General features: G+C 45.3%; 1 protein-coding gene across 2 annotated transcripts; it reads right to left on the minus strand.

The window, feature by feature from the left end:
- Positions 1 to 5,429: 5,429 nt before the first annotated feature.
- LOC120811825 (cadherin-18) lies at positions 5,430 to 108,222 on the minus strand. 2 transcript variants are annotated; one of them, XM_040167478.2, is made up of 12 exons: positions 107,894 to 108,222; positions 47,806 to 48,328; positions 37,719 to 38,013; positions 33,742 to 33,861; positions 26,672 to 26,839; positions 25,376 to 25,563; positions 24,368 to 24,621; positions 21,463 to 21,599; positions 18,341 to 18,462; positions 16,676 to 16,793; positions 10,043 to 10,294; positions 5,430 to 6,262 (listed from the first exon to the last, which is right to left on the minus strand). In XM_040167478.2, exons 2-12 carry the CDS (start codon positions 48,034 to 48,036, stop codon positions 5,754 to 5,756), a joined length of 2,394 nt encoding a protein of 797 aa, XP_040023412.2. In that variant the 5' UTR covers positions 48,037 to 48,328; positions 107,894 to 108,222; the 3' UTR covers positions 5,430 to 5,753. The 2 variants fall into 2 exon arrangements, with proteins under 2 accessions (XP_040023412.2, XP_077953072.1); XM_078096946.1 differs by lacking the exon at positions 107,894 to 108,222 and adding an exon at positions 60,236 to 60,559.
- Between the last annotated feature and the right edge of the window lie 33,044 nt (positions 108,223 to 141,266).

The following is a 141,266-nucleotide window of genomic DNA, read 5'->3' on the forward strand; positions in this document are numbered from 1 at the left end:
TGTGTGTGTGTGGTGTGTAGTCGTGGTTATCTGGGGGGGGGGAACCTCCCATCGCAGATGTTTAATTGAATGGAGGCGCGACGCGTCGGAGCGGCGCCACACAAGAGGCCAAATGATCGTTGCCACGTTAAGAACACATCTCACGTGAAATCACTGCGTTCAAACACGGCTCTACCCGCCAAGCACTGGGAATACTGATCCCAATGCGTTGGTGACGGCGTCTCATTTCACACTCGATCATTTAAACGGTTGCGACTTCCGACTGTCAGAACAGCGGGAAGCAGCGCGGCAGCTAAATGAATTGTGAATGTGCGTAATGCAACGACAGTAATTATTTGTTTAGTTCTCGGGGTTGTTGACGGTAGGAAAGATATCCCCGCACTCTTATGAGTGAGGAGCTTTGAAAATTGCTCGCAGCTGCCATCACTCGTGTATCGGCAACGTTCGTGTCTAACGCGCCGCTTTGAAGGATGATGAACTCGTGGAGCAACTCCGGGACGACACTCGAACTCCATTTTCGGAGATTCTGGTTGCCAAATTCAAATTTAAATTGGAGAAGGTATGATACTTAAATATATCAAGTAGGATCCCGGATAAAGATCAGTCTATGAAAGAACCGAGAGCTTCGTACTCCAGGTGATGAGGAGGAGGAGAAGAAGAAGAAATACTGGCAAATCTTCAACAGAAGAGTCTCGAAACTGCTCCTCAGACGAGAAAACCCTTCTTCACTGCTGAGAAGCGATAGAAAGTCCTTTTTTTTTTGCAGATGAATCAAAGTTTGAAGGTTTCACTTTGAGTTGGAGAGCTTATGTGAGGGGAAAGTCCACACTCGGGACCAATTACTGCATTGAATCCAACTCTAAAGACTCGGGTAATCGAATCGGGTGGCTCCAAAAGAGAGGTGTCCCTTCCCGCCGCGGTGACCCATGATCCCCCAGAGGCATGAAGCCACGTGAAGGAACCTTCTCCTGTAGGACGGCGACTGTAAACTTTGCCACATGCATGCAGAGGATCGGGAGCTGTGACGTGCAAAGCTTTGTTTGTTGGATGTTAAGCCGAGCCGTAACAACCGTGCTCGGGATGATGAAACGCAGTCCAACGCCACGCCGGTTCGGCCCCCTCAGCCGCGCGGCGTTGGCCTGTGTTCTCCATCAGAAGAGACCGGCAGTGTTTCGTGGCTGTGAAGCCACTTGATGCAACCCCAGCCAATCCCCCAGGGCGCCTGCAGGTGGGCGGATGGTAACTACAGTGGGTGAGACGCGCATCTTTTGAAGATGCGTGATGCCTTCATGGCGAAACGTCCTCCACCTCGGATTGGAAGGCTCGCTCCGTGTGAGGAGACGCGCCCGGTGGTCTGCAGCCGTGCAACAAGAAGAAGGAAGAGCGCATGCGTGACTCTTAAGGTTCATTGTTCAGCAACAGTGTTCTCCTGCATGCGTCAAGGTCCAGAAACAGATAAATATAGTTCACTTAAAGCAAATGACTTTGCAGTTCTGTTGTGTGGCGACCTCATTCTTAGGAGACGAGGCTGCACGGGCGGAGCGTGGCATCTTCTATGCTGCATAATCATGGTGGGAAAGTATCCAGGCCAAATATCAATGCGCACACCCAAGTATTCATTTAACAATTCTTTTAGACAAATGCATTTTCTCGCTAACTTGAATGACCGCGAGTTAATTCTATACGCGTTAAACAGCACGTGGATCTGTTTGATATTCACGGAGAGGTTTCAGTTTCATGATGTAGCTTTACATTAGTCACACGCTGGCGAAGGAAGTAGTCTGCTGCAGCCTGTCCCCACTCCTCCCCTGCATAACGTTCCGAGGCTATATAGGTCAGCCATCTCACTCAATGCTGCCGCTTTCAACCTCCTCATTGTTTATTCTCTGGTGTCTTTTAACATTTACGTATCACCACGTGGAGGGGACGAACGCTAATCACCACATTCACAGCCTTATTTGCCCTTTCCTCTGGGAGCAAAAACTCCAGCAATCACACTTATGTAATCGTGCTTTTCCAAATGGACTCGTTTTCAAAGCCTGCATTCGCAGGCTTACGGATGCCCCATTACGGCCTCTCCGCTGTCACAAACATCAGGGTAAGAAGAAGTGGCACTGATGAAGTCATTTTGCATCTTGCATCAAGTTAAAATCCCAAGAAAGTTTCCCAACAGAAAACAAACCTCTGCAGCCCCCTCCAAACTTTGGGCTAAAACAAGTTTAATGATCGCGGCTTGAGTTTGAAAGGATTTGTAGTCTCTTTTGATCTTTTATTTCCAATTCACCTTCACACACTCCAGAGTCATGAACATTTATAATATGCAAAGCTCTCCTCCATTAAATCATACTCCATGAGAAGGCTTCAAACATCTTCTGACCTCAAACGCTACGAAAAGAAGCAGCGGCTGGCCCTGAGGTCTTAGCTTACACAAGCCGCTGAAAACACACACACAGAGACCCACCCTTACCTTTCAGGCACTGACACACACACACACACACAAACACACCTCCATCCTTGACCTGATATGCAAAGTGCAATCACAGCTGTTTTTAGTGTGCGAGCATCCTCTGTAAACAACGCGTAGGATGCAGCGCTGCTGGGCCGCTGTTTGAGGGCGAAGGAGGCCGTCGCCTCCGTCGCACCGGGGTCGGTGTTTTCTCGGATAATCCATCCTGCTTCTTTCGACAAAAGATAAAACCTCTGCAGCTATTTCCCCAACACGGTTCCTCACGCGCCTGTGAGATATTACCCCGTGCCTTATCTGGGAAACGTATGGGCAGAGCGTTGATAGATTGCGGCTTTAAAAGGAAGAAATCTTTATTCAAGGAGTGACGGTTTAATCCATGTAAACCGCTCTCGGTGTCTTAACACTTATCTCCCCATTTACTTTCTGCGCAATTTAGCCCGGTGGAAACTTTACACCTCTTTTAAATAATTAATGTTTTTGTTTATTTCTCATCTGAAATTTCTTCCGTGAGTTCCGCTTTAATACCGAACACGTTATTAATTAGGTAAAGATTAGTTCTTCCAGTCTTGGACTAAAAAAAATCTCTCTCCTTCCCCCCTTTAGTCTCCACAAGCGTTCATCTTGTACACTGATTGCATACAGACGTGATAAGACGGAGCTCTCTGCAATAGAGCACCACCACCACCACCACCACCACCTCGGATCTGGGATGTCAATCACTGGTGTCATTAGTCTGCCACAGGTAGTGTGCAGACCATCGGGGGTCAAATTCAGTGCCTACTTAAAGGACGCTTACTTACAAATGGTCAAATTGAATAAACGTGCAATGAAATCATTTGGAGGTAGTTAATGATTTCCTGCTCCAGGGCTGATTAATGAATACAAGGTATAAAAGTTTATAACTTTGAAAGACAATATTCAAAATGCTGTTGGAGACTTTGGAGGATTATTATAAGAAATGTTATGCAGGAAATAGGAAATTGAAGCCTTATAATAGTAACTGAATGATAATCACCTGCTCTCGTCTAAGCTAACAAATACATGAATTCATGAATAAGGCTCGGGGTGATTTGATACGGCCTATTCCATAATTGTATGTAAATAATACAAGATAACTGTATTACAAAGACATTAAACATGTATTGAACATATTTGCAGATTGTAGTCGTATATATTATGAGAACGTAATCAATGGACAAATACACCGTGAATTAAAAAATCCAAATATTATCCGTTGAACCTTGAATCTTTTGGGGTTCTCTGGTTAAAACACTCCCTCGTGTGTGGATGCAGCTATCCATCTTCCACAGAAAGGTTCCCTTTGTCCCAAACTGCCTCGCCACGCTTGCTTACAAACACGGCCCCCCGGCAGGCGCTCGTATATCTGTTGCCTGAGGAAAACACCGACGCTCCAGGAGCCTCGGAGTCATTAAAAAGTTGATGTTTCCCGTGGCAACCACACTCGAAGTGACTTATTCTGTGCAGAACGGGGACACAACAGCGGCTGAAAGAGAGGCTGCTGATGGATTCAGCGAGTTTGACTGATGGCCGCCGCGTTCATCTGAGGCTTCATTAATTGATGCACTTTAAAAATGCAAACGCACAGAGCCTCAAATAGAAACACGGGTAAAGAAATAACTCTTAAATGTCCGCACGAGAGCTCCCGTGCTTGCCTGTTGCTACTTTATATGATCTTTGCCCTGGGCCGGTCCTCCAGCTCCTCTCTGCACATTTCTACGTGGTTTTCAATCCAGTTGTGAGAAAAAGGGTGGAAAAAAAAAAAAGTTATTTTGCGAGTAGAAGAAATTAATGAGCGTGAAAACCAGGAGGCAGAAAAAGATGGAGGATTGTTATGTTGGGAGGTACAGGGGGAGGTTCTAAAATATTCATCGTCTTCACTTTGTCCTCCTTAAGACCATTGTCAGCGGTTCTGACGCAACGAAAGGATGAACAAGAGCATGACGGGACGCACGAGTTAGTACAGACGCACCACACGCGTGATCCCATCCCTGTACATCAGTGCTGATGGTGGCTCCACACTCGCATCTCTTTCCCCGTCGCTGTTACACAGAGAAGGAAGGAGTCTATTTGTAAAGTGACATTCACCACTCGTGGCAGCCGCAGAACTTTCCTGACGTGGCCTCTTTTTTTACAAAATGCTCAATAGCACAAAATGAGGTATTATTTGGTGCAGAACCAGCTACTTGAGAAAATGACGGCACTTTGAACTTTTACTTTTCTTGTTGCCAAAGATGCATCACTGAATGCAGGATGATTCTTTGTTCCCTAATGGATGCACGGGAAGGTGATGTTCAACCCATTGTATGGCATGCGGAGTAACATCAAAGATGTCACCGACCGACGGTTCTTTGAATGGAAAACTACACGTCTAATGGATTTAAACCGACTAGAAATCATGTTGATTAAAATGTGATCGCGAATTCCGTAAAAAAGGTCGGTCGCAGTCATGAAACCACAGAATGTAACGTGATTTTAAAGCCCCCCCCCAGCAGGAAGAAACAAAATATCAGTGTGGTGTTCACGGCTTTCTGCAGCTGCTTCCAAGAGGCCGAACAACAGGCCATAATTACCCAGGTGTCCCTCAAGGGCACACGGGGGTACTTTAAGGGCTCAAAAGAGCGATGCAGAGAAAGTGGCTCCTCTAAAGGGGCCCACACACACCTAATGAATTGGAAGGGTGACCATGAGAGATCCTGGAGAACAGCCGGGGTACCCGGGCTGCATTTCTTGGTTTTGATGCTGTTAAAAGTTACTTTGGAAAAAGACAAACAACTGTGGCGGATGTCGATGTGCGTTTTTAGATGACGGGCGACGTGGAGGAAATGAAACGAAACGAGTGTCCTTGTTATTGTGCATCCGGATGGTTCATGGAGTCATGAACACCTTTCATGCAGCATCGCACCAAGAACGGACTTCTTGGATGAAGAAGACAAATGTACAATTTATTTTTCTCACATATCCAACCATATGGATTTCGGGACTTTATTGAGCAATAAAAAATATACACCAAGGAAAATATCATCTTCCTTTTTCCTCATATTGTCATTCTTCCGTCTCATCATCTGATTTAACACTTCCAGACAAACGACCCACGATCCAAAGTGACAAAATGAAAAGAAAAAACCCCAAAAATCGCAGATCATCATTTCAGTTCAACACAGGAACGAGTTTGAGAGCATCGCTGCTCATATTGTTCACGGACGATTTAAAAAAAAAAAAAAACGGACTTGAAACCGATTCGTTTTGAAAGCGGTGACATCACAGATCAGGTCGTCGCATCCAACTCCACCTCTGCGTAGAGTTCTGCCAGTTTCTGGAACTCGGGCCCCCAGTTGTCCAGGTAGTTGTAATCCTGCTCTGATTGCGTGGCGGGAGTGTCCAGCGGGCTCACGGACCCCGTGGGGGAGCCCTGGCCCTCGTAGGCGTAGGTCTGGAGGGAGTCGTAGGGGGGCCCGCTGGTGTCCACGTCGGCCTCCACCAGTCTCTGCTTGATGAACTCGTACACGTCCTCCTCGTCCAGCTCCAGCGAGGCGCTGCGGCGGCCGCGCGCCTCGGGGCAGCGGTCCTCCCTCGCCTCCGGCCGGACGTCCCGTCGGAACTTGAGCTCCTCGGCGGCGGCCGGGTTGCGGAGGGCGATGATGTCGAAGGCCTCGGTGTCCTCCTCCCCTCCGCCCTCGTCGTCGTAGGTGACCACGTTCTCCCGGATGTCCTCCTCGGAGATGATGAGGGGCTCCTTCTTGCTCCGCCTCAGCGTGATGAAGAGAACCACGATGGCTGCAAAAACAGAGGAGGGATTTTGTGTAAATGCCACGAAACAAAACCCGGAAAATCAGCATGAAATGACTTATTTAATATTTGCAGACAAAAGGCTATTCTCAACAAATCCGCTGATAAACCTCGAGGCAGAAGAACATCACGAAACACAGATCGGCTCCATGTGGTTACAGTGATCAGCCGCATAAACAGACAAGCAAATGAACACAGCGTGTTTCACATCAGGACAATAAAACTAACCAACCGCCCAGTGTTCAATAATGCGCATTAGCCAACATTAGCATTGCCTGATTGTTGCATCGCTGTTCCTTTTGAACGCAAGCTGTTGGAAACGATGACAGCGTTGACGTTATCATCATGCACCGAGCCAATGAGAAGCCACGGGGTGAAGCGTGAAGCCAACGTTCGTTTGTGACAAACGCGAAGGCAGCGATGGAAAGAACGTGCCGGTTTTGTCACATTAAAGAAAATATAGCGAGCTGTTGCTCGATGTCTCTGCAGAGAAACAGAGTTAAACATCTCGGTTATCGAAGTCATGAGTGCCCTGCCGAGTAATATTTGATGATTTGATGCCGCCGCTTGGAACTTAAAAGTAATGAGACTTATCCGTCTCCAGGTTAATGATGACCTCAACGCCAGATGTTAACACTAACATCTATTTGATAAAATGGAAGTGCATTTGTACGCTGTGCAATAACTTAAAGGAGTTCATTATGCTGCATTAAAAGAGACGGGCTGGATCAGTGCATCATCAAATTGCATTGAAAATGAGCCGAATAAAACGAATAAAAAGGCTTTTTAGGGTGATTTGAATGTTTTCGGGCATCTTGCTGTTCTACATGAAACCGTTAAATACGCTATTTCTATCTATCCAGCAACACCCTGCTGTGTAGCATGATTCTCCGTATAACACGTAACAAGTGAGAGCTCCACAGAGACGTGAAGGTGGCGGATCAAGAGGAACCGCAAGTTTCAGCTTTTTATAATGTTGAAAACGCAAGAAGCTTTTGGGTAAGTTTGCACCCGAGCATTACATTTCATTCAAGTGTGTGAGTGTGTGACCATAAACTAGAAAGAAGACTATAAAGCTACAAAGAGAAGATTTAAACCTCCGGTTCGGGCTCCAGGTGGACAAATATAATAACAGCTTTGTGCAGTATTGGTGCATATTCTCCCCGAGACATATGTCATTAATCAGGTTACCTTTCATTAAATAGAGAAATGTTAATACATTCTGAGTCCACGGGACATGTGCCCTCATTGTTCATCCGATAATATATTAGCATAAGGTATGGGCAGAAAGATAACCAGCAGTTATGCTAATAATAAAATGAATTTTACGTAGTCTGGATTGTTAATCTTAATGCTTTAACTGCAGGGCAGATCTCCGCAGCTCCGGACCCACTTGTGAGGCCATGAGGCGTTTCCTCAGACCGGGTGGAAAATGGATAACGGGCAACAAAGTAGACTTTTTCCATTATGGGCCACGTTGTCTTTGTACCTCGCGACTTCGTATGACTAAAGTCATTAAACTAAACCAGTTCCCTTTACTCCATCCGGGGCAGCGAGTGGGGTTAGACGAGAGGAGAACGCGCGGCGTTTATCGCTCGGCTCGTTTAAAGCCCCGATTGCACGATGCAGGAGGTGCGAGGGGAGCAGCAAACCGGGAAACACAGAATTGGCAGTTTTCAGACTACTTCCATCTCCCAGTCCGTACGGTTTACTACCTCGCTGATCTGTAGAGGTAAAACAGCTGGATACAACGACTCTGTCCATGCACCTTTTATTATTTACCAGCCTCTCAGGGTCCACAACTCATATTCTACCTTTATTTGAATATTCCTATTTACAGCACACACTTTATTGGATCGCACTCTCCACATTTATGCTCCCTCGTGGTCCATTCAGGTGATTTCATTTGATTCTCCAAGGCCAGTTGAGGTTTTGCACCACTTATAGCATCTGGGGCATCAGATGGCTGTTTGCATCGTTGTGGTGCAGTTCTCCCTCCAATATTAAGCTGAGCAATCGTCACCCACCCCTTTGGAGTGTGAACAATATCGTTTACAGCCGCTTAATTAATGACCAATGTTCATCAAAAGGCAATTTCGACCCAAACAGTTTAATGCTGGAAGTTTGCATTTGTTAAAAAAAAAATGTCAAGACGTGAATCAGCAGAGCTTTGATATTCAATAAAACAAAATCTACCCTCCCTGCAGGGAGGAAGAGCAAGCCGCACAAAATGGGGGCTTGCGTTGCGAAGAATTCACAGGAAATTGAATGTTTTTATCCAGGGTCTTATAGCCGCTGCTTCGAGCGCGCTCGGTTGCATCTCATTACAAAAGACAAGACAAGTGTGACCGCAAAATTAGATCACTATCTACCGGGATAACCGAACGCAGCTATTCCTCCCCGTACCTCCTGACACAGGTCAAAGAGCCGCTGCTAAATGGCGTGGAATCTGATGCTGACAATGTCTTATCTCTTGAGGTACGGGTCACCGTGGCCCAGCTGTGTGTCAGACACTTCCCTCGTAACAAGAAACTCGAAATACAACACGGGTCGGAAAAAAGAAAAAGCTGTGATGTGTCTCTCCCCGTTTTGTTTTCTCTCTCCGTCTCTAGTGACTGACTTGCGCGGATGATTGGAGATTCGGTTCATGTCGTTGGCTCCTTTCGTCCGCCAGTGGCTTTGGCGTTGAGGAGGAAGACAGTCGGCGTGAATATGCATAACCTTCACGCACTAATGTCCACATTAACTGAAGAGGCGAGGGGAGAGCGGCGCCGCTGAAGCCGTGCCATCAGGCAGTTTGGTGTAATCGTGTCCCGTTGCAGAGGGAGGAATTAGGGCGTGACATCCCCCCCCCCCCCCCCCGCTCATTTGACGGGAAGCTGTTGACTTGAGTTTATTTGGTCATCAGATCTGGCGCCGGCGTCCAGGCGCTTTCCACCTGCGTGAGCCGGCCGTCCTCATTCCAGCTGTCCAAGTGTCAGGATCACATTTGCAAGTTTATATATAATCAAATGCCGTTTGCCGCACAGACCGGTTGCTATAGCAACAGGGCACGCACATTCCTCGACTCAGGACGTGCGCTCCGGCTGCCGCGGCGTGCTGGCAGCGCGGATGTGCCGCCCTGTTTATTATTCAAAGTATTTCTGATGGAATCATATATTCATATCCGTCACAGATGAGTTCAACACAGAGCGGCGGCGCGGCGGCGGCGGCGGCGGCGTTGGCTGTCAGCACTTTCCTCCACGCCGGTCCTCCGCTCCTCTGGTCACAGCGCACAGCGTCAAACACGAGCCAGGAAGGGAAAATGATGTTGCATTGCAAAACGGAAAATTTGAATTGTATTTCTACTCGACAACAGATGGGATTTTGAGGTTGGAGCTTCGTGTCCGCACGCGCGAATCGGAGCTGCTTGAGGATTCTACTTCCACCGAAATCTTCTCCGAATCACACCGAACCGGCAATCTCCATTCTTCTTCGTCGTCTTTGTCCTTGCCGTGTCTTCTTTCTAGTCACCTCTCCTGCCGCCTCCTCGCTCGGGGTGTCCTTCAAATCCCTTTTTCTTCCTTGCACCTCCGCCCTCTCCAACGCTTTCTACCCTCATTCCCAATTCCACCTTCGTCCCCGCGTGTCTTTTCATCCCCCTCTCCTCCTCTGCCCTTGTCAGACCCCTTCCGACCCTTTCCTGCTTCTTTTTAGTTCATAGCTCCTCTTGTTCACGCCCCGACCCCCCCGAGGATTTCTACCCCCCCCCCACATCCCCCAACTTACCCAGCAGGATGACGATGCACAGCAGGATGGCGATGAGAGCCCCCGTGCTGAGGCCCGCCGAGGAGAGGAAGGCCTCGCCCTGGCACATCCGGACCCTGCCGCGGCTCTGGCAGGGGCACACGCGCAGGGTCAAGGTGCTGGTGCCGCTCAGCGACGGCTCCCCGCCGTCCCGCACCACGATGGGCAGTTCGTACAGGTCCTGGGTCAGGTGGTTGAAACGCCGCCGCCTGGCAATGATGCTGGCTGTGTTGTCTGAAATGAGGGAATAAATACATACGTGCATGTTTAGTCAAATTAGACCCCTCGGCTGAAAAAGACTGATGGTTTTCTTTGTCTTAGCGCTCGTCACTCGTTCAGCGAAGCCAATTACCTATTTATAGGGACAGACATTTGGGGTTTCAACCCAAAACATATTCCATAGGGAAGTGGATATTTTCATATCTCATGCCTGTAAACTACTTCCTGTGTTGCTGCCTCGTGTGCCAAGCAAGATTCCTTTTCAAAGGTGTTCGTTTACCATTTAAACGTGCTGCAAAAGAGCAGTTCACCTCGGCCTCCCAGAAACACTTCTTGTTAAGCAAACAGAAACAAAAGCAGAAGATAAGGAAAGCAGGAGAGACCTTGAGGAGAAGCTACCATGAAAAGAGCACGAAGCAAATAAGAACGCACATGCAATACATGCATCTATCTGATCGTATGCGTGTATAGTCAGAGGACCGGCGGTTCCATCCCCGCTGACCCGTGTGTCCACGTGTCCTCGGGCCAGACGCCGACATGGCTCCTGCAGCTGTGACCTCAGTGTGTGAGTGTTACCGACCGGCAGGTGGCTCCGGGCACGGTGGCTCCTGTCATCGCTGTGTGGATGAGGTGAGTGATGGCGTGAAGTGTTAAAGCGAGTCTGAGTGGTCGGAGGACGTGTAGAGTCCGTGTGGAGTCCGTGTAGAGCATGTTCAGGGTCAACAAGAGAGCCGCTGTTAGCCACCCGCTGCTGTTTAAACAGAACCGCGTCGCTGCACCGCCGACTTCCACCGCGGAGCGTTTTGTTATGGTTGCTATGGTTGCAACCATAACGATGAGTGCCGGAAGAGCAACTCTGCTCAAGGACGAAGCAAAGACCCGACCAATGGCAACGGGGTACCGGAGGACAGCTGACCCGTGCACCTGGAACTCAAATCCTGTGTTTGTACACAAACGAATCAAAGATGTTCTTTCATTCATTTGTTTTCTTTCTTCACTATGAGGATTGACAGACAGAAGGAACGTCCATTATTCCACCTGCAGCTTACAACAACACGCCGGGCCGGACTGAGGGTTTACCATCAAGAAGGTGGTGCTTGCATCTGCAGGGCGTCCCAATAGCTGAAGCTTGATGGACGACGCCGAGCACAAACACGGCACAGGGTGAACTTGCCGTTCATGCCTGTGGATTTGAAAGGTATTGGGCGGGAAATCGAGGAAGCTGGATGACTAATCTGTGCGTCACATGACTGACCAGCTAGAAACCGGCATGTGATGCGCATTGATTGATATATAAGTTCCGGACAAATGCTGGGCGAGCTTTTTCCTTTTCCACCCATTGCAAACACGCTGCATTCAGAGGCCGCGCCTCCCACTCTGAATAATTACAATGATCGACAACACGTACTTCAAGCTTTACTAAGTCAGACGACTCGCGGTATCACCGTATCCGCAGGCAGATGTGTGTGTGTGTGGAATGTGAGTGGAATGTGAGAGATGCAAATAACAAGGCAGAGAATTGGGGCGTTGGGAGATGAGAGATGGGGGGGGGGTGTGGGGGTATTTGGGGGGGGGGGGTTGTGTATACGCTGCCACCACACGGGCCCCGAGGCAGCACGGGTCCTTGTACCGACCACAGCGAGCAAACGCACATCAATTATCTGATGCTAATTTTACATTATGCGGATTATCGGCCCCCCGAGTGGGGGGGGGGGGGGGCGGGCTGCAGGAGCCGGCGCGGTCACGGGCGCTCAACGGCGGAGCGAGGCAGGTGACCACCCAGCAAACGACGGAGTGGACTCTTTAGGGAGCCTTTCACACTTCACTGGAAAGTAAGCCAAACTTTTTTGATCCGTGCTATTTTGCACATCAGTAGCGAGCTTTTCGGTTTCTAACGCATGAAAAAAATAAAATGAATATGCATGACACGTCCGCGCTTCCACCCGACCCTGTGGGATTCTGCCAGGACTGGGTTCGTTAACCAGAGTGCCACTAAGTGCAAAATGACCTGTTTTTCTTTTTAACTTTGCTTCTCGTCCCGTCATCTCAAGATATGAAGCTTATTGAGACTGAAGAAGTTGGCGGAAATACAAAAGTTTGACCATTTTCAAGGAATTCTCGCCCTGCCAGACTCAACAACAGCATTGGAACGAATCTGTCCACTAAACAACAAAACTACAAAAGACATTTTACGTCACGGAGAGAAAAGGACGGAAGGAACGTGTAAGTAAAACCATAAAGTCTCAGGCTCGCGGGATGAATAGAGCAATAGAAGAAGTTACATTGGGTTTCAAGGTACTAACCACAGTAAAATGCAAATAACGTTGTCAAGGCGCTGACTTACTGTAAAACAGAATACCAAAAATAGATCAACAAAGGACTCGCGACGCATCCGAGTCTCTGCAGACTTCACACTTGCCTAGACGTGCACTTGGCTGGATTCCTCGTGAGCTTTGGTGGGTGTGTGTAGGTGCCGCGTATGCGGTTCAGCACGAATCTTCTCCCCCAGTTAATGTAGAGAAGTACATGAATCTGACATTTGCTCCCTTTCCCCCTCTATGCTGAAGTGGCCACATGGAGGTGATGACGGTCAACACATGCTGATGAACTGACAACATGCACGAGTCCGTCTTTCTATAATTAAATACGGATAATCGTGATACGGATGTGTTCTGGTTGATACTACACAGAACAGGGATACGTCCAGGTATTCCTATAGGGGGCCTTTGGATATTGATTAATGGCACGGTGTTGTCTGAAGATCAATATTGTTGTGGGCGGAGAGAGAAATGCCGCTCACGCAGAATTAAAAACAGCGGCTCTTCTTTTTAAAAGAAGCCCCCGCATTCGGCTTCGGGTCAATGAAACAGCGAGTACAGATGGCGGCTGGCAGTCGCGTTGCACATCCGCACCATCGCCGTTTAATACGTTTCTCCCATAAGGTGGAGTTTTGATTCAGGGTCGGTTTCTGCAGTAACAATCTAAAGAGGTCTCCAGATTACTGTTATTACGTTGTCCTGCTAAATACACTCCTTTAGGTTTATTTAACTTAAAAGTAATTTGAGATTATATATATATATATATATATATATATATATATATATATATATATGTGTGTGTGTGTTTGCTGACATTTGACATTGCCGGCTCGTGGCTGCTGCTCTGCCCTCTCGGCACAAATGGAGCTGTTCCAGCAGATAATGGGTGTATGTAAAGTGTGAATGACATTAAAGCTAATTAAACGTCCCACGTATCAATGTCTTGGCAGAGCTCCTTTCCGCGCATGCTGATTAACTGTGTTATTATGAGGTCCTCTGTGTGCCCACTAAAGGAAGACGCCTTCCCAGATCAATTGATGCACGTGAGTACGTGGCTTGTTTGGAGCTCGTAGCCTCTGTTTAATTGCCCTTTTAGAAGCAAATGTCATCCCAATGTGACAGATCACGAGATCAGAGCAGCATTCGCGTTGGAATGTTTGCATAGTCAAGTCCAGTATATCTAAAGGGCTTTTAACACGACAGCTTTGTCACAAAGTGCTTTTTTCCAGAGCAGCGTCCTCCTGGTTTCGGATTTAATGGCGCCTAATATGCTGTATGAATTTGACCTGCATTTAAATGTAGCACATCCAGCACTTCACATCAACATACCTGCCAGCCTACAAGGGAGCCTCGGCTTCATCTCCGAACACTAGGAGCACATTTCCATAAATATATATATATATATGTTTTTCCTCTCTGTATCGTCCCAAGCGCTATATTGATCTGACTTAACAGCTGCAGCTATTACAAAACCAGCAATTATGAAAATATAATGGCTTTTAACAAATCTGATATGGTAAGAGGAGCAGAAAATAGCTTCCTGTGAATGATGCTTCAATGGGCTCTTTTAACAGGTGCTATTGTTAAATTACCTGAAATTAATGAGGAATCAATTCCTCATTTGTGCTTTTAACTCATTTTTTTTTCCCTACAGGAACAAAATCCCCGCCCCGAAATCCAAAGAATCCAACTTTCAGGAGGATCCGCTGTGAGCGATCTGTAAGTGAGGAGGGAAGGAGGTCGCGAGGGAGTTGGTCGTGTCAGAGTGAGGCATTATGGGCCGGCGCCGAGCGGCTACCAGCTGCTTTTCTGCTGCTACGGCAACGAAAGAAGCGGCTTACTTTAATTAGCAGAATGGTGCATTGTGTCTCTCTCTCTATATGTATTGTGAAGACTGCGGATGACTTCTAATACCGAGGCGGAACATCGCAGCCCGACGCCTCCTCTGAGTGGAGGATCCGAGGGACCGGAGGAGACTCAGAAGTGAGCTTTACACACGGAGGGAGTTCTGTGTTTTGAAGGCGCGGACGAGCCGAGAGGAGTTTAAAAGGGAAAAGAAACAGTGATACGAACCATTCTTGGTGGACGAGGAGTGAGTTCGATTGAAAGTGAAGAATAGCAAAAAAGGGGCAAGAAGCCCCGTGTGGGGACAACTATGCTTTGTGGGTAAACTTTGACCTTTATAATGACGTGTGGATGTTTAGAGGTCTACGAGGAAACAAACCTCCCTCTATTTTGACCTCCAATAAACTGTGTAAACATGAGTTCACAGCCCAAATCGACTGTTCAGCGTCTCCCACAACGCAGCATGTTGTGCATTTAGCAAGTCATGAATAGACCGTGAAGCAGGGTGTGCTTTGGGGAGGGGGGGTACCTGTTCGTGAAAAGGTTTTATAAAACAAAAAACACTGTGTCTTCACTCTCGTCTCCCCAAAAAAAAGACAGTTGGAATTTGCCTCGTCGCCCTTCATCTCTGCAGTGAGGCTTTCTGACAGTATTTAATGGAGCAATAAAATGAAATGATGAAGGGTGGATACAAGGATCTCAAGGAATTGTGATGTATTTTCCTTTATTGATAAGCTGCTCAAAGCTGCTGAACATCAGAGGGGATCTGTGTGTGTGTGTGTGTGTGTGGACCTACTACCTCGTCTCAAAGGTTAAAGAGTGCTCTCGTCGTTTGACTGCTCCAGTGCGAGCGTGAGGCTTCGCTGGTCAACTCTTCAACAACTTTCCTGGATCTGTAGGGTCGATGGGATGGGATAATTTATCCCAAAGAGAATAATCTCTATCAGCGTGCTCTTTATAAACTTGTCTGTTTCTCACGGCAAATTATTAGAATATGAATCATTTCTTATTTCCATGTCATAAGACGTAAACGGCCCGTCCCACGCGGGATTATATCACAGATGAGGAGAGGAAGATCCTGTGGGGCGGTTTGCAGCATGAGCTAAATCCAAAATGAAAGGCACCATTACTCAAACAGCATGAACCAAAAAAAGGCCATCAATCGTTGAAGAAAGAAGGGCTTCCTTACAGAATGTTTTGGGAATATTTTGCTGCAGATGGTTCTGTACAAAATATCTTGCAAAGAATCGTAAACTAAAGAAAGCTACGTGAGGAACATTTTGGGTTGGAAAGCCAGTTTATTAGCTCTATGCACATTTAAAAGTACAACCAGTCTGTAAGGAAAGGCTGCAGGGAGGATGTGCCCCGAGTTTGTGACCCGAGCAGACCTTTGCAAGACACCATGGACTGTTTGGACCGTGACACAAATTTGTCCTGGAAGCAACTCCCAACAAAAACCGAAATACGTCAAAAGTCATTTAAAAGATGAAAACAGCAGCAGGACAGAATGGCTGTGAACAACTACCACCCCATTCACGTTCCATGAAGTCCACGTTGTGATTCCATTAACGCGGCACACAGCGAATCCCCGAGAAAACGTTGGGCGGGCCGAAGCGGAGGTGTCCATGCTCGTGTTTCTCAGGAATCTTCTAGAAAAACTGAGTGACAAATCTCAGAAAAATGTGTTTTTTTTTCACAACATTTACAAAATAATCACACGTAAAAAAGAAGGTGTTAAAGTAACGGTGCTGCCCCGTCACGTAGGAGGTAAGTTCCACTTACGGTGGACGGAGGGCTAAACCGATTATTCTCCTATTAGCACATTGACTCTTTCTTTCTTTTTTTTAGATTAATATTTTGTGCGTCTCTCTCGCTCAGAGACCCACGTGGAGTTCTGTGAACTTCCCTCTCAGCGGGAGACCTTCTGGCTGAGAGCTTTTAAAAGCCGACCAGCGCAGCGCTAGGAATTCACCTGAGACTGAGACGGTTGCCGTGGCAACACCTCATCCTGATGGCCACAAGATAATGCACGTAGAGGAGAAGCGGGGCCACGACTGCGGGTTATCTTTTCCACAACGCGACGCGCAAACATTTTTATTTTATTGTGCCTCCGAGGTGTTTGGAAATTTAGCGCGCTTTATTGGACTTTGGAAATGTGAGCGCGGTCCTGCCCCGAAGGCGGAGTGCAGCCCTCATAAGAAATGCAAACAAACACATTGATCACTTTAATTACCTTCATTGTCCTTCAGGGTGAAGTTGGGATTAACCGGCAGCAGGCTCGGCAAAGCGAAAGAAAACCGCTGTCCGTTGGCAAAGTCGTCCTTGTCCACCGCTGTGACGGTCTGGATCACCTGGTGTTCAGGAGACAAAAACACACACATGCACAGTCAGTGGCAGCATCACGTCTCCCTCTCATCACAGAGAGGACCAGCAGCTGATTCCTCGTGCGTTTATCCGATAAGGACGTCCACGCTGGGTAGAGACGGAGATGAGTTGGGAGTTTATTTTCCATCAGTGGTAAAATGATTTTTAAAGAGGGGGACAGTGGGATGTCTGGAAAACGAGAGGTTTTATTATTAAAGAATACAACTGTGAGTTGGCTTGCAAATGGCCGCCTGAGGAAACATTTCCTGAGTGGGTGCAAAGTGCTTTTTCATAATGCTAATTGTGCTTTTGAGCGTAATGACTTCTGGAGAAGCATGTGAGGTGGTGTATAAGTACCGTGGCATACGTTGAATATTTGCATCCAGTATTTGCAAACTGTTGAGCAGTGCTGTAGTTGTTGACCTGAGAGGATTCCTGCTTTCACTGGATTTATGACGTGACAATAAAATAGATAGAACTTAAAATATTCAAAACCACAGTAAGCTTGAAACCAATTTCAGTGTGAAAAAAGCATAATTAGATAAACCGTTATTTATCAAAGGCCTGGCTGAATAGAGTTTTAAGTTTAACTTTTGCCAAAGATCGGATCCTAAATCAGTGATTTTCATAATTTAGTGATATGGATATCTATTCTAATCTATCGCACACGGTGACGGTGGTCAAAGACAAAGAGGAGCCGTTTGCCGGTTTGTGGTCAATTCAATAAATGAATGGGTCAATTTCCCTGCAGTCCTGTTGCCATGGCTGCCCAAAGTTTAATATACCTTGAGCCCTGATTTACAGCTGAGATTTTACTCTTAATTGGAACCAGGCACTTTGATGGATCCCCACCAACTAATAAAGGATGTGTGTATAAATGGTATGAAAATGTAAATGCATAAAGAATTTAAAACACGAACGAGCAGCTCTTTTCTCACACGTTGATTGTGATTTGAATGGGAATGTGTGCCACTGTCTCATTCAACGCGTTACAATTCTTCCCACTTAATCCCCTGCGCCGAGGAACCCAGAGGCTGTAATGCAACCTTAATTCAATTTTAATGCAAACCGTAATTCAAATTTAACGCAAACCTTAATTCAAACATTTCCCTCATTAGCTGAAAAACATTAAAAATAAATTTAGTGGCGTCTTTACTCCAGCATCCTCCAGCGAACGGCCCTTTCAGCCATTTCCATGCAGCGCATCGCTCAGCATCTCATAAAGCCTTCATAATGTGAATGAATCAGAGACGACTGAGAGCCAGTTGGAATCAGACTGGATTCCCAGCGTCATGCTTTGCTGCTGAGACGCTCCGTTTGAATGAGGGATCGTTGAGCTCCCCGATGCCTTTTACACTTTCCTACCGCTCAGCTGAGGGAAACCACAACGGCGCAGAACGCGGGTGGTCCGGTCCGCGCATGTGGGCTTAACGCACAGCTCTCGGGCGGAGCAGAGAGATGTGGCCGTGCGGGCGACAGAGGCCGAGGAGGAGGCCGGAGGTCATTTCTGCAGGGTGAATCCCGAGATGCTCACCTGTCCCGGCCTGGAGCTCTCGCACACGATGACCTCCTCGTCCGTGGCTATTTCCGGCGGGTTGTCGTTGACGTCCAGCACCTGGACCGTAACAGGGACGTGGCTGAGGAGGCTGGGGCTGTCTGCAGCAGGGGAGACAAAGAAACGACAAAATTTAAGCCTTGATAAAAAAAAAAAAGTGGAGCATCAACGCTGTGATTTCAAACTGGGACACGCTGTGCTCTTCTTGTTAGGCAGCTGGTGGGTTTTGTCTTAGTTCTGTGCCACTGTAAAAGCACTGAGGGATGCAATGTTGCAGAAGGTAATTTGCAGCACATCTGATCATCTTCTGCAGCATTGTTGCGTCCTGGGTTGTGATGCATTACGTGCCCCCTTGCACTGCACGGGCGACTCATGAAGCGCGTCAATCAAATGACCCACCTGCCTTCATCTTAACGTAAAGTAGGAGCCTTAATGGCGACAAAATAACCTGGTAATTCACTGAGCACGTGATTGTTGTTTGAATTAGCCGATCTGACATTCAGATTTGCTCCACTGAAGCATTACAGTGGCGTGACTGCCTGTCGAGCTAATTGCTCCTCGAAGTGGGGACAAATGTTTAGGTTATTTTGCGCTTGAATACAATAAAGTATTGCAGTGATAATCTAGGCAGCAGAAACTATAAAGAGTTATTACATTTTTTTTTCCTCTATCTTCAAAATTGACTAGGAAGGGAACTTTCGAACTAACGTACGCTAATCATTTAAGTGCAAATACCACCGGAGCGTATTTCATTACTCCATTTGAGTCATGCACGGCTTCTTTTTGTCTTATTTGCACAATTTAGAGGTTGCAAAAGCTTCATAATCCTTCTGTAAAAACCCTCTGTGTGGCAAAGGTTTTCCACGATTTTACTGCATCTCCGGATGTACTGCTAAAGTGTCCTAGAGCAAGGCATTGCACCCACAAACAGCAGTAGGCTGTAGATCACAGGAATGAGTATGTGTTACAGTGCATCGCTGAATCATAGCGTGCTTGCTCAGCAAAACCTTTGCATGAATAGGACCAAGTCCAGCACGTTTCCAAATTTCTGTTTGCTTTATCTTTTGCATTAAAATGTATTTTCAGGGCCTACAGAAGGTCTTATGTTGCACCAATAAACATTGCACTAAGAACTATGTGATCCGACAAACTAAGAGTAAAAATCCTTGACTACAGTCTATATTTATGTCAAAAGGGAAACCGCCTGCAGGAGGGTTTGCGGCAAACTGTACATGCTTAGTGTCTCCAACACTGCGTGTCCTTGATCATTCAGAGTCAAATAAATGTATTGTACCGCTTTGGACCATGTTTTGGTCCGTAACTGTAACCTTGAACACTGAGGCGAGGCGATTAAAGATAAAGAAACATTAGCATGCAGAACCTCCGTCAGTTAGCAAGAGATTTGCCTAATTGTGATTACAAATGACCAAAGTTACCTGATAACAATTTGCCGATTTAGCCGGGCCTGCACCGGTTTAATTAATTCTCCACGTAGGCAAGGACATTTAAACAATTGGGACTAATTTGATTTTGTAGTTAATTATAAGAAAAATACACTCTAATGTAATTTGTATACATTCTAATAAATATGCAAATGAACTCCTTTATTCTTGTTTTCTCCAGACTTTAATTGTTACTTTAGCTAATAACTCATCTGTTATCGGGCTCTGTTTAAATTCCATGTGTGATATTACTGGTCGAAATGCTATTAAAACATTTTGCAGAATTTGCTGACACTTCAACACAAACTCTCGGTTGAAAGCTTTATTTTACCAGTTGAAGAGGGATATTTTCCCCGCGTTGCGTGAGGGGGCTTCACTGTAGTTCACAAGCAGTGAGCAGAGAACCTGGAGGCGAGCCTGGTTTTGGCGGGTTGGAGCGCGTGTGGCCCTCGTTTGTGTGCTTTCCTCCCAGATGTGTAACTGTTGGGAGTGACGGAGGGGCGAATGACTAAATGATCGAGAGGCTTTTTTAAGCCCCAAACCTGCACAAATGGGTCTGCAATTCCCAACGGGGTGAAATGCGTCCTTTAGCTCCGCAGTATTAAATTCTTTTGCAAATGAGCCTCATTGCAAAAACAATCCAATCGCAAAGACCCACAATAGTTTTGTTTTAACTGTGAGCATTCTCAAAGGGCTTAACGGTGACTGAAGCACATTAACCAAACCTGAAAGACGGTCTGTCACGTTTACGTTCCCAGACTGAGCCTTTTTTCTTCTCCTCCCTGCCGCTGTTCGAGCCTTAAAGGCCATGCGGGAAACCGCCTGCGAGACGGAGGCCATGGTCGCGCCGCTGTGTCACAAGTGCAAAAAAAAAACGGCCGCAGTCCGGTGTTTGTGAAGACTGGTCGGTGGTTCTGTGTCCGACAACACGCGACGCGTAGAATCTTTTATTCCGCTGCTAACGGGACGGCGTGCAGTGCAGATCCATGAAGGCGTTCTGCTTTATATATCGCTGCTTTTGCTGATATTGATTTTGACTGCAGTTTTACACACTATGATTTTGAACCCGGACTGTGCCTCTACGATCCCCTCGGGGTGCCTCGTTATCTGCTGGTGAAAAGTGGGAGAAAAAAAGAAAAAAGGCCTCCGGGCAGAACTTTAGCACCTGTCATTACCTTTTGAATATCTACTCTTTCAATCATTCTGTCACACAAAGCTCACCCGTGATTTCAATGCAATTCTGATAACGATTTACAAAGTCTCCCGTTAGCTCGAGGCTAAACTAGATGAGAGCGGGAAGCAAGAGCAATCTATTTGAACTGCCTCTATCAACTGGATAATGGTGTTTCATGTGTTTACTACTGGGCCCAAAGGTGTTGAACAAAATGTGCACCCTGTTCGCTTGAATATGTCCGGAACACGTTTTACCATTCACGGAGAAAGCGTGTCCGAACTTTCTATTTTGTTCAATTAGGTTTTCTATTTATTTTGGAATTCCAAGACGATGATCCTCCTCAAAACGAGATGCAATCGTTTGCCTCCAGAAACAATCTGGAAACAATCTGTCCGTAAGAGAAGCACTCACGTGAGAGCAAGCCGACGTCCCCCTTCGCCCCCTTCTAAACATTCGGTTCACGGGAAAGCCACCGGGGTACCTACCAACCTCCGAGGCCATCACGGTGATGTTGTGCCAGGAGGCGTCTTCTCTGTCCAGAGGCCGCGTGGTCCGTATGAGTCCGCTGCCTTCGTCGATCCTGAAGTACCTCATTCCTTCCTCTTTGCTGTCCAAGTAGTACCTATTAGGAGAGGGAAAAAAAAAACGATCTAATGGATCCACTCCAGATGCCTTCTTCAGAAACCCCGTTGATGGAACAGATGAGCGTGGTCATCTAGATGGAGTATCCACACGCACGTCTTTGAGGACCAGTGAAGATGTTTCCCTGGACGACTGGCTTTAAGATCGAATGCGCAAGCGCTGAATTTGTAGTTTCATACCATATTTTCCATGATTCCTGCATTAATTAGCTGTACCTTCTGAACTGCATCACGTCCACTTTGAACAATAACTCATTCGGGTTTTTTGACCCACCGTGGAGCCACAAAGGGAAATAAACGTCTGTGCAGCACACGCAGAGAACAGCTCCTGCCGCATTTGAAATGGACTTTAGGTCTGGAAATAATGTTCTGAAAATACATATTTCCCAGTCAAGAGAAATTATCTTCAATTTTTAATTATGCAGCGGGGCGATGTTCCGCCGGCAGTGTTTGCACTGTTGTAATGGCTTTCTAGCAGCGCTGTTATCCAGCTAGAAGCCGAGCGGCCGGCGGCATACAGAGTGGAAACGGGCTCAGCTGCTTCCCCTCATGAGTTCAAGCACGAAATGAGCATTGACTGTGTATTCCCTAATTTATCTCTTAATGACCTATTTACACCTTTAATCCGGCATTCATTCACTCGCCAGAGTAATACAGCCCGCTCGACACTTTTCAATTGGCATGAGAGATGGAAATGGTGAAGAAAGGATTTAAATGGTTCGAAACAATGATCTGTTTTCTTTTTAGCTTGGATTGCTTACAAGTTGTACTGAGCAGCCTCAGTAGAAATGCTGTTAGGATTTATTAAAAGCTCAATCTCATAAGAGCATCGAGGGGTTCCAGTAGAAACAGAGTTTGGGTGTTGAACATTTGCTTTATTAAGATGAAAAAAGTGTTATTTGTGGCTTGCTTATTGTAATGAATCTCGGAATGGTTTGTAAGATTAATTGGCAATTCATTTTCCTATTCCTGTCAAACAAAAAAATAATGCTTATTTTCCAGAGATATGTCTTTTCTTACGGGATCCGCATCAAACGAGCAAACCTGTCAATCAAAGCCCTGCACATCCAGTACTCCGCACAGCTGTTTACCAACTAAAAGGCACAACGAGAGCAGCTGTGGCTGCACAACAATTTGGATCAGACAGAGTAACAGACGCTGCTCAGGTTCAAAAGGATCCCGCCGGTTGGCCGCAACTCTATTCAAACCTGTCATTGAAAAAGTGCTCCAACTGCTGCAAAGAGCAGTGACGATGGAGTATTTCCCATTTACAAAAAACGCACAGCCCTCCTCAGTTTGTATGAATATGATAACGTCAACCAGAGGCAATGAGGGTCGATGGTTTCTTCACGGTCAACATTTGAACTGTCATTTCAACAACACGCTTGTTCTTATTGCCGGCGTGGGCGGATCCCTCCTGCGCTCTGATTCCATCTTTCTGCTGCGGTGTCCCAAACAGGGAGGGCGGTAGTATGAGTCACCCTTTTCCTGTGATCCTACAACATGCGATAGCAAGAGATAATTGTGTCCTAATCAGTGGGGTGGTCCACGCGATGCATGTTCACAGCTACTCCATCGTTTAGTTCGGCGGGAACTGACATGAATACAAGCGGTGCCGAGCTGCTGGAGTTTAATGTCACGCAGCGAAGGTACCTGTGCAGAGCTAAAAACCCAGGATTAGCTCACTGCCTGGGGGCAATATCAATCTTTTTCAACAGTTCACAAGCATGTGTTTAGAGCGCATACTAATGTGCCAAGCAGTTGTAGTGCTTCGGGGTACTTGAGACTAGCAGACGAAATGAATATCTGATGAAGCCCAAACATTAGAAGGATAAACAATGCATTCAGGTGCAGAAACAAACAAGGAGCTCCTAAAGAAAATGCAGTTTATCTATTTCGCGTTACGCTCCACAGAGGTCGTTAAAGCCACATGAAAAATTCTCAATCAGGCAGAATAACGACTAAAAACAGGCCTCTGCACGTGTTGAACATTGTGAGTCCATTTTGACATTTGCATAATATTCCCGAAAAAGTACAAATGCACGGGGAAGAGATATGACATGCAAATTGGAGATTTGGTTAGACAAACATTTCTTGGGGGCAGAAATAATTTTCCTAGTAAGACTTAAACCTCGTGGGGCGAATTTAAAGCACCTCGCTTTTTTGCAGCAAAACGCACCTCATTGAAACACGACTGAATCTGAATATCAGAAAACAACCGCCGATCAGGAGATGAACACATGAACACATGAACACACAGGCAGGTGATTACCTGTGGAGCTGTGAGCCATATGGAAAAAATGCAAAGCAAATGTAACCCTACCAATTATTTCAAATTATGTGGTAACATTTCTCTTTGGGTGTTTCTATAAATCCATCTGGCGAAGGCGGGTATGATTAAAAAAAAGAAAAAAACGACATATGTTAACCGGCCCCTCTGGACATTTCTAGTAATCCATCTGTCAAAGACCGGTACGTGTCTGGTAAGTTTTTGGCCATGAATTAGTTGACGAAATGAGAGAGTTAAGTGGCCACCAGTCACATCTGCACCAGCACTAAGCCTCGTAATATAAGCAACCTCCACTCTTTCCACTCTCACGCTTTCGCTCGTCTACTTCCTAACAAGGTAAACTGAAGATCTTCAATTCTGTCCAATGGTGCACAACTAATAAGACGCGGAGCTGCTTCTGCTTTGCCTCTAAATATGTGGAAATGTTCCTGCGGACACGCAGGAGTTAAAGTGGCTCACCTGACGGGACTGTTCCTGCTGTCGGGGTCTCGAGCCGTCACGACGCCCACCTCCGTGCCGCCCGGCGAGTTCTCGTACACGTCCATGATGTAATGGTCAATGGAAAAGACCGGCGCTTCGTCCACGTCCCCGACGGTGATTTTGAGGGTGGCGGTGTCTTTGAAGGAGCCGAGGTAGGAGAAGCGAGGGTCCACGTGCGTATTCGTGCCCTCGATGTGGAGCGTGTAGCTCTTCTTCCTCTCGTAGTTCAGAGGCTGTCGGTCGGGGGGAGAAATGTTTGTTGATAAGAAATATCATTTAATTGCACCATTTGTTTAACTGCGTGTAGAAAGTTAGAAACATTGAATATTCAATTTAAACTACAACATATTAAACCTCTTAAAACAATACTTATAATAGCTTTTCCTCCTAAAAAACCCTATTGCAGCTTTTTTGTTTAGAATTATTAAGAACTTATGTAACGGCGTTCATCAGCTGGAATTCTTCCTCTGCAAACACTCTTATCGGAGCGTATAGCTTCATTTCCAAGTGCATTACTTCCACCAACTGTCGGCGCTCTCTGCGTATGGCAGCATTGTGTATGCATGGCTGTCCTCGTATCCTGGTGAATTATTTTGACATTTACAACATGATTGGTGGTTAAAACTCTCCCCAGTAAAGCTTTTAGAAAGGGGGCATATCATGGAACACGCGCTCTTTCTCGTGAACACACAGTTGGGTGTCTGCAGTGTCAGACGACCACTAAACAACCTTTATAAAAAGGTGCACTGCATTTTTTTGCAAGCCATTCGGAGCGGAAAGCATTTAAGACGGAGAGCGAATGCAGGTATGTTAAGACAAACGGCATGAGGAAAACAATGTGCTTTTAAAACCCTACATGCAAGTGTGGACCTGAAAACAACTTTTTTTTATGTCCCCTTTAAGTCAGCGTCGACGCAAGCTGGTTACACAGGACCATTTCCTGTTTCTCCACGGAGGGGGTCACATTCATCCTGTTCCTGTTCTTACCTTCTTCAGGCTGACGACGCCCTCTCTCGTGTCTCTCTCGGAGGAGATGGAGAACGTGTTTGCCCCCTCGGAGTTAATGATGCTGTACTTGATGTCTGCATTGACGCCAAGGTCCTCGTCGTTGGCTTTGATCTTCCCCACCGGTTTCCCCACTTGAGCCGATTCAGGGACGTACAGCTGGTAATTCTCTGCGGGGGGGAAACGACGAAGAAAAGCCACTTAAGAGACGCGAGAGGAAACACTTGAAAACGGAATCCGACCACGTCCGAACGTGCTTCTGACAGGGCGCGGCCACGTGGTTTGATTCCGTCACCAATGGAGGAGAAGCGATTGAAGATGGTTTGCAGAGCCTCCGGTGACATTAAGGGCTGAAGGTTGATGCCGTAAAGCGCCGCGGCACCACAGATCTCACTCCGAGGCACATGATGAATCAGACAACGTATTTACTGCAGCAGAAAAGGGGAAAACGTTCAAGCCCTGGGAGACCTGTGCTTGATGGGGTTCTCTCAAAGACAACATAACAACTTGATGATTGCTCATATTCATCATTAAAATGGAGGAATTAAAATTCAGGCTACAAAACAAAGAGTTTTTAATGAATGCTGGTCTAATTTAGCGAATTATGGACACATTTAATTGCAATATTAGACTGTTGAGTCACACAACGATGAAGGTTAACATTGAAGAGTGCTAAAAGAGTCTTTGGGGGAAGCTTCCATAATCCATGATCTGCTCTCTAAACCCTGCAGGATTGTTATATGGTTAATCATTGCATGCATGAATACGTTATAATTAAAGAATTTCATCCTTGCAAATAGCGAACTGTTGATGTTTCTTCTTTCCATTCAAGCAGCAAAAACAACAAAAGTCTGCTTGTCTTCCTTGTTCAGATGCATTGCTTGAATGATTTTAAAAATAGCAAGTAGTTAAGTCCTCTTTCACAAGGGAAATACAAAACAGAACTCTTTTTTCGGAAAATGCCGTTCAGGTTCCGCCTCAGGTCCCTGTAACGGAGGCCCTTCTGCTTAAATTTATTTTTTTCCAAATCTCCAGCCACGGCTACACGCCACTTAATGGAACGTAAGCTGTGTATATGCAGGTAAGTGACAACGTATTAATATTGGTTGTTGGCCAGTTGGCGATAAGAGTTCTCAAATGGAAGCTGCGGCCCGTCCTAATCATTTTCCACTCAACCCTTTCTTTCTACTGATCATCCACAGAATACTGCGGCCCGCCGGGCCTGCGCTTTGTCTCTGCTGTTGTTGTTGTTGTTGTCGGGTAGCGGCGTATACGCACTTTGGGGAAACATGGGCGGGTTGTCGTTGACGTCTGTCAGGGTGATGTTGATGGTGGTGGAGCCGGAGAGGCCCCCCACCTGCCCCGCCATGTCTTTGGCCTGGATGACGACGGTGTAGTGTTCCCTGGCTTCCCGGTCCATGTCCGACAGCGCCGTCCGGATGATCCCTGCACACGTGGAGGGAAGCACATTGCAGCTGAAAAGTGACGCGAGCTTTGCGACTCGCCGTGTCCCACCTGAGGATTCAGCGCGACTGAAAACAGCAAAAAAAAGAAGAAGAAGAAGACGACGCTGAAAAACGGAAAATACTACTGAAGACGTCAGTATCATTGTGCTGGTATTTACACCAGATGGACTACCCGTGCAGCACTTTTAAACACAAACACCATGAAACTTCTTTTATCTTTCATCCTCCTGGTCTTTCGTTGTCAAGGTTGCTCTTTCCTCACTTTTCATTACTCCGCAACCTTGGATCTGGGCGGAATGCAACTTTCCGAGGCGCCACCCCGCGATCCCATTTATTACGCCGATAGCGGAGCGAAGCGCTAACTCAGTGATATGTGACCGGCCCCCGCTGCAGATCCTGCACACGGGTGAACTGCAACCAACAGAAATAGGCCCAGACGTGTTTTCATTGTGTGGGGGATTTGTGGATTAGAACGGCTGCGTGTGTGGACACGGTATTCGTACAAGGGGCCTTAACATGTGTGTCCGTGTTGTTTTTTTTGTTCACGTCTGTATCTGAGCTGCAGGCTTAATAGCACATCACCACATGGGGCCTGATTCAATACGTTCTCCCGGTAACGCCACCGCTCCCGCCGTACATCTCGCTCCCACCCCAGAGACAACACCCCGCGGCAACTACTCAAGCAATGTTCCCGGCGAACCTGTGAACCCTTCGATAATACACAGCGGCTCCCCGGGAGCAGTGAGAGCTGGTGGGAAATGATGATGTTGATCACGGCGGTAAAAAAGGAGCCGCTGCAGCTCCGTGTCAGGAGTAGAAATCCAGGAGGCGGCGGCGAGGCCAGACGTGTTGAGCGTTCTATTCACTAACACGGCTGCATGTGTCATTTACGTGGATCCCCCCCCCCCAACCATCACTACATGCCCTGCAAACCTGTTCCTCAGATGTGTGACGCAATCAAGTATAAAGTGTGGAACAGCTTGAATTTCACATAATAAAGATGTGTAGGGGGGGGGAATTAATACTTCCACTATTTTCCAAATTTCACTAGTCAGCTGTACACAATGCAGCCAATTTCCTCTTTCTTTCTCTGAGACTTGGACGTAATCCACTCGCCTGAGGCAGAATAATCATTAAAAGTGGGTCAAGGAGTAAAGCAGTATTAAGATGGGGGGGGGGGGGGGGGGGGGGGTCTTAGGTTACACATCATCCGTCACGCGGAGCTGCTGCTGAGGTTCCAGAGACTCGTGGAGCTAAAGTGATTAGCAGCAAGTCAACAAAACGGGGGATTGTGTTACGGCTCCGTAGACCAGAGAGAAATACCAAAGTCCGACTATCACAGACGATATAAATAGAGCAGAATAGAGTCATACGAGCATAAAGTTAGCGTAGGAGTTAGAATTGAGTTGAAATTGAGATCTGAATAACGTGCGGTTACTTTGTAATCGTCACAATGTAACTGAGCACGGTAATGGAGTTGTCATGAATGAGCAGTGAATAGACCCCCCCCCCATTCACTCCTCTTGTTCACGTTCCTCTAGTGGCTGATGAGCACAAAGACTTTTATTTATTTAAATATATATAACATCAGTTCACCGCGTGTCCTGCGATTCCTCCTCCGTGTGTTTGATGCTCTGGTAGTTCTGCTCTTACTACTCGACTACACGTGATTGAAGGTGTCAGTGCTGCGTGCAGGAGAACCAGCGATAAGTGGATCTTATTCCAGGAGATATCGAAGCAGATTCATTTACTTTGACTCCTCTCTGTCAACACTTGAAAAACGGTTTAGCGCATTTTTTCATTTGTTCAATAATACGACGAGTTCCTCTATGAAAAGTAATGATATTGGTTGTATGTTGTAACTGTAGTTCTATTTGAATTATTGACTTAATTAAATGAGCTACATGAGCACTTGTGCATCAGTTGCAAAGTCTTTTCACTTCACCTTTTTTTAATTCTCTGTTTATACTTCAGCTCAATGCGATTGCAATGCAGAGCTATTCAGAGCTGTTAAACTGATTTATTATAATCTCTATCATGAATTAATCTGATCGGGATAGAGGGAAAATAATACTTGATAGGGTAATATTGAAATTGTTTTATTTGCCTCTTCACAAATAAAGTAACATGCAACATAAATGAGAAAAGACATGCAACACATTCTATCATAGAACAACTCCCCATGTGATAACAGCTCTATGGAATCGGAGCGCAAGCTATTTTTTTTTTTTCTTTGTTTCAAATGTCAGGTCTCAGCATGGATCCACTTCTCTTTGTGGTTTTAAAACTAATCAAAGTGCTCGCAGCCACTTTTCCGTAATGACGCGAGCTCTGCTAACTCTATTTGCAGCCCTGTGTTATTAACTGGAGTCTAAGCATTACTTAACCTGGGGTCCTTGAGACACACCAGACCTCGGCGAGCGGCCACACTTCCCATTAAACAACAGTAAGACCGATGATCTGACCTTCCGGGTCCCTTATTGTGCCTTTACCCATGAAGGCGCATCGCTCCTCGGCAATATTTCACCGCGGCGGGTTCTCGGGAACGTTGAGCGCACACTCTAAAGGTACGAGGTCTTCTCTGCTGGGCTTTGTGAAATTCCTCTGTGGGGGGTTTCCGTCGAATCATTTGTCCTCAGGTGAACAAATGAGAAGCCGTGCTGTTTCATTAAAGACGAGAGAAGCAAACAGCGAAGAACACGTTTTAAAAGCTGATGCCATGCAGTTAAATCGCTCCAGAAAGAAATCCCTTAACATTTACAGGAAATGCCACAGGGGTGTTCTTGTCAGCGCTCTGACATGAGGATGAAACCCCCGAACTGCCTTTTCTCGACCGCAATACCTCACAGAGCCTCCGTCAAGTCTCTACGGAGCTCGTGAGTTCATTTAGAAAATAATTGAGAAAGAGCCGGCGTCCCTGAACCCGGGCCCACCTGACACAGCGAGGTGGCTAGCCTCCCCCCCCCCCCCGCAGTCTATTAAGAGTTGATACCATCGCGCTATCCGCCTCTTTGTCTGGCTGCAAACTTCTAAAGGAGGACAATCTCCCGGGTGAACAAAAAGGATTAGAGGAGATTACCGAAGCACTCTTCAATCTCCAGCTTCAGGAATCTTTTTGGCTCATCCACTACGATGTTATCCCCCCCCCCCCCCCGCGTGCCGGCACTCTAACAGCATTTCTGGAGGAATGGTAGATAACACCAACAGCAGCTGCACAACTCCCATAAATCATAGGATGAAACCTCAGGTTTTTACCTGCATATCTGATGGGGAATAATTGGTGGGTCTGCTCAATGGTTTACAGTGATTTTAAAGAGTGGCACAGTGTTCCTTCACTCACGCCAGAGGTAAGAATTAATCCGCGAGCCACAAAACACACGTCTTGATCTGTGTCAGCTCCTGAATAAACTCCAACGCTCCCAAATCCCAGATCAGCAGAGAAATTAGCCTATTTAGAATGCAGAAGGGACTTGGAGGTTCTGCGCGGCGTCGTTTGTCTTTGTGTGTGAGGCGGGGGGGGGGGGGGGGCGGCGTTCCACTGCGGGACTCGAGAGGGAAAACCCTGATGTCTCTGAGGGTAAGCGACAGATGCTCGGCAGTGACGGCGAAGACGGGAGTTTACGACCCCGGACAATAAACAGGATAAATGCAGCCGCCTTTCAAGTCGCACTGTTGCTGAGGGAGCGAAAGTGCTGAAAAAAAAACGCCTGATCATCCATTGCAGGGAGAGCTCACGGCACAGCTAGCGTCACACTTGGCTACGCCGGCCTGGGGGGCGTGCAGGCCAATGCAACAGTGACTGAAACACCTTCATCCGGAGGGAGGTTGCGTCGGTCCGTTTGTCCAACACCCCGTTGTCCCCGTGTCTCCGCTCTCGGTATTGGCCGACATCGCCCACACCAGTCGCAGCACGAGCAGCAGGTGGGTGTTCAGGCTCGCTCTTAAAGTTGCAGCGTGTCAGGACACTTTGCCGACCACGCGGGACGCTCAAATTCCCACAGTGGCTCCAGGTTTTTTGAAAACTAGCTCCCTGAGTTTGTGTCCCCCTCCACCTTTTTAACTTTTGGACGGAGCTGAGCCAGCTGCCTCCACCTGTTCTGCTACTCTAAGCTAATTCATCAAGCTCCAGAATGAATACACATATTTACTCCATTTCTAGGAAAAGGGGAAATGAATTCCTGTGTATTGTTGAACTGGACTTGCTTCTAAATGTCTGTCTCCGTCTGCAATAGCTGGTAAAAAGGGGGTTATTGAAGGGGTCACTTAGCTGATAGGTTGAAACACCCAATCTCAACACAATCCTCATTGAACTGCATAGTTTATTTGGGCCTCATTCTGCCCACATTTCCCTTTTCCACCATAATCAGTGCACATTTCTGTATTTACACCGTCTGTGTCATGCTCATTTATTTCTTCAGCCAAGTGAATCTAATCCCAAATCCCCATCCCTCCCTGTCTGCATGACACCACCTCAGATGCATCAATTACAATTTCTCATCCATGATTGAATCTCGTTTCCAGCAGAGACAAGAAGCCGCCTCGACGCTGTTCTCGAGTTAATAAGTCAGTTAGTAAGTATGAACTCGGTTATTTTAGCAATTAGCATGTCTGCCTTAATTACCTGCCTTTGAAATAAATCAGTGTCCAATAGAGTTTGCCTTTAGTTTGGTACATATTGGTTCGGTGTTAGGCAAAGACACCCCGGCTATAATTGAATCAAACACAGCGGGCGGAATCCACTCTGGATTAGTCATGAAATGACGTGTTTGAGTTAATGGAGCGACATTGCAGGTCTTGCGATGTGACCACTGTGCACGAAGAAATGTCGTAGTATCGTAGTAGTAGAAGTAACTTCTAGAAATTTCATTTCTTCACAACCTAATTATCTTACACCAATTTACATGGATCTTGATAATGCATTCATTAAGTCTGATTTTGGTTTGGAAATATAGCTTTTATTTGCTTATTCCATTTCTTTTATGTATATGTAATATTTAACAAACACATTTTGACCCTAATCTAGATGAAGAATAGTGATAAAGGCCAAAATGAGTCATATTGATTCAGAACATTTATGTACATTATTTTAGTAAGTATTCAAATATTTTACACCAGGAGCTGAAACACTAGTTCATCACGACTTTGTTTAGGCATTGAATAATATAATTTGGCTTCTTGAAAGTATAAAAAATGAAATCTGGTCAATCTAATACAATTGCTAAACAATTTCAGAATGCCTGGTTATTTCAGCCGCTGCTGGGTACGAGATGATGTGATCAAAGCCCACCAAGCCGGCGGGAAGAAAGGTACAATTGTTCACTTTGTTGATTTCTGAGGATTTGGGTCAAGTCTGTGACGGTCCTTTGAGGATTCCTTCAGCTATTATTACCCTCTGTTCTTCTGCTCGCTCCTTCTACCTCGCGGGTCAAATCCGTCACAGGCCACCAGAGCGAGGGCAAATGGAAACAGGTGGATTTTCTCCATCTGTGTGTGTGTGTGTGGTTGCACGCGTACATGTTGCGCGTGTTTAATCCTGCTATTAATACATGAATTCCCGCAGTTACCCGAGGTGGGGGCCAGGTGCACGGTGGATGTGAGGAGGTGGGAGCGATGCACGCGTCTCAGCGGGCGAGACATGCGCAGGAGCCGCTTCGGCGCCCTGAAACGCTGCTCAAAGTGGCAGCACGCCAAACACAATTGCCTCTAAGACCCGGGCTTAGCGTACTTCAGATCACATGCGGGCACGTTTGCCACTGACCGCTGGAGTTCCTCGGCTTCATCGGAGGGAGGAGGCTGGATGGCACGAGGCGGAGAAAACAACGGAGGACTTGTGCAGATGAATGCGCGGTGAGTGCAGCTGGGTCCTGCTCCTCTGCACGCCGCGCGCTGCATTACTATGCAGACAGGATGCCGAGTCAGCTCAGGCAGAACAAGCCATCTGATGTGTCCAGCGGCACAAATGCATACGGGAAATGGAGAGAAAGTGGCTGCGGGATGATCATTTTTACTGACGGAACGTGATATCAAATAGATGTCGGCTGAAACATTTGTGGCCGCAATGTATGTGCTGCTGCGACAAGCCATGTTTTTATTCAGAAGTTGGCATTGCTGCCGCCTCACCACACCACGGTGAAATTGCTCCATCAATCCCCCACAGCTGTTCTCCCACGAGGTGAAGACAAAATATTCAGCAATTCATTTCTGTTGCTCATTCAGCAAAGAAATCATGTTTTACATGGGCGGGATGGTCTCTAAGGGGCCAATAGTTGTTGCAGACAGCAATGAATCAATTCATGCAAGTGGATCGTTGTTCAGTTTAACCAGCAGCAGCAGCAGCAGCAGCAGCAGCCAACATGCACGGCTTCAGACACCAACGTGCACGCACGCACTCGTTTGCGAGATCCGAAATAGGCCGACGCGCACGCAGGCACGCAAACACATTTCTCACATCACATGAAAGTTCCACGTCTCTCCCTTTAGAAGGTTTATAAACATTTAATAGATTCCTGCAGAAGCCTTTCAGACAAAGGATGGCGTTTTTTAAAACACGGAGCACCGCAGCCGTTCATGAGGTTGCAAAACAATGGCTTTCTGAATGCATCTCTGCAAAATGTCTTCTCTGACCCCCGAGGACCCGCGAAGAGCGGCTCGCGTGCCCAACAATATACCGCTCGTACGAGCCATAACTCTACTGCGGGCGCTTTGGCTTTCACCGAGTCAGGACGTGCAGCAATAACCCGCGACGGAGAAAGAAAAGAGCGCCGTCCACGTACCTCGCCGCACGACGCGCGCCTCTCTTTGGGAGATCCACACAATTACAGACAGACTTATGACGTCCAATCGTTGTTACAGCTGCCGTGTGCACTGCATGCAGTACCTCACCTGTTTTGGGGTCGACGGAGAAATAGGGCTGTCCTTGTAGAATACTGTAGACGATTCTGGCGCTGTTTCCGTAGGTGGGATCGTCCGCATCCGACGCTGTGACTTGCAACACAGAAGTGCCTGAAAAAGAGAACACGGCAAGATTAGTTGTCGATATTTTGCAGTCAAGCGTATTGATATGATTTTGGCTCTTTGCTGAAAATCCCCTCACAACCAAGTCTGGCCCCTTTTAAAAGTGACAAGAAGGAAAGAATCTGCATTATTACTTAAGTATGGTGCATGCACAGTCCAGCAAAAATCCTTCATTATGTAAACCCGGAATAAGTTTGAAAGGAATACGATGAATTAACTGTATTCGTAATGCAATGATGTAGAAATACGTACACAAGCACGACGCGAAATGCAGCGTGTGTGAGTCACATGAAAGTCAAATAGTGTGATTGCATTTTTCAGCCGGTGAACCGTGGGGAATGGTGCCCACGAGAACAAGCTCTCGAGCTACTTTTCAAGCATTTTGCAGAATTCCCCCCCCCAAAAAAAGACACAATATTTCAAAACTCAGAGGGATGAGCCGCTATTAAAACCGTTATTCATAGAGAGCCCTGTGTTAAAGCCATTGTGCTTCAATTTAACAGTTGAAGTGTTGCTCAAACAGCATTACGGGCTTCATTAACCCATCATAATTGCGTGATGAGTGCATTGCAATTGCACTACAAGATTTTATGATGCATAAAAAGACGTATGAATCCTAGTAGGACATGATACTCTGAAAGGCCTGTAAATCTTGTGGACACTTGCATTGTTATTTTCCTCTGGGAATGAAACCAAATGAAACAATTGGAAATGCTCCGTGTCCCGGCAGACGCAGGTTTTTTTTTTTTCTTTTCTTTTCTTGGAAACCTGAAGGAGCAGAGTGGAATGCCAGCTATAATGAACCATGTTCTCCACAGTACGCTTGGGCACTCTAAATGTCTTTCAGCCTTGCAGTAAAAATTGCACTGGTAATATTTGGACTCATTCCATTGTGGGATTGCTTCGGGAAGCCGCGTCTCTTCCAATTCATGTGTCAAAGTTATTACGTCGGCACATAATCAAATCGAGGAACCTTAAAGTGTGATGTGTTAATGGCTTAGGTAAATAAAATGTGTGGTTAATGAACAGCTAAAAGAGTCTCACAGCAACATGTTGTGTGTCACAACTGTGTACCCATTATGCACTCGATACGGTGCTTTCTATTGCTCAATATACACTCCAGCTTGTATTTGGAACTAATACGTTGACGAGTGTAACATTAAAAAGAGCCTTTATTGTTTGCTGAAGGTTAACGTTAAAGAATCTGTTTCACAAATGGAGAGAAAACCTTTTTTCGTTCTGCCATCGCGAATCTCTCCAATCGGTCAACGGGTGTGAGCGGAAACAAAAGACACGTGTAAGGAGGATGCGGATGGACGGGCGGGTTAGTTACATGGAAGCAGGTTGTCGATGATGACAGCCACAGATGCACCATGTAAGAGCAATGTGAAAAGATTGTACTCTCGCGTCCATTATGAAGCCGGTCACATTCCGTTTTCTCCTTTTCACGCCTACGTGCATCACCTCCTTTTGGGTTTCAGCGGGTGACCCTGGCGGACTCCTCGTTGGACCGCGAGACTTAATGTACTTCTAAAAGATCAAGCTCGGTGTCTGAGGGTGGATTACAACCATCAGGTTGCCTTCATCTTCCCTAAATTAGAGTTAAGCGTCTTGTACCGTTTGCTTCATCCCTACTTTTATGAAATAACCAAAAAAAAAACCCATTTCGCTGATGATAATCCTAAAAACAAAGCAGCCTTCAGACAAGATCTTGTTTTTGATATAATGGGAAGCAGAAATCTGTCATCTTAATAGCAGGGACGCCTTTTTTTCCAGAGAAGAAACTGATTTGAAAACAAGAATAGATCTGTTTTTTTTTTCTGATGAATAGCAGCATTTATCGGGCTCAACACCTGGTAGCGAAAAAGAGTTGAAAATAAATCACAAGTAGGTGTTCGGTCCTTTGCATGCAATCGTGAACGCACTTTGAAATTCCCCCCAAGTGTGCCATTCGGCTCAATTTCCGCACATCGGTTCCAATAACACTCGTTTATCCGCAACTCGTCATCTAACCGAGCAACCGCGTCCGTTTCAAACCGCTGCGAGCCAGTGAAGGGAAATGTCTGGCAGGAAAGCAGAGGTAGCCGCTCCTGCACGGCCTTCTGGAGACATCGCAACGGGGAGACGTGCAGCACAGAGAAATTGATACTCCTTTCAACTAGCACTCTAGCAAAAAATATCATTGCACCATTGAGTGGGAGGGGGGGAGGGGGGGGGGGGGGTACGAAACAGCAGCGTTGGACTACCTGACACCTGCCCGGCTGATCAATTTGAACAGGAAAAAAAAAGGGCATCGCAGCCAATTAGTTGCCCCACGCCCAGACAGGCACCTTGCTGCACTTGGGAGACGCAGTATTGACGAACGCTGAGGGGATTAGTGCTCCGTGAGTGTGAGGACAGATGATTGTTACAGCCGATTGGATGCTGCAAATGCTGAAACCAACCAGGAATTACCATAATGGGCAAAAAAAAAAAAAAAAAGGGCTAATTATTTCGCCCCTTCGCAGTCCTTGATTTCCTCCCTTGGGTCGTCAATGGTGATTGATTCTTTTCGTGTAACCGATGATGAAGTTTGCAGCGAAACTTTAGAATGAGTAGCCTCGTAAGAAGCGAGCGGAAGGACGCCGATACGCAGCATTCGCTCGCTACCCTGTTGTGCGCTGGTTCAGATAAACCAGATTATCTAATGAGCGGTTCATTGGATTCCTTTTTGTCTGGTCTTGGAATAGCAACAGCATCTTCATCAAACAGACAAGATGTTCAGCACGTGCCAATAAGCGTTACTCGACATAGCGAGCATCACAACCTACTCTGCAGAGATTGAGACGTGCACTTGACACATCCGGTTTAGGTACCAACAATCCCGCCGGCCAAGTCGCGCGTGTGACTTTCTGTTCCTGAATATTCATGAACGCGACCAGGGAGATATTGACTGTTTATAAAGAGGCCGTCTACAGGTCTATCTGGGTCAGGATGTTTAATCGGCTTTACTTCTGCACATTTCCATCTACTCGCAGAAAGAAGCAGATTATTCATTTTTTCTTTGATATATTTTTTTCCAACACTAGTGCCCGTTAAAAAAAAGTGCCAGTTCGGAGCGAGAGGTATCGCTGCTTGCGGCTTTCTCGAGAGTCTCTCATCCAAACAATTTCTCACTCAAACCCTGAGGTTCCTTCGCTGCTGAGAGACGCACCTGCGATGAGAGAGTGGCATCGTGCGCCACGCGCCTACGCTCATGTGCGCCCGCGGTAGAAGTGCGCGTACGGCGGATTAACAGGAACCGCGTCTTTCTGCGGGATTGTTTTAGACGTCTAAAGTGCGTCTGCTGACGCGCGGCATCACTGCCTTACTGTACTCAAAAAGCCCTCTGACGGCAAGTTCGGCCCCCGTTTACGTTTGCGCACAACCTACATGCGTCCTGGAAGAGTGCTGTGAAATTTCTGAGCACGACGCCTTTGAGCCGTTGTGCTGAGAGGAAGGATCCACTGGACTGGGAAACAAAGTGGGCGGAGGGACCGAAGAAAGAATGAAAAAAATGAAAAATAAATGTTTGCAACGTGATTCTGGGCAGGAGGAGGTGGATGGTGGGGATTGCGGTGGAGGCGCCCCTTGAGTGCTTTTTAAAGACCCGCCCACCCGGGAAACCCTCACAGCGACCAGGAAACAAAGAGGACCGGCCGGCTTACGGGAGATCAAACATTCTGCACGGCATTACCACAGAGAGGACCGACAACGGGCGAGACGTAAAAATGTAGACGTATGTAAAATGCAACCAAAGAAACCCTTTCACTGCGTACCGCCGCACACGATGGTACGACAGTCCGGTTCATTGTGTCACTACTCACCCAGTTCAGACATCTCGGGCACCGTAGCTACAAAGGGTCCATCCGGAAATTTGGGTGGATTGTCATTGATGTCTTGGACTTTGATGATGAATTCCGACTTTGGTTCCAGCGCGTCCTCCGTGTTGCGGTCCAAGGCTTGTGCGTGCAGGACATAATGTGCCTTCCTCTCGCGATCCAGGCTCTTAGTGGCGTGAATGTCCCCCGTCACTTCGTCGATGATGAATATGGTCCCGGCTCCGTCGCCGCTCAGAATGTACCGGACGGATCCGTCGCCTTTATCGGAGTTTGAGTGGAGCTGCGAGGCAAAGCAGACGTGGGGTGTGTGAATACAGAGAATATGGCATCGACAACGGCGCTTCTCAGTCTCAGGTTCAAAATAGGATTAAGGTTTGCGATGCTAAAGGATACCTCCAAAACAAATGAGTGAGATGTAAGCAATAATATCTCCACATTAGAGCTGCAATGATCGGATGATTATGATCGACTGGCCAATCGACATATGAATATCAATATCGTTAATTCGCAGCTCTGTAGCTCAATAAGAATAAGCTATGCTTCACATTCGTGCACTTGGATGTGTTCTTCCTATAGCCGTAACCTCTGCAGCTCCACGGTGGTCCGCGGCCCGCGAATCAGATGCAGACAACTCCCAACACGGTTTGATATTCCTGCTCAGCCTCCACCGTTTCCGAGCGCTGCTCAAGGAATTCAACTTCAGAGATTCATTTTGGGTGAAATCCCTACAACCGTTAAAGACGGAGAGAGCGCGCCGCCTTGTTCCTACGAGTAGAAGGGGGAATAAGGGAGACTTTTCAGACCTAATTGATACCGAAAGGATGAGGCTCGCATGCCGGTAGCTCAGCTGGGTTCGTAGTTTTAGGCTTTCTACGTGCTACGTTACAATACCACTGATTTCCCCAACCAGGGCGCCATGGAAATATCATCATTTAAAGAACTTGATTTCACTCATGCATAAAACATGTGGAGATTTCTTTGTAGCCTTTTTCCTCCTGAGGGAAGCGTCACAGCTGAACACAACAGAACAATCCATTTTCATTACGCGTTGCACTGCGTTTTACATACTGCTGGTGTTTTTGTAGATCATATTTGTTGACGCACATCAATGAACTTTAAACACAACCTTCAAATTCCAAGTCAGTGTTGCCACAAACAAGATGACTTTTGAGAACATATGACAGATACACACAGAAAATGAACAATTCCTGCGGTTTGAATGACGGTAACGTGTTACTCTCGCTGACAATGTTACACACACACAGATAACAATGGATACAACAAAAAAAAAATAACCAATTCATATAAAATGGCATGAAAAGGGACTTTAAAGTGACACATCCACATTCACAATGAGGGTCATTGTCTGTTCGATGCCAATTAGCAACGTGTGTCAGAAATAGCAGCGCTCAGAACGTTTGCGTGAGCTTTCACAATGACATCAAAACATTAACAAAAGGGCCAAACCACCTTTGGCCCAAATGTCGGGGCATCTGTCAAACCAAATAATAAACCCATTTAAAAAACTAATTTCAAGTTGAGTGGTTTAAAAAGAAGAAAAAAAAAGAAAGAAATTACAAGCACTAATAGGAACAGCAGTCACAAGCAATCAACAAGGACATGCTCCGACTCCACTGGTGAACATTGAAACGCGTGCTTATCACGTAGTAATACGCAAGCACACGAGGCCAAATGGGAGGTTAACAGGCTCCAGACGCCTTATTGACGAGGGCGGCGTTTTACAACCAGCGCAATTTCTAAATATCAACTCTCACAAGGCCACACATAACTACGCATGTGCTGTGCCAGAGATAACAGCAATAATTGATTGCGTTTTCATGTTAATGCACATGTTTGTGTGGTGTAGAGAGACACGAGGAAACACGTCGTGTATGGAAACAATACATTTATCGGTGGCCTCTAAAAGTGCAAAATATCGCTCATAAACGTTGATAAAAAAGCTTTTTTTTTGTTTTCAATTAAAAGAAAATTAGGGCCTACAACTACATTCAGTTTGCTGGCACTGTGGGTGTTAAACATTGTTATTCAGATGGAAAACCAGCGGGTCGGGGGCCGCTGGAAAAACGTAGAGGCCATTTATAAGAGAAGCAGAACTCTGACATTTACCAGAAAACTCCGGCTTGTTCATGAGCCCTGCGCCCATATGGGGAAACAGCATGGAATGCCTTAAAGAAGACGTGTTGCCATTTATTGGAAGAACAAACCGTGAGTTTTTGTTTCCGACTTGAGGGGGCGTTCTCCTCAATTTTCTCGGTCGGAAGTAATTTTTCAGATTACTCCGACGCCTCATAAAAAGAAAAAGCCCTCAGGCATCGCTGAGGAAGCTGTGAGCGATGGTGACGGTTTGTTGTACGTGGGTTTTTGGCAGGCAGCTGCTTTTACTGCATTCTGCGCCGTGCCAGCAACAGTCCCACAATCCTTCAGGAGCTGTGGAATAACGGGGCACTCTGGTGACGTTTGGCAACTAACCGCTCAATGACACTCGGGCCGGCGCCGTTTGCGCATTGACTCAGACAGAAACGCGTGGAGTCAAAGGTCCGTCACATAGAACCAGCTGTGAACGTCGCAGGTGAGCCGGCAGATACGACGTTCAAAGACTTGTTAAAGCTTATTTCCGGCTTATTGGCTTCAACAAATTCAGATGCAGCAAAAAAACAACTGGGGAAGTTGATGGAAGTTGAAGTCGGAGGGTGTTTTTTTAAGTGTGTAGTGATTACTGACACGAACAAAAGTGTCTATGATGAAGAATATGCCACATCGCCCAGCCTATAGATCTAATTAAGTTACGTAATCTTCCCAAGCAAAGCGCGCAAACACAACTCTCCAACCAACGGCAATGCTTTTTCTTGTAAACCCATTTAACTGGTACAGTCCCCATAATTGGGACACGGCTAAATTGTTTAGGAGTACAGACCAGAGCGGAAGATAAGTCTGTCTACTTTGGCAGAGCCCCAGATTTAGAAACAATCAATCGTCGTACTATTCCATTTTATTAGGGGCACTCAAGCTTGCAGCCGTTATGGACGGATCCTCTGAATGAGCGTCCGTTCGTCACATAACGATTTCCTCTTTCAGCACGGCTGATTCCTTTACTGGAGGTCCATCGGAGCTCCCTGCTGGGAAGCGCAACACATGTTCACTTGAAAAGAATTAGCCTGTGTGTCCTCACTGAGCCCCGAAGCCCACTTAAAACAATGTGGGGGTATTGATCGATCGATTAAAGGGGACGTATCGACTGCAAAAAGGTCGGAGTGTCTCAAGTGCCTCACAACACACAAACTGGGACGAGACGGTCGTGTCATTATCTTTACTGTCCATCAGTCAAAAATTGGATTCCACAAGCCAAACTGATTTTTCTTCCCCTTCCTTTGTCATTTAGAACTTTTGCAATGAGCTGGCGTTCTTCTTCTCCTCTTTTATTGCTTGCTTTTAACATGCACCACTCCCATTGACACCACTCTCGGCATATGGCAGAATCGTGTATGCATGAACGTCCTCGTGTGCTGTTTTAATTATTTGATGTGAGGACTTTGCAGCAATACTTGTGGTTAAAACCGTCCTGAGTGCACCTGTTAAAAAGGGGGCATGGAACATACACTTAAAAGCAGATATATTCAGACCCTCAGCCATGAGAAAAACGTGCAAGATATTTATCCTTTAACAATGAGTTCAACCACAGAGATAAACCAGCTTATTGAAATAGAATTACTACTTGTATGAATATTAAACCACAAACACAGAGATCCTGAGGCCACATCTAATCAAAACCCGGACTGGCGAATAATTACTAATTAGAGAGCCACAGTTGATTGCAGGCCTGCCTCTTGATGAACATCCCATGGTAAATACCGGCCTTGTAATTAGATAAGGAGTCACACATCCTGTTGAATCAGGTGCTTAATCAGTTGCTAGATTGTACTAATAAGAATCACAACCTCCAAAGCAAGAAACCAGTCCACGTTTACACATGGAAGGCGGCGTGGACGGGAACAATGGGTTCGCCAATGGGCCAAGTCCATAACTACTAGAAGGACATATCCACTCCTGTCCAGCAGCACTCCACAGCTCCATCTCACAAATGGAACGTCGCCTCCGGTCAGAGTGCTAATTTCGCCATTGACTTCCTTTGCAGCAGCCGATGAATCACGCTCGGCAGTGCGAACCAATGATGCATGTGGCTACTATTGCCTTCCAAAATCTTTAGGTAATAAAATTGTCGACGGGTCATTACCCAAACACGACAAGCTGAATGTACAGCGGCGCCGGGCCGACTGAGCCGGAGCTCATGGCTTGAGGATTCTCGTCATTGGAACCGGAGAGGAGCGAGAAGGATTCACACTTGAATGGGAGCATTTCCAGGTGTGTTAGGTGATATTTATGGTCCGTTCTGTCCGATGCGGACGTGTCCTACACACAGTAGGAATGAAAATCCAACATTTTCAAACATTGTCAATGTTGTTGCGCCGCGGAGCAAAGCGATGAGAGTTGGCCAATCTGGAAGGGAGAGAAAATGTCAATAACGTCCTTTTCAATGGATTCCGTGTTGAATGTGATGCGTCCAACACACTGATGAAGGTGATCTCGTTGCGTTGCCGTCTCCCCACACAGACTGCGGAGGAATCATTTTCCTCCGCAGGTCATCAGAAAAAGGGATTGCGTTCATCTCTCCGTCTCCGCGGCCGACTTTATTAAAGAGAGCGGCGGAGCGGAGGAGCGGCGTGTGGCGGGCGGCTGGCAGCTGGCAATGCATTTCTGAGGAGTTTAAAGAGATCAACGGAGTCTGGGGCTGCAAAGCCGCCAGCCAAGAAAAACACTCCTCTCTCAAGGAGAAAACTCACTTATAATTCCACCGTGTGCCCGGAGGAACAACCCGGGAGGAAGTGGATCTTTGCTTTCTTTTGTCAACGTGTTTCCACTGTTTGGGCTGCGCGTACGCGTCGTCGAGAGAGGAGTCTTACGGCGTCTGTGTTCACAAGCTAATTGGTGTTCGCAGGCAAAACAGCCTCCTTCAGACTGCCGTCCGGCTTTTACTGCTAACCTGACCGCTATATCAAATCAACACACGGGTATTTACCTTCACCCATGTGGTGTCTAATGTAAGCATATCAAATAGAATTCGGGTGGCAAATTGAATCAAACTTTAAAATTATAGTTATTTAATCAGTAATTGAGGGGAAAAATTACTACTGATGAATAGAAATGGAAGCTGTAAGCAGCTCCTGTACGACCAGGGGAATTTACCCAAAACTAGTTTTCTCATTGATAGATTATGTATCTATAAATCGTATTATTCCAGATGAATGAATATTACTGTGATGTATTTTTATGAATTAATCAACAAATGTAGACTTAATATAACATATCATCAGTATAACATATCAGAAATAACAGAAAATGATTGAATAAAATAAAGATAAGCAGATTGTGGGATTGGATTTATTATATTAATCATATTGGTTTGTTGCTGCATTCTGTGCAGGTGGAATCTCTCTACAGGTCCTATTGAGCTGATCTGTGATACAATCTGAGGAGGTTTGAGATTTGTGATCCTCATCACGTCGAACCTCATAGCTACCTTAAAGAACACGCGCAATGACCAGATTCAGTCCTGGTTTGGATCTCTAGTCGCCATGACGATGATCTATTTCATGCCAGAAAATAAAACATCCAGCCCGGTGGCCAAAAATTCTGCATTTCAATACTAAATCATACAAAAGTCTTCCCATTTCCGGTTGAGTCGCTAAAACGTAATCTTCTAATGAGCGTGGAATGGACCGTGGAGTATATAACCCCTTTTGGAAGACGCGTGCACGACGTGTAACTCGATGTTCACTGTCTCACAGCACCGGCGAAGGGTACTTTCTGTTGAGTGGCATCCTGACACCTTACAAATTGCTGCACAACGTGGCCTGTTTGCCTCGTGCACTTCTTTCCTCTTCTTCTGCACCTGCTTTTGTCCTCTTCAATAGCACAAATCTGAATAAGGCATGTACCCGCGTGGGTTACATTATCGGTTATTTGCCGTGCAGATGTGCCCGGCCCGCCTTGTTTGCTCCTGTAAAAAAGAACATTGCTTCACCGGCGGGAGAGAACAGGGAGGACGCCAGGAAGGAAAGGAATGAGAGCTATTTCTAACTTTTAATGGGACAGTTGTCATGAATACTGGATCAAATTGTATACCAGGCAAAACACATATTATATGGCAAAACAAAGCACACTAGGTTTATACAATATAATCCGGCAAATTCTACTTAGGGAAACCTAGTTAATGAATATTAGAGAAGTTGAGGGAGACGTCATGAGAACAGTGAGAATTTGAGCTCATCGATCCCCTGCTGATTTATTCATCATTTTACAGCGAGTTCAACACATGCATCACTGTCTGCTGGGCGCAAAGTGAATGACCAAGCAAGTCAAGACTTTAAAAAATGTCTTCTTTGGCTGTGTGTTATCATTTCTCTGCACAGCGGCTGCGTTGGACGCGGCTCGCTGTCAATAAGCAAAACCGCGACGTTTATTCGCCGAGCTAAGAGCACGTTGGCTTTCCGACCGAAATCCTGGCGATGACTCACCGCCGAGGACGGATCCTTTCTAGTGATTCCATAACTCCAGTCATCAGACAAACCGCCCTCGTATTCACGTCGGATTCAGGGGGAGTTCATTAAAACTGCAGCGCGTGTTGAACGGCCTGCTGATGAGTCGGGGTTGTTTTGGCCATTGATTCCATCAACAATGAACAATATGCACCGCGAAAGGAGAACAAAAAAAAAAGGCAGGCTGGGCTCCCTAGCTGATGATCCGTGCCTGGGCTTCATATTTGCAATTAGTGATGGGGTGGTGGGTGGGGGGGGGGCATTCTTGATTAAATCTCGGCCCTCATACTCCACTCAAGAGGACTTAATCACTTTCTATGTGGGCGTGCTTGATTGTCTGATTATCACCACATTTTGACCGTGGTCCCTCCCAATCAACTCCACCAAGTGCCCCCTTTCCCTTGGATTGATTTGCAACAGTCACAGTGAGCCTTGATGATGGAGAGCCCGCCTAATGACCATACATCAAGAGACGGCGGCGAAGACGCGGCCCTCCCGCGCGCGTGCGTCTCGGAGAGAGAGATCCGCCCCGATAGATGTCCTCTATTTTGACACAGAATGAATCGTTGTCTCCCCCCAGAAGGACGGTTGACTTCTTGATGTACAGTAATGAGATTATTAGAGTCCCGGGGGGCAACTCTGACACCCATTTAGCGGCTCTCTCTCTAACCGGTAATAAAAACGTGATATTTGGTGCAGGATGGAGGAAAACGTCGCCTCGTGCTCTGCCGAGCGAGCGAGTCCCGTGTGTCTAAAACGGCGCTAATACGTTTCGGCGTCTCATCCAGAGGACAGGGGAATGCACTTAGGACGTATTTAGGCATGCCTGCACAGACAGCGGACCTTCTGCTGGCTCACACCAGCTGGTTGCCGCCGCCCGTCAGTCGGCGACAGCGATGCCGCGACGCGTCCTTGTGTCCAAGACCGCCGTTGTTCCAAACTCCAAAGAGATTCCCTCGAGAATGGGACAGACGAACGGACGCGTGGACGTCCCCAAAACCCAGAGGGTCCGTCCGCCCGCCGGCATTGGAAGCAATGGCGGTCCTCCACCCTCAGCAGTGGTCGATATGTTATTATTAATTTGATATCTAACATTCTCACGATGTTCCTCTCTCCAACTGCGCAGGCTAATAATGTGACGTTCACTGTGAGATGTTCACGTAACACCTCCGTTCAGTTTGAGGCTGAAAACATTCCAATTTGCAAGAGTGGATGAAAAGAAATAGAGCTCGCTGCATCTTGTTGTCGTGCTTTTTCCCCCACTGTTGAGCCATGACTGTGCACACAAGGCGGTTGCCGGATTCCGTCACCGCGCAATCCCATTTTAAATGTGCGAATGAAACATCTAGGCACCTTTCTGGGAGGGATCTACTCGGCCCTGCCAAAGAACGCGCGATAAAACCAGGGAGGGTGTTACTTCGAATCTCGCCTTTAATTTACCGCGCACTAGAACAGCGAGAAGGCGGGGCTTAAGTCAAGGACGCCCATCGCGTCCATCGCGTCCTTCGACCGAGCACCAGCAGACCATCGAAGGCATTCCTTCGGGCTCCGGGGATTTGCGACGCCTTCTAGAAATTCCCATGCGGCGCCGTAACCCGCCCGACTACTTCGAGGAGCCACTCTGAGCCGGTCGCCGCGGAGACATTTCGGGTTCTCTCCTGGCATCTGGACAAGGACCGTGTCCCCCCGGCCGAGCGTCTGCGTCTCACTCATGCACAAAGCTGTCATTCTGCCCCAATGCGCCCGCCTCCCAAGACAGGTGTCACTGGGGATTATGGGATACCTCAAGGGGATTAAAAGCGTTCTTGACAAGACTGGCTGCTTCCCTCATTCACATAAGTCACTCTACGATGTGCTTCATGCGAGAGCAGGAAACACAACCGACTGCCAACGGCGGGAGGCGGCGCCGGTGTGACGTTTGACCTGAGAAAACGTGTGCTCTCTATGTTAACCACGCGATTGTTCACAGCTCCGTGTTACGTGTTCAGCGTCCCTCACATTCTTATCCAGAACAGTCGGTTTCCATCGAGAGCAATAATCGACAAAGACTGCGTTGGCTTTTCCCCAGTGGAGCTGCTCATTCGCTGCTTGCTAATGTCCACAGTTTTTAATCAAGCAAAGGAAGGAGGGGAAAAAAAAAAAACAATATAGAGCCGTAAGGGCGGAATGCATTAATCCTGCCCCTCATCATCCTCCCCCTCCTCCCCCTCCTCCTCCTCCTCGCCTGTCTTCGTCTAATTAAGGGTCATTCTGTCTCATGGCCACATTAGGACACTGCACGCAAGTCCCAACCCACATAATTAAATGTTTTTTTTTTTGTGCTAACCATCTGGAGACTCATCTCTTTAAACATGCATGTCAAATTGATTCCTTAATAATGTTTATGTGTCTTCTCAGCGCTTCATCATCACCCAGGATTAGCTGTTTATGTTTGTTCGGCGGCACACACACACACACACACACATCCAGCAACAACAACAACAACAACACCCTTAATGTCAGAGTAGAACCTGTAACATCGGCCAACCAGCCGAACAGACCGACCGATCGTGATCTTCAAAGATCGTCTCAGTGGGAGACACGGTGACGTGGCGCTTTGAATATGCTGCGAATGTCTAATGTCTTTATTGTCTTAACACAAACGCTGAGGGATTGTTGTTGTTTGCACTGGGGGAATTTGTGGCGCATTCATCCGTCAAATAATATTGGCTAAAACACGTTTCACCGGTAGATAACATTTCTTTCCTGCTTCGCAAGGAGATTTGTGATTAAAACAGTATGGGGAAGTGATATTTACAGTTTTTTTTTCTCCATTTCTGCCCATTTTTCCAAGCATGTCGTCCCTCTTTTCTCTCATTTTCCCTTCAAATGGCAGCCGTTGTTGAAATGCAGACCAATATGCAGTCAGAGGGGCGTTCTGCCTTTCTCATTCTCCTTCTCCTTCGGAGTGCAGTTGAGGGGATTAGTCTGTGCCCGAGTGCCTAGAATAATGATCACCGCAGCGGAGAAACACATTTTAACATTTCAGGAGATAAGGGCAGGCAATCTGCAAGCAGATGACTTAACCAGCTCCCTTTGGCTTATTGTGGGGCTAAGAGAGGAGTCTCCACCACCGGGACGAGCGCCGTACCCCACCAGTGGCTTCTCCTATAAGGGACAGACCCCCTTTTGCACAACTGCGGTGGTTCATTTTACACAAAGAGATCGAATCTGGGTTCAATTTCCCAGGGAGAGCACGTTTTATATTCCTGTTCAAAGATAGGTAATAGTGACATTTTCTCACTCTCAGACTTCATCTACTCATCATAGGTGAGAGAGTCCTAAGGGCCACTCCCTAAATGTGCGCAATGACGACGGCAATCGACCTCAAGAGAACAGCTCGGCCCCGATGTGGCACATTTCAACAGGCGAGAGAGAGAAACGACCGTAAGTGAGACATTGAAAGAACGGGAACCTACCTTTCCCACGTACTGCGCCTCTGGTCCCAAGTGCTCTTCTAAAACAAAGAACTGATTCCAGATCCAGCCGCGCTTCGGCCGGTGGTGCACCTCCGTCTCCCCGTTGGCCAGTTTGGTCTGGTTCTTGGAGGGCACTTTGGCGGAGACGTGGTGGCTCGCCCCGCAGCACCTCTGGATGAAACAGAGGCACACCAGGAAGGGACAGAGGCAGGAGGTGGCCGACATCCTCATGGTGGCGCGTGCTTTTGTAAAGTTATCTCCCCCCCCCCCCCGTGTTCCCGCCGCGCGGCAGGCGGCACGGCTGGCCGCCGCTGCGTGGGGCGGTCCCAGCAGAAGAGGATTCTAAGTCCAAACCAGGGAAACGGCGGCCCAGGTAGATCCGCTCAGGCTCATGGCCCAAAGCTGAAGGTTTAAACGAAGAGAAAGATGCATCCGTTTACATCATGTCGTTTGCAAACGGACGTGAACGTCTGCGCAGCTCTACCAAGCGCGGCGGCGCATCCCGCGGGCCATCCTGGATTTCCTGCAGGAGACGAAAGGAGAAGGAGAAACGCAGAGTTAGAGATTCATTCGATGGACATCAGAAGCTGAACGTCCGCTAATTCCCTCCAATTCGACTGAAACTCGAAAATCCTCACAGACGAGGACAAACTGAGCTCTTCAAACTGTCGACAAGGTCCAAACAGGCAACAACGACGCAGATGAGACACACTGGTTGAGGCTTGAGGAGGCGCGGCGCTGCTGAAAGGTCGTCCTCGCCCCTGATGGTGGCGACTGACGGCGCTCTGTGAGGTCAAAGTCGCGGATCGGAGCCGAGCAGGATGAGAAGGCTTCCTCAAAAAACATCGGAGGAGGGTTTGATTCGAGTGTTTTATCACTACCGAGGCTTTTCTTTTGAGGCTTACCGTGTTCCTCGCCGCCGCCGCCGTGAATAATAAGTGGGGCGGGAAGAAATACAGTTAGTGTGATAAGAAGAGACATCCAGCCCCTCAGAAGAAAGGCAGAGAGGAATTTTTAAGAGGCAGCGGAACGGGAAAAACAAAAGGGAAACTTTTTTTTTTTTATATCAAAACTATAAATTGCCGATGACATTGAAGCAGTAAAATAATAACCGCAAGGTTTCTTAAACTTCTTACTGAGTAATCTCCTGGCACGATGTGCATTACACTCGCATGTGGTCTTTAAAGAGGAGATATTATGGACACTCATCCAGTCTTGGGATGGATTTTGAAGTCGGATACATTATTTAAGTGCTGCTGGAGCATGAAATTAGTCCTCACCGCCCTCCTGAGGATTTGACCTTGATGTTCCGAGATGCCCCAACTGTGTGACGTCGCAACTAAATGGGAAAAAAAAAACGAAACTTTTGATGCAGCGTTGATGCGGACGGGTTTGCACCGATGCAAACAGTGACTCACTCCGCTCGGCTTCTGCTTGTTGCTCCGTCACGGAGAGCTAAACACTCAACAACGTCCCCTCTGTTTGCTGTTCTGGCCCCCTAAATGGTGGCTAAAAAACACACATCCCTCTAAACAAATGACAGCAGCACGCATCCGAGTGAAATACCGTAAACTAAAGTTTTCCCATCAATGATAATAAAAACAAGAGCGGGATTACAGCAGGAGAGCTGGTCCAACATTGCAACATTGCAGCTTGGAGAGGGATTATCGAGCGGACAAACACATATGTTGATATTAAATAGGATATAGGAGCCGACGGACTTCAAAGGCCGCTGCTCTCTATCTCCCACAATGCACTCGACTGTCACACACTATTTCTTTATAAATATAAATATTGTGTATGTATGGATTAAGATGTGCTTAGAAAGCCCTGACTAATCCCCATGTTTCAAACATCTCTACATGCAAATTCACGCAGCCCCGCCGTCGTCGCCGGTGATGCTGAGTGAGGTGATACCTGCCGACAGCCTGAGGGGACGGCAGAGTCCTTTCGTCTGGGATTAAATACTGAAACACGCGTAATCTGGGTAGAGATTCTCCCCCGCACAGGTAATCCCACTTCCCATGCAGCTCTCTCACAGTAACGGAGGAAAAAAAAACAACCCGCTCGCGTTCTTTTGAAAAGCTGTTTTAAAGATTTTTAAAGTTTTTGGTTTTGTTTCTTTCCTTATTTAATACGGTTCAATAACGTCCCGAGTGAGGCGATCTTCTCACAGAGCGCAGACAACCGTGGTACCCGAGTGAGTCAGACAGACTCCACCTGCTGGGCCCCTCTCCGGTCCTGAATTCTGTGATCAGTGCGCTTTTTCTAGTGAAGAACAAAAAGTGATTTCACGGAGCCATGAAATCAACACCATCTGGCTCCGTCACTGGAAATAATTGCTCCCTTTTTTCCGATGACGATATTGTTTTGCGTGGCCTTCTGCCCCCCTGGCATGTTTAATAAAGTGCAGTGTTTAACAGGATGGCTTGTGCACGGCGCCAGACATAGAGATTTTTTGGCAGGATGCACGCGACGCAATTCTGTTTCTGCCTTGTGTTTGTTCATTAATAACCGGCGTGGTTTTATCCAATGACACGTGAAACAATGGAACCATAGTTTGGTGTTTTGGTGCCACGTGTGAAAGATTAAAACGGTTCCCAACAATTACAGTTTAAAACTGTTATTTATGAAACGCATCTTTTTTAAACTCTTATTATATGATGGTTTACAATTATTAGGATTTTATAGTCATTGTTTTTCATCATTGTTGCAAGTGGTTTGTACCTTTGTTTCATGTGCTGATTCATCAAAGCAAACAACTCAAAGATGCGTTTTGGGAACGCTTGAAGTAAAGATCCTTACAGACTTTGTTTTTTACATTAAATCAACTAAATTATTCATCAACTTCTCAAAATACACTAATCAATTATGAAAATGTTAATTCGATGCAAGTGTAGCTCACGACTTCCACTGCCGAGCTGCCGGATCTCTTGTCTCCCAAAACCCACTGTTCAGGTTTTGTACTATTCAACATCTTCTAGAAAAGGTTACGCAATTGATCACGTGTCCATAGATGCACATTTACTGAAAAACACCTGTAACCTGCATTCTTGTTCTCTCTGCCTCTTAACCTGACCCTAACCCTGTGAAAACGGAAGGCAGAATAAGTATAATGAAGACCGGCAATGAGATGTTGAGAGATGCACCTCGACTCGGGGAACAGGCATCTGCCGCTAATAGCTGATGTTTCGGAGGGAAGCGTGCACCACCCGTTTACAGCCCCGGTTAGTTGCCCGTGAACGTGTTTCACTAAGCCGAGGTAAATAAACAAGAGGAAAACGGAACTGCAGGGGAAGTGAGTGGCAGGGGCAACGCGTTGTGTGAAATCAGACTCCAGCACTTGCTGCGAAACGCTCGCAAGGCCTCGGCGTGAATTTATTTATTTCCTCCTTCTTGCTTCTGCTGAACCAAAAGGAGCTCTGCGTGAACCCTGCAAAGTGGAAGGCGAGCCAAAAACATCCTCTGCACCACGAGAGGTAGCGTGTGCACGGGCACCTTGTCTAAACCCATTAATAATGTGCCGTTGCCTGTGGCGCGTTGCTTTACACCGACGGTTCTGTAACAGGGAGAGACAACAGTGCATTGGACTGAAGGCAACTCGGTCAACGTGAAAGGTTGGGTGACTCAACAGCACAAACAGTGAGCTAAGGAAGAGCATCATTCAGCATCACAGGTGTGTCATTGCCCGCCGTGTTATGAATCAAAGACGAAACATGTTAAGATGTTAAGAAGTATACGAATTGACAAAACAGTGTATTTCAGCCATGTGACATTCTCCAGCGTTTCTTTGATTCGAAAACCTACATTTAGGCCCAGCGGGGTGACGTGAGTCTTAAGGTATGATGTTAGTCCACGACAGAGAGGAGGTGCATAACCACATTTAGAAAAAGAATGCAGAGTCAGCGTCAGCTCTTCTAACTTAATATTAACATTTTTTACCTGCATCCGACTCCAACTCTGATAGCATTGCATGTATAATTAAGATTATATGTAGTGTAAGTAGACTGCATCAACAAATGTACTTTTAGCTAATCGTTGTATAAAATGGGAAACCTTTTGTCAAAAAATATAAAAATTGCGTTCGATCTTTACTCCTTCTAAAAATAAAAGCCTCGTTGTTCGTGACGGGAAGCAGATTAGTCGGATCAGCTTCACGAGTGGGGAAACCCTCCCTCTGTATGTGTGGCACATCACGGAGGTAAAACAAAACTGGAGGAAACAAATAGGCTGGAAAGAGGAGTAAACAATTTCCGGGGTTTAGCCAAGCAGACTGTAGTATTTCCACAGTAACGTCTCAGAAGAAAACGCACCGGGGATTATGGCTGAATGAATTGGGGTTTGTGGTTTGTTGTTCTACAACAAACACCCTCGGAATCTGTTTCCACTCCTGGCTTACAGTGTGGGGGATAAATGTCATGTTTTACATCATGTTGTTATTTTTGTAAATTAGCTTCGTCCACACGTCCACGGAACAGCTGTAAGCTGTCTGGAACATCACAGTTTGTGTGCTGCAGCAGGCGATGAATGCCTTTCTCCCCTCGAAAGCAGCTGATGCGCCGGAAAACACGTCCTGAGGCTGCCGACGTGGGACGCTCGCAACTTCCTTCACCTCCCGCTTCCCAAATCCAGCGCGGCGCGAGAAGCGTTGACCGAGCGCAACCGGAGAGGCCAGGAAGACAACCTTCAAATCATCCAATAACCACGACACGGCTATGGATTATATTTATTATATATATATATATATATATATATATATATATATATAAAATCCATTCTCTTTCATCTTGCCTTAAGTGATGAGGTGGAGAGTAGTTTAGTTCTCAGGCAACAGTAGTCCATCTATCTGGGTTACATCATAAACGAAGGTGTAAGCTTTGAAAAAACAGAAGGAAAGTAAATTGGCCTTCAAACAAACTCGTCCTTTAGAGTACGAGCGCAGTAAAAGCTCTGTGTGAAAAGGTCCAGGAAGTGCAGGGCGACGCTGCAATTATTCAGCCAAAGCTTGAAAATAGAACATGTCGAAGGAAGCCCTGCATGCATTTTCTCTCCCTCACGCGCACACACAAAAGCATAGACCGAACTAATGCTGCGACCTTGCGTTTCAATCTTCCCCCAACACTTGTGGGCAATCAAACGCGACAAGCAGCAGGTTTTTAAACACAGATTAGGCCTGAAGGTAATTAGGCCCATTGCCGTAATGACTCCCACTGAGTCATGTGGGCTGGGTGGCGTGTCAGTCACCCCCTCCCACCGTTTCCCACTAAGTCAACAGCGACTTGTCCTTCCGGTACACCACCCCTCCAAACACCATCTGCCCCAACCCTCAGCTTTGATTACCTCAAACGCTCGGCGACGACGCGCTCGCCGAGAACGAGAGGCCTTATGACGCTTTCGTCTCCTTATGTTTACACGCCAAGTTTAACAACCTGAATTATCTCTGTGAAGGGGGGAGATCTTTTTCTTCAAATTAGAAAACACGTCTGCACTCGTCAACCCTGCTATATGTTGTTTGGATGCCTAATGAGAGCCGGGTGGAAGATGGGAAACGTCCCATCTGCTGCACGTTTTAATGGCTGGATTCTCGAGCTCTAACGCTGCAGCCCGGGATGCCAAGATGGAGCAGACACACCCCATCTGCTGGCCACTGCGTGGCGGAAAGAAGACAGCGCTTCAACTCGCATCATCATCACCATCATCACCGCGATCTTGCTCTTCTTCCACGGCCGCCGCTGCCGCACAACATCCAGACAGAGGTCCATCAGCATTATGCACATCAGACTCAGTCCTGCAGATGCTTTGCTGCACGGCTCCAACTCGTGGTCATTTGTCATTAATTGGTTCATTTGCATATTGTTTTTACTAATAAACCAATTAATTGTGCAGGATATTGTCTTGATGTGACGAAAATTGCTTGTGACAGCCGAGTCCTCAATGAACCGGCTAATGACTTCAGCCCCACCTGGACGAGCGTCTAATGCCGCTGGGACCAAGTGGAACAAGACAAACAGACTCAGGGACGTATTCATATCCCCCCCGCAGCACTTCTGCTCTTGTCTGAGAAGTCTAAAATCAGGTTGAGGCTACCGGGTGTTGGCAGCCTTCACCGTTTCACATGGGCTGAAACACACAGAAGGTGTGTTTTACAAGGGGGGGGGGGGGGGGGCTTGTGTGTTCTCATGCAGGGCTGGGGCTATTTGCATTAGCATTTCCTACACAGATAAGCGCGCTTGCTCGCTGCCAGGTAGATTCCCTCATGAGAGGGTGAAGTGCGAGTGAATCGGGGGGGTTCGCAGATGCTCGCCGCACTGCTTTTCAAGTGCCTGTGGAGACTCGCAACAGACAAATACGCTGCCTCCCCGTGCAAATAAAGAGCGAGCCGAGGAAGAGGAGGGAGGTGTGCGCAGTGTGTCGCGTGGGCTGCGAGAAACAATGGCGTTTTTCCCCGCTGACATTCATTATTTCATTTATTACAAAGACTGTTAAACATAAATAAATGTAGTGCGGAGCCGTTAAAAAACAATCAATTCAAAGAGCACATTCGTGGGCAAAATGGAAACCGCGAAATCTGGAACAAGCGTGTTTGTGTGTCCGGATGTGTTGTGTGTTAGATGGGTGTGTGTTAAGCTCACCGGCTCACCAGCACAGTCCTCGGGGGGGGGCGAGGGAGCGGCCAGATGTTGCCACAAAGCCAGCGGTTTTGCGGCAGTCCTGGACGCAGTCCTAAGAACATCTGCGCCCCCACTACTGCAAGGAAGCAGCGACAGAGTACACTCGGTGTTGACTGACGGCAAGAAGTAGGCAACATTTTCCTTGAGCGACATTCCATGAATGCATTGGAATAGAAGCCGAGGTCGACGTTCGGCCCTCAAATTTGAACAAATAGGTTGAAAGGAAATAGATTTTCACTCTTGACGCACGCAGGAATTTAAACTTTCAAGATTCTATTCAGGGAAAGTTTGGCTTGTTTGTGAAACATTGGAATCCGTGTTTTGGTCTTCTTGACGGGCAGCGAAACACTCCCACCGCCGCCTCCCCCCTCGGCTCGCCTCTCATCCACCTCAGATCTCCCCCTCTCACTGAGTGCTGGTCCAATTAACATCTCTCTCACATTGCGTGTGAAAAGGAGACGAGTCTGACGGGCTCACAGAGCACTCTCGTGTTTCAGCATCATGGCTCCCGCGTTGCACTTGGATACTGATCTGAACTAACGCCCCCCCCCCCATCCCTCCGTCACCGTACTACATTCAGGTCCATTTCCTTCGGAAAGCTATATGTTCAATGGGAATGAGATTTTACTTCCTCATATTATTGCGGAAATGATTATTATTATTTTCATCCTGTACTCTGAAATATGTGGCACTCTAACTCTTACTTATTCTTTCCTCCATTTTGGCTTGAAACTAGTGGAAACTGCATCGTCACCTGAAATTGCATCTCAGTCCCGTCTACTTGCGTTCCGCTGAGCTCCTCCTCAGCGAGTCGCCGAATGTCAACCAGTTTATTCTGTGCTCATCGTGGAGCATAAAAGCGCCTGTGAGATGCCTGAAGCCTAAAATGTAAATCAATAGGGGGACGGCAAGAGAAAGAATCCGCCCAAGTGAATGAAACACAGAAGCTGAAATCTCCCGAACATGACCGAAGGCAAACCCCCCCCGAACCATGAGGCTTTCCAGCAGAGAATAAAATACATGACTGTGAGGCAGCCCCCCGGATCCGGGCAGAAACCGGCAGCGATTGCATAATGACAGCTCATCCGCAGGAGCTATTTAAAAAAGGAAAAGTCTCCGAGCAAACATTTGCAAATGTGAAATGGAAACCCAACCTCCAAATATTACATTAGATATTCATGCAGCGTGTTGCTCATCAACCGTTTTCAGGCTTTGCAAAGACTTTTTGCCCATTACACTACATCTCACTTTTACTTGACACGTTTAAATCAAGTTCAAACACGTGTAATTTATGTAATTCACATCACATTCATGTCATTTGGACTCGGCGTGTCGGCCAAAACAGCGCTTTGATTAAATTCCTCTCACATCAGTGAGTTGCACATCATTTTAAGATGTTTTTTCACTATCCAAAAGAATTCACCCTTCTGGAAGTTAGGAGGTGCGCAAATTGATTTCATTAGCATCTAATCTTAAAAAAAAACAAATCCAACATGATATCGGGAAAGCTACTTAATTGGACCAAATAGGGACGACTGTGTCGTTTGATTCCTGAGGTTTAAATCCCATGCTCCTTTAAATGTGTTTAAACTCAGACCTCCTCTGCCTGTGCTGAGTGATCTTTAAGGAAATGCTTTGCTGCCCATTCGTCACTGACGGCGAGAGCAGACGATGAATCATTCTAATGTTGCTTTCACCCGTACGGAAGAAACCCAGAGTGCAATAACGTCAGCATGAGGCCGACTGCTCCGTGTCCCACGCTGGGGTTTGAAAGTATAAATAATGAAGAAGAGGACATGGCAGCAAACCAGAAAGGATGAGTTAAAAGGCCAGGAACCTGGTGTTTCCTCGCTTTTAATGAGCCCGGTTTTTGATCGAGAAACCAAAACAACACTTAAATTTTTCCTCAACGCAAGAGAAGCCAAAGGCATCCAAGTTATTCTCTCATTCTGCGTGATCAGCGTCCCGCCTTCTGACCGCACCGACCAAGCCCATGAGATGATGACCTCTTGCCTCCTGCCACGTGATTGGCCAACGGTCTGAGGCCTATTTAGGTCTTTAGAAGCGCTTGGGTCTGTAAGTGCCTGTGATTGTGCTTGAACCTGACTGACAAGTTCGGCCCTTTTTGCAGTTATTTCTCTTTGGGTAAATATGGTCCCAACAAGTCCACTTTGTTGATAATCTGGAAACAGTCCACTGCGTCAGGAAATTGGACTTGAATGCCGACATCATGAATCTTTTACGTCTTAAATAGTAAAGCGCTTTATTCATTTATAGCAAGAGCCAAGAGATGTTGGAAGACAAATGTAGTTTTTCTTTCAGAAGGCAATTAGTGAGTAAATTCTACAACACGAGTAGATGAAAGTTCCAATCAGACGGAGGTTTATGTGATGGTGAGATTGTAATAATAAAGCTGAAATTAAACAGAATTATCACACGAGGGGTAAAAAAAGTCAATGGCGTTGCAACTTAAACAACCTAAACAGACTGACTTTTCAGACCTGTTTGTGATTAGTGAACAGGTAAATATATCAACCAGTGGCCCAATAAATAGATTCAGTGAGCAGGTAACGTGCACGTAGAGCGTAACCATGCACCAGTGGCAGGACGCGCCTTCTACCTCCAACCTACGTACTCGTATCGCTGATGACGTCTGCTGTGTGTGCATTTCCAAAAGGGGAACATGTATGATAAGAAATGAAATGTCAAAATGCATCCATTATCGCTCTCTGTAAACCACACAAAAACATCACACTGCGGCATTCAAATTAAGGGATTATTTTTAATTTGTCACATCCTGGATTTGGAGGCGGATTGCATCACTGACGATGATTCCCGGTCGGCAGGCAGAGACAGCGAAGGACCCCGTCGGCTAATCTTTGGAGGAAAGCGCCATTCGTCTTTCGAGTGGCCCTTCGACTGTGCTGTTGGAACAATAATCCGCCGTTCCTTTTCCCGTCTGCCGGCGCCGTGATTGAAAAACACGGTGGCGGCCATCGCGCTGCGGCCACCCGGGGGAGAAATCTCCCCGGGTGGACCATGAATTCTTGATGCATCTCGCTCTTGAGATTGGTTGGGCAGGATCGAGAGAGGACGCAAGTATGTGCTCTCAGTACTTTGGATCGCACTTCCTTGATGTTGCTTCTGAGAGAAACCCAAGCGTCAGACGCAGACATGACCTGGCATTTAATCCCAAGTGTGGATCAGGCTCCAAAAACACCGCCCTGCCATCGATTAGCATTTGTTAACGCATTTCTCCAATTCACACCTCCAGTTTGCAACAGAGGAATCCTGTTAGTCACCAAGCCCAAGGCGAGATGGAAAATAACCCCTGTGAGATCATCAGCTTTATTTTCTTAGCCACCTCCAAAGCCAAAGAAAAATCGGATTGTTGACCGCTATAGGTGAGTGTGTGTGTGTGTGTGTGAGTTAGAAAATAACCGACACTTGGGGAAGGTGGCAGTCTGCCATGTTGTTGTTGTTGTTGTGCTTTCAATCTCTAAGGACAATTGTGACTACCAATAATAATGACGCGTGTGTCCAACATGTGCTGAAGTGGTGATCCTACAGTGGAAATCTGGTGCCATTACTTCAGAATCCAAACAGTAGCTGTCAGTTAACGCTTATTACCGTGTGATCTTCAATTGAGAAACATTTGACAAGTTATTATTTGATGGTGTTGCACCTCACCGCCATGCTGAGCGACACACGCGCACACACACACGCGTGCTGCAGGTAATGTCGTCAGTGACTGATAATTGTTCACACTTGAGTTCATAAAACTTCAGGGGTTGTTGAGCTGGCATCGAATCAGCAGTTGTAATGGTGATTAACGTACGCAGAATTCATAATTACTGTGATGTCGACATCACACACAGTTGGATGTACAAACACTGGAGCCTGTTTGTGAGTTAACGTGGCATTTCCCTGCGTTGCTCGTCCTCGGTTGGGTTAATAATCGGGTAATTAGCTCGGGTGCCCTTTTCAAACGGGGATCCACCCGCAGGCCGGAGAAACAAAAGCCAAGAACGTCAAAGAGAGGGTGCTGAGGCCACCTTCGACCTCTCAGGAGCCTCCCGCCCGCTTTCAAGGCAGGCGTTGGGTAACGTAGCGGGACAATGTGCATCATACGAGGAGGAAGCGAAAAATCCAAGTTAACAACAGGTCAATGACCATCGGCAAATTTACATATTGGATTAGTTATCCAGAACATCCAACGTCCAGGTCAACGTGACCAGCTGGGTGGAGCTTCGTTCTATTGCAAACTAATGTTGTCGTTTATCTTTTGCTATTTGAAACAAACATTACCGAGAGCCGCAATCCCAGACCTGCCCGATTAAAAAGAGCGATTGTATGTGACCGGAAAATCTAAAACTCCTGCTCCCGCACTACAAGGCTCCTTTGGTTTGCATTTTGTTTCCATAGAAGCGGCGATGGTCTGAAAGGCCTCGACAGCTAACGCACACGGAGTTGTGGTTTTATATTTTGAATGTGAAGGTAAACTCAAAGGTTTGGGTGAGCTATTACGTTGTGCCGCTGCTATAGTAAGTCCGGCCTTGCACGTCTCAAACGTGTGAGAAGTAAGCGATAATGGCCTCTACGTTGGGAATAAAGTACCACTGAAGGGTTTGGAGATGCAGCAGAGGGCCTTCTGCTTGCTGCATTTAGTGCGAGCCACTCCGTATTCCATGTCCTTCTGGTGCACACTCCCCAAAGATTAATGGAAATGCCAACCTTTAGTGGATAAAAGCTTCTGAAATGTGGGGTTTTGCGGAATTTCTTAGTGACGGGGGAACTTTAGTCATGCCTGACGGTATGGAGCAACATCAACATCAAAATATGAATGTATTGTAGCTCCAGCCCAGTCTGCGTGTTACAAATGAACTGCTATATGAAGCCCCCGAGACACATTTGTTAAAACTTCTCCCCCGGCAGGGTGGTTGTCATCACACACATGCGACATTTTCATGTTGTTTGCATCGAAATCAGTATAGGAAACAGAAATATGGGAAACGTATCAATCCACAGCACCGATCACATGACACCATCGTCTCCCTAAACACATAAGAGGTGGTCATATTGCCCCCAAAAAATACAGTGCTGAGGATTGGCAGCAGGATACAGCTCAGCAGCAGCCAATAAATACAACATTAACGGAGATAGCCAAGCATCTGGCATTTGGCTCACGCATCTTTCCACACACACACACACACACACACACACACACGCACACACACACACGTTTGGATGACTGAGGCGTCTTTATGTGTTTCTGTGGCGCGCGCGCGCTGCAGTCAGCGGACTCCTGTTCCCTGCAGTGCGCGCACAATGTCAGTCCGCCTGCGCCGGTGCGGCACGCGGATCGGAGCGGCGCGGAACAGCCTCCAACTCCCACCGCGTCCCGGAAAGCCTGTCAATCATCCACGACCCGGGGAGAGGAGCCACGTCCACTCCTCTAATGGCCGGAGAATGAGTGGGGGAGAAAAGTGCGCCACCCCCCCCCCTCCCTCCCTCCCTCTCTCCTTCACACCTCGCCTGGTTGTCTTTTGCTCCGTGGCAATATTTCAAGAGACGCAATTCGCGAAATGCGCACGCGGCCAAACTCGCGGTTCAGCCCGCTGGCGCGCGCGCGCGCGCTCCTGCCCACTTGCCGGCTCTTGTCAGCCGCACCGCGTCGGGGGGATGAAGGCGGTCGGTCCCACGCACAACTTACACCGTAATACGGATAACATCCACACAAACTTACTTATCTCTCTTACCTGTGCGCGTGAACACGCATGGCCGCTGATTAGCGGGGGAAAAGATGCACCACTTTGACTTTGTTCCTCATTTCTCGCTTCCTCCGTCCTTCCCTCGGTGGCAAAGTAACGCTGCCGTCCTCTCCACAGCACAGCTCGACTGCGCGCGGCTCCCGGAGAGCCGACACTCTGCCTCTCCCCCCCCCCGGATGTGTGTGCGCGTGTGTGTGTGTGTGTGTGTGCGCGCAAAAGGACTAGCGAGCCGAGGCAGCGCATGTGTGCGCATCTCTCCTCCGGAGCATCCTCCAATCCTGCCCGGCTACTGCGGCGGTTCGGGCCGGAGGAGGCATCCGATTGGCCGGTTCTCAAATCAATCTGTGGCTTCCAGACTTGGACCGGCCTCCCCGTGTCTACCTACACCCCCCCCCCCCCCCCGTCCTCTCTCTCCATTATCTGCCTCTGCTACTCTGTTAACACGTGATTATATGAGATAGTAATCAGGAAGCGATACGTTTCCCCTGTCTCATTTTCTCACACACACACACGCGCACGTTTAGTGCCAGACACAGTCTACCTGTCCAGACTGTCCCCGTAGGATGGAGCGTGTAAGCAATCAAGGAAAGTGCACCCATGCTGGCTCAAACTGGCCAAAACTGTGGGTTCTGCACAGATTCATAATATATAAACATGCATGAAATAAGTGTTTGAAACGGTCTAAAACTCCCATAACAACAGATGATCCCGGGATTAAAATGCTAAATGGTGTCATGGCCATTCGTTTGACAATTAAAAAAACATATACAGAACTATTACCTATAAAAATTTGTTACAAACTAACAAAAAGGTTTTTATTATCAGTACCATTTGAATAAGAAGGGGAAACAGAGATTGGGTGTAGCCGAGGAGGCGGACGCTGCTGCTACGTCCAAACTTTTCCTCACGAATACCTCGAATACCCAAAGGTTGTCATCTGGGTTGATTGATCTGGTGGTGAATTCATCCTTTTTAGACCGTAGAAAAATTGATAAAAAAATGCTAAAAGTCCCTCCAAAATATCAAATGAAGACACAAAGACCCCGGGGAACACCGTAGCAAAAGAATGTGGTGTATGTTGTGATTTGTATTAAAAAATCTTTGCAAGAATTCATTTTTTTCCCTCTTTTGGAAGGTGGAACTTGGAACTGCTGCAGTGGAGCTGTGGTTATCCAACAATGGATCCTCCCCCAGCAATTAAAAAGCCACCATGGGGACCGACATGGGATTCGTTTCCACTCAGTATCTCCGCTCCAGCCGGACAAGCGCCTCAGACCAGACCGTCAAGACATTTAGCAATCCGGGATTGCTAAATGTCAGCAAATCAGCAACTCCGGTTAGAATTTGGGGCGCGAGGTCAACATCCAAGCCGTGGATTTTGAGAAAATTATTCTCACAAGAGTACAGCTCTTCAAAAGTTGAGTAGAACATTGTGGCCTTTTGATGGGCTTTAACAATGGACGAAGCGTGCCGACGCGCCTCTCCTCAACTTCAGACACTCGGAGCACTAAAGCTCGTCTTCAGGTCGAGCGAGACATTCAGAACGAGTGGAGGTCACGTGGGTGTCGCTGGCTTTACCTTTTGTGCTTTTGAACTCCCGTCGCCACGCGAAACCTTTTTTTAATAAGAAACAAAAACAGTTTGCATAGAAACACTCGCTTCATCTGCCCAGTTGCTTGGAAACTATAGCATCCGCACAGCCGCTAATGCCAGTAAAATGAACACCTCTAACCCCAAAACATATATTTTCTGCCTACAAGCAACAGAGTGCACGGCTGCTTTAATGTTGCTTTTGAAGTGTACGAGTAATGTACCGGAGGACTAAATAAAATATGACGTTTTGTACCTTATTTCAAAAAGGCTTTGAACGCCTTCATTTTCCACCACGTATGCATCCTTGAAAAAGAAAAACAGAACTCCTTCCATCTGCAGCATCTACGTGCATAGAGATAGTCCTCTGTGAGCCTCTCTGCTTTTGTCACAGCAGCTCAGCTTAGCGGTTACTTACATTGTGTATTCGGGGGTAGAGAGTAAAACCACGGGAAAGTAAAACAAACGCGTGTAGCTGCTCTCACGTTGCCGCCCTCACAAATCTCAACAATGTGCAGGCGGAGCAAAGATGTTCGGTGCGACTTGTTCAATGTGTCGGATGGATGACTTGACTCATCTTTCGCTTTACAGATCTATAACTAATACATAGTGTTTGATTCAGGCTAATACATCAGACCTTCCAAACATTTCGGACCATTTTCAACCGTCGGAGCTCCTCTCATTTTTGGGTGGGTTTCTTTTATACGCTGACTCTCCCTTTCTTTTCCCTCTCCATTCCTCACTGTCAATCAATTGGTCGGTCTGTCAGTCGGGCGGGCGGTCAACCCCTCTCGTCCCGCCGCCAACTCCTCCACCCTCTCGTAGGCGCGGGAACACGCTCGCCTTCATTTTGCTCAGGTACCCTTGGGCCGGCCGTGCGGTCTGCACATGAATTTCAGCCGTGCTTTTGCTCTCTCTGGATCCAAAGGGAAACTTAATGAATAATGAACAGAGCAGTGAAAGCGAAGGGGCGGGGGTGTACGATGAGGAGATGGACAGCACGAGAGAGAGAGAGACAGAGGCCCTTTAGGACCAGGACACGATAGAGAGATGGAGGGAAACTTGTTAGTGTTCACTCATCAATTAGGCTGCACAGGAGACATGAAGAGAATGGAAGGTGATGCGTCATGCACGGGGCGGTGGGAGGGGGGGGTGAAGGTCTATAAACCAAAGAGTGTGCTTGCTGAGGAGACACATTAGGCGCCAGAGCCGGAGGAGGCGGGCGGCGGGAGGGGAGGGAAGTGGACGTGGAGAGGCGGGCGGTGGTCTCGACGACGTCAGAGGCTCCTCAGCGTTCTGCCTCCAGCTTCATCTATCATCCAGGCCTACTTCTTCCTGCCAACAGAACGCCGTCTCTGGTCCACATCCAGAGTTGGCGCACAGCTTCAAACACGCTCTAATGTGGACGTGCTCAGTATATAAAAAAAATAAGTAATGACTCTGGCTGTAGACAGGTATTTTTCATATTCCTGATATTTAGATTTCACTGCCAATTGGGACTGTTTGCTGGTAGACGGACGTGTTCTGTTCAAATGAGCATAAAAATGCAAGCGCCTTAGCGGCATTTCTTGCTACATTACAAGCGTGACAATGTTACATAACAAGCATAAACTCAACGTTGGCTTTAGGTCCAAGTCTGACTAATGATGCAAGCTGCGTCCTCACCGACTGGGAAGTCTCAATCAGTATTCTGCCAGCCTCTGTCGAGAGTTTTGATTGGTTCTCGACTTGAACATTGCTCGCCTGTGGTTACCTGCACGCAAGGGAGGCAGAGACTTTTTATTTCAAGAGAAAGATTTCCAATTGCATAGAATCTCACGTTAAGTTACGCGGCCACAGCTTCTTCCTTTTCTGCATGCCAGTCCGAGCAGGCTGAGCAGAGTCTGGACAGGATTCACTAACGCAGAAACGGATGATTCACACGAAAACAGCTGTCAACCACTTGACAATACACAAATTCACCCGGGTCGGATGCTGGGAGTTTGAAACATTGTGGTGCAAATTTCGAACTTCGCACAAAATAATCTTGGCAAACAGGCTGCAGACTTATGTGACAGTTGTGCAAAGTGCATGGAATTCACGGAGGGTTACTTAATGAGGGCCAGGAGAGCCTTCTTGCACATGCTGTATACGAGTGTGAAACTCTGCAAACACGAATGCTTCTCCCTAACGAGAAGCTGCAAAAAGGTTACTTGGGTATCGATCCAAAGAGACATTTCTCTGCAGGACGTCGGTTTCCTTGACGTGTTTTCAACGACAGGTCAGTGGATCATTGTGTCAGGGGGGCTAATTACTGAAAAGCCTGTAACAACACACTGAGACTACAACGTATTCTCTCAACAAGTTTGCATGTTTTTTAACTTGCACTATGACTTTCTTATTTATTTCTCTTGCTGTGTACACACTAGCCGGTGTGTTGTTTGTTTCTCCCATAAATGGGGCACACTGGTTCCCGCGGACCCTCCGCACAGAAGCGATACTCAATTAATCGCAGCTGAGCGGAACCGAGGGATTCGGACGTGGATGAATCTGTGATGAGTCTCTGGTGAGTCTCTGGTCGGGGCTGGTGAGCCCACGGGAGCGGCGTGTGGACACAGACGAATCGTGGAGGCAGCGGACTCTGCTGGAGCTGGGAGACACATGTCAGCATCGAGGGGGGGAATTAGTTTGCCCGCGGCTACACTTCTAATTTATATATTGCTGACGAGCGTCAAGGTTACGCCGCGACATTAAAAAAAACATCTACTCTGCCCTCTGCAGAGGATTCTGTGCTAGGGTTGCCCACGAGCACTTACCCTGCCAACACAAATTGCCGCTCAAGAATCAAACCAATTGTTGTTTTTGCTGCCAACTGTGAAAGCACAGTTTGGAATTCTTGTTAAAAAGCACAAAAGGTCCTGCGGAAGAATGTGCAACCTCCAAATAGGAAATAGTGTCTGCTTTATGCGGTGGTTACACACACGATGTGAACAATGTGCTTCTACGCGGTTAACATTTAATGGAACTCACTGTGATACATACATTGATACACGGACAAAGACAGCTGATAGATTGTTGAGTGTTGCTGAAACACAGGAAATGGAATTTCCGTCAAAAGTGCAAAAGACCGTCGGCACTCAAAGGAGTGCAGATCTCTGCCAGACGTGTCTGCAACACACGCCGCCGTGGTGTTTGATTGAGTGAGTTCGAACTACTTCGGCCCCCGCCCTGTTTTTTCCACTCAAACATGCAGCCGTCTGCGGTTCACAGCTTAGCGCTTGACTTTGAAATGCTCCCTCTGAACAGAAACCTCAAGACCTGCTGTGTGTTTGCTTCCGTTAGCTGTTAGCGGTAGCTACCAACCAGAGACCTGTCAGTAGTTTCACTTAAACACACACCTAGATGCATAAACGGGCGTGCAAATATCACATCACGTATAAGTGATACTTAAAGTAAAATGTGATTCTTCAGTCATCTATTGACCATTTACCGTGTCCTTCATAACTTTTGTGAACAGCACGATAATGAATCAGTCTCTTTGAGTGGACAATGTCAAACTTACCTCCGGAGTACTGAGGTGACCTTGATGGCTTTCTCTGAGCTGTGAAAGAGAAGCAGATATTCCCGGATTCCCCGGCTCGCCTCCTCCAGTGAGAGCTTTTCCGCGTCGTACGAAGCTCCAATCGGAGGAGAAAAATATCGACATGCGAAGACATCTACAATTACCGCGGCGGCTGCAGGAATACGAATGGGAAACCAGATGCTCTCATTTACATGACAACTGAAATCAAATCCACGAGTACTGTAATGAATACAATTTTGAGGTACCTTCTACTACGTAATACTCCTTACTTTAGAAGTGAACTATGGTTCTTTTGGTCAAATACATTCTAGTGACATTTGAATGTGCCTCCAACCTCAACTCCCTCAAACACGTTTGGGGACAAACACCATTTCTTCTTTCAATTCTCCCTTCCAACAGCAGCACCACTAAAATGCTTCTCACTAATGCCAAAGTAGTAATTATACAATCGTATATTATACAGCATGAAGTCCTGGCCCTGACTGCGATTGAAAGGTCACATTGTTATTCGTGTAACGTGGCATCCAAAACCCTTACGTATTGATTTTTCTTCCTGAAAAACTCCCTCGCTCCAGTTATAGTTTCTTTCTGACAGGACTGAAATGTAGCCGCGAATGAATTATTTAACATTTCACACGGTGAGGTACGAACACAGAGATGCTGTGTGAAGCCTGTTTGTGCAGAGTTACACGCGGAGAACACTTGCTTTCCGGTAGTCGTGCCTAAAGAAGGGGGAGTGTGTGTGTGTGTGGAGGGGGGTACATTCACGATTGTCGCTAAGTCATAAAATATTTGGGTTTTTCAGGTTATTGTTATTGTTATAAACTCCAGTGCGGTGTGTTCCCGCCTGTGGCAGCGCCCAGAGGACGTCTGTCCTCCCGAGCTCAGGGACCTCGCTGGGGGACCCGCAGGAACCAATTGGACCTGACTCAAAGTGTGTAAATGTTCTAGACGGTAAATGTTTATTTGACAAAATGACCTACTAACATATGTAATATATATATATATATATATATATATATATATATATATATTATATATGCCATAATGATATGCTGTTTTATCTATTCATTTAAAGATTAGTGGCAACATAAGCACCTTTGTTTGGGCGGTATTTAATTATCTGGGATTAGCCTTAAAAATAAATAATCTGTTTGGTTTTTGTTCTTTTAGATGAATGTACAAAACGTATCTTATGCAATATAACATATTTAATCTGTAATTTTAAGGCAACAAGTTCTGATGCTTTCCATGAATACCTTGTTAATACCATACCTTGTTTATTGAATTGTTCTCCGTCTCTTCTTGTTACTGTGTTTCTGTTATTCATTAAACTCCTCAATAGCCTTGTTGTAAAAGAGCATGCGTGCTCAACCGACCTGTTGTTTACATAAAGATTACATGATTAAAAATATTGGAATAGACTAAACATTTGTATGCAGAGATGGTTTTGTATTGGAAGGCCACCCGAGAAGTTTCCGTCACCTTTGTTCTTTTGACAGAAAGCTTATTGAATTTTAGCATTTGGATTTCGGATCGAATGCATTTCGGCACAAATATAAAGCAGACCTGTTTTAAACTAGTCTATTCAAATTCTAGTTGAATTAGAGACCCTTTTAGATTTTAATGATGCAGAACTGAGCGTTAGATCTCCACATTCTATGCTTCAGGCATCAGGCGAAAAACACCTTGATTTCCAGATGAGGGAACAATAAATGCCAACGCTTTTCCTGTTTTTGGACTCGTTCCTGCAGCTCTCCATCGTTATTAATTGCAAAACTTCCATCAGCAGATTGTCATAAATTCATAATGCATTGATAACTCTGGACAAGTCTGAATAATTGAGGAAAGGAAGGTTTGACAAGTAACTTTTTCTTCCACAAATAATAAGACCAAAATCAACCTACCGGTACTCTCTTTTGCTAAAGCGGTTATGAGCTGTGATGTGTTTTCAAATTGATATGCTCTTAGTTCGTATTCTTATGGGCCTCATTACATCCAAAGTGATGAGTCTGCATGGTCATTTCAGGTACCCAAGCAAAGTATTACAGTGTGACAACCAGAGAATATGAGACCATTTCAAGCAACATAAGCACCCCATTGTGCAAACAGTGCTGCCTCGCAGGGCTCCATATGTTGGAAATGTGACAGTTTACCCTAAATACCCGACTGTCGAAATGTTTCACTTAACCGTCTCGGAAAATATCGAAAGTGAGCTTCACCAATATGTTTCGGAGAATTTGCTAAACTCGCGATACGTCACGAAGAACAAATGAACGGAAATGAGAGATTTCAATATTCAAATGAAAACAGGTGTTTTACTACATTTCCAGTACAATCTTAGCCTAAAGATCTAAACAGTTTTCTACTTCCCTTGAATTATATTATTTACCGTAGAGCCCAAATGATTACTTAGGGATCATAGCAGTTAAAGAGATGGAGCTCATTTAGCGGCATTAAAAGGACTTACATCTCCATCTTCTCTAATATGCTGGCTGGTGTTTTCTGGGTCAGTCCTCTTCCAAATGCACTCAGAATCTAATTTGAGCTACTGGAGGAATGTTGACATGGTGCTGCGGTTATTGGAGGAATGATGGAAGTGAGAAAACTCGATCCTTGTGCAAAGACATTAAGTTTTCCTGAGAAGTGGCAGCTCCGGCAAACAGCACAACACTCCATTTGGCCTTTGGAACGATCCAGTAAGTACGACACCGTAGGCTGTAGTTATTTTGCCATTAAGGACTGCTCCAAATGGAAATGAACTGCCTCCCTAAATTTGAATGCTATTAATAATAGTACATTCGGTTGTTATTGTCCTTTCATGGCTGCTGGTGACTCACTCTGCCCTTTTGAATCATTGATATGATCAATACTGGGTACGAGAACCGCAGCAGCAAATGAAATCCAAGTCGGAACTCTAATATCAGAGCAGGCGCAGAGACCACAAGGCATCGAATCGCCCGTGATAATAGCCGGTGAGAGACCGCATGGCGGATGATGTTCAACACATGATGCATTGGGAAGGATGCTGCACTGGACGTCGAAGCTGGAAACACAGATTACTTTCATCTTTTCGGGTCAACAACCTTGTGTTGCAGCCAATATTATTGGATAACCATGAATAATTGAATCCACCTTGTCAAAATGCACATGCACGAGAGGGAACGCCAGGTGCACTCTACGTATAGGTCATAGGTCAATTACTGCTTGCAGTTGGTGCTGACCAATGAGGAGATTGTAAATAAAAGTATAAATAAAACTGTTGCTTGTTTTGTTGCCAGCAATATATGTCAAAAAATGGACGCTGCGTTGATTCAAATTAGAGCCTGTTCGACTCTTCACCAACATAAGTTAAAAAATGTATATATATTAATTCAAAAAATACCATATTTGAGGTTTTACGCCACACCACAACTGTTTTAAAATGGTCTCCTGCCTCTTCCAGACTTTCAGTTGGGATGATGAAAGATCTTTAGGGACCCACGAGAAAAAGGTCCAGTAATATTTATAGGTGGATTTACAGATGGTTCATGGGTCAAAAGCTTTCCGTCTGTAGCAGACAGCGTTCGCCTGAGGCTGTGTCTGCAGATCAGCTTTCCTCAGCTATACTATTTGTTCTCTTCTTAAGTCAACAGATGTATGGGCTTAGGAATGACATGTCAAGTTACAGACATCTAACACTGCTTATCATTTCAATAAAACATATAGTCTGAGATGCAGGGACATACTTTCTCACCTGTATTACAGATTAGGGTACCTTCCTCTTGCTGTAAGCACTTTGAAGCATTTAGTGGGTGTTGTCTGCCATTAAACAATAAAGGTAGCAACAGTTTTATTTGCAATTACTTTTAAAATGACAGGGATACATGGGGGGGATTTAACATCCAAGTAAGTAATTAGATTAATTTGCTTTTACTGCTGAAGTCCCGGTCGGCCTCTGTCTCATCTCGTGTCCCAACACGCATCAACTAACTCCTGCAAACGCTGGCTGGCCCGAGGAGCGTTCTCCGTGTCTCTGACACGCTCTCCAACGCGGTTAGTTCATCTCTGGCATGGATGCACGTTGCATTTTTGGTGGTGGCTTAAAGAGCTGCTCTCATTATGCTGAGTCAGCGGCATCGGACGGGACGCGATGTGACAAGCGCGTTTGCTGCCGCGGCGCCACCCTAAATGTCTCAGAGCGTTTCGCCGGGGACCAGACGACGAGCAGAAAGGCGCCCGAGGCCCGAGCAACGGCGTTCAGGGGAGATCGACACTGTCAGATGTCATTCAAATGAAGAGGGGGAAACGCAGCGACACCTGCGTCACTCAACTCGGGGGCCGCGGGGGCCGCAGACGGGCAGGGTGACAGAATGTGATCATGCAGAATCTCACAGCGGACGGGAGTTCTAGTTGTACAAACGCAAAACAATGTTCTGGATATGTTGGACTGGAGCCCAACGGAAAAAAAAGAACTCACTGTAAAATAATACTAATTAAGTTTGCTGCCGTAAGTCATGACTGGAAAAAAAACAAAAATCATACCCATTTATATTCTAATTAATATGTTTACCAGAGTTCCTGCTTTCAAATTTGTTCAATAACAAACTCAACTAATTAGATTATTTTCGCCAACAGAGCAGCTCTGCCTCTCTGAAATGTTCAAATTAATCCAGCGTGCCTCATTTTGGGGAAAACATTGTACCAGTAAAATAACTAGGCTACCTGGGAGATATTTAGCGTGTTGTTTGGAATCCAGCACACCGATGACCCTGAACTGAATACGGTGGGAGACATTCACAGAACACAACGAGTCTGCGCCACACAATCAAAGCTCATCACCAACCCAGACTGTGTGTGCATGGGTTTCTTCTCTTATTGATCTCCGTAGGTCACATCTCTGTTCCTGATAACTCTATTGGGAGGTCTTTTGATTCAACTAACCATTATATTCAGGCTTGAAGTCAGTTATAATTGAGGGCTTTTAGCGAGAAGGTGAGGGCCCCTCAGGTCGCTCGCTGCTGGCCGTCCGTTGGTACTGACTCAAAAGGTGAAAACGATGGCGACCAAGCAGGTGAACAACTCTGCAACTCTTCACTGTGCAGATGGTTCACATCTGCATTGTGACTGCACAAAGAATCCACACATGCTGCCGCGGCGGCGGCTTCGGCCCAATACTTGAGTCTTTTCCTTTGAGAACGAGGCTACATCATCTCGGAGCAACAAGATGCTCTCCCACTGAGAAGTGAGACTAGTTGTTTCAAGCTTCTTTATGTGTTCGGGTGCCGCCTTAGTTGTCGTCTCCCACACAGTGTGCAGCCCTCATTAAGTATGTCCTAAGTCCAGAGAACACTCACTCGAATAAACCTCCACCTACAACTATTGTATTTATAGATACGAATCCAAACAAGCTGCTGATCAGACTCCTTTATTAAGGTCTGGTAAAGTTCATCCGACACATCAGGTTGGGGAAAGGTAAAGGTCGTCTTGACACGCTATTTCTAACTTCTGATTGGTCGCTTCCTAAATTCATGAGCTCCGCTCCCTCGGGCTGCAGCGACTCATTACCAGTGCTGATGGTGCTGGTACCAGTACTCACTTCTCGTATATACCGACCTATCTAAAGATAAACTATGTGCCAAATCCTCACTCTAAACCTACACACATGTAAAGTTATAAAATAATGATAAATAGATCTGATGAAACACAACAAACAACTTCCCTCCATCCTCCTCTTGGGGGAAAAGTCATTATCTAACGAGAGCAATGTTTGTGGAAGCTGGAAATAGATCAATGAATATTTTAACGCTAGTGGTTATTTAGCCAGTAGCTATTTTCTAAGAGCCAGTTTTAAGAAAAGAGAAATCCCAAACTAGTTGGGTGCGATGGGGTGGGGTGGGGGGGTATTGTAGGGCCTTGCTGGTCGCCAAGGCGCACCACTTGTTAGACTTCCATGCGGTTGATTTCCGCGGTGCTAATCTTCTGCGAGGCAGATCTGGGATTAGGGAATCAGGAGCGTATCACCAGGTAATCCAGCTTGTGTGTCCCGCTGGCAGAGGTCAAGCATGTCAGCGTCTGCTGCTAAATATGGCTGCCAGCCGGCGCGCTGCAGGACGCAGCGAGAATCACGCCGGATAAGCTTCTCGCCCTCCGTAACCAGCGGCGCTAAAGTCAGGGCACTGGTTCCGGCCCGGTCTATACTTCAATATTCAGTAAAAACACAAAACCTCGCCATTTACAGTTGACCCATTGTGAAGCGATTCACTCTCAAGCGCTGCAAACGATTAATAACACAAAATCCCCGGGAGGGTTAATGACCTACAGTCTAATAGTGAACCTCTCACGCTGCCCCCCCTCCTCGTCCAAGACACTCAAACCTCCAGAAGTCTTAAAAACTGGAGGCAACCAGATCACGATTGGAGAATTACAGTATCCGGGTAGTGAACTCAGCGGCAGCTGCCTTTACACCCTCCCTGATCGATACCTCCCGCCCACAGCGGCCCCGCGGTGCCCCGGTGATGCATCGCACACATCAGATGGCATCCTGACCCGGGGAGGCAGAGGCCTTTTACCTCTCAGGTTAATAGAGACGCTGAGATGAATCCCTTTTTTTTGTGTCGACAGCCACCGCTCTGGGAACACCCTCTCGAGCCGAGCGTGAAGGAAAAACAAGGAAAGGAGAGAATGTGGCGGCTGTATGAAGACTCATATTGCTCTCTTTCATTTGAAAATTATATTATCCATTTATGGAATTGTAATTATTTGAAAAGACCGGAGGTAATTAAAAAACAGTGTTCACATTCAAGGCCCTGAACTATTTTAGTCCTAGTTGATTTTGCAATAACCAATGACTACGAAAGTACAGCGAGTGATGTACTAGCTCCTTAAGGAGCTCATTTGTCAGAAATATAAAAGCAACTGCAGTTTCTGCGGCTTCATAACATTTATCCTGCTTTGTGATCTAAAATGAGTCAAGGTTGGATTCGGAATCACATGGGACACAAACACCGGCGTACTGAGTGAAAGCCTCAATGCTTCGAACTTCATCGCTCTTTACGACAACCCACTTCCCCCGTCAGCTCCCACTTCCCCTCCTCAGCTCCCACTCCCCCCCCTCAGCTCCCACTTCCCCCGTCAGCTCCCACTTCCCCCCTCAGCTCCCACTTCCCCCCCTCAGCTCCCACTTCCCCCCCTCAGCTCCCACGTCCCCCCCTCAGCTCCCACTTCGCCCCTCAGCCCCTACTTCCCCCCTCAGCTCCCACTTCCCCCCGTCAGCTCCCACTTCCCCCCGTCAGCTCCCACTTCCCCCCTCCGCCCCGTCCACATGGCCTCGTAGAGCCTCGGAGCAGGCCGTGTTGAGCCTCACCGAGCTGCCACATTTCACAACTTGAAGGGCTGAGAGCGGTCTGGGAAAGGCCACAAATATTATTGAAAAATATGTCGCTGCTTTGTAAAAAAAAAATCTTCGGAATTGTTCAACAAAAGAAGAATACGTTGTTGAACTTGGGAGAAAAAGAAAAAACTTTTAACTGGGACATTTCAGAGACACCATACTATGATTACCTCGTACGATAACCTCTGACTTAAAATCAAATGAAAACCGTCTGGCCCGACCCAGAGGCCAAAAGAAACCTACATCCAAGTTGGAGATTTCACCCCAAACAACGTCCTTTTCAATCCAATGTGCTAATACAGCAGCGTCTTAATCTCTTACCCCATTAAGCTGCATAATGTGTAATAAAATCCTCAATCTAGGCACAGAGGTGGAAAACGTTGACTAGCAGTGATGGTAAAATCCCACATGGGCATCAGTGGCCTTCATGGAGTGTGAGAGCATGCTCACTCACCAATACTTCTGGTTAATGCCTCCAAAATACCTATTCAGGGTTATGAAAACACAGTCTTTTCATCATTTTTCAACACTTCTTTTACTATGGTTGATGTTAATCATTAAAAAAAGAGGAAGGAAAGGCCTTTTTAATTCTTGAGCATGACAAGTGAATGACACGTCACTGTCATTCACCTCCAAGAGAAAGAAAAAAACTCTGTTTCATTATTATATAATGCACATATTCAGTATTCAAATTTGGAAAACACCTTTTTCTTGCTACTGATTCTAAAATGGAATAATTTGGACAAAACGCTATTTTCTCAGTAAATATAATTTCACAGGTTTTTGTGGTTTAAATATATTTTTTCTGAGTGAGTAAATTATGACAAATTTATAACATACAACATGGGAGAAAGAGTGAATTTCAAAGAATTAATTAGACCACGAATACAAATAAAATCAACAGGATACAGTAGTTTTTAAACGCTTGTTTGTGGAATAAATTAATACAAACATGCACATACATATCTGTTTTTTGTTGTTTCCTGGGCGGCCTTTACTCGCCATGAAGCTGATGCTTGTTTCTCTCACAGGATCTGGCAACAGTGACTATACAGTTGACTCTACCTAATGCATGAATAATGTCTAGAACATCAGTTGCAAAGGTTGTAAGAGTGAGTGACATGCTCATTTATCTTCTTCTTATCTTCCAGTCTTGGAGGAATCAACATACAAACTTAAATATTAAAATGCCTTGCAGAGGGTGTCACAATGTCAGAACTTATTTAAGATACTTTTTTTTCTCCATTCCGTATTGGAATGATTTTGCCATCACATCAAACTAGAGTCCTGCCTCGGTCACACAGTAACAATCCATCCTGAGCTCTGGAATCACTTGTCAAATCTAATGCATCGAGACACAACGGGGCCGTCTCATCGATCGTCTCCCAAGGGTGCTTTAAATTGTTCCACTAGCACTATACATTAAAGGAAGAACATCAAGAGAGACTGCGTTCGGCCAAGAGGCTCCATTCTCATCCTTAATACGTCCTAGTGAAGGTAACTGAGGAGCTAGATTTTGAGGCTCCAGACAGCCTTTAGTCCAGATGCCTTAGATTTGCCACGCTTGCATCGCCAACACTCCTTGGGGCATTGCCTGCTCCAGAAATTTCTGTAGGAATGCCTGGGCTTCCGCTCTGTCACTCCCAGTGATCTTCACGACGAATGGTCCCGAAGAGATAAGGCAGCCGGACAATGAGCGTGTCCACCTGGCCAGGCGAGATGCTCCATCACGCCGCCCGGGGTTACTAAAGTGTCACCGGGCCGCTGCATTGGAGAAGTGCCATCTCCTCAATGGCTCCCTGGCAGATACAGAGGACCTCCTGGCAACAGGAAAACGCTGCTGACTGCAATGACTGCGAGGTCTGAACTCATTCTGAACCAGGCGGGGTCCAAGACTGAAGCTGTGCGAAGCAAGAACGTCACGTGACCAAGAGCCCAGTGTCACAATGCGATGCACCTGCACGGAGGCTCCGGAGAGCTGCATGGAAAAGTATTGGTTTACTGATCAACTGCTGGTTTTAGGTCTTCTCGGATGCAGCAGTGTGTGCTCTTTTACGGCGAGGCGGGCTTCAGGTTGGGATTCACAGGTCGCTACGCTCACCTGCTGCTTGATAAATGACAGGCATATGACGCCACAGGCATGTATAGAACAAAAGGGCACAATGCAGACCCCAAGTCTCCTGAAGCGCTGTTTTGACCGGTTGATGTTTACGGTGGCATTTAAAACGCGCTGGTGATCTCTCAGTTTGAATCCAGTGACTCAACAACGGGAAATTAAAGTTTCTGTTAACACGAGGCTCGGCATCGGCCCAGACGGGGGAGAGACAGAAGATCAGATAGCATTTTGTGTTGTGCCAGCATTATAGGCTGTTTGAAAAGGAGCCATTGTTTTTGTCTTTGCTTTCAGTGGCTCGTCATCAGAGAGTGTGCAGTCGTAGCCGCGGGCTGAATTTCAGTAGAGAGTCTCCAGCAACTCTGTGAAACTAGGCTGTTCAAATAATATCCTGCAAAAAACGTGACTTCAGCTGAAGACAATAGGTTTTTTTCTGCACATTACAACAAAAGCACATAGTTTGAATTCTTACTTCAGTTAATTATATTGCTGAATCCCTAATGTTGAATAATTAGCACAATTAGCACAATTAACACACTTATTGTTAATCCCGTAGGTTTCATTACTCGGCACACGTTGGGAAGACCACACCTGTGAAGAATCTTTGTGTACCTGCAGTTGAGTTATTTTTAAGTATACTACTGTCAACTTCAGAGATAAAAATCTTGATTATCTTAAGATCACTAATAGCGTTGTGCTCTTTTTTAATTGACTGAAGTTGTCGTCCAGTCCTTTCTGAGCCGTAGAAATCCTTTTCTACGGGGGGGAGGAGCTGGTGTTGAAAACAGTGCCGCACTCTGCTTAAATCACACCAGATGGCTCCAAGAGCGACACAAGAAGTAGGTAATCTGGATTTATGACCTTGCACATATGCCGAGCGTGGGGGCATCTGCTGCGATAAAAATGGCAGCTATTTTAATGAAAGCAGGAACTTTGCACTAATATCTCACAGAGGGGGAGTGTTGTAAAACTACAACGCGCATTACACCGAGGTTACTCCTACAACGGGCCTGCTATTGTCCTCGCATATGCAAGAGCAGCTTTGAATCCCACTTGAAAGCCATCTTGCTTCTCTTGAGCCCCTTAAAAAATATTTGTGCGCTGAAAATGATGAAATCTTCAATGGTGGTATTTGTGTGGCGGATGCTGTTTCGTTACATTACATCCAAAGTTATTACTGGTTTCTCTCACTGCTGCCACTTCTTTTCTCAGCCACGAATACCAAGTGACAGAAGCTGATACAAGAGAGGGAAGAGGGTGGAGGGGGGGGGAGACAAATGAGATGTGTCTCGTTGAGGCCACGGAAACTAAATGTGAGAACAAAATCTACTTAAACAGCAAGTTAATATTGTAAAAACTCACTTTATTCTCAATTTTCTTTTTCTAAACATAAATATTGTCGAATAAAGCAAATTGTCCAAGCAACGTTTTCCATTATTGTTATTCGATTTGATAGCGTCTCCACTTGGTGTCAGGTCGCGACAGATGGATCCAGCTGTTTCAGCCACATTTCCTTTCGTTACACAATGGCGGCTGCTGCCACAGGAGTGATACAAACTGATTTATTTCTCTCCCGTCACCTAAGCGTTGCTCATACTCCTTCTCTCTCTTCACAGTTGCAATTTGGTGTGACAGGCCTAACGCATAATCCTTGCAGGGAGATGACGAGCGAATGTAAGTCATGTCACAATGACTCTGAAATAGAAACTGAATCACAGGCTCCCTCATGATGGTCTATCATGCAGAATAACAACCCCGGAGAAGTGACAAGCATGCGTCCTTGGTATGCCCCCCCCCCCCCCCCCCCCCCCCATCGTCTCCATAGGGAAGTCCTTCTTATACCTGATCCTCTTGTTACTTTGGTGTGAAAACACGAGCCTCAGAAGTTAGAGAGCTCATCTCGGGCAGCATGTTGGGACGACTCTGAGCTCTCGTTTTGTCCACTTGCATTGTGCTTAAACCTTAAGCCTGTTGACTAATTGGTTGTTGAACGACTCAAACACAAACGGGGGCCCTTGTTTTTCTTGCTCCCTCATCAGGAGAAGCGACAAGCACAAACCTCCATTTGATCTGCGATTGTTTGAGAGAGAATGGGGTTTCCTCATTGAGGAACAAAGCCAAATCCTCATTAGTGATCAGAGCTGTCAGCCTCAATACAGTGACTCCCCACAATAACTGGTAAAACAGGCTGTTTAGCTCCAGGCTGCTGGGTAAATAGATATAAAGATGACTCTTTTTGCCTGTATTCAAACACTCCAATATGATTCCTCTGTGGTAGAATTCCTGTGGAATGAATGATCCCTTTCATGAGCTGTTGCACATTGCCAACGAAGGTAGAAGGTAAACTCAAAGTGAAGATTCAGAAGATGACGAATGCATGAAAAATGTGTGGACAAGACTCCTGAAATGAGCAAAGATAAGTCTCTTTGCAAACTCCTCCAATTATCTTCCACCACCACTTTCTGTCCATCGGCTGCTTTAGAAAAAGGAGGCGGTCACGTGGTCACATGGTCCTTCTTACTACAAAAAAGAATAATTAACCACAATCCACTTGTTTGTTTGCAAAAGTTGTGTTTTGTCCAAGCGGAAAGCTGATTTAGAATTTACAACACATCAGGAATATTAGTAACATTTCTCTCGTGCAGCTCCGGTCCAACCGACAAACACCGTCACCGTGAGACGTGACCCGAGGATGGCAGCACGTGAATCTCGAGCGATTGACCCTCGCGGCTCCATCAATTCAACTCCGCCCTCTGCAGTTCTGACGTAGTTCATGAGAAGCTGCGATGGCAACAACAAACTGTGTGTTTTCACAGAGAGAATCCTGGTTGTCATCCCTTGAAACTGCAAAACTGAGGCACAAAGCCTTTTGGATACTGCCATCCATCTTCCTTTTTTTTTTTTGCACAGCTGAGGAACGCAATAGAGATGCTTCTAATTCACTCTGTCCAAACTGTAGCCAAGTGTCTGAACATTTCATAATTTTTCCCAAAAGCTGGCTTGTTAAGATTGCCTCCACCACTCAGAGCCTGTCGGATACGCCGCTCTCTTTTTCTAATGAGGAACGCGAGCGAGTGTGAAACCAGATTTTTAGCCTCATCTTGCATCGTGCCTTCGCCATTTTTTTTCATTCGCTTCCTGCATACATGCCTACTACCCGTGTCTTGAGCTGTCACGGCGGATCCTTCACTCTTTTACCCCCTTTGAAGTGCAATTACTGTTGATAAAGATCCAATGCAAGCTGTGCAGCTGACAATCAGACCGGAGCAAAGTCAATTTGACTTAATTGGTTGAAAAAATGAAACGTGGGACCGGCGTCTCCAGGCTTCCTGCTTTAATTGTGTTTTGTCGTCCTCTCGGTTTTAAGCCACACACTTTAATGAATCGCAGGTCGGTCACTCGCACAAATACCCAGGGAAACTGCCGCCCATCCTCAGCACGGTCGACTCGACGCGGTAATGACACCTCTCTCACTTTTGGAGGATAAGAGCAGCGCTGGAGGCTACGTGCAGGAGGTGAGGTGGACGCAGAGCTCCCGTTGGTCAGCGGACAGCAAAGTTAGAGCTTGACGCTCTGCAAAGTCCCTGACTTTGTATTGACAGTTTGCTAATTCGATTAGAGGACGGATTAGGAGCTGAACATCTGGTCTTTGTAATGGCGCTCATTATTAAGCTCCACAGCGGAGCGATGAGCAGATTGTTCGAGCACCTGTATTGCTTGTGTTCATATCACCAGTGTGCTACAATTGTGTTCGTTGCCTTTGATGCACAACATGAGAAATCCATGTTCTCCGCCTGTCACTTCGCCCGCTCTAATTTCATTTTTTCTTACATATTCATGGGAGGAATATTTGATTTCTTTGCTCGTACCGTGGGAGACGGGACAGTTCAATCTTGTGGCTGGTGGGACGGCTGGCCCCTCGGAGAGCTTATCATCGCTGATGTACAAACTTCAGTGTGACTTAATGAAAGCCATTTTTCTCTCCCCACTGTGCAGCGTACACTGAAGCTGCAGTGCATCATGTCCAATTTTGCCTCAGAGTTACAATTTCCTACCGGCAAGCCTGAATGTCCCTTCCGGGGGAAAGGTAGACCCGCTTAATAATACATTAGTTTTTTATTTAGCATCCACGTTATTTGAAAACAGACAACCTGTATTCATTTTCACAAGGATTTTGTTTGGGTTGTTGATAAAAAGTAAAAAAAAGAGCGGAAGCAGTGGTAATCTTGTGTAATTGGTTATTGTAAGAAAGGCACTTTGAAGCCCCAACAAGTAAATATTACTTCATTTTGGATTAGAGGCAAAACAAAACCAAAAGTTGCTCCATTGCTAATTACCTCTGAACAAAAATAAAGATTTTGAGTGATTACGTTTTCACCGCTGTGTTGGCGTATTTACCATCGGGAGTGCTGTCATAAGGGGACTAACAGCTGGGATCCCCAAAGTAAATCTAGAAAGCTTCTCAGCCCCGGGACCTATAGCACATTACCGCTGTGAACATTTGTGTGTACCAGCACCAGCGTGCCCGTCTGTGTGTGTGCGCGAGGGATTGTTTGACGCACGCTACGGGCCCAGCGGGGCGTCTCCAATGACAGCGGCGGTTCCGAGGGATTGTTCTGGGAATTTATTGGCCAGTGATCGGCGGCCTCTCATGTCAAGACACGGCAGCCGGAGGCTGTTCACAGTTTGTTAAATCAAGTGGGCTCCAACTGGTTCTTCTGCTAATGACGGCTTGCTTCTCTATGAGGGAAAAAATAAAAGTATTTTCCTCGAACGCGTAATTGGTTTGTAATTTTCAGGATACATTCGGAAATTGGTCTCGGAAAAAATGTAAAGAATATAAATGTAATTTAAGATTGTTGATTTGTTCCTTTTTTTGCACTTGAAGACAAGAGTATTCAGGAGTTCTCAAAGATCGTAGCGTTACCTTTTAGTCTCTTTTTTTTGGCAAACAGAAGCTAGAGAAGAAGGTTAAACTCAGTACAACTGAATATGATATTTTAAGTTGTTTATAAAAGGGCAACAGGATTAAAATGATTGGACACAAACATGGACAATCTTTTTCTAACTTCGTGTTTGATATATCAAGTGAGAAGTCTCATTGTCTCATTTGCAGACCAGAGGACGACTAATAATTCGCAGTAAAGAAACGCAGCTCGACAAGCAAACATCTCATGATCGCTCTGCTTTCACGGCCTTTTGGAATTTAAGCGACGCTGAGTGAAAAATGAGTTGCCAATGTGGCCTCCCTCACAGGAGATGATCCCCGTCATTATTCTCCTGTTGGGGTAATGGGACTCTGTGAGCAGCTCTGCATTGATTTCTCCCTTTGTGTCTGGACCATAAACAGGCGAATGGACCCTTTGAATCATCAGCGCGACCACCGTTTGCCGTCATTCTGTCAGCATGTGATGATCTAGCGCTCGGGACCACCACGGCGCAGGGAGCTTTCACATTCATCGCCGGCCGCCTCCTCTGGCACACAAACCACACAAACCACTCGACAGCACATCTGTGTGCACTGCTGCAGAGTTCTCTGCTCCCTAAGTGGTCATATGACTGTTGCACTCCGAAGTTCCTGCTGTGACCACCGCCGCCGCAGCGGCTAGCCGCCGCTGTGTAAGAGCCCGGCGGGGCGCCGCGGAGATGGAGACCAGATAAAGAGAGTGAAGGTGAGACAGAGTGAGACAATATCTCGAATTCAATTAAAAAAAAAACAACCCCGTGTTTAAAAAACAAAAGAGGTTGTTTGAAATCCTACAATGGAACCACAGCAGCAGATCTGAACATGGATCTTTGACTGCAGCGCACAACAACACGTCTTCCATTGGAGCAAAGGAAGTGGAGGCGAGGCGGCGAAGGAAAATCACTGGTATCTGCAAACAAGACAAGATATTCCAGCTGTTTTCTTCACAGGAAAACATCTAGATCAGGTGTGAAAAGATTTAGAGGTGTGGGTTGAATTAACCACGGATGTGGCTCTTCTTAAGCACAGAGTAGAAGATACAGGTCTTGAATTCTATTCTCACACTTCTCCTCAGGGAAAGTCTGGTGTCCTTGGATTAACCACAGCATCTCGCCTCCACTTTTTACATGAATTACGCACAAAAACATATAAAATGCGTTCCTTTGAAGCACAGCGAGTTATTCAAATGACCCGCAGTAGTCGGAGAAAGAAGAACAAAGGCAGTTTGGCCCAGTTAGTCCTTCTTGTTCACTTCTCCTGTCTGTCAGTGCACCAACATACCAGAGCGCCAAGAACCACGACGACGCCTCTCTTACTGTGAAAAACTATTTTACACTCAATTTCATCTGCTCCTCTATGCAAATGAGCCACAGCGTCCGTCCGCGTCTTTGGTCCGTTCATATCGAGTAGTTGAATGGACGCTGTGGTCACGCAGGAGACTCTGATGTGCTAAAATGATGACAGTGGCGTTCTTTCTGTCGGGAGGAGCAACATTTTTCCATTAAGTTCTGCTGGCTCTGTTTCACTTGATTTGATTGAATATTCAAAGGCCCTTTGAGGAATCAGCTGTGCCGTTGTCATGCGGCCCTGAATGACACGCAGGATTATGAGGAGGGCGACACAGAGCACGCAGCAAATTATGGATTCCATCTACTTTGCTCTCTACCTCCCTTCCTATCTACCCACCCTCTTAATGTACCTCACCCCCCCCCTTTCACTGTCACACGGTTATTAGAATCCTCAATACGCTGATGGGCCTCGACACATCGGAGCCACTGGAAAAGCTTTTTTTTAAAGCCATACCCACGGTCATTGCTCCTGGTGAGGTGACGATAGGAATCCAATACGTGGCATGCCACACTTTATGGAACGTTCCTTTGCTTCCAGATGTGTTAAATAACTGCAGATATTTAACTAAATGGTGGCCTCATGTCCTCCATTAGTCCTCCCCGTATTGATCTAGATGAACAGGACAAAAAGAATTCAGCTAATGAGCCGCCAACCAATTTATGTTGGACTTAACAAGTCTCCTAAAAGCACTTCTTTAACAAGAAGTGCTTTTAGGAGCGCAATGTGATTTTGATGACTTTTTCTCACTTTTCCACTAGAAACCGCTGTCATGAAAGCGGGACAACCTGCAGCTAAAGTTCCAGTACGAGCTCTTGTTACTGCTTTCCAGCAGACATGGTTGTCAAACCCAAAATGCATCTGCACATTTGCGTCGTCGTCGGCAGAGCGCACGGTGGGAACTCACAAACGCAATCTGGCCTCTTGTAAAACACCCTGTGCACAGTCAATCCTTAAATATCCGATTTGACAAAAACAAATTGCCTTTACCTGCTGTTTGAGCACCTCTCTATAGAAGCTCACAGCGCGCCTCCTGCTCCTTTCATAATAAGAAAAGGAAAGGGAGTAGAGCGAGGCTCCTAGCGGGCCCTCGCACTGTAGACGCTTTCACACTAAGTGAACCAGGCGGCGTGCAGCCACAGCGGGACACACGTCGCCGTGCAGCCGCAAAATAGTGGCGCACCGCCATCAATCACCCACGGCCGGTCAGGTGAGCGCATCCCCAACAATCCCGCCGGCCCGGAGACGAGCGGTGCCACGGGCAAAGGTGCCGCGACTCAGGCAGGCCGAGGGGCACAAGCACGGAGACATCAGGCGCCAAGGAAATGAACACGCCTGTGTTGGATGATCATTAATTAATGGAAAGGAACAATTCGCGAATGCTGGAGGCGCGGACGAACAACCCAGCACAGGTGTCCGTGTGCGTCTTTTTGAAATTTAAAGTGGTTTCATGTAACTGCCAGAGTGACTTTCCTTTGTCTTTGCTGTTAATAGAAAAATTGGGATAATGAGTAACTCTGCCATCTGTTGTCGTCTATTTAGAAAGTTTGGGTCCTCGGGTGCAAAAAAAGAATAGAATCCCAGCCTTCCCGTGGCAGTGGAAATCCAATGTGAGAAGTCGTACTGTGTGTATTTGGTTTATTGTTTCTGACCAGTTGATCTTTATCGTGTCCTCAAAGTCCTACAGGAAATAACAATAGGCTTGTAAAGTATATGTGACCAATAAATATAATATCACAGACACTGGATGTGCTCATCTGTGTGTCCATCCTTGATTTAACCAGCAAACCATTTGAGGTACAACTTTTGATCACCTGATCACCATGAAGAGCTTTATGTGACCACATGACATTCAGCCTCACATTTACCTCCGTCTTCTGTGATCACACCTCAATCCAACCGCGTTATTTTTGAAGGTTAATGTTATGGTACCTTTTCTCTTCCCATTAATACACTCTATTATGGGAAGAAAGGCCATTTACATGACATGCACAATTAAATTAAAGCAAACTGGGACTGCTGAAAGCTCATTTTCTCCCCACCAACTAAAATGTTATTCACCATCTGGTCCCTCGGGCGACTTTGAGACGTCACTTCAGAAATACTCATATGTGTGAAATTAGGATTACTTAACACTCTTTAATCACTCATTTAATTCCTAAGACCGTCATAGTATGCTTGCTAATGTCTTGTAAATCTTTAGAGCTCAAGAGCCACGGCTTATGTCTGCGCTGGCATGTTGTTTGGTATTTATGGGGTGCTTTTGACACTTTTTGCTTTTTCGATGCAATTTAGCATTGAAACACATTCGGGAGAATTCCGAATCATTTCAAGCAAATTCTATCAACCACAATATGACGATAATGGGACCTTCATAAGAAGTTATATAGAATGAGTTACTCCGCCTTACAAGGATCAAACACTACCATACTGTTGCCTTTCTTTGCTCACGAAATCAATGCTTCCCCTTAAATAATTCAGAGCACTGCTACTTGCAGGGGAAATATGTGTGGATTTGTTTACTTAAACGACACACCACATGCCACATAATTCTCCAAAGCCCCCCGACCACGTGCAAATCGCCATATAGTCGCCATTTCAGTGGAAATGCTTGTACGAAATGCGCCCACGCGCTCACACATGCAGCGCACTCATTATCGCACGCGGCACATTAACGTACCGGTTTATTATTTATGATGAAACAGCTGAAAGACGACGAGCCGCAAAGACACATTAAAGCACGTGATGCAACGTCCCCACACACACACACAAACAGCTGGGCGGCAGGTCGTATTTGTAGATGAGTCCAAAAGCAACACGGCCCTCTCCAAGGAGCTGCAGACAACGTGCACCTTTAAGACTTATCTTTGACATCACAGCCATTCACTTCTATGGGCAAATAAAGCTTAGTTTGCCTCGGATTGCAGGGAACCTCCGGATGGATCCATAAACCTGTCAGCAGTCCAGCGGTCTGTAATGTGCTTCCCCAGCAGGGAAATAAAGGCTCTTTGCCTCTGCAGTACCATATCACCGTGCGCCTTGGAAGTAACCAAACCATGAGCGGCAGAGAAGAAGCGCAATTCTAGCACTTCGGAAAATATATGTGGAGGCAAGAGGCAAACTTTCTTACGTGATTCTTTGATGTTTCCTTCTGGAGTCGATTTCTTTGTGACTACAATAAATCAACACGAATATGATTTTTAATCTCAAAGTGGTTGTGTGCACGTCTCTCACGATAAATATTACATATTTTACATTGGTCACAGGTCAAATTCATTTGAATTATACAGTAACTAATGCATAATATAGGAATGAGAAATCTAAATATATATTTTCAGCCTGATCTCCAAAACCTGGTCGTAAAAATGTATACGAAAATCTTGAACATACAAATTTGTAGTGATACATAAAAAATAAATACGGACTGTAACTGATGACGTCCCCCTGTTCAAAGTGAACGGGGACCTGCGCCCCGTAAACACACTTCGTGAAATCTAACGATGTAAAATAAACGTGTTATGATTGTATTTTTAACGAGAAATCAATGTTAACTTGTAAGAATAGAATACTAACCCTTACCCCCTCAAAAAATCCAACATGGCGGAGAGACGTTCACTCAAGAATCCGACATGGTCCGCCATGTTGTTCGCTCAGTTGGCGTGGTTAACCACCGCCAGTTCCTATGTATTGTTACGAATTTGTATGTTCAAGATTTTCGTACATTTTTACCAACAGGTTTTGGAGATTACGTTGATATTTTGGGCCCCAGAGATCCTGATTTCCTGGACAGAAAACCTTCAAAGAAGCTTATTGATAGCACATAAATACATGTTCTATTCTAATGTCACTCATACATCAGTGCAGTCCAGAGCTTAGACTTTGAGCAACACATTGCTCAAGTGTTAGTGAGACTTGTCTCCATGAATTGCTCCTTATTTCCTGAGAACAGAGAAGCATCCAAACAAAAACTCTTTGCAGCAACTTATGTCATCACATATGTTGACATTGGCCTAAGCAACCACAAGATAGCTGGTAGCACGAAGCCACTGTAAACCTCAGCAAAGTCTTCCTCTCTCTTTCCCTCCTCTCCCTCGTCCCTCCCTTCGATTTGGATAAAAATCAAGGCTGGATTTTGGACCTGGATATTAGTCAACGTGGCGACAGAAGGCAAACCCGAGATTTACTTTCATGGTTGAGCTGCTGCTGCTGCTGCTGCTTTGAGACTGAGATTTCAAAGGAGTGACATCAATCTTCCCTGCGTCTCGTTGGGGGCCAAGGAACCAGTTCAAGGTGGAACCAGTAGAAGACAAAAGTCCCGGAAATTGATGAACCAGCAGAATTAACGTTCTTCAAAGGGACGACTGCGACCAGCCGTGTGAGAGGACAACCACAGGGACAGAGGTTGGAGGAGAAAAGGCTTCGTATTCATTTTGCAGGATAAATAAAACCTATTTTAAAATACATATTGCCAGTAATAATTTGGAATGTAGCATTTGTTTTTTCCAATCCGTGCACAGCTCAAATGCACTGATATTGTGCGCAGAGTGCATGTTTCATTTCTTCACATTAGCTTCTTGCAGTAATCCTGATCCTCATGGAATTTACTCAACATAAACACGGTAAATGTGATCAATACATCTAAAGAGAAAAATGATTGATCAATAATTATGGGGCATTAATGTCATGAACTCAAATGAGAAAAAAGGCAACGCAAGCAATCATCTGGTAAATGGCTGGGTGTGGAACAGCAAAGTGAGACGGCCGTAACAAGCTCTAATTGACTGGTTTGCGAAATTGCCAACCCCCGAATGATAAAAGGAAGATGCAAGTCTTTGATGTCCTTCAACGCTGGATTTTTACTTGATGCTGGAGGTGGGGGGAGAAGTCACAGACATCACTCAGTGGCCTAAAATCTCCTCTAAAATGCCCGATCCTAATGAGCCGCACTAATGAAATATGATTAAAAGGCCTCCCACTCAACAGCAGGACGCTCCGCCATCACCGGTCCACGCGCAACGCAAATAGACCTTCTTGTCCTCCAGCGGGCCTGCTGGCCGAGTCCAGGATGTATATGCGATCTCACCTTGACACTGAGAGCATATTAATTCCAAACTAGAAACTTTCCGGTGCATTCAAACTTTATCGTTTGCTATCTGTGGGTATTTGTATAACTCGTGTGTGTCTGTGTCATCGCAAAGACGTGGCTTGTTCAAAATAAGCAGGGCATGGTGTTCCCTGCCACTTCCACTTAGACTTGCCTCTTCCTCCCCGCAATGATTTCAGACACCTGAGTGAGACGTTCCCAATTCAAGCGTCCTTTGGAGAAAGCTCGGGGCCCGATGCAGCCCTCGCTGACAGTGATGGATGCAGCCGTCGGGGAGACTGACACGGAAGGCTAAATTACATTAGATTCAATCTATTTTTTAGTCCCTTTCAAGGCTAATGTTGCAATGAGATTAGTCAAATGCCGTGGGAATAGTGACATCTCTGAGAGGGAAGGGGACAGCGGCACCAGCATACAGGAATTGATTTATCTAGTAATTTACTTAATATTGTTGCCTTAGCTCATGATGGAGTTTTGGGAGTTGCTCATAGATGATATTTTGTGTTCAATCAACGTCACAGCTTCGTCAAAAGTCTCCATTGTCAACCCCCCACAAAACCCCCTAATGTGGGACCTTCTTTAGAAGCCATCCACTGCCCATAATGAATTCAGTTATTTTAGCACGGCCACCTGCTCCCCGAGGTGAAGTAAAAAACGAGTTTCACTGCATGTTTAAGTAACTAAATCCTCTTCACTCACACAATGCCAACAGGCATCATTGAGGGACGGATTACTAATCAGGCACGAGGTCCCGAAAGCACCAGCACCTCTAACCACGGGGCCCAACCTGGGCTGACATGGAGGTGAGCCCCTCAGTGGTCAGATGTTCCCAGCTGGAAACAGGCCCAGACATCAAACACCTTTCAACTTAACCTTGTAATCTCTAATAAAAAAATAAAAACGGCACTTCAATTGAAAATAAGTTAGGGATGATTGACGTGACGTATTTCGGATGCGGTGTTCCCAAGGAAGCTGCGAGCAAGCGGACAAATCGAGTGCCTGCACCGGTTTAACATGAACACTAAACCCACATTTTCCAATCAGTCAATTAGGAGCGGACTCTTTTCCGCTGTGGGTTCTTCTGCTCCGCGGCTCGCTGCCTCTCGGTGGCGGCTGCGGACGTCACGTTGTCAGTACGGATCCTGTTCCGAGTGCTCATTCTCCACCGAGCCCGAGGACGCTGACTTTGAATAGAAACGCCGTCCGCCCCGATATGTGTGGAAAGGTGGAAGGAGTGGAAATGCAACGTGAGAGCGAGTATGAAGGGCAAGTGGAAGGAAGAATCCAGCGTACTATTACGTCATGTTATCACTGTTATTCTGCGTGGCCTTCAACACTGTCAGTTCATCTGATTTGACTGGTTACCGCAGCAGAAGAATGGAAATGTGAAAAGCTTCCAGCGACGCCCTTCTCTCCTCCAGCAGCACGTTTAGGTGGCACTTCGCTCTCTATTATCAACGGCGCGTTTCACACCCTTCCAATCAGCCAGTCCCGGTAGGTCCCGGGCCCGATTGAAGCCCGCTCATTGGCGCGGAGGCCGTTCCGGGATACGCTCCGTCATCACAGGCCGCCGGGCAGGAATCACAGTCGGCGCTGCTCATATGCAGGCGGGTCCACGGGCTATTTAACGGGCTACAAAGTTACGCATGGTCACTACATTTCATCAAACAAGACAAGGTCAGCAGCCCGGGCGCAGGGATCTGCTTCACTGGCGCAGCGCCGCTAAACGGCGGTTGACCTTGTTGTTGTGTCCTGACAGACACTTTCCTCCACGCTGCTCCACCATAGCAGGAAGCTGGGAATGATTATTCCCCCCCCTCTGTGTGTGCATAATGTCATGGTTTTGACATTTGATAACCATATTAATAAAGTCACCCCGTACATGACATCCAAACGGCCATGTGGAGGGTCACGTGTCTGGTTACTCGTTGACCACGTCTGTGGTGGGAGAAGACGTCAGCTGAGTTGACAGAGCCCTCAAACACAGGAACTTAAATTCTATTTTCAAAAAGGTGTTATGTTTTATGTCCCGTTCATCTTTTTATTTCGTTTGTCTGAAGAACTATTTCACAGATGCCAGTTGAATTTGATTCAAGTGATTTGAGTTGAAAGTTGACTTATTGGAACCAAAGAACGACGCCCAAATAATCCCAAAGATTGGGAATCCACCAAACATGAGCACGTTTGATTTTGAGTTTATTCTTGAACTTGAGGACAAACTCCACTTATGTTTTTCTTATTGAGCTTAATTTCTGAAGCAACATGGATCAAAACCTCCTAAACTCCACAAAAGGCCCTACAGCCTATCAGAGGTTGCAGCAAGCTTCTAAAGATAAGATAGTTGAACCCAAGGTGGTGACAACCACGTCTCACCTTTCCCATTATACCGCTAATCCAAGCAGTTTGCTACAGATACGCTGTGTTTTGCATGCAGTATGAACCTGTTATTTTGGGTAATATTTCCAAACATTTTCAGAATTTTTAAATTTGGGTATGACTGAAAAGATAAAAGGATCGTGGGAGCTCGAGCATCCAATGAGCTTAATGTTATTTTTGTGCCAACGTTTGTCTCCATAATAGTGATTATTAATGAGACATAATTGGGCTTGGGCATGTCCACGATAATTCCATCAGCTTTCAACATTACAATTAGAATTTGTTTTTTCTGGTCGTTCTTCTGACGTAGCTCTGAGATTAAATCATTTCGAATGGTTTTAGTCACATGCTCCCTGAACATTTTCCATTTGCTTTTGGCTTCATTTCTCTAATCTGCTGCCTCCTGTCTTCTTATTATCTTCCCTGTCGTTTTGTTCTTTTCACTTCTCCTCTCTGCCAGCAGCAAAAGCCTCTCGGTTCACAGCTCGACTCCTCTTCCCCTTAAAAAACATCCATTACCTCAGGGTCACGTGACAGGATTAATAACCTTATTATTCATATTGGATGTGCATAAAATAGAGGGCCGACCTTTTTTGAACCTGTCTTCAGCAATAGATGGTGGATGTCCATTAATTGAATATAGGGGAGCCTCCATGTACTGTGGGCTCTCGCTCTTGCTTTGCTCTAAGCGAGATGAATAGAAAAAGGTTCAGCATTTTGTGTGGCCACCAATTCATTTATGTTCCATGAGTACAAGCTGCAATGTGGGGCTTATGATGATGGCTGGCAGAGGATCCCCCTCAGACTGGAGTGTCTGTCCACAATTAAACTTGCTCACACGCAGCTTTCATCCGTCCCGCAGAATCACACTTAAATAGATATGTGAATTTCATTCTGACAAAATAATTGCAGGAATGAAAATAGAACCTCAGGCAGCCTGACAGGCATTCGCGTTGACTATCATTTTAGAAACTACCTATGAATGCTGTAAAACGAATCGTGTGGCCATTAAACTTTACTAGTTGATTACTTTGAGAAAAGTATTACTTTGCATGACAAGCTCTGATATTCTTAATATAGATATAAAGCATTTTGGCATCAGATGCTTTTGATAAAACAGCTGGATGAGCAATAGTGTGCGACTAGTAATCAGTGTCACAAGACAACTGCCCCAGTTGGCTGACAAACAATTTGTTTTATCAAACTTCTTTTTTAATTGTATGTTTGGATATGGATATATAATTAGAGATATTATCTGATTCTAACAACTTCAGATAGACAGTAAATAAATCAGGGTATCAAAGGAATTGTTATTTTTACACTCACTAGATAACAAGATGATTATCATGTGTTTGGAATATATAATCATCAGCAACCTGTTTTTCATGAACGCATTTTTATTCTCTCCTCTAAAACATTTTGCTCTCTTGCTTCCACTACTTTTCCCTCTTTCAACAGAGGTAATATTTTATCCACCAGAGAACCATTACTTAGCATCTCCATCTCTGCTGTCCTCCCCCCCACACAGCTCTCCCGACTCACTGCCATTCTCCTTTGTCATTCTAATCTTTTCCTCTGGCGTTACTACTTTGTTTTGACCTCTAGTCTGCGTTTGTGTGTGTGTGTGTGTGTGTGTGTGTGTGTGTGCGTTTTGGGAATTTGTTTTCATGGTCGTCTATTAAAGCCATTGGATGAGGCAGCAGCTTTTGTATTCCTATTCATAGCTCTTCCCCTTGCTCATATCTAAATGATGGGGATCAGAACGAATAGTGAGAACATGGCTGGTTGGAGTAATATGTAGAGATTATTCACTATTTAACATCTGGGCATTTACCATCATATTATTATCTTAGTGTCCATTATATTATTTAATGTTGTGTATGTATACACTGTCCACAAAAGCTCTACAACAGATTAGATATTATAGATTAGACATGAAAGTTATCCGCTTCGTAAGTGTTGCATTAGAAAAAGCTGTCATTTTTTCGCCATCCATTTTTAGCCAATAAAAATGAAAAATACACAACAACCTATTGAGTATTACAGAGTTTCCTGTGCTGCCAAACACTTTGGCATGGCCTCCTGTATGTGATGTAACACCTCGTCACCCAGAGTCGCAGAGACACCCACGATCTCCGGGTGTAGCCACCGGCAACAGCCGATAATTGGCATCAATATTTCACGTGCTGTGCGACATACAGGGCTTGACCTGATGCAGCTCAGGAAAAATCTAAAAATTTCTTGCCGCTGACAGACCATATTTCAGCTTCTACAATCCATCACGGCGAAAGGTGAGAGCCCAGGAGGAAAGTTCCTGACGGGGATTTGACTTATCGCCGTTTGCACGGCAGCTCGTTGCGTTTGAGCTATTAGAAAGAGAAGGCTTTGTATTCAGGTCAATCGTATTCTGTATTCTGGTGACATCTTAGCGGTGATATCACAACTTGTAGGGACTCCACGAAGAGTCAGCTTGGAAGCCGCTGCTCCAAGAGTTGGAAGTGAGCTATTGTGTGACATTTCATTGCATGCTGTAGCATCACGACCTCACGTCATTTTTAATTGGGACCCAGAGCAAGGCATCCAGCGTGGCATTTAACACGCATGCTCAATAACGAACTCCAAAGCACTTCCCTTCACTTGATGGTTGTGTGTCATCATCAGTTGTGACACAATCACATAATCTAAACCAAACTATGTCGTATGTCATCTTTTCTCATTATTATTTTAAGCCTATGGGAAATAGATGCAGAGTAACTGTCACTCATCACGTACTGAACTGCAGCAGTCAAGAGGCTCCAGAGTGGAATGAATCAACAAATTCAGCCATTTTGCATTCAGATGAATATGTTTTTGTCCCTGGTCTGCGTTTCTGTCCCTTTCCCTCTTTCGTCGATCATCCACTATGTGCATAATGTATATGATTAACTATTGGCTGTTGGCGGGTCTCATTTTTGTGGCTGCAGGAGCATTTCACAACATGAATTTAATCATGCTACTCTAATATGTGACTTATTTAAAAGAAAAAAGTATTTAAAACAAAACTGGTTGGACCATGATCTGGATTTTCCTGTCAGAAATACCGTTGGCGGTGATAAACCACAGAGCTTGTTCCGTAAAATGAAACAATGTGTGAACTGCAGTTTTAAAGTACATTAATCACTCTGTTACAATATGTTGCTCTTGTCCTCATGGCAACTAAGATTGCCTATTAGAAGCAGCGGTTTGCACACAGGTGAAAATCAATGGCACTGTAATTCACTGAGGGTGTCGGCTGATGTGTGTGCCGCTACGGGGTGGACCACAATCACAGCGAAGAGCTCCCCGAAGGACAGGTCAGAAAATAGGGTTGCAGCATTCGGAGTCCATGCAAGGTACTCATGCAATGCATGGCGGCCATGGAGGCGCATCCAGCATCGTGCTTTGGACCTTCTCTGACGGCTGCTTATCAATTGTCCTTGTAAAAATACTGCTTTTAGTCTCAAAAAGTTACGTTTAATGCCGGTTATCACCACATGTTTTTCTACTATTCCGTATAATATGAAGGGCTTATAATGAATATTATTGGCTTTCCCTTTGAAGCAGAATACAGTTTAAATGCGTAGGAAACAGTTCATGCACTGTGAAACTGGCTCGATATGTGAAATCAGACGGTTTGATTTAGAGAATCGTTGCAGGCACTGCTGCAAATGTTTCAAAAACGATTCCCTTCCTTGTCACATGGGTTTGTTTTAAACGCTAGTTATTTAGTGGAAGAATCAGTCGAGACCGGGCAAGGTGAAAAGGAAAGTGCAAAATGTATTCTTTAAATTGCTGCAGTAAGGAACAGAAGACAGATTGGATGTCTACCACCCCAACAGGTCTTTATCTTCCACAAGATTCAGATTCGTCAATGACTTTCCTTTTTCTGTCGTTTTTCTTTTCATTTCCTGCGTAAGCCAAAGATGAGATGACGATCAGTCCTGTAACTCCACCGAGTGTGATGAGAAAAAAAAATACACATTTGGACAGTGGCGAAATAATAAAGTAGTGTTGCTGCCTCAGAGTAAAGGAAATGAAATACCATGTTTACAACAGGAAACCAAACATACGGCTCATTAATCATAATGATGCATTTTTAAAGCAAGTGTAATAAAACATAAAGAGACTCTACCTCCTAAGCTAGAACTATACAATAATCAATTGTTGGTACCATGAAATCTGAATAATCGAAATGTTTATTTTCGTCATGAACAGGCCTCCGTTATCATTGTTAATGTATCAGACTGATTCACTTTAAAAAGCTTTTGTTTAAAACACGTCATCACATTTATAGTGTCTGAACTCTAAGAGAAGTATACACATACATATATATGATATATAAGTACTGTGCAATCATTGCCATACTGGTACATAGAAATACATTAATGTTTACAGTGAAAGGCTCTCTACTAACTAAACATCTTGTTAAGCAAATCTTAAATCTCTCAAATATAATTTGACTTTCAATGGATTTTTGTATTGGTGCATTAACAGCTTTTAAGAGCACCTACTGTACGTGGTTGAAGAGGGAGTTTGAAATAACTTCCTTTACAGGCGGCATCTCGTCCAAGTGGCCAAAAGGATTACTGAATATTATTTTAGTCTCAGTGAGAGAGAATTATTCAGAATGCTGAGCTATTATGATCATTTGAATTTATTAGATATTTATCAATATAAAGCTGAACATTGAGACGGTTTTCACAGATTTATTTTGTAATATTCGGATTAACATAAACATTTCAACCATTACAACGCTACATCCAAACTGGAGTAATTAAACTAAACCAAGTGAGCAGTTAGACGTTCTTACACATGCAAGAACAGGATGAAGCAACAACATCTAAAAAAAACAAGAATTACATCAAAAGGTCAGCTTACTATTCACATCCAAACATCCCAGAATCTCTAACATGATGCAGTATTTATTTTTTTCCAAGGTCGACATGTTCCACAACAGACATTAACACAATACAGTTTGACAGATTTTCAGCAAAGCAACGCTCAAACTCATAACTTCAAATCCGTAGTCAACAAACCAAAGGGTAACAGATCAAAGTAACCGTGTCCCCTCCTCATATACAATCAATACATACAAAATATTAGAGAGGGTTTCGTAGACGGCTAGCCAGGGGGGGAAAAACTTCAGCCGCTCCAAAACAAAAGGGACCGAGTGGTCTTATCCGATATATCAGGATCATTTATTTGTTCAGCGTGTTATTACATATTCCTTTAACCAGGATAATGTGAGACTCACATTAAAGTGACCACAGAGCAAAACAACTGTGTTGCGGCTAAAACTCGTTCCTTTTGGCTTTTCCTTGAATGCTTAAAAAAAACATTCTTTTCCAAAATGTAAAAACACCACAAAAACGATGCGGGATCATGAAGAGACACGTCTGCATTGTCAGAGGTTGCAGCTGCGTTCCTGAGGTCAGTAGAGAACGTAGATAATGAGGCAATTAGTGTTCTGTGGCCTTATGACGGTAAAGTATATATGTATTCGGACGGTTCATTATATCCTGTAAACTCCAGCACAGAGTCTTCTCAGTAATGACACAGCGAATAGAAGCCCGGGGTTATGGGTGGTGATCTGGAATTTGAGATTGAGTGAATAGGAAAAGGTCTATGCCTCGCCATTTGCTGATGCTGCTTAATTAGTGAGTCGAAACGTGGCCACCGGGGCTCCATTTACTCTTCCACCACAGCGATATTCACGGTCAAGTCTCGGCTCTAATCTTTTTTTTTAACAAACAACGAGCCTAATCCTCTCCCGAGCTTAAAACGAGTTATTCTGATTTGGACTCTGCGCACGTTCACGCACCTGCAGACAGGAATTTGCCATCACAAGGCTGCTGGCGGACGGTGCGCCATCACGAGTGACACTTCAACATGCAGTTGATGTATTAAAGCTTCCAGAAAGCTTTCATTCAGTGTTCTATAACCACCCACCGTCTGCCGGGTGCTTCTGGGGAAAACCCGCTGGCATGCAGCAAAGTGAACACATTCATACTTCCAGCAGAGGCAATCATTGTTTTTGAAGCAACACAAAGAAGAACTGCGATTGTTACTGATCTGCCAAATGGGAGCGAAGGGAAAGATCTCGAGATGCCACCATCGCCATAACAACCACCAGATGCCATTTTACGCTGGGTGAAATATTACAGACGCGTCGCACGCGACCTCAGGCAACATGCTTGTAAACAGCCCTAATGGCATATTGTGTGTACACTTTCGATATGTTCGTCTTCCACATTGTGACAGCGGGCATCCATTGCGTCCAGCTGCTGTGTACGAGTTTCCACGTGTCGTTATTCCGTTGACGTCTCTTGGTCCGCTGCATGTAATTCCTTCCCCGGCCGGCCGAGGCAGCTTTCGACTTCAACCCGGCCAGGAATGTGCAGTTATTTGAGGGCGGGATGGTCTCGGAGCAAATGAAGCTCGCTGACAGTTTTCTAATTGCCAAATATCTGCCTGGCAGGGAAGGCGAGTTTCCATCCTGAGGGACATCTCGCATGGCAGGCTCACCGCCATCTTTCAATAGGCGCTTATTTATTTATTTCATTTTCTTTAACTTGGGCCCCTTTCCATATTCTCAGAGAGCACCTTCTTAACCCTATTAACTACACAAACTTCTCTTGCCTTCCAGCGAAGCTCCCATGCCCACAGCACGTGAATGCACTGTATGAAATGTTGTAGGGTGTGAATACAAGACCATGGTCGAGGCGTCACTGGTACTACTAAATACTAAAAAGATACTTCTAAAAGAAACGGGTGTGCTGCAGAATCAATGAGATACATACGATCCTCAGACCCCTCGTATTCAACATTCCATATTTGTCTCTCCTTAAATCGGATTCCAGCTTTGGTTTGCTGAGCAGCCGTGTTCCTTTACTCGTCTCGCATTCAGGTTTGACTGGACAAGGTACAGTTAGTTGTGTTGCATAAATATAAGCAGGTACTTTAAACGCACTTTTAGTTTTGGTTTAATTTCTTTATCACTCAAAGGAAACCTAATTTCTATCATCAAATTTGTGAATCAAAGAAGAATATCTCAAACATTCTAAGTCAGTTATTCGGCCCTGACGACATCCTTCCCCTAAAGTTATCAGGGTGTGATTATATTTATGTTTTACAACATTTTACAGATTTTTCTTTTCATAATCATCGTGTTTCAATTGAAATGTCATTTTCTTAAATTGCGTAACTCTTTGCTTCTGTGTTTTGTAATAATAAAGAATATAATTTATAAGTATTTTTAGAATTTGCAGCAGTTACTGACCCCTTACAGCACAGCAGTCTGGTGGGGGGGGGATCTTTGAAGTAGAAACGTTTAGGCCCCCATAGTTAGAATGGCCATTTAGTTTCTCCACATCATTTGCAAATATCGACAGTAGTGAGTGGAGGACATTTCCCGATCTGTGCCTCGGTAGTTCATAAGCATTCATTGGATCGGTCCGTTCTGCTGTTGATGTGTGAAAGGTGCTGTGCAGAAGAATTCGCTTCCCGCTCAGGTACGCCTTTTGTCTCCACAACTACGGATGTAGATCTTCAAACATTAGAAAGGAGGGTCAAAAAGTCATTACTATGGTAATGCAATGCAAAGGCCAGAGGCAACAATTGATCTTGAAATTGACATGCTGTCACCATCACCGGTCCCCACTCCATTGAGATAAACAAATGTGGTGCCTAAAAAAAGAATAATCAATTCTGCATTCTCGGGCTCAAGAGTTGGTGAAATGATTATTTTCCATGAAGTTATCAGATTGGAAAGTAGCTGCATGTGGGAAAAAAACTAGGAGAGTTTTACATTGGCAAGACTAGAGCATGAGAAAGACAGTAGGTCATCCTGAGTTAAAACATACAGTAAGTACATCTGAAGTCACTTAGGGCAGCGCTTATCACAGCCAACGCCGGCCGTGAAGTCATTAAAATGCATCTTTACTTCGCCTGCTGCTAATCCAAGATATCTGTCTCTAATGTCTCTGGCCTCAAGCTGTTTCAAGATGGAGATGATGAAGCTGAGACTCCAGAGACTCCAAATCAACTCTGAATTAGGATTTAAATATAGATACAGTCATTCTTGAATAGGAATCCAACACGGCTCTTCATATTTTCCCTTTGCTGTGAAAACAAACATGCTTCAAACATAATTTATTTTGACGCGTGAACACCGCATTGGATACATGCACATACATAACCGTTAGCACGCTTCTTTGGCTTTGATACTGTTGATGAATAAAAGCTTATTGGTCGACAAATGTAATATCAAGAGAAAAGCATGGCTGTATGTGACATCAGCCTTCAGACACTTTACTATTTTAGGAAGCATGGAATTCACCAATAGGATTTTATTTTGAAACGTAAGGCAAGTTCATATGCCTAAAGAATGATGTTCTACCTACCTACAAATGTTAAATATGGAGGATACCCGGTTTCCCATCATACATCATTGGGAAATTTGGATCTGCAATTTGAGCATAAAACACATTTACTGAAGCTTGTCCCATTAGGACGTAACCTCAGAGTGCGGTGTGGAGGTCAGCGAAGAGGCGGCTATTGATGCTTCACGCAGCCCCGATTTAATCCCTGCAACAGCCGAGAAGAATTCTAACTCACATTGCAACGAAGTTGCATCATGTTGAAGAATAGGTCAACGCCGCCTGGAAAATGTATATGTAGGTGGGGCAGAGCTGAGATCTAATCAAACATTCAGAGAATCAATGCAATGCTCTTAGCCAACTGAGTGTAATAAAGTAGAATTATGTAATTAGCAACGAGCAACCAGCAAAAGATGAGAGGGGTCCTAACTACTATATCCTACTATAACACTGTAGTTATTGTGAGAGGGTTTGTCCTGAATGAAGCTTTTATTCTAAATACCCGGCTTTGTTAAACGTGTCCGCAAAAAGCTCACTTCAGCTGAGTCACTTCTTGAAATATCTAAACCTCTTTTGGCAATTTATTTGATGAAGGACTTTGTCTTGACAAAAGTTAATCAGAAATTATCGACTCGGGTCAAAACCTGCCACCTTCAGTCATTTGAGATGTCTGTGCTTTTGACTCATTCATTGCCCGTGGCATGTCAAATTAAGGCACCACGCAGCAGGGGTTTTGTCAAAGATGGAGATTCATTAAAGTTCATTCTGTGGCCTTGAGGGAAATCAACAGTGATAAAGTCAAAGGGCTTTGCCGTAATCCAATCTGCCCAGATATGACTAATGTAATCGGCAGTGCCTTGTGAGTAATACATTTGGAAATATTTAGGCGGCTGGAAGACTTGAGGGGGCAGTCATCGAACTTGGAAATGACTCAAATTGACAAAGACCCTCTGTCTTAGAGACACTGCGTACATCCTCAGGTACATCCTGAGTCCCTTAACTCACGTCGCAGTGTGCCTCTGGTAGGAAATATGATAGAAAGCGCCCTTCATTGTATTGTTAATATTTATTCATAATAAAGGCACATTTTGTACATTTTTTGCACATACTTAATTGTTTTAAAATGTCGATCAAATTGCATTCATTCATATGGTTTCCAAATAATAGAACAATAACATCTTTTAAATCTTTTAGACATGATGAAAAAGAGACTTTTGAAATCCATCATGACAAACACAGTTTTCCAACAAGCCTTGACAACATGCTTTGCTCTGACAAAAGAGTTGTTTTAGTGACTCTCAAGCCTTAATTCAAAACAGGGACGGAGACACAGGGAGAAACTGGACCTACACGTTTCAGCACCATGGACAGAAACACAGGGAGAAACTGGACCTGCACGTTTCAGTAACATGGATAGAAACACAGGGAGAAACTGGACCTACACGTTTCAGTACCATGGATAGAAACACACTGAGAAACCGGACCTGCACGTTTCAGTACCATGGATAGAAACACAGGGAGAAACTGGACCTACACGTTTCAGCACCATGGATAGAAACACAGAGAAACCGGACCTGCGTGTTTCAGCACCATGGATAGAAACACAGGGAGAAACTGGACCTACACGTTTCAGTACCATGGATAGAAACACAGAAACCGGACCTGCGTGTTTCAGCACCATGGATAGAAACACATTGTGGAACTTGACCTGCAAGTTTCAGCACCATGGATAGAAACTCACTGAGAAACTGGATCTGCATGTTTCAGCACCATGGATAGAGACACCAACACACTCAAAACATGACTTCCTTATACCTCTTAACTACTGTTAAACCACGTATCCTTCAACTTTTTACGCCGAGGTCAAGGTAAGATGGGAAGGAGAATTCTAATACCACTCGGCTACGAAATGATGTTTGCTGACGTTAAAGACGTGCGTTTGCCATGGTGACGGCACAGAAATAGACGATAATTAGCGCACCGTACGCTCACGCCCGCGTGTTCTCACCGCGGCGTCTCATGCAGGGTCATTAGAAACAGCTCGTTGGGTGACAGACGGCCTCGGCCACAGCGTGAAGGAGACGGCACTCTCTCTACTGTCACTACTGTCGGGCTTCACCCTCGGCACCGCTCGCACAAAAACTGACAATTCGTACGCAATATCAGTTTTACTGTCCAATACCAACGTTTCCTTTGTGTAATCATTTTAATTCAGTTTTATAATTCAAATTTTAATTATTCATTATAGACCTATCTAGCTTTTTTTTTAAACCGATATTCTTGTTATTATATTATCCCCCTTGCAGCTGTAACGCTACTAATGTTCCCGCCGTGGGATGTATAACGGATAATCTTTTGTTAAACTTTGACAATACGGCAAAAAATATTACCTCATTACCAAGGTTGGGATTGAAATTAAAAAGGATTAATGGTCCTGTCAAACAAGTTTCAATAATACACATATAGTTAATCATGAAGAAAGGGGTAGGACCATATGTTTGTATATTTCTTTCTACAACTTTTCACACATTTATGGGGATGGGAGGTGACGGGATGGGAGGCATAACAGTGGAGCCATAACAGCAGACTCTAACTTCATGGTCCACGAGATATGATTAAAACAGAGACACAGACAGATGCTTCAGTGGTTCCTTTACATTACAGAAACATGTAAACCTTTTTCCACATCAGCGTGCTCACTATCACACATGCTCACAAGCACACGGACTGTTGGAATGTACTTAGAAGTCAATGATGTGTGGGCGGGCTCTGCGTATGACTCGCGAATAAGATCATGATTGTGGCATCATATCAGGAATAATCCATCACGGCTACTTTACAAGACTCCCTTTGCTTTTGAATGCGTAGAACATTTTGGTTGAAAACACACCGTTAACTTATCTTTCTATTACTCAGAACATGTTTAGAAATACATTTATTCACAGTACCATGTAATATATTTCCAATTTACATTTTTCAATTTTCACAGTCTAGGTAATGAGGGCTTGATGGCATAGCTACTCAGACACCTGCTGCTGCACATACACATACTTCTAAGCTCTTCACTAAAACCACTGTGCTACACAGCTTCATGCTACAGTCTGCAGAGCCCAAAGCCTCTGAGCAGCAGCACTTCCGGGGACACATTCCCTACACAAAAGCATACAATTCACTTCCTTCAGTTCAAGGATTTAAGCCGGGCACCTCTTGTCTCTAATCTTTAGTCTAAGCGCCCCGGTATCTGAGCTTTTCTGCTGAGTGTCACTGCTGGAATGCTTTTGCTTTTCTCAAAAGGAGTTAGATATAGAAAAAAAAAAAAAAAAAAAAAACAGCAGGCCATAATAAATCTCGGGCATGAGATGGGGTGGGACCACAAATTGCTTTTGGAGCTATGCACCACATGCACGGCGGCACCAAACTGAATTGGCCCTGTGGCTCACCTGCTGCAGTCGGCCTCCTCGCAGCAACACAGCAACAGCCGGCAGGGGGAGGGACGGCTGCGCGTGCGTGGAAATAACTGGTGCTTTCATTTCAAAAGCAGACGGGCCGATGCCCCTCGATGATGGTTGGCCTGCCACTGTCACCAAAGGTCCTCTGAAATGTGCTTTTGATTGATTTCCATGAGACTGCTGGGGAAGTGTTGGTTGTGACTGATGTTTTCTCAATGTTTTCCCAGGTCAATCCCGTCTAATAGGGGCGATTGTATCATCCATGCTTTCCTCAAGCAGCCATTGTTGTGAAGTAGTAGAAGTTTCCACTCTGTGCTGTGTCACAAACGAGACACACACACACACACCTAAACAATGCGTGTAGCTGCCGGGAGCTCCTCACTGGACGCTGATGGGTCTGGACGCGTGTTGTCCAGAAACAAACACGTTACTTCATGCCCGACGAGATGGATTTTTCTTGAATCTAAGTAAAAGAACCTGAACTTCATGAAATGTTCCATTCCATCAATTAGGGTTTGGCAATTCGAGGTTCCCGTCGACTGTACTTTACAGCCCAATAACTGTGGGTGTGTGTGGCCTTTTATTCACAAATGTATCGTCAGTAACTCTCTCACAGCGGGCTGGTTTCTGGGTCCTAAATTAAAGTTGTCACTGCAGCCTAAAACCTTTTGCTAAATTAAGCCTTACAAAAGTCCAGTCACAATTTTGTCTAGATACATTAACTGATATATTTATACTGTGTTAAAGGTGCAATGAGGAAGACTTTAGGATCCTGTAGCAGAATCAGGGCTACAATATATCTCCAGGGGTTGGTAAAGTTGTTGATTACCAGCGAGTCAGCGGCTACCGAGCCAGGAACTGAGATTTTTCACGTTTAAAACTCCCTGCATGCACAACCTGGGCTGCTCTCATATTTTCAGCTGCTCAGTGATGGATGATGGTGAGTTTGCTACAAGAAATGTTGTTCCCTAGCCAAAAAAATCACGTGGAAGATTTCTGGACTGCCAAGCATTGATGTATTATATGCTATTTGCTCTTATTAATGTGACTGTAATATGACCGTCAGGTGCAGGTCACAATAAACATAAAATCTCAGCTATAAAGTTGAAAGCATCAGCTGCTGCTGCTGGTTTTGATCATTGATCAAATATTCGATCACAGTTGTGGTTTAACGAGTGAATAACTCCGAGTGGCAACAAGCTGGTTGATATTCATCAAAGACAGAGGTTCAGATAAGTCATCAAGGGAAATGTCACAGGGAACTGTAACCTTTTATTGCGGATAACCTTTGTGGCTCGTTGGCGAGATACACAGCCGTTTGGTGGAGGGGGAGTGATGCGGAGTCATAATGAGGGCTGCGACGGTGTTTGTGACAGATACTAACTCGAGGTTAATGATGGAACAAACACAGCAGCTCCCACAGTGGCACCGGCTGTATTACCTGCGTGCAAACATGAAAACATGCAGATGGAAAGTGGCCCTCGGTGGATGCAGCGCGGCCGCCGTTTTTGTTCTACAGCGAAAACAGGTGAGCTGAAGTTCGGGATCGGTGGGGGCCGAGCTGCAGACCCCCTGAGACAAATGCTGATGCTCATGGACATGGACGTCTTCAACAGAGATGTCTAAACAACAATCCACGAGGCTTTCCTCTCTCTGTGTGAGACAGACGATGGTGAAGCCTTTGTTTGGTCTTCACCAGCCGCTCTCTGTGTGCAGCTTTGCCTGCATGATGAACCATCTTGCCCTCAGGTTTAAGTCATAAAAGTGGAGCTGCTGGGCCGGAAAAACACATTTTCTGAGTAGGTAATCATGACCATTAATCATGCTGGCACACTTCTCTTTCCCATTGGCCAGTAAGAATAGGTCATGGCTAAAGACTGCGCCACTGGCGGTGAATATGTATCCCCCTCCACCTACTCCAGGCCATTTTTGCTGATTTGCAGTAGCGGCCCTGTGAAATTACCTGAGTTGAGGTTGTCAAAAAAATGAATGTAATAATGATGAAGTAATCCCCGACATCGTTCTAATGGAGTCAATAGCAGCTCGATTTGAATGCCCCCGATTTTAGATACTCTCAGGATGTTAACTGGGAGGGGAGGAACTACCTCATAAAATGGGTGTTCTGTCAAATCAGAGCTCCTCAGTAGCTTAATTTATCATAATCTCGTACAACGCTAAGAGATCTAGGAAAAACAAATGTGTATTATTAGAAAACGACAAAGCCAGATTCATGTTAATGTCAATATCTTGAAAGAAAGAAGGCAACTCCAACAGTGTCAAGGCAACACTCGACCCACGACAACTCGTTACACAAACACACTTTCCTGAGAAGCCAGTGACATTCGCCACTCGCGTTTCAAAGACAGCTGTTTCAACACAACGGAGAAAATAATTTGTAAGACGAGTACTTTCTGCACTGCACTTCCAGAGTGGCAGCCTTTCAATTTCTGTGTTCACAAATGCAGTTATTCCGCGGCGCTTTTGGTGGAACGGCTCAGTGCGGGGCAGATTATGATAAAATTGGGTCACACACACTGTAACGGCTGCTGTTTGTTGTTCGCTGCACTCTGACGCATTTTGGGGGGGCAGAACGAGTTCTTTTTAATCTTTAAAAAAAAAAAAGGGGAGTCCGGATGCTGTCAAAAGTCTCCGAACTGATAGCAAAATGCCACAGTATATGCTGCAGTATATGCCGACGTACTGTGCTGATGCTGGATAATGGCTTTTCTCATGTGGGGAAAAGGAATCATGGAAGATGTTATTAGAACCACAGCTAATTTCAAATTGGAGGCAATTTAAACGGAGACTTTATCTCACCGCCGCAGCATTTGAGGTGTCAGCGTTGTACGTAAAATCACCTTACGCCGTCGAGGCGGCATGCGTGTCTTTGAGCCCGGGTGAAGTAGCACAGGCTCCCCCGCTTCCTGTCTGCCGTGTAAAAATAGATGGCCTGTATGCATCTGCTACCTCGTGAGCTTTCTTCGTGGCGATGTGTGCATACATTCCTTTTGTCGGCCCACTTGGGAATCCAAAATCTGCATGTGGTGCCGCAACAAAAATGATGTATGCACACGGAACATTACATCACGGAATCTAGAATAAATGAGAAAATAAATTTATTTTATAACAATGTACTGGTTCAACTCTTTTGGAGTCCCTTATTAGTGACAGGGGGTGAAAAGGAGTTAACTGCATTAGACATTTATTTATTCATTCTCGTTGCGTCCGCCACCATCGGCGGCTGTGAATAAATTGGTGGAATGATGTTAAAAGGGAGATGTACTTTGGGAAGGGAAAACCATCAGAAACCTCCCAAACGTTTTACGCTTTAATAAAATCCCTGGTGAACTGGACTGTTTTAACTTATCAGATGACACACGTTAAACTTCAGTTTGAGTGGAGGCCCCTCAGAGGGCTTTTGTTCTGGAGATAAACGGCACAACTTTGTGGTGAGTGTGTTTACAGATGAGCCCAATCTGTCAATGCAGTGTTTTTCTGTTGGCAAAATGTTAATGAAATAAACTGGATCAAAATATTTGCGTGCTGCTTTGTTGACATACTTGAGACAACAAAATATGCCTCTATCCCCCTTCTTTGTGTATTATGCATATTACTGTTTGTTATTAAGAATCCCTTGGAAGATCACTAATGGAAACAAAGTGCCACCACAGGGCAGTTGTACAGCAAGTAAACCTCAAAAATTTAACCAACCTCTCTGTGAAATGTGCAGGAGAATCATCTTCTTCACGCAGACACATTAGAAAAAAAAAAGGCCGGACTGAGATAGAAAAAAATGAAATGGCTTGAAAGGAAATCAAAGAACAGGAAAGAAAGAAAATAGACCGACCCTCTTGACCTGAGAGATTAGTATTTTAGCAATATCATATCAGCTCGCAGCCACGTGGGGAGATTACTGTGGACTGGCTCAAGTGGGAGAAATGTGTATTTACCCATTAGACCCATTGATCAAAGTAAACACCCTGCTTGGAATGAATCAATGACGATCAATGAGATGACACCAAACAGGCTACGGGCTGGAAATATCAAAAGGTCTGTTGGCTGCACCGCGGATGTAATCGCAGAATAATAAAAGGGTGATTCATCAGAAAAGTACAACGAAGAATTGGTCATAAGTCACAGTTAGACGTTCTAAATGTTCCAAGTTTGGTTCACAAAACTGCGTGAAATAAGCCAGTGTTTATTCCTTAGAGATGATTACAAGCCTAAAAGGAGGAAACTGACACGTGAATAACTGAAGCTCTTAAGATGTTCACAATGAAGACGGCGTCTCCGGCTTCGCCTGGAACCGCCTCTCACGCATCTCTTCTCCCTTTTTTCTTCCAGCCGACTAATGATTGAGAAATGCCATCAAAGGATTCTTTTAAAGGGCACTCCCCCAGACGCACTCTGCACAGCGAGCGAAGCATTGAAGACGCCATGCGATGCAGAGCTGTTTATAACTTATTTCCATTACTTTCAAGAAGCCTAATGTGTTCCTTCGAAAAATGTAGGAGCTCATTTGCATTCAGTACTTGAAATCCAATCTTTATTGGGTTGGAACATTCGATGAAGAGAGTGTTCTGCGTCGCTCCGTCATGAGGGGTCAACGGTCGCTAACCGTTGGTCACATATTCAGGTGACTCAACATGAAGTAAAGAGGCGTTCGGAGAATGTTTTTATTGACGGTCCGACTTGTTATTCCAGAAGTACGTCTGTAAGAGAGCGAAAAAGCAGCTCGTTGCTGTTCCGTCTGAAGGCATTCAGACGCTTTTTGAATTTGACCACACAGCTTTGCCGGCGTTGTTCTTATTGTGTTCTGCTATCAGGTAGCAGCTGGTTAATCAGGCGCATCTGCTGGAGGCATTTTTAATCAACGGCTCGATGGAAGGCGCAACAATCCTGTTAGCTCTGAAACCCAGATGCTAATAGGCCCATTCAAACAGGAGCGGCATTATCTTTAATATTAGTGAATGACGCCTCAGCCTCTGTGTTTCATCATTTCATTCTCATAATGAAATTTCCTGAACCTTTTGTGGCCTGGATACAACGTACGTGTGAGGTTAAAGTTTAATCATTTATCAATGTCTGATTAAGCAAAGCAGAATCAGTTTTGTGGTACAAATATTGAACATTTTCCTTCCAAAAAAAAAAAAAAAAAGTATGACTCATGCAGATATGATGCCTCTACTCATACTTATCTAGTAAGCATGTATATTTTATATATATGCACACATGATGAATTTAAGCTTATGCACATCACATGCATCTGTGATCTATGCAAACACAGGTGCCATCAGTAACTGAAGATCATGGTGACATGGACACCACATGAACTCAAACAAGCCGATTAAGGGACAAATTAATACCAAACCAATGACATCATCACATTCGAACATGAAGATATCACTGCGGCAGGATCACGTGGTCACACCTCTTCCACTACTGAGAAAGCAGCAAATGATGACATGTAAACAAAAAACCTATTTTCATGCATTTATTTGCAAATAATGCTCTTTTGATATAAAGAGGCTAAAGGGCACAAACAGCTGTTTATCCACAGGCTTCCGCCGTGTGATTTTTATCAAACGAAGAAGTGACAATTGCAGTTCTTTAAATCAGCACTTCTGGCTGGCTTCAAAAGTGACTCATTTCCCCCGGCGTCCATGTTAAAGTGCCCAATTTTACAGTAGAAACAAACATGTTTCCAGCCCGGTACGAAGGAAAAAAAAAAAATGTTTTGTCAAAACAGCTGGATGCAATGTGCACAAACACCTCTTTAAAGGCTCATCACAGCTCAGCTCTTACAAATTACCGCCGCATATGTCGCCAGAAAGACGAGAGTCTTAATTATATAGTTTACCTTCCCGATTGCAGTGAATATAAATACACACTGGGTTCAGTTTCCAAGAGCTGAATTCAATCGGGTGACGACAACGACGTCAGTTTGATTTCGAAGCACCTTTTCGGCGTTCGAACTTCATCGCCCTGTATCAACGAGCACGAGAAGCTCCGCCCTTAGCGATGCATATGAGCCAGCGTGGGGCAACGTGGGAGGGTGGAGGGTGATTGCGTAATATGAAGAGAAGGGCCTATGAAGCTCGCTGTGCGCGAGTGGTTGGATCGGCTTTGTCGCTGTTTTAGTTACCTTCCCGCGCGTCTCAGTCGATGGAAAAAGAGTCTCGACAGCAATCCAGCTCTGAAGGAGCCCCTTTGAAATCCAGCTGCGTTGACAATCTTGCGTCAGGCCCGGGCTTCCGGACACATCGGCACTCTCTCGTGTGCAGACAGCCTGAATGAGATGTTACACATTGTCTGACTCTCCCCGTTCCCTTCTGTTGCTCTTGTCATTATCCTCTTCTACACCTGCTGCAACATGAAACGGAAATGACAAAAATAGCGTGAACGGTACGGCACTGTCAATCAAATCAGTTCACTGGCCTCAGGCGAGCCTCACTTTGCTTTTCAACCTCCGGCCGACGTGCACACATGGACGAGACAGACGCACAACATTTCCTCAACGCATCCGCTTTAAAATATTCATTATTTGGGATGTCATTTCTCAACCAGACGTGTTTAAACTTCAAAATGTTTAAATGTCTCTAATCTGTTGTGTTTTAAATCACACACAAGGCAAATCAATGTTCCCCTCGTGTCGTTTCTCCCCACTTACTGCAAATGTAACCGTCTGTTTGAACAGTACTTACATAGTTGACTTAACACCTCACTAAAATATATTCCCCTCTTTTGGACATCGATAAACATGCCACATATTCAGAGGGTGTTTTTCAGATCCCAAACGCACAGATATCTGATCAAATCATTTATGCATTGCAGCCAGAGCAGCGATCTCAATTATCCGAGCACACCGTAAATCCTCAGTCAGCAACAGGATGCTTCCATGCACCATGAAATAAAAAGCAGCAGGGTTTTATCCTGTTAGTGAGCCTCTGTCTGGCGAAGCAGCACAGGGCAGCTTCCTCTGAGCTCCACCAAACAGCCCAGCTGAACTCACATGATGAGCTCAGGTGTTTCACCTCATGAGTGGATTCAGGTAGCTCGCACAATGGTGTGTGTGTGTGGTGGGGATGGTGGGCTTATTGTCTCACCTGGGAACATTAATTCAACTTTTATTATTTACCAATGGCTGACGCACCAACAATTTCGAATGAACCCCCCTGCGCAGGTTTTATTCCTCATTCATCGGTACCATAGCAACAGTTTCACCAAGTCTCTACTTCAAAAATCCATTTCTTCTAAATGAGTAAATTAGGAAGCAACTCAGCCAAAGGACTTAAAAAGACGCCTGCAGCCGACATGTATACTTCACGCCCCACAAACGACGAAGAAGCACTTGTTTCGCTCTCGCCTTACCTGCGCCGCTCGACGTGGAGCTCCAGATGGCCGGATTGCTGACGGCGGGCACTCGGGCTTGTGGACGCCGCGCTGTGGTGCGCACGCCAGCAGCCAAAGCAATGGGATGAATGAGACAGGAGGGAGGGGTGGGTTGTGTGGCGAAGGCGCAAATGCTGAATTATGGATGTGCAGGGTGGGAGGAAGGTGAGAGAAGGGGGGGGGGGGGATTCCTCTGCCTGCTCTCACTCCCCGGATCGCAGAGCGTGAATCATCATCGGCTGCGTGGATCGAATGGCACGGTCCACTGCAGGGCTGGGTCGGCGCGGCACACAGAACACAGGGTCCCTGCCGAGATGGCTGGGATGGGATGTGAGGGAGTCGGCGGGAGGAGAGGGTGGAGGGGGGGGGGGGGGCATAAATGAGAAGCAGCCAGCACTCGAATGTTTCAGATAGCATGGAAAAGCCGTATGCTCTAACGCACGGATCCAATCTCGGTCCGTCTTATCAGTTTATTCTTGGACTGGGAGCTAACAGTCCTCTTAACCGGCGGTCGATACCTGGAGTTCTCTATGGCGACCGCCTTTCAATATCCCACTCAGTTTATTCTCCCCCCACTCAGACTCCATAAATCAGTTAGTTCCAACACTTGGTTTCCCCCACTCGACAGATCTCCTTTCTATTATTATTCATTTAGCCAATTCAGCATTTGCTTTAAAAAGATGCTGTGGCTCCATGAAACGAGTTCGTTTCAAACCCTGATACGTGTAACAACAGTACACCTTGCATTGACTAATCTGGCCCCAGCCGCCCCGCGAGGTCCCCATTATTTCTCAGCTGCTTCCAATTACCTCAACAGTGGACTTAAACTCTTCTCTGTTCTCAGCTTGTCATCGTTTTGTTGCTGTTCACAACTGTTACGGGTCCTCTTGTGTTGCCTCACGCCAGCTTCTTGTCAAACTCCATCTGTTGTCTCCGGTGTGCACTGAAGGTCTTCCAAAAGCCGGCCCTGGAGGACGGTGACAGCTGCTGGTACGACGCACTCTGCCTCAAAACACTGATGCGCACTTAAGACCAGTTTACCAGCGACCACATCCTTCATTCATAGTGGTTTCAGGTCCACCCGTCGATCCGACAGGATCCCACTGACAACTCACCAGGCTCGTTCAGGTGCGCTTCTGCTCTCCTCGAGCACCCCCTGTGGATGTGTGAGGGACACAGCTGCACTGGGGGAATATTCTTTGTTGCTTTGTCGTTGGGAGCAACCTGCTTTCACGCAACTCCTCACCATATTGATTAATCAGCAGGTGAGCTTCTTCACTAAGCAGCCCTCTGTAGCCTATATGTGCAGCAAAAGCCGAAATGTGACCTCTCGTCTCTGACGTGGTCTTTAGTCCGTCCGGTCTTTTCTCGGGTCCATTTCCTTTGAAACCCCCACACATAACATCTGGCTGTCTGTGTGTACGGTCCTGAAATGGGAGTAAAGCCTCTATTAGAAACGGTCCTGGAGATGGGTTTGCTGTTGTTTAGCAGCATGGCGACAAACCTAATCATTCCCCAAAAAAACCCTGAGATAAAGTGCTTCTCCACTACTGTCCAAGCTGGACGAAAGCCTTTTGCAACCTGAAGCCCTGCTCTTCTTCTTCTTCTTCCCTTTCAGTGGTGGTTACATTGCATCATATTATAGTGCAGCTTTCCTGCCTCCTTTGTGCTCACTCGAAAAGCTACTGTGTAACACACTGTAGAGTAAAATAAACTGCTTCAAGCGACCATTTCCTGCATTGATTTTATTTTTCCAACCAACTCCACACTGCGTTACAGCGCGGCCTTTGAGGGCTGCAGCTCCACCTCACATCTTAGAACAATATTCAGCTCTGAAAGCACAACGTTTTGTGGGTTGTGGACAAGTCATTGCTGGGAAGTGAAGGCTGCTCAGGAACAAGAATGGAGAATAATGAAAAATCTGAACTACTTTTTTTCAGGTTTTCAGGGCTTCTGTGTTGTTCAAGAATGTTTTAATGCCTATTGACTTCCTTGAGAAATTGTGACTCATAAGGTCAGCACTTTCTCTGATGTGCATGCCTATATGTCATTATCATTGTAATATTTAATACATTCAAACTGTTGAAGTTACATTTTATGAAGTTTATTTTCATGAAGAATTTAGATTTGAACTACAAACCGAACTCGTGCAGTTCAAACAGATTGAAACGCATCACACGCATGCGTTATAGACACGGGCCGTGTTTGTCATCTTAAATGTCACCGTCTAATTATCTTCACACTCCCACAGACGTGAAATCTGATAAAGCCACGGGCGACATTATCTGCGTCCGCTCTCAGAGGATATTTGAGGCAAAAGTGACAAATCCAGGTGACGTTTTCCGTTAGTTACCCAAAGGAGCTCATCGCGGTCCAAAGAGTGCGTTCTTATTGAATCCCAATAAGCGTCCTGTATTCGCGCTCCATTCCAGCGCAGCCGCTTCTTCCTTTATCTCAATCGATAGGCTCAGGTGTGATGCTCTTCAAGCTTGGATCATCGCATTGACGGCGGCGCATGGAGCATGCATCTCCCCGCGAGCGTGCCCTCCGCTCCGAGATTCACTTTTACACCTGTGCTTCCATCCTTGTTTAGTTCCCGCCTTGCTGGGCCCCCATCCTCGGCCCCCTGGCGCGCCACGTCCTTCCCGTATCAATGTCAGGCTGTCGGCCATGACGCCTGCGCCGCGAGGCCCGGCCACGCTTCTGTAATCATTCCGGCTGTTGCGGCGCTGATTGGTGCACCGCCCCCACCACCCCCCTCCCAGTGTCAGGCGCTGCTGTAGGTGAGTGATCAGCCGTTCTCTGGGATACACAAGTCTGCCGTTGATCAATTGCCCCATTAATCCAGCAGCCACATGGATAATGCACAGCTAGCAGGGACACGCACTCCCCCCGCGCAGCTGACACAGGCGCGTGCTCTCACTTTGCAGCCCTTGTAAAACAAGGGCCGGGGTTGTTTAAGGGAACGAAGTCGCACACGGATGATGTCCTCTCTGCACATTTGCATGATGCGTCGGAGTGTTTGTTCGCAGAGATCCCGTTTTAACGACGCACCGGCTTGTTGAGGTTGAAGATAACTATTAAAGCTGCTGTACTTGGGAAAGTATCAACTAGGAAGGCATTTTCTTCCTGCGATTTGTAGCAGCCACTTCAGCCGTTTTGTCGGCGTAAACAATGTTGACACAAGAGGAAAATTATGTTGTGTGAAACTCAGGATGTAAACTTTTCTTCCCTTTTGACGACGAAGAGCCTGATATAAAAATCCTTTGCTTCATCATCATTTTTACATCAATACTAAATTGTGCGTAAATTGTGTAAACTCTGATTGTGTTACTATATTCCTGCCAATCAGCAGAATATAATGAAATCTCTCCAGATGTTTACGCAGGAAGAGAGCCATCAATCTTAGTCCTTCCACACAATATTTTGTGATCAATCAATTCCCTCCCAACCTCAACCAAAAGGACCGCCTCATGTGACTTAACAATAGCATCACTTGTTTGAAAATGACTTTCCACCTTCGTGTCTGTTGGTAAAAAAAAACAAAGACAACACATCTGCAGTGAAGCTGCGTCAATCACCAATATGGCTTTTGAGCTGACTGACAGTTCTATGCGAACCTCACACAACGTCACGAGTGAGTGGCATTGCCACACAACACCAACGCACTACATCTACAATCAGCGGGAAGCTGCAAGAGTTTGTCAGTCGGAATATTTAAACGACTAAATCAGATAAGAAGTGTCATTGTAGTTAAGCTGACATGCGCTTGATGCACTTTGCACCCCTCAGACTGTTTTATGTCCAGTTCAAACTTTAAAGAAATGGACACGTTTGTCAAGTTTCGTGTGTTTTTCCGGATTAACCACGGCTCTGCCCAAACTTGAAAAGAGCTTTCTCTCCGGTGGACGCAAAGGACTCGAGAACTGTTGATTTTATGCTTTATTCCTCTTAAGGGTGGTTTGGTGGATCGGACAAAGAACAGAGCAGGTTGATAACCTTTCAAACCCAAAGCAAAACCCATGAATTAGTCAAGTACATTTCGATAATAACTTTCTTATGATAATAATAAATAAATGCGACTGAATTCTCAAACCAAAATTATTCAGATAAACCTAGGATAAGTCTCCATTACTTCATTTAAATGACACATTTCACTCAGTAAAGCAAAGCACGAACAAACAATAAATCATACTGTCCTACCAGTTGCGTCTCTGGGAGATTAGGAGCTGCGGCCACAGCGTCCTTTTCCTCAGGGCCGAGTGAGAGCGCCATCTGAGCTCTCCACAAACGTTTTATGCCATGCGCTTCCTGTTCGTACGCAGGCACTTCCTGTGGATGGAATCTCCATTAGCCGCATCGTCGCCCCCTGCAGTCTGGGTGCGCTCCGACTGTCCGGGGTGGATATGGGACTTGAGTGCTCTGTGCGGCTTGTGACCAGAGATTGACGCAACAGACACAAAAGAGGCAAATTTGTTGATGACAAAGAAGAAAAGGTTTGTCAAACCTCCCAACCTCTCACCTGCTTCGTGTCTCCAGGTGTTGCTCGCCGTGACTCGCCGCTTCTCCTCTCAGTTAACATGCCCGCAGAGACAAAGGCGCTCATATCCAGGAGGAACTGACGAGTCACGTCCCCGCCATTAATTAAGAAGATAAAGCTGAGCCATGCGCCCGCTCATTATCTGCACACTGACCGGGTGTGTTTGTTCTGCTCGCCGGCGTCGTCCCCCTGGACAGTTTCAAGGTCAGCGCACTGCACTGTTAGCAGCATTTCGGGAAAAAACGTGTGTATTCAATCAGAGCCGCGGCCACCTTGTTCTGGGAAGTTAGCCAATCATTGCCGAGCAATTTAGACATAATGACAAAAGTGAGAGACTTTGAGGTTGCCGTGCACGGCCGACTCTCCCCCTCTTCTCCCTTTAGCTCCCTCTCAGGATCGACTCATTGCATCCACACCGCACTGCACAAACACAAGGAAATGCAACCCTGAATTGCTTTTCCTACGCCTGCCTCCATCCTCTCCGTGTAATGGCTACGCCGACTGCCCCCGCCACTAATAAATGATTCTGTATGAGGCGGAGGGACAATGAGTGAGGAAGGAGCAGGACAGTCTCCTTTAAGCCCTCCATCAATCTGTCTCCCGTTCGCCGCCCGATGATTGAGGCCAATCAGGGGCATCAGGGCCGGCCTCCCTGCCCCCCCCCTCCTTCGTTTGCGCCCCGCTGTGAAGAGCCGAATTCTTCCCACAGAATCATCCCCTCACTGAACCCGCCGCTAATTGAGGTTTTCTTAATCCCCTCGTCCTCACCTGTGGCTCAATCATGCCCAGATTGTATGATCTATACGCATTGTGGCTTTCATCTGGTTGTGCGTGTCTGCGGGTGTGCATCTACCTTCTGCCGTGAGGAAATGTTTTCGTCATCTTTGAGATTTAAGGTCGGAGCCCCAACCGAACGTTTCCTTTGTTCAAATTTGATTTCCATGACATTTCCATTTGGTGTCTTTGCAATCTTATCAACGTATTCATACAACACAATCAGGGCAGACATGATAGAACCCTAAGTCTGCTCTTTTCAACATCCTGTGTGCTTTCAAAGGTCGGAGGATTTCAAATTGTGCTTGAAATGGGAACGAGCCTTTGTCCGATGAGGTGATTCATAACTTACAAATGGAATTATATTATTAATAAATTGCATCTCATACATGATTACTTAAAAAGAATATTGTCTTTACTGTATTTCTACCAGGAACTGAACGCTATTGGTCACTGAAACATGTATGACGTGGGCTCCTCCGGCCTGCACACCCGTGAGCTCTTTTGAGTCTGATGACACACTTCTGCCCAGCAGATGAGTAAACATCTGGATGGTTAGTCACAGAGACTCGGCTCGCGGCCTCTCAGTGCTCCTCATCTGACTCAAACGATTGTCGGGTGTTTGCTAGTCCACATCTCTTACTTCCCCCTGTGATCCCTGTGTACCGGAATGACCACCTCGAGTTGAGGGCTGTCTGCATGTGCTGCATTTGGGTTTTTTACCTTCATCCATTGCATGATGAGACATTCTTTTCCCTAAAAGAAAAAGATGAATACTTTCTTTAATTTCTGAGCCTTTCAAAAAAGTCAATGATTCATTCGTACATTTCACCATTTGCTGTAAATACTGAAGACTCCAGTGAAGACTTGAAGTGCCTCTTCAGTATTTTCTATTGTAAATCATCAACAGTTGAAGCTGTTTTTACATGGAAAATATCTATTTGGCAGACGATTCCCAGATTGATTCGGACCCTATTCTTTCAGTTAAACTACCATGTTGCTTACTTGAAAACAATAATTTAGTTGTGGTTGGCGTCTGGAAAATAGCTTACTTCAAAAAACGAGCGCTAGAATGATTGCCCCGCCACTGATGGCCTCAGCATCCTCTGCCTTGTGCATGTGTGTCTCTTTGTTTTCACGGTCTTGGATGGGTGGAGTCACAGCCTCTGTAACTGGGAGCATCTGGCCAGTGTTGCCAGTGACCATGTGCCAAGGTTTTTCTCCTCAACTTACACCAAAGCCCGCGGCTTTTCTGCTTTGTTTGTTAGTTATCTCACACTGTTGCATTTCTGTGCACCGCTGGCGATGCATTGCTTCAAATCTTTCATTTGTGATTTCTGTTGTGTTGAAGGAATCAAAAGGGCACGCCTGCACTAAATGTTCCACTGCGTCTTAAACCAGATGATCGTTGTATACCCGGAATAAAAATGGTATAATTGTAGCCGAGGGTTTGTATGAATTTAATGTTGAGATATAATTTGTGGTTACAACACCGTAAATGACTTGTTAACGATCACACCACCATCGGTGCTTTGCAGCTCATTTTCTGTCCTCGCGGGTCGCTGATTACACGTAATTGCCTTCACCTCGGACCCCTGGAGGAATTCAGTCCCCGATCGGCAGGCTGCTGGACCCGTGTGGGTCCAAAGTTAGGACCCCTTGCTGGTGAATCATTAGCTCACCTGGTAAACGTGTTTTTGTCTCTGAGCAATTTGACTGTACTGCGACGCTTTTGTTTGCAAGTTAAAGAAATTCACAACATTTTAAAATGCCATCATGGAACGCTTCACGCGTGTCTCGCACACCAGTGGAGCAAATCCATGCGCTTTCTCCCAACATGTTTGGCTTGTCATGTCTGCCAGACAAATGGCGTTTTTATTTACACTGGCTGCGTTCCATTTATCACCCGGTGCATGATTACACGTGGCAGCAGTAATTACAAAATAGGCAAAAAAAAGTGTTGATGACAGTTAAGCGTTTGAGGCCAACGTTCATATTTGACGTGGTTATTGATGTTATTGTTTTAATGTATCTACTAATGTAACGTGAACCTGTAACTCTAAACTGTGCATAAGTAGATGTAATACCAGTTATGGGCGCACAAGGTCTCCACTGATGTGAACAACTCCGATTGGCTCTCGGAACAACGACAACATTCCTTCTTTTTGAATTAGCTGCAGTTTTCTGACATATTGATATTCCATTCACAGCCAGAGAGTCACTGAACAATATAAAACACGAAACTTGCACGCTTTGTATAAGTCTTTGGTGTTTACATTGGGATTCCACTTCTCCTCTTTTCATTGCACAGAGCGCGTCTTGACAGACTTGTTAGATCGAAGCATTTTAGTGTCAAGCGACTAATAAGCGTTCATTTCACAGCAGACTGACGTCTTCAGAGCTCACGGTGCCGAATCCATTTCCACGTTTTCAAAGCAGCTATTTTTCTGCTCGACGGGGGTTTTCCAGGAGAGCGAAATTAGATGGGACTTTGTGAGCCGGTGGCTGATGACAAAGTTGGAGTTAAATTGAATGAATAATTGGAGATGTAATTGTTCTGTTTCACACAATGTGTCCACCTGAAAAGAACAATTTGGTGCACGTGAGATATTCTTAATACTCAGATCAAAGCTGAGTGGTTCGAATGTAATTTTAGCCATTTTAAAGTGAAATGTTCTTCAGTATGGATTTGAATATATCTTATGTAGCCCCAACTTTTTTATTACTGAGAAGTTTTCTTTACATTGCAGTTTTAGAATGAGTGATGTATCTTTAGTCACATTTCAGCTTTTATACTGACAGATTTTCTACAATCATATTTGATTCAGAAGTTGAATCACATTGAATATTTCTTTTTCTTCGATTATTTAAAAATGATACAGAGCATTGCAAGGATTTTTGTGATACGGTCCGTTAAGAACGGCCCTTCAGCACGCGTGGACTTCTTTTCCCTGCAAGTTCCATCAAGTACAATAAATCTAGTTTTTCAATTACGGCTAAACGCTGCATGTAATTGGAAGCATGCATCATATCTAAATTACACACAGAAGCAGCATCTCAGTGGCTCAGGAGGCCTGGATGAACTGAGAGTCCAAGCTTTGCTTTTCCCAGTTTCCTCTGGTAGAAATATGAAGATAAGCTGTTGGTTATGAACCATGACATGGATTCACGATTTGGTGCGATGCATGCATCTTCTTCAACTTGGCAACTTGGCCTTTAGGCAAAATAATTCCACCTCAAGTGTGACAAATCTATCAGGACTGTACTGGATCCAGCCTCTCCATTTTCACCCCTCTTGTCAGTATCATTTCTCTTTTAAAACAGCTCCCAGGTATCGCTGGCCATGGATCAACCAAACACAACACACTGTGTACAGTGAGATGGACATCTTCAGCTGAGACAACTCAAATGTCTTCCTTAAAATGAACTTGTGAGTTGTTTTGCTTCGTTGCTGATGGTTTCCATGACCTCGCCGAGGAGAATCAAACATTTCTGTAAATGACCAAACTTAATTTCACCTGCGGGTTCTTGTTTACACACCGTTATCCTCGCGATAAAGTGTTTCCCTGGAATCTACTGAGCTACAGTAAATGCCACCCGCAGAGCTACATATCCAGCATTCAAGCCAAATTAGGTCAGATCAAATCCCAAAGCACTTTAAACAGATTTGTCAAGAAGTGTTTAAAAGTGGAACAAAAGACCGGAATGCTGAAAACCGAGATGAAATAATGGTCGTTAAAACTGAATGAATACATCACAAACTCCTCAGGGATGCTGTGTATGTTTGTTTGTGTGTGTGTGTGTGTGTGTGTGTGTGTGTTTGATATGAAAGAGCACCAGGAATATAATTCAGCACCGATGCTCCGTATTTATAACATGTTGCGGGTCGAGGCACCTCCACTTTGCTTGTACAAAAAAAACGGCCTTCTGACCGGAGCCGAATGTCGCATTGCCAGGAATGCACCTAGTGATAGTTCCCTGATGTTTAAAGACAATTAGAATTAATTTCATCCTGCAGCACCATGGCTAATGCATCTTTCACAGCGCAGAAGAAATGCACATTTGGGAAATGAATCATTCAACCCTTTTTCTGTGCAAGTTTCAATTTTCTCAATAGAACACAATCAAGAGAGGATAATTGGTTTAGATGTATTCAAAGCCGGCTGAATTATAAATCACTCTGGATTGATCAGCATATTTTGAGATGTACTTTGTAATGAATCAAATTGACTGAAGTTGTAGTTTAAACTGCAATGTATGCATGGAAAATGTTAAGTGCTCTATTTGCTAAATCCACTTTTTAAATATTTGTCATTTTGCTACAGTGGGTATAAAATTATCCACACCGGCTACATTAGAGCCCTTTTAAAGCTACGTGGATTAATGATTTTCCTTATTCTTTTTTTTTAATAATAAAGTCTGTGTGGCCAGACAGCTCAGGTGCTCCCATTTGCACCAGACTGACCCATATACTTCTCTTCAGAACGTTTCCTTAAAGAGGGACACCAGTCCTACCTACTTAACCATTCGGTACCTCTGCACGGGCAGTGAGTCAAACGGCTGAATTGGGAATGCAAAGAGATGAAAGATTTGTCTCGCCCCCAACCAGCCCACCACTGGGAGGATGTTCCCGCCTGCACTTCCTTTTAATGGCTTTCAGATGTGGGGTGCAGAGATGTTTGTACGGCTCCAAACTACCGTCTCAACCTCGAGTATTTTGACATTTAGAATTCAGATTTGCTGTGTGCACACTGTCATGAATGCTGCCACAGGGAGAGACCTGCTCTGAATATGCTGCTTGCCACGTAAATCAATCATTCCTGGAAGGGAAAGCCAGCTAAACGTTGCCGCAGCGCTCCACAACTAAGCTCTCAAATACTTGTGTGTTGTCGTTGTGTGCTCTGTGCATACGCATTCATGCAAAGCTTGAAAACAAATGGCCTCAGTGAGTGTTTTTGAGCAACTGCTGTGCTGCCCTCTAATGTTTTACACGTAGCTGTTTACTGGAGAGCTGCTGTGTGCGTCGATCGCGAGGCGCCGCGCTCGATAACGATTAGCGTCCGGAATCCCAAACTTACTCCAACAAAAGTACAACCCATGGAAAATATCTATTGCTGCCTTTCATGCTGCTGATATTCTAATTGGTTGAAGAACATTTTAATGTTGCTTTTTTATAATTTTGTGATTCAAATTTAAACAAACTTTTGAGCTCTTGACCGTTTCACTGCAAATGAAAGGGACGCAAGCGGTTCTTCATTGTGATTTAATCAGCATAAAACTACATTCTATTTTTGCCTGCGTGTGAATTTAAACGGAACATTTTGTACACAATTGTTCCTATCTAAGGGTTTATGAGAGCCCTGGTTTGCTGAAGTGGTTAGTTTGTTCTCTGGCCCCAGTTATTGACAGTTTGAGAATAAAATGTAAAAATATAACTTCTCTGTCAGAGATTCAACACAAAAATGTTTTTGTTACCTAAATACAGAAGTTTTCTGACTTGTTGAGGAAACTATAGCAACAAAAACAGGGGACCACTCAAATACGACTATTGCATTAAATGATGTCCAATATTGAACAAAATTCAGGAAACATTTATTGCCAAAATATGTCAGACAAATTCCTTGTATGTCTGACATATTTTGGCAATAAATGTTCAATCTTGGACATAATTTAATGCAATAGTCTTATTTGAATTGTCCCCTGGATTACACAGCTGCACAAACCCAGAATAAGACACCGAGTGCATCGCACAGTGGAAGACAGGACTGGCTGTGGACAGTCTTAACGTTGCAGGCGGTTTCCCACGAGTGTTCTGTCTCTGCCGCGTGCATGAATACTCATGTCTCAATCTCAAGGGCATCCATGTTTGTTTCCAAGTTGTGCCCGCTATGATGCACAGAGGCAGCTAAAAAATACAGCCGCCATCTGTGAATGTCGGTGCAATGCAACACGAGCCTGTGAGGCGGAGATACCGGCCCCGAGCCAGTGTACCGGCTGAGAGAAATTAGAGTCGTGGTTGTTCTTCTTCAGCATGTACATGAAATATTGCACGCGGGGCGCTTGGCAGTCTCTCTCAGCACCGGAGGAAACACGCTTCGGCGCTCACCTTCCTTTTGACGATGACAGCGGGAGTCTTGTGGCTCCTGGCGGACGCACGCCCTCGCTGTGAGTGACGGCCGTGACAGCGGGTCACCCTTTGGGTTAAAAACATGTTTTTCCAATCTAATGACAGAATGACAATCAAACAGTCCGGTGGGTTTTCCACATTAAGGCCCCCCCATCCCACCTCCTCTCTACAGATCCGTTGACACCTACTGAACAAGGAAAAACAAGCTTGACGGGTTAAAACTCTGCAGGTGGGGTGAGAATAAAGCCGTAGACAACAAGACAACAGCCAAACACTAAATCCCTCCCTTCTCACAGCGAAGTGAAGGAAAACTAAAAAATGACTAACATGGAATCATGTTTTGTCTTTTTAAAATGGGAATTGATATTTGAAAAGTCCTTTGTGGTAACGGGCTCAAGGACACTACAGCACGTTCTGTGCTGTCATGAGCGATGGAATCTGGGCCAAAGACGGGTGCACTTAAGTTTTTGTTGCTGTTGTAGTTGTTGTTGTTGTTGTTGCTGCTTTACATCCTCAGCATCCTCTCTGTCATAATCTAATAAAACATCCGCCGCAGGGGGTTGAAGCTGCAGAGGAGCAGAAGTCGTCTCCTTGAAAGTGATTTGCACCTTTTTACATCCCGGTAGGACAACACAGTCACATCAAGCACAACACACGTGAAATGATTTCATTTTAAAATGTTAGCTGCAATGACGTATCCAAAAATACAAAGGCTAGCTTACCTAACTAAAGATGCATTTCCACATAAGTATTTCATTTAGAACAATACAAATCTGACTAAATGTTCTCATTCTGTTTTATTATATGGAGATCATAAACATTTCTGTATGTCCACCGCCGCTTCAGAGCCCCTTTTTTTTATTTCATCTCATCAAATAATCATAAACCCTGTCAAAGTGTCCCTGGAGAACAAGGACCTCTGCTTTCTTTTAGTCCATCTCATTTGATCCAGCCCTCTAAACCAAATTCAAACACCATTAACATTTTAAACCTGCTTCTCGTGAAAGCCTCAGAAACTCAAAGGGGTCCGAACCAACCCACCCGCGCATGACCAGCTTTCAGATAAGGTGCACATTTGCTATTTCAAAGCTGAAATCACCCCGTGATGCAACTAAACGAAGCCAACGGACGCACGATATTCAGCCTGTGCGTCTCTCCACACCAACGCAGCGCTGAGGGGACCGGCGGATGATGCCGAGACGTTTCAATGAGGATTGTGGGCCGCATTGTGAGGACCGCTGCGACTGTGTGTTAATCTCAGAGCTCAAGCTTTGTGAAGCCGGTCCGTCTCTTTATCGCCTTTTATCGCAGCAGAGCAGATCTCGTGCTGAGCCTCCACCGCCAGAAACAGATGCGACGTCTGTATGCCGGCTGTCCGCAGCCGACAGCTGCTCTCGCTTGATTTTGCAACCAAACCTTGCAGCATCTTCACCACGCAGCATTTCAGTTGTCTGACCATTTGTTGATCACCTGTTGAACACGCTGGACTGCTTTTTTGTATCTCTCCGTGTAAATAATGTATTCCTTGATCTCTCGGCAATGCAGTTTCTGGACACATATTTCTAGCTTGAACAACAACAGACAAATGATCCCCCAAACCAGTGCCAAAACATATATGTGTATATATACTATATATCATGCATTCCTTTGCATGATTGTAAGAGGTGAAAAAGAAATGGAGGGTGTCATTATCTCACCGCAGAGAACGAGCGAGTGCATCCAGCAAAAAGCTACTAATAGTAATACTTTACTTTGTTCAATCTACAGGGAGCAATCGTGTACCAGAGGATTTGGTAAGCACACATTCAACAGATATGAAAGCTATTCTTTGAATTCCTCTTATTGTACCTTAATCATATCAAGAGTAAATCTTCCATTTCCGACGATTTCCAGTTATTTGAAATAAAAAGGTTAGAGACTCTACTCTCACAAAAGACTCACTACTCCAATCCACGACCCCCGACCTCGTCCCTGTGTGGGCTTCTGCACACTCATTTGAAACTTAAACTTAAAAGCAAATATAACGCATGACGAAATACGTTTTTTCCCAAACATGATCAAAAAATGTAACTTGATTATGGGGCCCTTATTGTTTAGGAGACGGGACTGTCTTCGTGGATGTAGTCTATCATGCATCGCATGCAGCTGCTCTGAGTAGGCGGGTGGGGGTCGAAGGGGGGGGGTGGAGTGTGACTGTAGATTTCAAACATGGAGATGATGAAGCAGGTGGTCACGCAGCTCCCCCTGGTAAGTAATGGTTGACTGGTCCTCTGGCGATTCACCTTCATTTCATCCGTGGCCCTTGCAGGCATCCATCTGCACTTGCAGCCATTGATGGCCTAAAACCAATCCGCCGTCCGGTCCCTTGATCCTGCTTTCCCACACCTCAGCGGACATTTCAATTCTATTACTCTCGGTGGCCGCCGCCGCCTCTCTGTGATGACTCGAGAGGGGGGTCGGCAGCTGGGTGTGGCACTGGGACATTTTTGTGACAACTGCTTGTTGTTAATAGAGGAGGAGGTAGTTTTAGTTGCTTCTCAGTGGGGCTCTGGCAGCAGTCTGCGGATGACATATGGCAGAGTGATGAAGGATTAACAATAAAGGTTTTCTATTTCACAAAAGGCATGTGTGTACTACAGAGTCCCAGCAGTCTCAACATTAAAGAGTTTTGGCTCTGAGTACCATCAAGAAATGCTTTCCGTGATTGTTATTCTGCAGAAATGTTCCTGGATGCCTGATGCTCACACTTTAAGCCAATCCCTAAACCTAAGTAGTTCAAACGTACTTAATGTAAACCAAACACAAGTGTTTTTCATAAAGGTGCTGCAAATGATTTTGATAACGATGGTTTGATATATGACTTAAAACACTACATAGGTTACAGGTTTCATCCAATTCATTTATATCGTGTTTTGATCTCGAAAATCCCCTCAAAGTCATAAAATATCTAATCTATTAGCAGTAAAAAGCTTTTAAAATACCGCCGTGAAGACGCTGGAAGCTGTGGTCCTACCAATGACATGTACGTCCTGCACAGATTCCCTGGGACTCCCTCTCCAGCCTGCAGTGTGCAGGGACATCCGCTGAAGCAGCCGATCACACTCCAAACCTTTCTGGCTGGAAATCCCGGGTATCGATATAAGGCTACACGGTGTACAGCCCAACTCTGATATGCTGGGTTTCCACAGTAAGCCTCTACCAGCACGGGGTCAAAGGTCAGCCTCGGGAAGGGCTCTGCTGGCCATGGATGTTGCCGTTCTGCGCTCCACCTCGATGACCTTGCCCTCTCATTTAATGCACAAGCACACGGATACACCTGAGCCTCTCGTCTATCGAGGCTCAACGTGCGGAGAAAAACACGCTGCCACATAAACCTTCACTTTTCACCATATTAAGACTCTTCCTTAATTATTTCCTCTGCTTTGTTTTCCAAGCGCATAAAGATGCGGGAAGCCTAAATGAACCTTATGATCTGCTTTCTCCTCTTCATCTTCTGCCATTCAAGCCCACACATTTGTATCTTTGCATCTTTTTGCACAAAAAAACGAATAAAGAAAATTAGAAAAGCAGCCCGAGGATATTCATTGAGGTTGTGCCAGGGAGCAAAGGAGTCACGAATTCACTGACTTAATTGGAGACAGCAAAGCGAAACAAAGTCTGAGCTTCTAGAGGTGTTGACATTGACACGTTTTTCACAAAACTGTTTCTTTTCTCTCCAGCTGTAATAATAAGTAAACGTGCTCATTTTTCTGGTTGATTAAGGGCAGTCACTCATGCCGGGGATTTTTTTTCTCAAATCCCGTCCCTCCAATTAAGCAGCTAAACTCACCTTAATGAAGCAACTCCCTTTATGCCGAGGCAGGCTCGAACCGACTGGGTGTCACACTCGCAATATCGATATTTTGCTTTCTCTAAATTGAAAAAAAGACCGTCTTGACAGCACTGTGCAGTGAGACGCGCTGTCACTCCGATAGCCGCTGTGAAAAATGATCCGGCTTTGTGTGGAGGACCGCTGCTGTATTATCCCTCCGGTGAAATACAGCAACAGATGAAATGTACCATGACGAGGATTTGAGGTTTAACCCTGTTCACTCAGGACTCTTCCTCGTTTCTCTTTTTAAACAGTACATTCATATTCTGCCAGTGGAGTTTGTATCGACGCAACGTTTTTCTGTGTTGTTGTGGCAAACATAGCTGCCGGTTGTGATATTTTTTCTAAACCAAATTCAGTTGTATATTATATACTGTAACACTGTATTTCTTGTCAGTAAAATTCCATTGTTGAGCTTCAGTGTGCCATGTTAACACTGATGTATTTATTTGGTTTATTTAAACATGGCTATGCGTATATTCATTGCCGACGGGCGAACGGCATCATGTAAATACAAGAGTACAAAACCCCCGTTCACATCCAAATACGATGGATCGATCCATTCTGGATCCTTAACACCGCTGGCCAATTAAACCTTTCTCATGAATGTAAAAAAGTGGGGCTGCGTTTTGTTGCTCTCCTCTTTTTGACCAGAGCCTGCTTTGCTTTCACATTTCAACTGAGGTGCATGAAAAGTTCCTTTTCAAGGAGAGTAATTTGTTTTGTTTAGACGCCATCCTGCTGCGGGAAAAATGAATCATATGAAAAATGTATGGACCTTGGGTCTCTTTGAATTACCTGCCAAAATGTTTCATGACTCAAGATATGCAAACAGCTAAAGGGTGCCGGGCTGCTTCTTTGCATATTGTATCTCAAATACTGCGAGAAAAGCCAATGCATTTTGTTTTGTTAGCAGTCAATGAAGGAGTTCTACACAGGTGTTTTCCCCTTGCAGTCCCCTCACGTCCTTCATATCTCCCATCCGTGACATTTTCTTCAGCCTCTCCTGAAGTGGCGTCCCGTCGAGGGGTTGGGGAGCTTTAACCTCCTCACATAAGGAAGGTCCATGCGCCCTCGCGCCACGTGACTCACCACATTTTGTGGGTATTTCCAAGCTCTTCTCTACCAGGCGGGAGAAATGAGATTTGAACTGCAGAGTCACAGCGCTTTGCTTAAACTCCTCCATCACGGTCCGTCAAAAGGAAAAGTAACTGCAGAACCAAAAGAAGAAGAAAAGACAATTTAAGACGGCAAGAAAAGAAGATTTGGTTCAATTCAATCAAACTGCGGTGAAACAACATAAACGCTGACTGTAAGCTTGTGGCACAGAAATGTGAGATAAAAAAAGATTGAAAATTGTAACTTTATTGTTTGTTATTAGTGTGCATTTCCACGGCGTAAGCTCTGCAATCATCTCCGATTCTTCAATTCACGGTGGGCACCGGGGGAAAAGGAAGTATAAATACCTCATCATCCAGAGAGAAATCGCTACATAGTTATTCGGAAGCCGAATCAATATCTAATCTCATGGAGAGTGATCAGATGTAATTTCACTGTCTGCTCTCTGTTTCTCTCTGCAGCGCTGCAGCCGAGCCTCCGTGCGGCAGGAAGGAGAACATCGTGTGGCCTTTCAGGTAAAAGGAGAAAAACATCTGAAGGGGAGATTGTACTTTGAAGTCAAGTTGCCAGCTCTGATATTCTTTTTCTTCAAGCTGATTCTTAGGGTGATGCACCTTGAAGACCAATCATCTGATCTGCTCCCGGAGACCGCCCCCCCACCCCACCTCCCCCTCTACAGCATGTCAACCCGGCAGAGTTTTTCTTATTCCGATATCTCCTTGCTACACCTTGATGTCGTTGAACTCCACCGCATCCCCTGCAGTCGTCTGCACAGATCGTTTGCCGCATCCCTCGTGAGAACGCAGCGGCTCCGACGAGCGTGCGTTCTGCTGCTTCGTTTTAGAGTCGACGGTGATTAAAGTGTGGAGGTGCCGAGCTCTGCTAAATTCACATTGTGCAGGGGCATTTGGAACGGGCTGCTCTGCAATTTAGGATGAAGCACGAGAAGATGTGGAACACAAATCAACACCGGTGGATGATAATCTGTTACATGATTAAAGTGGCTGAATATATATATATAGATATAGATATACACAAGCCGTCCCCAATTAAGGGCACACTCGGCCAAGCATCTTTAGCTACAGGCCGGCTTGGGGAGATTTTCATTAGCCGCTGCCTCAGCGTTAAGTTGCAGCTAAACAAGAATAATAACAGACACCAAGAGCAGATCGAACAACAATTACCCAGCATGCCTCGCTGTAAATGCTAAGCAAGCACACCGTACCTCTCCTGTTTGCAACTGCCAGCTCATATCGAGGAGTCTGATTGTTTTATAGTTGCATTTCCAGTTTTCAAATCACCGCCTGTAGTTTCCATCACGGAGCCGAAAAGTCGGTTTTCAAGAATCAGGTGTGACTGCGTGAGCAGCAATTTCACATTTAGCCCGTCGAGCACGAAATGTTTCATTTCCACTGTCACCTTTACTTCCTCAAAGGAAGCACAGTGAGCATATTCCCCCCCTCAGCTGTTCTGTGGGGAATCAGAAAGTAAACTACAGCTTCAAAGGGACAGGAGAGGTCACGCCAGCCGGCCCCCTCCTTATCTCCCTCTCCCCTACATCCTCTCTTGTCCCTCCACGTTTCCTCCAGACGTCTCCTTCCCTCGCACTTCATCACTCTATTGCACGAATGCATCCTGCCACTGATGGTCCCACCTGGGACTGGTACGTGACCTCCCCCTCCTTGTCTCTGTGTGCAAGGGCAGAGCCGATACAGCGCGGGATGCCTGCAGGAAGCTAACAGCACAACATCTGTCCTACATACAGCGCTGATCCCCATGAACCGCGTCGTAGCAGCAGTTTCATAATGAATGAGTGATCTAAAGAACAACGCAGGGGAAGATCCACTCTATTACAAAATGTTTTATAGCTGGCAATCAAAATTGTGAAATAGTATAATTAACACGTCGGATTTTTATTGAAGCCTTTTCGTGCTGTTGATTTAACTAAGTGCCTTCGGGTGAGGCTCCTCTGCCAACGTTTGGTAACCGTAATATTTCTAACAAGAACAAGTTGTCGCATCATCAAAAAGGGTCCGTCCCTGTCATGCAATTAATCAAAGGCGTTAAGATACTAATAAAAAGAACACAATCACCGTTGAATTCACTTTTTCAAAAACAGTGGGCTCCAGTGGATAGAAATGACCTTTTTAACTCAAACATATTGGGCCTCATCACAGGATCGCAAGGTAACAACGATGAATTAAACTTGAATCGCTCTGGATAAAAATGATTTCAAAAGAGCTGCTGAATTTGTCTCGCTCTACTTTGAGGGGGAAGAGCGTTGTGAATGATGGGATTTGAATCGGAGTGAAACATAATGAAATGAAGTAGAGCAGGATCTGTTTGGGGAAACACTCCCACGTGTACAAATAAAAACTCAGCAGTGTTTCCTTGAAGCTGTGAGGATCCGAACGCGCTCAGACCAATGGGGATGCTCACAGAGGAGGTCGCGCCGAGGTAAAAGTTGAGCCCGAGGCCTTTGTCTCCCCTCTTCTGTTCTTCAGTCAGTCCATTTCATTTTAATGAGCATTGACGGAGCCTTGATTTTTTTCATGAATGTTTCTGGGAAAGTATGCTGCTTCTGGCCATCAAATCATGGAGACACTTTCTTTATAATCCTTATATTTAAATTAAATTGGGTTTGAATCCTAGAAAACTTGGTTCACCTGAGCGACCGACTGATAAAATATTAAATCTGTTTGAACATTTGAAAGGTTCAGACTATTGTCATGAAGGTTATTGACTTGATATGCAGCATATTGACTTGATTGTGCCGTTGACTGTACACAATCTTTTTCCAAATGTAGTCGAGTACTTTTGTATGGTGCAGAACTTTAGATCACCTGCCAAGGTGTAACGTTGATGATGATCAGAACGCTGCTTTAGATCCATCCAGCGGTTTGCAAAGTAATTAAGAGTGCATTTAATTCCTCTTTTTAGCCCCTAAGGATTCCTGATTAGCCAATGGCGTATTTAAGTGCAGGTGATTTTCTAGCTGTTTGAAGGAAGTAAAGTAAGTAAAGCCACAAATATGAAGTGTGTTTTGCATTTATTCCATTAAACACATACAGGGTGAATAAAGTTTGCGGCTCTGCAGTAGTGTAACAAATACGAGTAATGTACAAAGAGGGCTAGGGTTCATTTCATTGCACACTAGTCTATGAAACGAATGGAATGGAATGAATATGGTAAACGCGTCTGGACAAAATGTGAAAACTGACAACGACGAGAGCAACAAGAATGATGTCGCCTTCATGAAAGCGGCCCCTGAATTATTCAATCAAATTAATGAAAGTTCATAAAAAATGGATGTTTTTGACGCGCTGACAGACGTGTCTCAGAGAAATGAACCGGGCCAAGTGTCTCTGAACTAGTGAGAGGTTCTTCATTATTAAAGGTCTCCAGCGAGTGTCTTTGAAATGAAGGATTGGGGCACACCGACTCTTGTCCCGGACTGGTCCGACAAAAATCAAATTTGTCTTAGGATACTTTCCTATAAAAAAAACAAGTGAAGAGACTGTTTCCATGATATGTTTGAAGAATCATTCAAATTGGTCCATGAAAGACCTTAAAAGAGTTGAAAGAAATCCAAGGGAAAAATAAAACAAAGTCCATTCATTCAAGATATAACAAAATGTGTTACTTACCCCCTAAAAGCATGCATTTAGGCCCCGTGTGTCCCCACAGCACAAGTGATAGGACGCCTGTTAGAGAGTAAATTGCAGGGTCGTGAGTCTGTGAGAACCGAGGCTACTCTGAAGGCTCTTTGCCCAACAGAACCTTCATTTAATGTGTCACCAATACGGATCATCTATGAATGTAAGTATATATATGTATATATATATATACGGCACATTGAATACCTTGTTGAATCTACGGTATTTCGATTGGTTTCAATATGACTTGCATTTGCTGGACGATATCAGCCGGAGATTTTGGAGATTAATTCCAAGAGAAATGGAAAGATTTGAGTTCATTTGAATATGCTTGTGAGTCTCCTGTATCCCCTGTGAAATCCCATTGCAATTAAATAAAAACAGAAATGCACTCAGGATGACCAACACGTGGGTGCAGTGGTGTGTATGCGTGAACACGCACACACAGAGGCTCATGGCGTCGCAGACCTCAGGGCGACGCGTGTAGGATCCCATTAGTTGTGTTGACACCACTCCAAACACCAATTCAATATCCACTGCAGAGGAAAAAACATCAACCAATATTGCTAAGTTACCGCCTGCTAACGCTAAGTTCATACCAGCTAAGATTCATTCCTTTACTGAGAGAAAGAAAAGGATTTTAACCTTTGACGGCAAATATTAAGACAAACCCTCTTGACAATGTGTTCTCATTTGCCAGAAAACAACTGAGTGCAAACAACAAGTGAATGAAAGACTCACAACATGAATCATGAGTTCTAGAGAGAGGGTGCACGCAACACTCCATGTTGATGCTGGAAAGAACGTGTTCACAAACTGGCGATGCCGTCTCTAAGTCGGCTCCGGTGCTCTCATGAGATCTACTGTTTGTTGCGCTCATGGAGGGGCCGTGCGTTGGCACCCTCACTTCCCTTCTGGACCCGGATGCTCGAGTGCCGGTTATTATCTCTGAATGACAATTAAGCTTTGTGACGTGAGGATGGAGACGGTCCTTTGAACACTGTACCTTCCACGCGTGTTGTTCCCGTCTTGGACCCGTTTCCGATGTTGGAGTCACAGGAATTCGCTCACCCAGTCCGGATATGTTTTTTGTGGATCTCAAAAACGGCCGTGTTCCCTGAGGTTCTGTTCTGTGGGAGGTCTGCAGGACTCAGGAATCAGCAGCCATGTCCGCCTCCAGAGAGCGTAGACAAAAAGCATCAACGGCGTGCAACGTAAGGCAATGAAAAAGAGCCACGTGCAAATCCCGTCCTCCCTTCTGCACTTCATTCCGCTGCGCTCACGTGTGTTGAAACGCGGCTTTAGGTTGAGTGCACATAACGTAAAGTGCGTTTTTGTGGCTTAAAGTGAGATTCCATTTTGCACGCATCTCCTAACAATGCTTAGGCACATTTGTAGAAACACAGCACGCTGGCTCGGTTTGAATTCACACCGTATGTGCAGGCGCCGGAAAAAAAAAACCCTCAGTGCATAATTAAGGTCCCCGGTGAGGAGAATTTTAATGTTGTTCCTTTCACAAAACAGCCCTACAGGGAATTTCCCTGCTCAACTAGACATTCCACACATGCAGAGGTTGAGGGAATGAGACATTTGAGTCACAGTGTTAAGTGTTCTTGCTAAAAGGAAACAAGGAGACCAATTGTTCATAATGTGGAGCTCTTGAACAAAGTGGTCAACACCTCCTCCCCGTTCTGACCTAATTCGACATCAATGGTTGTGCTGCAGCTATAATTGCATAGTCAGGATGGATTTGACAGCTGGCAGCTGGCAGGTCTCTGATGTGTTTTTTTATTCAGTCATGTGATGCACTTCTGTGTAATGCTCCTAAACAGCCAAGGGAGCTCAAGTTCTGCTCCATAGTCAAACCATCAAAATCATTATTTTTTAATGAAAAAATGAAAGATGAAGCAAATTGACTGTTTTTACAAAGTAACCATCCGTTGCTGTTTTTTTTTTTTTTCATTTTTAATATAATTTCAAATGGTCCCAAAGACTTCTGAGCATATAAGCAATGACATGTAATATATAGTTGAATACACTGTATTCCTACGTGGCATCTGCATGACGTGAGAGAGATATCTAACATCCTCTCAAAACACGTTGATCTCAAATAAATCCCAAACCGCGCCGGTTTTTATTGACAATTGACACAAAACGGCAATTTCTTTCTTTGGGACAAACACAAAAGCGAGTGAGGAGTTGAGATCACAAAGGTGACGCATTTGTAAACTCTCACCGTCCGAAACGCGGCATGTTGTCACCGCCATCAGATGCTGCCCGCTTACAACTTTAATTTCAATCATTTTGTGTTTGCAAAAAAAAGATCTCTTGGAAGTCAAGTGAGGTCGATAACAGACGTCAAATGAGCTTGAGGGGAAACGAAGGTTCTGTGGGCAGTAAAAAGAAATAGCTCAACAACTATTGAGCTGAAATCTTAAGTACAGACGTTTGTAGTTACCGTGTCACAACAATACCAAAGTAAAGGGCATCTCACGCATCCACTTACAAATAAACAGTTCTGCTCAGTAACCCCAAAAAAGGCGCGATGGTGCGGGAGCAGCCTGACTAAATGCAATATTCAGTTAATGCCGTCGGTTCGGTCGGTTCGCACTTTCTCATTTTGTGCCCTCGGCGGCTGCCTAGTTTGACTATGTAGCCTCCCCGGCAATGCCCGCAGCATCAGGCTGACATTTAAGGTGAAACGCTCGCAATAATCTGAGTGTCTGCACAAGAATAACTCGCCATGGCTTTTCCTTTAGTGCCGCCGTGAGGTGGACATTTGGGGATTTGAGGACGGATCGCCGTGACATTTCATGTGTCCCCATCATCAGGTCAAAGCTCCAGCGGCCTTCATGCGTTGTGACGCCGGTTGGAATCCACGAGCTCGTCGGATTTGTGTGTGAACACTTGGATAAGGCCTTCTTATGAAACAGTATCTGTTGAAATGAACACCTTTCTTCGGTGCATGGATCCCTTTATCGCGTTGGAAATGGAGAGATGTGGCGCTGGTGAAGAACAAAGAGCAGATTTAGCCTTGAAGAACGTACTCTGCCCGCTTATAGGTCTGGATAATTGAATCTCTCTGCCAGTTATAACCGGTGAATCATCTCCCACTTCCACATTGTTTGCTGTCTCTCGCAGAGGCTTCTCTTTTGTACCCGGCGGTGTAGAGGACATTTCACAAAGAGCATCATGGTCAATGTTGGCAATAATTTATTAGTATTTTGCAGGTAAATAATAAGGTGTCCTAAAAAATAAATGTCCAGGGTCCAGATCTCAAGGCCTGTAATATAAATGATGGAATGTGAAAACAGGGACAGGAACTGTGATGCAGCTGGAGTCGGCGTCCATTTGGCACATTTTAGAGGTGAGTATTAAAAGACTTCATCAAACCGATCATCGACTTATCAATACACAACATATATTGTACAGATATTATTCAACGCTGCAAACGTCGAAGTTGTATAATGTCACAAGATGACATTCACTTGCACACAAAGCTGTTCATAATGAGATCTTTCAAAAGGTGTCAAGATGTGGAGGAATACAAAACTATTCACATTGTAACCATGAGATCTCCTCAAACTTGTGTACCAAGTTTTCCAACTATCAGTGGCGCAAGAAAGGTGAAGCGGTCGAAAATAAGCGAAAAAAGCAAGCGATACACACTGTATGTGGATACGTTTCACATTTTGGTTGTTGAGTTACTGAACTGAACCTTTTGCCAGTTAAAAATGAAAGGAAATGCTGTCTGAAGGACTCTGATTCTCTCAGTGAATTAAGAGACCACCGGAGCACACACCCTCCATATTTCATCCGACGGCTGTGTACAAAGAGGGAGATGAAGTGAGGTCACGCTGCTTTGTAGCCCCAGCGGTCTCCACAGAAACAGCCCGCTGCCCTCGGCTCGCACCTCCACCGATAATTACTCCGCCATTAAACTTCCCTTTGACGACGAGAAGTGAGTGAACTGTGGATCGCTTTGCTCCTGCGTGTGGAGCTGGTCAGCGAGTGGCCTGTGCTGAGTTCCCCTGCAATAAGGAGCTTTTCAGACCGGACTAATATGGGGTTGAGCGGGGTGAAGGTTTAGGAGCGAGCAGTGATGACGCATCAGAAAATGGCTTTTACACCAACTAAGTCTGCTTTGTTTGCTTTCAAACAGCTCCCAGAGCTCTTTCTCCTTCCGTGCGCATCCTTCGGATGTTTGACAGTCGGACTGAACGGTATCGCAGTTTTTTGCAGCCACCAACGGAGAGGGATAAGAAACCTCGCTTTCAAAGAGTAAGCGGGATTCCTTCTCGACGCAGAAACTTTATTAAAGCTGAGCTTTGTAGCACTGCGAGCAAATCCACTGCCTCGCAGCCACAGGCAGCCAGTGAGAGCATCTCTGGGGCGGATCCTTGTTTTGGAGCAGAAAACCGCTCCCGTGCCTGTCTTGTCACTGAAATAGGGCAGAGTCAGCCTGAGTTGCTTTGAAGACTCTGACGTGACTTCAGGAGGCATCTCGAGGGAGGAGAAATAAAAGAAATCATCTCTCAAAGGTGTCGGAACAAAAGCACGAAAGAAAGTTGAGGAGTGTTGAAAGTTTCTGGTTTTTGGCTGAACAGCCGCGGACGATTGTCGGCGGTTGACTGCGACGCACGGACGTGACCCTTCCTGCGCCAGGGCCTTTCGTTTTGGGGGGAGCGTGTGGACGAGGGCTGGAGAATCGCAGCTGTAACTCTAGCCGGCTTCCCACCGGTCACGTTGCTTTCGCTGTGTCATCATTGGGATTATCGATACAAACATTTTCCACGCGATTCTCATCAAAAACATTAGGCAGATGTTACGCTAAGTTTTCATTCCCTTATTATTTACTTTACTTAGTTACATAATGGAGACTCATCAGAGACTGCATGCAGAGATGTACTTGTTTTAATGAAACGGCGATGCTGGATGTTTTGTGTGCGATGCACTAACTCGGCAGAAGTGGCGTTGCACCTCCTAATTCCGGTGCGGACAGGTGTTCCTCGGTGAGCGGCCACATTCCCAGCGGGACCCGAACCGCGATCACGATCCGCCATGAATCTTTCCCTACATTAGGCAAATAACCATCTGTGTTTGGGTGCGATGGCCCTCAGTGTGGGTGGAGATAAAGATGTAAATGTTTGAATGCTAAGCGGGGCGGCCGCGCCGCCGTATCTTGAATTAAACAGTTTGACCTGGAAATGGGAAAAAGGTGGTGTGTAAAGTGAGGGACTGGCGGTCACGGATGACCACGCTGATCTTCATATCTTCTCAAGGCAGACTCCTTCTCCAGGGGTTACCTTGTCTGAGTGCTTTGCTGCAAGGGGCTTCATGCATAATCCGCCATTTACTCCCACGCTTCAAAGGCACTGCTTTACAGGCGCACACGGCTCGAGTTACGCCGGTAAATCTTGTTTTCCTCAGCTTTTTCCACACCTAAAACACCCAGGTGGCAAGCTGAACACATTCCACAATGAGATGATTTGCATGAAGCCTTTGAGAAGAGATACACCAACAATAGGGATTATAATTGAGTTGAGATCGTATTTGTTGGTTTACAAGGGGGGCTCAGCACACACAGTCAACACTCGCTGCAACTTGACAAAAAAGTAGTGTGAGTTTGAGGAAAATATTAGTTGGTCATTAAAACGTTCTACCTCGGGCACACGGGCAATTAAAATGTTTCGACGACAACGATTCTTAACCATCTGCAAAAATGTAGCAATTTGTTTTGGTGTAGCTCCGTTCGTGTCAATTAAAACGCTAAATACATTTGAATCCGTGAGTAAAACCCACTATTTGTTTAGTAAAAGACCCACTGCAGAGACATTAGTATTCCCAAGGGAGACTGTGATGATCAGTAATTATTCTCTCTGGACCCTCTGAGACTTGAGGAACAAACACAAGGAGATTTTTTTAAGGTTCCTCTGTAGTTCTCACATGTTTGATCACGTTCCAACGTGTCCTCTTGTGATTGTCCATTCGTCGTTATCGTCGTCAAAAAGCGCGTGTTGCTTTTGTTGCCTATTTCACTGCATTGTTGTTAATGGGTGTTGATTATTTTTTCAATCACAGCAGCCGGGCTGTGAAGATTTAATTCAGACATGCACAGTTCTCACAGGAGGAATCTGGTGATCCCTTTTCCTTTGCTTAGGAGCTGGCAGCACGACACAGACAGATGAATGAAAAGGCTTCTATGTAAAATAAACGGCCTTGCGACTTGTTTGACCATGTTTACTGAGGCGCAGGAAGCACTCAAGGTAAAAAAGACGTTAAGCCACCAATAATAATGTGTAAATGTCTTCACTATGAGGCATTAAACTTAAACAAGGGACATGTCAACAAACACTTGTTGGTTGTTAATTCAGCCTGTCCACACACCTGTCAGCCCCTTATCTGGTGATCGAACAGAGAAACGAGAAAGGAACGCAGCCTCAGACCGGCTTTGCTCATGAACGATGAACGCATTTAAGTCATTTAATAAGTAGACTTGGTGAAAGAAGAGCTTATCAGATAAGCCAGTTATAGTCCACACAGACAACAGCATGGTGTCCTTTCTAATTTAAACTCTGTCTCAAATCAAATATCAAACAGTCAAACAGCAAGTAATGCCAGAGACAAGTTGAACAGCTTCTGCCTTTTCTCTTTCTAACTCTTTCACTTCTGTCACTAGAGACGCTGTCTCCATTTCGTTTACTTTTTACTGATATTTCACATTCAGTGTCTTTCAGCCTCGTAGCTGCTTTGCGTAGTTCCTTCGCGTATTTATTCTTTCACTGCTGTATGTGTTTAAGTAAAGAAATGTCTTTTTTGAGGGAAGCAGTGACACACGTCACCCGTCCGGACTAACAAATGAGTCAGTAAAGCTGTAAACTCAGTACAGCTGATTGATTTGCCACCGGTTCACGTGTTGTGACCTTGCTCCTCACCAGCGTTCCCCACAGACTCTGCGCCGGCGATCCGGGCAATGACTTTATTTATGGTTCCTGGCTGATCCGACCTAAATACTAAACTCACGCTGCTCTCCCCGACCCGCCTCGGTCACACGGAGAGGACAATCTTATTTTTAAGTCGACAATGTGAACCACCCCCCGCAACAGATTTATGCAGAGTTCAAATCTATTTTAGCTTTCAAGGCTCGCTGCAGTTCATTTCCTCATCATAGAGGTTTTTTTGGAGCTTATTGCCTCCGGTCAGAGTTGCCCCCCCCTCCCCTCATTAATGGAAAGGCAGAAGGGAAGCAGCAGACGGGTTCCACTTCTTTACTGATACCATGATGTCGAAGCAGAACTCTTTGAATTCAAAACTCCAATATCACTATTGTGCTCATTAGACACTGGATTGTGCTCCAATCTTCACAATCAAGGTTCGAAAAAACTCCCCAACTCATTTGCATGATTGTTCTGAACGGAACTGGTGAGAATAATGATACTGAGCAACAGCTTCTGCTTGTGTTCAGACGTTTAGTTTGCTTCTCGGATACAAATGTTTGTAAGAATTGTGCGCACTGTTGTGTTATTACTAGTTAGACGCAAATTGCCATTTGATATCCCAATATCCATGAGGGAAGCTTACACATAAACATACATACATTTATGGATGACCTGTATTTTATGTCTGTAAAAAAAAAAACATCAATTCAATTAAAAAAACAATAAGTGGCTTATTAAAGGGAAATGATCTGCACCAGAAACATGCTACACCAATATCCTCCCATAAAAAACTGTTATAATATTATTATTACACATTTGTTAGGAAACCACAGGAAATGCATATTACATTAAATGCACAACAAATCTCAGGGGTGCATAATAGTTTGCATCTTCTATAATAGAAAAAAATACTAATAAAGTAAACACACCGCAGACCCTTGACAGCGGTGCAGGTGTTTTGCTTTAATGAGTTCAGAATGCAAAACTCTAGAGTTTGGCATGTCTTGTTAGACAAAGACAGTACACAAACATTTCTAAGAACCAATTAAAAAAAAATGGTATCCTTTTTTTTCAGGGAAGCATGCAAACAACAGCTGTGCTGATTATATAACCTGCATAATGGACTCTGAGTAATTCCTCCTCAACATTTGAAAGAAATGAGCACCATTAGACTTGTGGGTTGCAACCACTGCTTCAGACAGCAGTGACGTTGCTTTGGTGCCACTTTGTCCTGCTCTCCTTTAGCAGTGGGCTGACACATCAAATGTCAATGCATAACTATATGCATACGCTCCGTGTAGTCGAGTTGTTGTTTGCAGGGTTCAAACCCGTCTCAGTGAGTCTGCCCGTCTCGCTGAAGTGAAGGAGGGAACCAACTCACGGTGTAAACGTCGACACGTCTACCTCGCTGCAGTGGCCAGTTTATGTGTTACTGCGTTCTCTCTTCTAATCCTTCTTCCCCTCAGGCGGCTCAGTTACAATAGTATGCTGCTCATCAGTGAATAAAACTGACATGGATAATGAGTTTTCACATTGAGCTACGTAGGTGCTTTTGGCAAAGTCAGTAGAGCTGAACGCTGGCATTTTCTGCACCAAAGTCTCCAGTACGTCAAGGAATTCACATTTTTCCTTTCATCCCAACTTAATGTCAAAACCTCCAAACTGTGCAAACTAATGTCGGATGAAACGTGATATGAGCACACAAATATGTTGAAATGTTTCACCTTTAATAAGACATTCAAGGCACGCGGAAGAAGCTAATTACGGGGCCGCCGGTGACCCAGGGAGGAAGTTATCTCTCCGAGCAGAGCAGGGGAACTTCCTTTTCTTTATTGAATAGGTGGCAGGAGAACACTGCAGTGTTTATGATGTTGCAGAGGCGTACGAAATGAGATAATCCCCGAGGGTGTATTTCAGGTAGCAATAAGTAGCGCAAATAGTGAGATAATTAACAAATAACGAAACACATAAAGTCATGAGTATTAGACAAAAGACAGAGATTACAAAAACCTAAAAGGAAAAAAGCACAGATGACTTGAATAAATGAAAACGCTGAGCTGCCCCCCTATGAGAGGATTCACGGGATTAGGAGTAGCGTGTGGATGGATTCCCTGACCGAGGAAACAGGCCACAGGAAGTAGAAATCTCGCATCTTGTCGGTGGGGTCCATCTGTGAAGGTCAGATGAAGAAGATCTTTCATCCAAACAGCATCGAGAGCCAGTCATGCAGATCAAACATCTACAGCACTCTCACTCGTCCCCGGAGTACCAGACGGATCTAAATAAATGTTTGAATTGCTTTTCACATGAATACGACATAACTCTTTCCAAATATGACACAGGACTCGAGGTGATGAAATCTACATTCTGTGATGATAAAGCATACTGATTTGGACAAAATTACTGTTATTTCTTTTCTGCAACCTCTTAAATCAAAAACTACCAAATGGAGGATAGACCTGAATATACAAAAAGAAATATGTAATTCATGTAATCTATTCACCAGTACCGGTTTGGATGATGAAGACATATTGACTGTTATTAAATTGTCTGAAGCACACAACACACGTCACATTTCCACTGACAAGTAAAGCAGGCAGTGCATGAAAGCTCTTTGTGTGGATGCTGTGAAGAGCAGCATTCATTGGCGTCATGTACTGCAGCAGAGTGGATTGGCAACTCTTCATTTCATCCCTCCATTATGCATCTTGATGTTGCTGATGAAAACGATAAAAGTTTACAAAGTTATGGATCAGGATCCCTGACGTAGCAAGCGCGTCTCCAAAGAAGGCCGCCGTCACCGTCGTCCCTCTCAGCCCGTTTGTTCAGCAGTGCAGAGAAGAAGCTCTCAGGAGACTCAAATCCAAATCAACGAGGTGAATTCAGACACTCGTATGGACAAAAAACTGGTGTTAACAGCGGCTGCCTAGACTTTACGATCCACCCTTTTTAGGGGCCATAAAACATTTTGTATCTGCGCGCTGTATTTTCTTTGAGTGTTTTGTACTAAAGTGCCATGAGCACCACTGCAGAACTGCATTTTTAAATCCTCTTGATACGGAACTTTCATCAATGATGCAATAATCCCGCAATAAGACTGGACCAGGAGGCCGCTGTTCGTCTCTTTTCTGTATTGTTATTAAAAAGTATAATTTATCTTTTTTAACATAAGACAAAAAAAGCTGGCAGCCACTGAAACACTTAACTGTAAATTGCCTCGTCATCAGTACTTTTTGAATAAAGCTTTTCTGCTCTTTGACTCTGAGTCATCCATGCTGATATTAAACATTTTATATGTATATTTGACTCAACCGAGCGAGAGGTGGACGTGTGTGACGGCTGGACTGCAGCCTGCGTTACTGTGGCATTTAATATTTAGCGCATCTGTTTCCACTTTGCCATTTATTGCCGGCGGCCGTAATATCCAGCACAATGTGAACTACAGAGAGAGTCGCTGAGGATTTAGGTGAAGATCAATGGTCAACATAAAACTTTATCTACCTTGAAATGTTGCTTTGTGAATTAAAAATGTCACAATAGCAAACTCTTGATGTGTTGCATTTTGTTGTCATATGGAAGATTTATATTTTATTCCATTCTGTCGCCGTGTTTTGACCTGGATGCCTTTTCCCTGAAACACTATTTCATGTCTATATTCTTGAGAAGGTCACATACAAATGAATTAACCTTCCTTTTTTGTTTCACTCTGTGTCTTGAATTTTTTTTCTTCTTTTTGCTAAACCCTCAGAGACAGAAGCATGACATTTATGATAAGCTTCCCAGGCTGAGTCACAAGTGTTACACAGAAATGTTTTACTGCGGTAGTTTGATTGATAGTTTGGTCATACTTTGTTTTAAATAAATGTGACCGCTTCTTGTGAGTGTGCTCTGTTTGCTGAGTTAATGACATTAATGAATAGTGACTAATGACATTTTATTTCACTTTAAATGTAAGAGTGTGAGATTGTGACAAGGAGGAAAGTAAAGGTGCCGCTTAAAAGAAGAATTTAGAATTTCACACATCCTTCAGAAATGTGCCGACGGATTTGAAACCTTACTTTGTAGCTTCATGTTTCTGTAATACCTTTTTAAAGTAAGAATACAAAGCTCTTTATTCGCTGACTTCTTTTCAACCCCATCTCGAGTGTAATACCAACGAGGAGGCTGTGTTTGGTAGCTGGAAGGTCTTAAGTGATTAAGTGAATGAGCTGTACACGTACTGCATAGTGCCATTGGCGGTGCGCAATCACTTATCCCCGCTCCATATTTAAATGGAGTTTGACCTCAACGTGTACGTCCCCCCAGCTCTGTGTACTCACGACCCCTGTGAAGGTCTTATCCAACAAGACCCCTAAAACACTGTGCTCCTTCAGCCCTCAATGACTCATTTCCAGCAAAATTCGGCCGACCGTTGTTTCCTTGTTTTCCCGCGTTGGGGCTTCTGGGGTTGACGGAGGTACTGATCAGAGTGCTGGAGAAACATCGAGCGCTCCCCTTGGAAACCGCGCCAACATATAAGCCTTCTCTCAAATATCGTCAACAGCAAGTCAGCATTTTCAACCCCATGAGGATCAAATGCCTTGCGGGATTTTCCCATTGAATCGAACTCAAGCCGCCTACAGGCCTATTTGATTAACAGGTTAATTTCGTAAGTACTCCTTTTGAGCAACCGCATCTCTTTCTCCATCAGTTTGTGTCGTAATTATTGCTTAAGTGTTCTCAAAGGATGACTGCCGTGTTTACTGACATGCCACTGTCTCAAGGTTAGTCACCGCTGCTGCTGCATTATTAAACAGGTTAAAAGAGGTTAGTGGCTACAAATGTATGCACACCGAGATCAGCATATTTCTGTAGAGCAAAGCTGTCAGCTCAGAGAGCTCTCCACTCTCAGTGGGGACAGCTTGATTTCCATATGCATGACCACTCTGAGAAAACACCGTCAGATGCAGAATAATACGAAGTGACTGGTATTAATTAAAGCACCCGTATGCCTCCGTGTGTACATTACCAGGGGTTCGTGATGATTCCTTAAAGGCAATAACAGCGGGTGGGCTCCGTTACATCGTCTAATTGCTTGTACAGGTGGACACGACGCAGCCATCGAGACGCTGTAAACTCCTTATTTTCCCGCCGATCAACACTCCCGTCATCTTCAGATTGTGACGTTTTCCTAGAAACAGTTTGCTGTTGTGATGAACTTTTATAGAATTATTTTTGATTCAATGGTGTCACCGTCCTCATGGTGGAGCACCAGCAGGGAGGAAAATGAACAATAACGTTCACCGGGAGACGCCGTTGAACCCAATCCAACATAAACAGTATCGGTGCCATGGCTTTGGCTCGTGGTAGTAGTCGCTCTCCCCTGAGCTGTTGTTGTGGTTCGTGCCAGTTTTTCTCATGTTTATGCATAGGACGGCAGCACCCCCCCTCCCCTCCTTCACTCCTACACCCACCACTCCCACCTCCCACTGCTGATGTCTCTGTTTGGGAGACTACTGGACGCGGTGAGTCATCATGTGTGACTGGTGTGTTTTGGAAAGCGGCAGGCGAAGCAGCAGCCGGGATGGAGGCCCAGACTTTGAGGTGCTGTCTGCATTTGAATAACGCATTCTCACATGAGGTGGCAACTAACCGTTGTTGGTCTAATTGATTCGTTTTTCATTTTTTCATTTAAAGATGTTTGTTCTATGCCAACTGTATGTGTATGTGAAATATAATGCATCCCACTCCCACACTCACCAGGCGGCATGAACTGTGTAAATATAAAACTATGTAGCAGGTAAAACTGTCAAAATGAGTCACACGCAATGTACACGATAACACAGCAGCACACTGCACAACAACACAAAATGGAGGCGTTTGTAACAGCTGGTTGGCCACCTGACAACTTGTGGAAGGAAACAGGTAATGAGAGTTATTTTGTACGTGCTCCAGTAAAAATGTTGAATGTTTGATGGATAAAAGTTCACCAGGGATTTAGTACGCTGGAGAATTCATACAGACTCAGTCATCATGATGTCATACAAAAGAGAAAACTCTACAAAACATGACTACAGGTCCACAAATTACAGCGGAGAATGAAGGGAACGTCTTTCATTTGAAAGGTATTTGATCATTACGTTATGTGAAGTTTAAAACTTTGACCTGATGAAGGAGAGCTAAAGGAAGATTTAATGGCAATCCATCCGACAGGTGTCAGGCCGTTCAACTCCAACCACTAATATCAGCCTCACAGCCGGAAGACTCCAAAGTCATTTGGATTTAATGCCTGGAAACCATTATTGTCTGTGCCAAATTTGAAGGCAATTAAAAATCCACGTCTTGAGA

The sequence above is a fragment of the Gasterosteus aculeatus genome, chromosome 21, assembly GCF_964276395.1.
Source record: "Gasterosteus aculeatus chromosome 21, fGasAcu3.hap1.1, whole genome shotgun sequence".
Lineage (NCBI taxonomy): Eukaryota > Metazoa > Chordata > Actinopteri > Perciformes > Gasterosteidae > Gasterosteus > Gasterosteus aculeatus.

Excerpts from the sequence above, each read along its gene's own strand:
- LOC120811825 (XM_040167478.2), bottom strand. The coding sequence starts at position 48,036 with ATGAGGATGTCGGCCACCTCCTGCCTCTGTCCCTTCCTGGTGTGCCTC. Across the intron at positions 24,622-25,375 it reads GCGTCGTCAGCCTGAAGAAG|CCTCTGAACTACGAGAGGAA; the intron begins GTAAGAACAGGA and ends CCCGACCGACAG. Across the intron at positions 10,295-16,675 it reads CACCCTGAAGGACAATGAAG|ACAACACAGCCAGCATCATT; the intron begins GTAATTAAAGTG and ends CCCTCATTTCAG.